Below are 142,740 nucleotides of genomic sequence, written 5' to 3' on the forward strand. Positions count from 1 at the left end.
ATATTAAATGTCTCTATTTTAATCAAAAAGCCTAAAAGGCTTGATTGAGAATCTAAATTACCCCAGGGACCAGGCTTAATTGCTGCCTTTGCAATTCTTAAATTGTCATAGAAGTCGGAAATTATCAGACGCTTCAGAATGTGTCCCAAATCACAGGACAAAGGGTAAGCAAGAAAATGAGGAGTGAAAAGGGCCATTCTATCAGTGCACTGGGACCACAGCTCCCAGGCGTGAGTGTCTGCTCTCTGGGCTACAATGAGGCAGGAGGCTTCAAAGGGGAGCATCAGCCAGGAGGTAGGATCTGGGACAGAATCTCAAGGAGACAAGTCTGACTCCTCCAAGGACCCAAACAGGGACCCAGGAACCCCTCCTCAAGCTCTGGGAGTGAAGGAATGGTGGGAAGTTCTGCCAAGTTGCAGAAACCATAGCTTTCTTTTTTTTTTAATTTATTTCTAATTGGAGCATAATTGCTGTACAATGTTGTGTTGGTTTCTACCATACAACAATGTGAATCAGCCATAAATATACATATATTCCCTCCCTCTTGAGCCTCCTTCCCACTGAAACCATATCTTACTCACTCAAATTTATGGTGCCTGGCCCAGTGTCTCGTATATAGTAAGTCAGCAGGTGCTCACTCAGTGTTTGTAGAATTAAGCACATTTTATTTGTTAATTACTAATAATTATTAATAAAAAGAGTTCTCACCGATTGGTTGATGTGCTTCCCTTCCAGATAGATTTTAAATTTCAAGTGGGAAAGGGAAGGAGATATGAGCACAATGAACTCTTCACCAGTGGACTTCCAGCTCTCAATGGAAAGTTTTCTGGTTGGCGGAGAAAAGGTGGAAAGAACATTTCTTTTGCTTCTCGAATTACCCCAAGGGGTGTGGCTGCTCCACCTGTCAGTTCAATGAGCCTTGAGCTTGTCACCACTCAATTAATCCTGCAGCTAGGAGAGCAGGCCCCCAAACTAGCACTGTCCAATGAGCCGACCCCGGGACCCGTTCCAGCTGCATCACAGCCCTTGGAGGGAGGGATGCTGTTATGTCCACTGTATCAGTTAAGACCTTTGGGTTCCCAGAGGCCCCTGCATGACACCACTGGCCAAGGGGTGGGCATGGGCCACCCACCCTCCTTCACCCGCAGAGTTAGAGCCTGTCACTCCACACCTGTCCCCCACGGACCCTAGGGCTGAAGTCACAGCAAGTGGCTCTCCTCTCGCCAACTCAGAGCTCAGTCACTGTGATCCTTTGGATAAACACTCGCCCCATCTTGTCCCAAAACTTGTGCCAAATCACATTCTGGTTCTGGAGGTTGAGGCCGGAGATGGAAAAAGCCAGATTTCACTGCCAGAAGAGCTTCAGCTGGGGGGCCAGGCAGGGGTGGAAGGCGGAGAGAAGTGGAGGAAATGACTCAAAAACAGCTGAACTTAGAAGAATGACAGAAGAATCTCTCGGACGCTGCACAGAAGTATATATTTTTTAATGAAGCTGTGCCAAGGGAATGAAAAATTGCTTATGAGCAGAGGGCATTGGCCCAGGGAGCAGTTGAACTGACAGGGCAGACAGAAGAGCTGCTGGGAGGGCAGTTTGCTCCGAGGCAACGAAGGCGACTCAGAGCACTTTTTTTTTTAACTTTAACCCTTTTTTAATTTTTTATTTTCTATTGGAATATAGCCAGTTAACAATGTTGTGATAGTTTCCAGTGAACATCAGAGGGACTCAGTCACACATATGCATATATACATTCTCCCCCAAACTTCCCTCCCATCAAGGCTACCACATAACATTCAACAGAGTTCCATTGGCTATATAGCCGGTCCTTGTTGGTTATCAATTTTAAATATAGCAATGTGCACGTGTCCATCCCAAATGCCCTAACTGTTCCTTAGCCCCATCCTTCCCCTCAGCCAACCATAAGTTCATTCTAAGTCTGTGAGTCTCCTGTTTTGTAAATTATTTCATTTGTATCATTTCTTTTTTAGATTCCGCATTTAAGGGATGTCATACGATATTTCTCCTCCTCAGTCTGACTTATTTCACTCAGTATGACAATCTCTAGATCCATCTATGTTACTACAAATGGTACTATTTCATTCTTTTTAATGGCTCAGTATTATTCCGTTGTATATATGTATCATATCTTCTATATTCATTCTTCTGTCAATAGATGTTTAGGATGGTTCCATGTCTTGGCTATTACAAACAGTGCTGCAATGAACATTGAGGTGCATGTATCCTTTCAAATCCTGTTTTTCTCTAGATATATGCCCAGGAGTGGGATTGCAGGGTCATATGTCAGAACTCAGAGCACATTCTTAATCACTGAATTCCAGGAGGTCACCAGATTCTACTGCCACTCAATAACGTGGTCCCTAAATATGGTAGATACCAAATACAACAGTCACTAAATATTGTGGACACTAAATGCCACAGGCACTAAATACTATAGGCACTAATGCTATAGTAACTGGATCCCACACATCAGACTAGAAATTTTTCATATTATTTGCCCAGTAGACTAGGCCTAAGGAAGACCAATGATGTTTGTTTAAAGAGTATTGTCTTGGGGCTTCTGAATTCATTTGTGAGCCCATTGTTTGGGAAGCCAGGGTAGAATGACAACAGCCTGGTGGCAGGTCAGGACTGGAGGGAGGGGAAAGGTGGAAAGGTATTCATTCATTTGTACATGAGTCCAGAAGCTGCTGGAGAAGGAAATGGTAACCCACTCCAGTACTCTTGCCTGGAAAATCACATGGACAGAGGAGCCTGGTAGGCTACAGTCCATGGGATCACGAAGAGTTGGACACAACAGAGCAACTTCACTTTCACTTTTCCCTTTCATGCATTGGAGAAGGAAATGGCAACCCACTCCAGTGTTCTTGCCTGGAGAATCCCAGGGACAGAGGAGCCTGGTGGGCTTCCGTCTATGGGGTCACATAGAGTCAGACACGACTGAAGCGACTTAGCAGCAGCAGCAACGAGAAGCTGCTCTCTCTTTCCTGGGGGCAAGTGAAATTTCTTTCCCATTTGGTTGCCCCTTTGGAGCAGAAAGGGCTTCCCTGGTGACTCGGAGGTTAAAGCATCTGCCTGCAATGTGAGAGACCTGCGTTCGATCCCTGGGTTGGGAAGATCCCCTGGAGAAGGGAATGGCAACCCACTCCAGTATTCTTGGCTGGAGAATCCCATGGACGGAGGAGCCTGGTGGGCTACAGTCCATGGGGTTGCAAAGAGTTGGACACGACTGAGCGACTTCACTTCACTTTGGTGCAGAAAACCATTTCTACTCTTACTCGTCTGAGACTGGGAACCAGGTAACCCTAAAGTTGCCCGTGGGGACTTCCCTCGTGGTCCAGTGGCTAAGACTCCACACTCCCAGTGCAGGGGTCCAGGTTAAATCCCTGGTCAGGGAACTAGATCCCACATGCCACAACTAAAAAAAAAAGATCCCGCATATCGCATATCACAACTAAAAAGAATCTGCGTGCTACAACGAAGACTGAAGATCCCCATGTCCCTGTGGGCAACTAAGACCCAGCACAGCCAAATAAATAATAAATCAAATGAATATCTTTTAAAAATATGGGCTTCCCTGGTAGCTCAACTGGTAAAGAATCCGCCTGCAATGCAGGAGCCCTGGGTTCGATCCCTGGGTTGGGAAGATCCCCTGGAGAAGGGAACGGCTACCCACTCCAGTATTCTGGCCTGGAGAATTCCATGAACTGTATAGCCCATGGGTCGCAAAGAGTCGGACGTGACTGAGCGACTTTCACTTTCATTTTAAAAACAGATAGAAATTATTCTATGGTGAATTAAAAATAAAGTTGCCCACAGGTCATTTTTGTTGAGGTTGGTATTTGTCACCAAGAAGTGTTTGGTTATTAATTGTATTTGGGAATTTAGAAAGGAGAAGGTCTGGGGTTCTACCTGATTTAGATTTTAGCTGTGGCCTTTCTTCTGTGGCCTATGGGTCTCCCTGGCAGCTCCGCATCAGAGAGACTCAGGGAGGCAGAGGAAGTCCAGGTCTTGGTGTGGCGGCTGCAGGAGCTCACCGCAGACAAGGGCCTCCCCTGCCGCACGGGTTCCCCTGCAGAGTCAGCATCCTCCGCGCGAGCGCACACACACACACACACACACACACTCACACACATGCACACACACACACACCATCTCCATGCCTCTCTCTGCTTCTCCCCCAGCTTGCACAGGAGCACAGGATGGAGCTGTGTCCCAGGTGTGTTCACAGAGTTGACCCGGCAGCTCCTGGCATCCCCCTCGGCTGTGTGAGGGGAGGTGGTGCAGAGGGAGCCGAGGCCCAGGCCTCCTGTGATTGCCCTTCCCTCCTACGGTGGGTCACAGCAGGGGGATCCCTATAGGCGTCCCCAGCACCCCAGTCTGGCCCTGCAGCAGCTTGATTCTCCCGTTTGAGGGGGCTGCTCCACACAGAGGAGCGGGCTGCGGCTGCTGGCCCAGCTGAGGGTCACCCAGGTGGTCATGGCTGGAGGCTCCCTGATGCCCCCTTACACTGACTTTTCTGGGGACCAAAGAGATGCCAACACTGTCCAAGCCCTCAGAGTTTGCTTTCTGAAATCTTTTCCTTATCACGATACATGGTTGTTGTAGAAAAGATGAAAAGTTCAAAAAAATACAAAGACGACAAAAAACGATTGTGGAGTGTCCCTTACCGGGAAGCGACCACTAGTAAAACTTCAGCATATTGACTTCCAAGCTTCTCGGTTGCTTCTTTTCCTTCACACGGTTGAGCTCATACTGTAGTCTTACTTTTGTGCCCTGCTTATTTCTCTTAACAGTAGATGATAAGACATTCTCTATGGTATTGAGCATTTCATAATGTTATTTTAAAGGCTGTGTGTGATGGTTAATTTACTTTCATGTGTCGGCTTGACTGACCATGGGTGCCCAGATTAAACATTATGTCTGGATGTGTCTGTGAGGTGGTTTCTGGATGAGGTTAGCATTTGAATCAGTGGACTCAGTAAAGGACCTGAATAGAAAGAAAAAGGTGTGGGGGGGGAGGAAGAAAGAGGAATTTGATGCTTTTTTCTGCCTAACTACTGGAGCTGGAACATCTCATTTCATCTTCTCTTGCCCTCAGACTGGCTTTATCCCACTGGCTCCCCTGCTCCTAGGCCTTTAGACTTGAACTAAATTGCACCACCGTCTTTCCTGGGTCTCCACCTTGCAGATTACAGACTGTGAGACTTCTCAGCCTCCATAATCACATGAGACAATTCTCAATACGTCTTGGTGATTGATAGATCTCTGTCTCCAGTCTGAAGAACCCTGATTAACACGAAAGCTGTCACTGAGCCGTCTCATATAGAAGAAATGAAAATACTTCCCACCTCTCAGTGGATGGAGCAGCAAAGAATTGGCAGCCTTCTTTTTTTTTTTTAATCCTTTTTTTTTTTAACTGCACTGGGTCTTTGTTTCAGAGAGGAGGGTTTCTCTGCTTGTGGTCTGCAGGCTTCTCACTGTGGTCGTTTCTCTTGCTGCAAAGCACAGGCTCCAGAGCATGGGCTCAGTGGTTGTAGCGCACGGACTTAGTTGCCTGTAGCATGTGGGGTCTTACTGAATCAGGGATGGCACCCATGTCCCCTGCCTCGGCAGGAGGAGTCTTAACCACCGGATCACCAGAGAAGTCCTTTGCAGTCATCTTTAATTCACCACAGCAGGTACATGAATGCTACAGTGCACCACTGAGAAACAGAACCAATAGATGTAGACACAGATATAGATATGAATACAGTCATAGTATCTATCTCATTTACAATTACTGTAAAAAATTGGTTCATGCAACTATGGACGCTGAGAAGTCCAAGATCTGAAGTTAGCAAGCTAGAGACAAGTCAGTGGTGTAAGTCCCAGACCTGGGCTGAGTCTGAAGGCTGAAGACTGATACCCCAGCTCAAAGAAAGGCAGAGAAAGAATCCCTTACCACCCAGTCTTCTATTTTATTCCAGCTTTCAACAGATTGGATGAGGCCCACCCACCCTGGGGAGGGAAATCTGCTTTACTCGGTCTCGTGGTTGTCATCACTCAGTCGTGTCCAACTCTTTGTGACCCCATGAACTGAAGCACGCCAGGCTTCCCTGTCTTTCACTATCTCCCGGAGCTTGCTCAAACTCATGTCCATTGAGTCATCAAGCCCTCAAACCATCTCATCCTCTGTAGGCCCCTTCTCCTTCTGCCCTCAATCTTTCCCAGCATCAGGGTCTTTACCAATGATGTTAATTGGAAATTAACATCCAATGATGTTTCTCATCCATAAACACCCTCACAGACACACCCAGAATAATACTTACCAAATAAATTTCTGGGCACCCTGTGACTGAGTCAAGTTGACTCATGAAATGAAGCATCCCAGCCATCCAGCGACCTTCCAGATGAAGGCATTTGTTTCCCAGCTGGCAGAGTGACTGCTGACAGCTGGGTGTCTTTCCAGGAGCTGTCCTCCCCCAAAGATCCCCCCTCCCTACTCAAAGCACAGCCCCCTCCCAATGACTGGTGCACGTGGGGGATGCCAGAGCCCCCTTCCCTCTACTTGGAACAACTCTGAAGGGCCCTCCCAGCTTTAGGTCTCCCCACGGGATTAGCTGGTGACTCTGTTGTAACTATATCACAGTTCAAGTCGCCTCCTGCCCACTCCTCTTCCCTCACTCCCTGGCAGATGCTGCTCTCAAAGTCTCCCCAATAATCAGACACAGATCTCTGTCTCGAGAGTTTCCCACCAGCCTGACCTAGCCGGAGGAGGGAGAGGCTGAGTTCTGAGCGGGAACTGAACTCTGAGCAGGGCAAGTATCCCCGTAGACAGACTCTGAAATACAATCAGAGCTTTCTGTGGGATTGAAGAAGCTGCAGCTGAGCAAGAGGTGGAGTGGGTAGAATAAGAGGATTAGGAGACAGGTGGAAACAAAGTAAGCATTGACCTAACCAACCTGCAAATGTTAATCATTTAGTTGCCTCCCTGCTCACTGTGATAAATAAAAAACATTGCAATGCATGTCTTGATTCCTAAATTCTTTTTTTGATTCCTAAATTCTTTCATTTATAGTTCTGATAACTTTTTAGGACAGATCTTGAGCAGTGAAATTATGAATGAAAGAATGTAAGTTTTCTAGAGACTATCAGAACTTTCTAAGACCCCTATTCGCACTGAATTTAAATAGCATTCTCTTTCAGTCAAACTTCTAAATTTATAAGAGATCCAATTTAGGGAAGGTCATTGATTCAGCTACAGAGTTAATTATTCATCTGAATTGGTTTGTGCAAAAGACTCCAGAGAGCCTACAAGAATAAATGGAAAAGCTATTAGAACTAACAGGCGAATTTAATAAAGTGGCTGCATGCAAAATTCAATAGCTTCCTCATCAACTAGCCACAACCAATTAGAAAATACAATGAGGGTGAATGGATAGAGGGAGCAGAGAAATCAGTTGAAAAACAATAACAGTAATGAAAACACCCAAGATTGACCTTACCAACAAGTATGGGAAACAGGAAAACTAGATCTTAAAAATATATAAACTTTTCTAACACATATGAAATAGTTAGAAAAGGCATGACATGTTCCTAAGTGAGAAGAATGACTGTACCGAAAACTTAACCTATAAATTAAACACAATCCAATTAAAAGTCTAAGGAGGTTTGTCATTTTCTTGTTAAACATGCCAGACTCATCCTAAAGTTTACTCAGAAGAAACACATAGGCAAGAATAGTTAAGAAAAAAATGTATAGAGAAATGAAAAGGAATTTCGTCCCACCAGCTAGTAAATACATAATGAAGCTAAAATAATACAAGAATTGGCAGACAGGTCAAGGGGACTGCAATCCTGTCAGAAGAGGCAGCATCATTTGATAAATAGTATGGAGACAGCTGGTTAACTAACTATTCGGGAGGAAAAATTATACCTTCTTTCACACCACTCATCCAAATAAGTAAATTCCAGATGATGAAAGAATTCAATGTTATGGGTTGAACATATATACCCTAACCCCCAGCACCTTGGAATGTGACCTTGTCTGAAAATAGGGTCATTGCATATGTAATTAATTAAGATAAGATCTAGGATAGGTCCCTAATTCAGTAGGACTGGTATCCTTACAAGAAGGTGGCATGTGAAGACAGAAGCAGAGATGGGAGTTATGCAAAGCTGCAAACCAAGAAACATCTGGGGCTACCAGAAGCAGGAAGAGGCAAGGAAGGACTCTTCCCTAGAGGTTTCAGAGGGTGTGTGGCCCAACCATCACCGGACTTCTAGCCTCCAAAACTGTGAAAGAGTTCTTGACACTCCCCTGGAGTCCAGTGGTTAAGACTCCGAGCTCCCAATGCAGGCAACACAGGTTCAATCCCTGGTTGGGGAACTAAGATCCTGTGTGGTTCATGGCGCCATGAAAACCAAAAGATCAAACAAAAATAAACCACCTACTTCATGGTACTTAGTTACAGTAGCCCAAGGAAACTAACATTGTGTATAAACTAGAACTGTTTAAATTTTTAGAGGAAATATAGGTGAAAAATGCATGTGCTTCCAAAAGCAATAAGGACTTAATAAGCATAAAAGTGATGGAAAAAAATCCACAGAGAAAATCAATACTTGTTATACATTAAAAAAACTTACATAAAAAATAGCTTTACCAAAAACTAAAAGGTAAATCACAAACTAGGAGAAGATATAATTGCTACAACATGATAAGTGACCATTATTCTTTTTTTTTTTAATTTTTATTGGAGTATAGTTGCTTTACAATGCTGTGTTCGTTTCTACCGTACAGCAAAGTGAATCAGTTTATGTACACGTATATCCCCTCCTTTTTAGATTTCCTTTCCATTTAGGTCACCACAGAGCATTGATTGGAATTCCCTGTGCTATGCAGTAGGTTCTCATTAGTGATCTATTTTATGCACAGCAGTGTATATATGTCAATCTCCTAGTTTATCTCACCCACCCCTCTTCCCCACTTGGTATCATGTTTGTTCTCTACATCTGTGTCTCTATTTCTGCTTTGCAAATAAGTTCATGACTACCAGTTTTCTTCCTTGGTGGATCAGGCAATGAAGAATCTGCCCACAATGCAGGAGTCCTGGGTTCAATCCTTAGGTTGGGAAGACCCCCTGGAGAAGGGAATCCCACTCCAGTATTCTTGCCTGTAGAATTCCATGGATAGAGAGCCTGGCAGGCTACAGTCTGTGGGGTCACCTGGAGCCGGACATGACTGAGTGACAAACATTTTCACCACATATACCACATATAAGCAATATTATACTATATATGTTTTTCTCTTTCTGGCTAACTTCCCTCTATGACAATCTCTAGATTTATCCATGTTGCTGCAAATGGCACTATTTCGTTCCTTTTTATGGCTGAGTAACATTCCACTGTACATGTGTACCACATCTTTGTTCCTCTGTTGATGGACATTTAAGCTGATTACATGTCCCAGATATTGTAAATAATGCTGCAATGAACATTGGGATGCAGGTATATTTTTAAATTATGGTTTTCTCTGGGTATATGCCCAGTAGTGGGATTATTGGGTCATTATAGCCCTATTTTTCATTTTTTGAGGAACCTCTATACTGTTCTACATAGTGACGGTAGCAATTTACATTGCCACCAGCATTGTAGGAGGGTTCCCTTTTCTCTTTATCCTCCACAGAATTTATTGTTTGTAGATTTTTTTGATGATGGCCATTCTGATCAGTGCGAGGTTATACTTCACTGTAGTTTTGATTTATATTTCTCTAATAATTAGTGATGCTGATCATCTTCATGTGTTTGTTGGCCATCTGTGTCTCTTTGGAGAAATGTCTAGTTAGGTCTTCCACCCATTTCTTTCATTGTGCTGTTTGTTTTTTTTTTTTTATATTGAGCTGCATGAGCTGTTTGTATATTTTGGAGATTAATCCCTTGTCAGTTGTTTCATATGCAAATATTTTCCCCTTCTGAAGGTTGTCTTTTCAGTTTGTAAGTGGACATTATTCTTAATATATAAGAACTCTAAAACCCAGGAGAAAATCAGGTGAACGCAAACAGAAAACTCACAGAATGCACATGACTGTAAACATAAAAAATATTTAAACCTATTAGTAATCAAATTCATATAAATTAAAAGATGGTAAATTTTGCCTTTCAAAATAACCATGTGATACTACTTAATACAGATAAGGGTACAGTAAACTTGTATGCCCCCAATAATACTGTTCAAAGTTTAAATTACATTTTTAAGCATGCATTCTGGGGCTAGGTATAAATAGATATTTAAAATTCATACCCTTGATAAAGAAATTCTTCTAAAAGTCTAGCTTGAGGAAACAAATCAAATTTAGGCAAATATTTACCTATGAAGATGTTCATTCCTGCATAATTTATAATAATGACAAATTAGAAATATCCTTGTGCTCAGTCATGTCCAACTCTTTGCTACCCTATGGACTATAGCCTGCCAGGCTCCTCTGTCCATGGAATTTCCCAGGCAAGAATACTGGAGTGGGTTGCCATTTCCTACTCCAGGGGATCTTCCCTAACCCAGGGATCAAAGCCGGTGTATCTTGTATCTCCTACACTGGCAGGCAGATTCCTTACCACTGCACCACCACTGTCCAAAAACGAGAATCCTGCACAACTATGTAATGTTAAATTACGCAATCACTAAATGTGGTGATTTCAATTTAATTAATGAAATAGTCACAATAAAAATCTAAGATCAAAAATTTCACTATTATATGTATATTATAAACTAATCTTTATAAAATACAGAACTGCAGGGGGGAAAATGGATTAAAATAAGCCAGAATATTTATCTTCTCTTCTGGGCAGCATGATTTATGGATGTTTTAATTTTTTATTGTGGCAATATATATATATATAGCATAACATTTACCATGTAATCATCTTTAGGTGAATAACTTAGTGGCATTAAGTACATTCACAATGCTGTGTGGTCATCACCACTATTTCCAGAATTTATATGGAGACTCATATCTTTTAAACAATAACTCCCTATGCTTCCATGCTCCCTTCTGCATAGTCCTTGGTAACCCCTATTCTATTTTCTGTCTCTATGAGTTTGCCTCTTCTAGGTACTTTATTATATACATGGAGTCAAACAGTATTTTCCTTTTGTGGCTTATTTTACTTAGTGCAGTGAATTGAATGTTTATATCCCCCCAAAATTGGTATATTGAAATATTAACCCTTGATGTGGTAATATTTAGAGATGGGAACTTTGGGAGGTGATAGGTCATAAGGGTGGAGCACTCATGAAGGAGATTAGTGCACTGATATGAAACCCCAGAGAGCTCCCTCGCCCCTTCAGTCATGTGAAGTTACTGTGAGAAGGGGACCATCAGTAGGAAATTGGACTCTCACTCAGGGTGTGTTAGTGGTACAGAATCCACCTGCCAATGCAGGAAAATCAAGAGACTTGTGTTTGATCCCTGGATCAGGAAGATCATCTGGAGGAGGGCATGGAAATCCACTCCAGGATTCTTGCCTGGAGAACCCTATGAATGGAGGAGCCTGGTGGGCTAGAGTCCATAGGGTTGCAAAGAGTTGGACATGACTGAAGCAACCTAGCATGTAGACACAGGATCTGCAGGTGCCATGATTTTGGACTTCCAGCCTCCAGATCTGTAAGAAATAATTTTCTGTTGTTTATAAGTCACCCATTCAATGGTATTTTGTTTTAGCAGCCTGAATGGACTAAGACACTTGGCACAAAGTTTTTAAGATTCATTCATGTTATAGCATGCATCAGAATATCATTCCTTTTTATAGCTGATATTCCATTATATGTAACTTACATACAACATTTTGTTTAGCCATCTATCCTTTGGTGGACTTTTGAATTGCTTTCCTCTTTGGTTCTTATGAATAATGCTACTGTTAACATTAGTGTACAAGTATCTAAGTCTCTGGTTTCAATTTTTTGGGGGGGATATGCACCTAGGAATAGAGTTGCTGGATTATGTGATAATTACATGTTTAACTTTTTGATGAATGGTTGGTTTTAATTTTTTAAGTTTTCTTCTGCATTTTTCAGATTTTTTCTACTGAGCATGTATTATTTTTAGCATTAAAAAACATTTATTTTCAAATGCCTCTTCTTGCTTTTTTTTTTTTCCTTTTCTCTATGCATAAGCACTCCTTCCTTGAAGTCAAACAAGTGTTAGTTCCCCAGCCATGTCTGACTCTTTGCAAGCCCATGGACTGTAGCTCACCTCTGGGCAGGCTCCTCTGTCCATGGGGATTCTCCAAGCAAGAATACTGGAGTGGGTTGCCATTAAAGAATTGCTCAAATATTCCCTTTAACTGACAGCAAGGGCTGCACATGCACAAAATGACTGTTTCTAAATGAACTTGGGATTTATTTTAATCAGACATGGTGAGATGATAGACATGGAGACAATTGCTTTTTTTCTTCTTCCAGTTTTAGTGAAATATGATTGACATGCAACATTGTATAAGCTTAAGGTATACAACATGATGATTTGATATATGTCTATATTGTGAAATGATTAACACAATAAGGTTAGTTAACACATCCATCACTTCACACATTTACCATGACAACTGTTTTTTTAAGAGACGAGTTTGTACTTGACGAGAATTGTACTTAACAATTCTCAAGGGGAGGCAGCATGCATGCTATGCCAGGTAGGGTCATACAGAAAGCTCCAGGGTCAGTTAGAGACAAGAATGAGGAGAAAGAATGGGCACAAGCTTTTTTTTTTGGCACAAGTTTTTATTATGGTTTCCATGAGAAAGACAAGGCAAGCCAGAGCAGATAGATTTACAATTGGCTAGTCTGAATAATTTCTTCAGGTTCTAGGCTAAAAGGGTGGCCCCTAGTTGTTAGGTACCTGGTCCTGGGTACCAGGGGCAGGGGGAATATTGACTTGGTGTGTGAGCTAGGCCAAGGAGGTGGTTGGCTTGGATTGACTGGTTTACATATGAAAGGCATGCTCTCCGTTGAGTTGTTCACTGTCTTTAGGAATCAGCTAACCCTGAAAAGGTCTGACACAACTGGGCGACTAAACAACAACAACCCTGAAAGGGGCAGGATGATCATGCCACATGTCAAGCCAGATGATCAAACCCTGCATGTCAAAGTGTCATGAAATTGAACCCAGGTCTCCCGCGTTGCAGGCGGATTCTTTACCAGCTGAGCCACAAGGGAAGCCCAAGAATACTGTAGTGGGCAGCCTATCCCTTCTCCAGTGAATCTTCCCGACCCAGAAATCAAACTGGGTTCTCCTGCATTACGGGTGGATTCTTTACCAACTGAGCTATCAGGGAAGCCCAGAGAAAATTAAAAACCTTATTAATACAGTGATGTACATGCAAGGTTTCTCTTTTTAGCAGTTTGTAATAGCAAAGATTAGAAACCAATGGAATTGCCACCAAATAAGGAGCAGGGTAAATAAGTGCTGGTAAAAAAAATACAATCAAATGCTATGCAGCCATGAAAAAGAACGGAATGTCTCCAAGAGATGTCATAAAAAGGAAAAACCTTGGTGGAAATCACCAAGTGCAATGTTCTCCACTATACTTACCTAGGTGCTTGTCAGTACAGAATCTCTCGAGAAGGACCCACAGGAAACCCTGATGGTGGTGCCTCTAGGGAAGGGAACTCAGTTGCTGAAGACCTAGATTAGGAGGGACAGAGGAGCAGTATCTTTTAAATTGGGGCTTGGTGTCTAGAATGTGAGCTCCATGGTGGTAGGAGCTCAGTTCTCTTCAATGCCCTCTGCCACTCCTAGAGGTTATCAATTTACACTTGCAGAGTGAAAGAACGTCTGACCTCTCTCAGGCCTCACAAGATCATTAAATAAGCATGCTAACAGCATCCACCTCCTGACCTTGTGGAGACTGAAGGCACTCATGCTCATGAAACTCTACACGATGGCTGGAAAAAAAACAGGAACTTAATGCTAGTTATTAGCTAACCCAATATTAATAACTAATATTGGGTTATATTTTGACAAAGAAGACTGTTCCCTTACAGCAAAATTGGCAAGAGGTCATCCCCTCACATGCCAGCTTCAATTGTTGATATGGTTGCCTGGACTGTTTTGTTGAAAAGCATCTTGAGGCTGGATGGCAGGAGTGACATGATGAGTTAGCAATGATTGCCCCGAGCAAAGGAGGAAGTAGGGTGGCTTGGGTGCCCCATCTTTGCTGTCTCCTTATAGCACTCCTATAAGCTGGCATAGCCAGCTGCTTACAGAGATAAAACATCCAGACAAGACAGACTCATCCTCCTGGCAATTTTGGAGGCAGGACTGTCTCCAATGAAGGCAGGTTGCCCTGAGAGCAGAGCCTCGCCCACGTGTCTGGGTCTCCCTGCAGAGGTGAGGCCACCCCTCCTGTAAGGACAGGCAGTGGACTCTGGGCTCTGGACTCCAGGCAGGAGAGAGGTGGAAATTAGCCAGTCCTCTGGAGGTGGGCAAAGTCCTTCTGGGACAATCATCCTTCCTCCTCTTCCCTGTGAATTACCTCAGGTCATTGAATGCAAAAGACCTCCTAGAGACCTTCTTCCCCAGATGCTGCAGGTCCCCACCATCAACTTCCACACTCCCCTCCAATAGCACTTTCATTCACTTAGTGCTAACAATTTTGCATAGTGGCTTTACTGCCTCTACTGGCTCAGATGGTAAAGCACCTGCCTGCAGTGCGGGAGACCTGGGTTTGATCCCTGGGTTGGGAAGATCCCCTGGAGAAGGAAATGGCAACCCACTCCAGTACTCTTGCTTGGAAAATTCCATGGATGGAGAAGCCTGGTGGGCTACAGTCCATGAGGTCACAAAGAGTCGAACATGACTGAGTTCACTTTCACTTTCAAATAGAAGACTGGAGAGTCTGAATGATTTATCCAAGACCACCCCTTTGTCCCTTGGCCTTTTATTCTGGGAAGTGGGACTGTGAAGGTGGGCAGAGGGTGAGTTTTCCAGTGCTTCCTGTCCTCCAGAATTTGTAATCTCTGGGGAGGAGCCCTTGAATCTTTTCCCCTTTTGCCCCTTGCCTGCTTAGAACTGCTCAGATCTTTCACTGCTTCCTTGGGAAAGTAGAACATGGGTCCCTTGTTAAAGCCCTAAACTGCCTAAATCTCACCAGGGAGCTCAAACCCCAGAGGCCCTGCAGCGGGTCCCTGGGAGTTGTGTGGATGCTCCCCCAATACCATCCTAGCCCTAGAAAATTCATGCCCCCTGAAAAGACAGAGAACCTGTTGGGGGCCACCGCTGGGGGGCACCCTCAATGCATTCTCTTTAGTGCCTGCTAGCTACCAAGTATGCCTGGGGTTGGGCAGATGGAAGGAAAGCCACCCCACCCCACCCACCCTCCTGCAGCTCACACCCTAGCACGGAAGGCTGACCCAGTAATAGATTTTCAAGGGCACCATGAAGGGCATCATAGGTGCCCTGGGTTCTCAGCTAATTAGTCAAGTGTGAACATGTATTCCAAGCTGTGTGACAATGCAAGGGGTGTTTGTGGCAGACACTGAGCTCCCCGTCCCAGAAGGTCTGCATGCAGAGGGAAAGGGACCTCTAGCCTTCCTATACAGACTTAAGTCCCTTCTGTCCTCTTCCTCTGGTCTCTGGCCTTGTGGGTAGGAACAGGATATGCATTGTACTCAACGGGATAATCCTCAGTGCATGCCTGACACAGAGTACGTGCTCACCAATTGTCTGCTGCTGCTATGAACCATTATATATTTGAGTTTAGTGCATCCATCCTCTTGCAGAGAGAGAGAGAGAGGCAAAGGGTTCTTCCCCTTCACCAGCTGCACCCGCGCACAGCTGGCTGCAGGCAGGAAAGCCCGGCTGGCAGCCGTCCCTACAGACGGGAGCAAGGGTCTATGATTTCCTGCGCAGCCACTTCAATCCTAACGTCCCTTTAATAGCCCTCGTCAAATTGCCATGGCTCTCCCTAGAGGTTTTCATACGATGGAAAATAAATAGTCATTATCTGACCTCCAGGGGAATGGAGATGTCTGCAGAATTCCCGGAAAGGCAGTTATAAAACTGAGTAGTCAATCTGCCCTTTTGGTATTTACAGCCCCAGTGCAAAGAGAAGGTATGGAGCCCTGGCGACTGCTAAAGAAATCACATAATAAGTGTAGGCGCTCAAGTTCTCTCTTCACCTGTTTTGATGTATATGAGTACATCTGGCTTCTGGTAGCCAAAGAGAGAGAGAGAAGAGGGGGAGAGAGAGGGAGGGAAACAACTACAGAAAGATGTGAAGACTGTTGTCTATTGCCCTGTGGTTGGGGGAAAGGAGCTGGGAAGCAAAGGACTTTAAACTGTTCACTGCTTCCAAAGAACGTGTGACAATGAAAAAGTCCTTCCTTCTCTTATCATGTAATTTGAAAAAGAGAAACTATTTTTTTTTTACCCTAAAAACACATGGTGTGCCCAGGAAAAAGTATTTTCAAATAAAAGTTCCTTTTAGAGTCCCCAGAGACAGAGCCCTGGGCCAGGTCAGAGACCTGCTCTGGTCCTGTCTCAGTTGCCAAGGGTTCCTAGACAGCGTCATTCTGTCTCCGTCAGCTGTGAGACGGGAATGGGAACAATCACCCCTGGAATCCAAGCCAGGATTGTTGTGAAGACCACCTGAGATGAGTGATATGAAAGCCCTGCCCAGCCAGTCTTCATGAGAAAGGAGCAATGCCCAAACCCAGCAGCCACCAAGGCGGCCATGATCACAACGCTGCAAAACTGAATTAAATGCCTGTCACAGCCTGACCACCTTCCCTCAGGCAAGCTTCATCTATTGTCAAATGACTGGGCTGTCTTCACCCTGCCTGGGAAGGGCCAGGAAGGGAAATGAGAAATGCAATGTGGACTTCCCTGGTGGTCTACTGGTTAAGACCCTGTGCATCCATTGCAGGGAGCGTGGATTCAATCCCTGGTGGGGGAACTAAGATCCTACGTGTCAAGTGGTGCAGGCAAAAAAGAAAAAAATGTTGTGATTGTTTTTGTTGGACTTCTCTGGCATTCCAATGGTTTAGACTCCATGCTTCCACTGCAGCAGGGGGCACGGGTTGGATCCCAGGTCAGGGAACTAGGGTCCTACCTGCTGTTTGGCTTGGACCAAAAAACGAGATGTTTTTCCTCATGGCGTCTTCCCCATCATTAGAAAAGCTTCAAGCCAGGAGGGGATGGAGGGGCCCACCATCACACCCATTACTTCTCCCTAGGGTTTCGTCTGCACACTCCCATGGGGTGGATGGCCCCAAGAAAGCCTGGAGCCCCAGGATGAAGTTGACTGGCCGCCCCTCAGCCCTGCCTTTGCCTACACTCCACTATTTTGATCCAGAGGCCCGTGTGGCTGTGGCCCCCCCCTCTCAACAGTCACGGGCTCTTCTGGACCACATCCTCCCACAGCCGGTGACAGCCAAGACAAGGGAAGTCCACGTTCCTTCAAGAAACTCTCTTTTATGCAAAGGGGGACGTGGAGGCCCTGAGGGGGCGGAGCAGGTTGGGTGGCAGCAAAGATCAGAGGAGGACAGAGCACTGGCCTGGGTGTCAGATGATCTGGGCTTGCATCCCATTCAGGGCCTCAATTTGCCGTCTCTGAAAGAGACGGTGCTCTCTGGCCTGCTGAACACATAAGGTGGGTCTGGGGTCTGATGTAACGTGGGAGTTACACCAGAGTTGACCCTGCTGGCTTGAGAGGAGCCCGAGCACTCTGCCTCGGAGTTGTTCTTCCTTCCCTTTGTGGCATTGTTGTTCAGTCGCGCCCAACTCTTTGCAACCCCATGGACTGTAGCATGCCAGGCCTCCCTGTCCTTCACCACCTCCCGGGGCTTGCTTTGTGGCGTTACCCACCTCTAAAGATACAGGCCTACTTTGCCCCCTAGGGCCCTGCAGCAGCGGTATCGTGAGGGCAGGACAAGTACACATACTCCAGCAACTGATGGCCACTGCACTCCTGGAGGAATGGTATTTGTTGGGGTACTTTTAAAAGAACATTGTCTATAATTCTAACTACAATTTTGCATCCAACTCCAAAGTGTGTGTGTTTTTCCCCACACTAAGCAATTCTCCAACACCAGCTGGGTGTCCTACATTCTAACTGAATCCTGACAGTATTTACTTGGAGATAGCATCAGATCCTACAAGTTAAAGGCCCAGTCCCCTAAGACTGCTCCCCACTCCCAAATCCAGAAACCAATCACACATTCAGGATGTTACCTGTGCTTCTGACCAATCGGAGATTCCAGTGACCCCCTCCTAATTTGCTAGAGCAGCTCACAGAACCCAGAGAAACTAGATTACCAGTTAATCATAAGAGGATGTAACTCAGGAACAGCCAGATGGAAGAGATGCACAGGACAAAGCGTTGAGAAGTGGCAGGGGGCTTCCATGCCCTCTCCAAATGAGCCACCCTCCCCAGATCTCCTTTCACATGTTCATCAACCAAGAAGTCCTCAGAACCTTGTTCTTCCAGGTTTTTATGGAGGCTTCCTCAAAGAGGCGTGATTGATTGGCCATTGATGACTGAATCTTCAGCCCATTTCCCTGCATGGGAGATGGGAGGTGAGGCCTGAAAATTCCACCCCTCTGATCGCTGGGTTGGCTCCACTGGCATCTTTAGGGACTTTCCAAGTCACCTTATAACAAGACACCTCTACTGCTCCCTGCACAGGAAGTTCTAAGAATTTTAGGACCTCTGTTCCATGACCGGGACGAAGACCAAATATATATTTCAAATTATAAATCACAATATTACACTATCTTATAAGAAGGGTACACCTAAATCCTCTCATTGCAGGTAATATAGGAACAATGTTCTGGACTTCTTTCTTCATCTGAGGTGCCAACTGCCACGATAGGGTCTTCCCCAATACAGGTTAAAATGGAAAGCATCTTTCCTGCAGTAGCTTCCAAGGGGAAAACCTCATCAAAAGCCCGGCACCTGAGTATCTTTTGGTTGAAAAATGCATGCAGACAATGGAGTGGCAGACCCAGGACAGAGGAAAATAAGAGGAGAAAATAGTGAGGTTGCGAGTGAGACAGTGACACTTGAGAATCAGTTTCTTAATAGCGTTTCTGCACACAGCCTTTAATGTACAGCCCTGTACACAAAGGCTGGGAGTCCCTCACACAGAGGGGGACAGGAATGGGATGGGCGCCGGCCACAAGGCAGATTAAGCAACATCTGAGGGAAGTTGCTGGTGGACTGAGGCTCAGACAGTAGTGCAGGGAAGATGAAAATGAGAGACAGGAACTGACATTAGCTGAGCACCTACTATGAGGAACAAGGCTGAACTAGAAAGAAGAAAGGAAATACTTTAAATGACAGGCTGGGGAGAGGTCACTCCAGCAGGTGACTGCTGTACCACTTATCTTCATCATCCTTATTAGCAATCACCGAGGGCACCATCGGCCATGCCCTGGGGCTGGGATTGCCATCATGGGTTCAGTCTACTCAGGGAGGTCAGACCCAAAGAAATGACAAGTAAGCTAGTTGCATATACCGAAGAAAGAGTAGGACACCAATCAGAAAGTGTCAGGCACCAGGGAAGGGACTGCAGTGCCCTGTGCCGGATGAAGTTCCCAGGGAGAAATGGTGGACATGAGTGGAGAGGGACAAACTGGCATAGACAGCAAAGAGAATACAGGTGGCATGCTCAAGGGACTGTGACCAACAGTTTATTATTCTTTTTCTATCACTTTGTATTTTGGACCCCTTTCACATACATCACCCCAGGAAATGACTCTGCTGTCCTTCACAAACCCCGCTAAACCCTGGAACAGATGGCCTTCTGTTCCGGGGAGTTCAATGGAATTAAACGAATTCCTACTATGGGTAAATCATTGTTAAGTATTGCAGGGTATATAGAAAAGTGTAAAATATAGTCCCTGCCCTCAAGGACAAAAAGGATTTTCCTTCTGTCAAAAAGCCAGGGAAGGAGATCCCGGGACGACTCTGCAGCAGTGAAGTCTTATGTCTGACAAAAGGTAGCAGGCTCTGGGCGGCGTGGACAAGCCCGAAGAAAATTGGATTTACCATCCATCAAGACGTTCCATTTGGGGGTGGTCCAAAAGGTTATTCTGGTGACTCTGCAGTTTCCGTCTCAGAATTGGTTACCGAGCTCGAGTCAGTCTGTCCTTCACATTCTTCCCACTATATTACTCCACAAACACAGAAGCCCATCTGCAGCCAAACACCAGCTCAGAATCAAAAGCCGAAGTCACTGTAGATGTACCTATAACTCATCCACCGCTGGGCCACTGAATAACATCCCAAGCAATGAGCAGTCTTGGACTCACAATTAATCCTGGAGAGGGAGAGGCGTCAGGATAAGAACAAAAGAACCAAAATAAGACAGTGCATCTGTGTAACTTCTAAATTAGTCAACCGTGGGCAAAGGGAGGTCTGGAACTTTTTACTCTGCCCAAAGGTAACAAAGCAACCTTATCCTGCCCTCTAAGCGCCAGTGTGGACTGAGTGAGAGGAAGCACAGTGAAGCATCACCTGAGATAAACGGAAATGCAATCTTACCTCGGGATCCTCAGTCTGATGACGTGGCTACTGCCGTGATGGAGCAGTCCATGGAAGAGTCTCAGGAACTTTCCAAGTTGGGTGGGCAGCGTCGCCAGATACACGACAAAATTGGCAGAAGCCTGTCAGTCACTTCTCAAAAAGCGGGTGACAGGAATATTAAGCAATGGACTAGCTGTATGGGTCAGCCAGAGGGCCTGTGAACCGAAGATTCTGAGTGGTCAGCACTCACAGAGGCGTATGTGACCTCCTGCTTCCTCAGGTGACTAAAGGTCAAACATGGTGAGAAGGAGCTCTCTGGAGCCTTGAGGTTCTGTACTCTGAATTTTTAGTTGAAAAACCTCTTTTCAAGACAAAAACACACCAGAGGACATTTGGAAGTATTTCCAAGAACAACTTCACATGCCCTGACTTTGTAACAGAGGGAGTTGCAAACCTCACTTCAAGACAGTGGAGGCAGAATCCTTGCCGCAGGCAAAGTCTAGAGGAGGGGACTTGTACATTGTGGATCAAAGTGGAGTCTTCACATCAACCGAGTCTCCCACTTACGCCACCCCCTTATTAAAAAAAAAAAAAAGCAAAGAAACAGCCAGTACACAATCTTAAGACTCTTTATTTAACAGAAGTATCTCTGAGTCAAGCTGCTGTATAATCGAGCCAGAAAATCTACTGACTCTTGACAGTCCTGACTGACAGCCTTTAGTCTTGGATGTTAAATGAAATGTTTGTCTTGATGTAGTTTTTGAACCAAGGAGTCCATAAGTCCACTTTCATGTTTAATTCAGAAAATTTCATTTCATGAAACATCAGGCTCTGAAGTAAAGAAGTGGGCACAATCCTCCTTGCATTAAAACCCCCAAGGCAAGCATAAGATGCTGCCCAGATAGCCAGTGGTAACGTGCCCCCCGAGGAGGATGTCACACAAGGAATCTGGGTGTTGAGAAAGTGGATGATTCACCCTAGAACTTTTTAAAGAACTTTTCGGGCAACTGAATGATGTTTTTAAACATACTGGGTTGCTAAACCTGTCAGTAGAAACATCTGGATCTGAGAAAATCTGGCAAAGCTATCTGAATGAACATCAACTGTTCTCTATCCTAAATGTTACGATTATTTTTAAAGGTTAATTTATAGATATTTGGACAACAGGGGAAAAACTGTCTGGTGGGCAGAGAGTTGGACAAGGGAAAACAGAAGAGAGGACAGACAGGCTGTGGATATTCTATGTATTAACACACCCTTAATAACAGGTCTAACTCCGCCCACAGAATACAGGCCATCCTAGGGGTGATGGGCTGACAAGCTGCTGCCAGGACGTTTCAGATTCCCCGGTCACACAGTCTCAAGGTAACTCTGGAAATAGAGTTCTCTCCAAAAGCTTTCAGCATTTTCATGGTCTCTCTTTTACCCATCATTAAGCCAGTTACGAGCATTTCTGAGCATTCAGGGTTTCCCAAGATACTGCAATGAAATAGTGATATCCCTAGGTCAGCAATGGTTCTGAAAAAAGCATCTCTTATGATAGCACAGGACTGGACTGGGGAACTAAGAACTCTGTGCTGTATTTCCAACTCTTTCTCTGGCCTCCTGCTTACTGCTCTCTTCACTACCCACTACGTCTCTGAGTCCTCAAGAGGTGGTGCTGGCAGACAGGAAATGCAGGCTAGCACCAGCCAGGCTGGTGTCTGTGGGTCACTGCAAACTGACTTCAAGTTAACCACCAGCTACTCCCCACTCACTTGGCAGACAATTATCAAGCGCTGCTCCTGGCTAGGCCCCATGCCCTCAGTTACTTTCCAAGTTTCTCCCACCCTCAGAGATTAGGTTGGAAATCATTTTTCTCTGCTCTTTCTTAATTCCTGCAGTATGTAAGCCTACATGACTGAATGATAGTTGGGAATATTAAAGACATTTATAAATTATAATAAAGGAGTCACATATATTAAAAATGAGTCTGTTATTTAAAAAGCCACAAATTATCTCATTTAGAGAAGACACTTAACAAAATATACATCTTAAAACTTTGGCAGTCAAGAATGCTTTTTATAATTGTTTCCATTTGAGAAACACAATTAAAATGGATTAAGAATTAATAGACACAACTTTACTCAGAATATGTAAGAAGCGTCACATGTTTTTCTGATAGTCCTCTTTGTGGTTAGCTAACCACGCACAGGAGGAACCAAAGTCCAAACATTCACATCCCGAAGTGGCAGTGCTCTCAGGGGTCTTCTTCCCTCAGTAAGTGACAAGTGGCGGGGGGAGGAAGCATTACCAAGATGCACACAATCCAGTTCCTTACCCAGTCTTCTAGCATCATCAACTGTCAAACCATTTGCTCCGCTTTGCAAGAGGAGCTCCTTTAGAAGGTCCCAATAATTTCTGCTTATATTGTTCCACCAGCTGGTTGAAACGAACTTCCGTCTTATTTCCTTTAGCTTTTTTTCTAGGTACCTACAAATGAAAGGAAAGGAAACATAAGATAATCAGTTTCAAGCATTAAGCATTACCTTACCCTCAGGCCAACCAAGGGAAAGAGTTAGGTTCAGAGATCTTGTCCATCACATGAGGGACTTCTAGGGAGTGATCTCACAACAATTGTCCATCGGTGAGAAAACAGACCAGGAATGCCTAAGAGAAGGGCCCCACTAAAACACCGCCCCCACTACAACTCCCAAATGCTCATACAGATCTCCTCAAGGATGAGTCAGCCTTGAGTCCGGATGGTCTCGCTTGCCCTTTCCTTCACCAAGGATTACAGGGCTTCAAAGAGACCTCCATAAGATAGTCAGCTGGGTCAGAGGCTTCCCAGAGACACAGATTTCTTGAGTAGGATGAGAAGGCAAATGCATTTTGTACTCTTAAAATAAAGGGACTAGGCAAGGAAAAAAGAAAATTTGACCTCAAGTGATCAAGAACATATGACCACCAACTTCTACTAAAAAGAGCCAGGGCCCCTTGGAAAATAATGCCAGGACTGATAAAGTAATAGATAAGTGGGGACATCCCAGTGTTAGAAGCAAGGACACCAGCACAGGCAAGGTTATGTCAGGACTCAGGAGTCAACCTGAAGGGGCTTCTGCTGGCCTCAGATGGGACAGAATAGTGACTGCATCTGGCTGAAACATGTCAAGTACACAGAAACTCGGGAATTCACAATGCTACAAAAACCTTACTTTCTCAGAGAGGGCTGGTAGGGCAACAACTCATTACTCTGGGAACTGATAAAAAGAAAAAAAAAACTCAAGCAATTACCTTGCTTTCCCTACACAAATGGTATTCCATGGTAACCAAACAGTTGATAAAGGAAGGCTCTTTTTTCTAGAATTTTACTTAAAAAACACATAAGGGTTGATAAAATTAAGAAATTACCATTCTGCAACTCGCACTGAATACAGATCTAAATAAACAGCAATCATCAATGGGTGCTGAGACTTTACAAATGGAGGGGTGAAGCAGACAATCTCTAAGGCTACTGATGAATCAAAGCATCACTAAAAATGGGGGAACCAAGGGAGGAAGAATGGGGTGACGGGGCAGTTAGGGAGTGTGGACTGACACGCACACTTTGTAGTATTGTTTAAAATGGATAACCAACAAGGTCCTACTGCATTGCACAGGGAACTCTGCTCAATGTTATGTGGCAGCCTGGATCCATGTATACAATGGATACATATATATGTAGGGCCGAGTCCCTTTGCTGTCCACCTAAAACTATCACAACAGTGTTAATTGACTATAATCCAATACAAAATAAAAAGTAAAAAAAAAAGAGGCAACCAGACACTACGCACCTTATGGTACAATACAACAGAAGGCACCCAGCACCACCTATGAAACACTCTCACCAAGAAAACTGAGCCTAAATCCAATCAAGGCTCTGGGTCTAACATCGTTTGTAAGCAACATGGGATATTACAGGAACAAGTTAAATGATAGCAACAAGGAAGAAAGCAGCTAAATTTAAAAGGTATTATATTCTAAAAGACCAAGGACCTGGCTGATCCAGCAAATTAATGGCATGGAAAAAAGGGTGTAGTAAGGAAGACTGGATATTATGCGGGGAAAAAAGATTTAAGAGATTTAAAAACCAAGTACAGGCAATTCCCTGGTGGTCCAGCGGTCAGGACTGGACACTTTCACTGCTGCGGCACTGCTTCAACCCCTGGCTGAGGAAGTAAGATCCCAGCTTTTTGTTTGGAACCCGATTTATACGAACCAACTTAAAAATATGTATTTTTGAGGTAACTGGGAATGTTTTAATATGGGCCATATATTAGCTAGTAAGGGTTTCTTATTAATTTCATTAGATGTGATGATGGCATAACATGTGTCTCTGTACATGTGTGTTTAAAGTGAAAGCAAGTGTTAGTCGCTCAGTCGTGTCCCAACCTTTGTGACCCCATGGACTGCAGCCTGCCAGGCTTCTGCTGTCCGTGGAATTCTCCAGGCAAGAAGAGGAGTGGACAGCCATTCCCTTCTCCAGGGGCATCTCCCCAACCCAGGGATCAAACCCGGGCCTCCCACCCTGCAGGCAGATTCTTTACCATCTGAGCCACCATATGTGTGTTTAAGGCCTGATCAGCTGGAGATGAATCCTGAGATATTTTTCTGTGCAATATACCTCACTTCTACATGGGGTACATCTACAAGTGAGGTAGAGTTCACTGTAATATACTCCCAGGATGGGGTGGGGGGGTGCGTAGGTAAAACAAGATAATTGTTGAAGCAGAGTGACAAATACATGGGGTTCACTGTATTCTTCTCCCTACTTTTAGGACTGTATACCTCCACATCTGCAGTCCTGTTCTAACTGCAATCTAGAAGAAGCCTTTTCCTTTGCTTAACTAATCAAGGCTCAAGTGGCTGCTGACCCCGGCAGCTGTGCCATACCAGAGCCTCAGGGCCTACAGAACTTACCTGCTTGGAAGATAATTTCTGCTTCTCTTGCTTCTGGTGGTTTGTCTGGGGCTTTGGCTTCTTGGGAGGGAGAGGCTTCATTTTGCCTTTGTCCCGCAACCTGAAACAACATGGTCAAGTGTCACCCTGAGTTCTTCCTCTAATTGGCACTCCTGAGGTTTTCTCAGCCCAAAAGATAAAATGTCTCCTCTTATACTGGCTCTAAGCCCCTGAGAAATCAAGGGATACTGCAACAAAATGTCCTAGGGCTCAACATTTGTATACTTGTCTTTTGCTTTGGCTTAAAAACCTCAAGGGACTTTCAAAAAACATTGTTTACTTAACAAAAATTTCGCAAAGATTGATCTTTGTTGACAGCATTAATCTGTTGTTCCAGAGAAACCTCAAGTAGGTGGGCCTCAGAGACAGCCATCAAGACAAGAGGAAGCACTTCAGAGGAGGAGGAAAACGGCATGAGAGTCCACCCTGGAAGGCTCTGCTGAGGCGCCCACGGCCAGTCCTGCTCGGGCCTCCATTTGGTCCAAGAGTGACTCTGCCGGCACAGAGATACTGCTTGCGAGACTGGCGCAACCAGCATCCCTTTTATCCACACAAAAGCCTCAAAGAGGAAAAATGGTGAAGTAAGACAAACCCTCTGAGAAGCCATCCCACTTCTCACCTGATTTTGGGGCCTCGGTGTGAAGGGAGCGCCAGGACCTTTCTTCTCTTCTTCCCATCAGGCAGCTCCACGTGCTCCACTTCGGCCTGGGTCTGGAACCCTGCCCACGAGACAGAGCCCGCCGGCCCCTTCCGCTGCGCGGAGGCCTGGCCTTGCTCCTGCATGTGGTTCTGAGCCGCTTTCTGTTGCTGCTTTTTCCCAGGCTCTGGTGGTACCTGCTGGGAGTCACCAGTTCCCGGCTTGGATTTCACTTTTTGCTGCAGAAGACGAGAGAATGCTACTTGGTTACTAGGTGAGATTTATTTGCTGGAAACACGCAGCAGAAGAGGACTGAGTTTGGTGAGAGAAGGGGAATTCTTCCCCCAAATAGTTAGAGACTTTAAGAAAGTGAACACAAATAGTTCACAGGCCCTGACATCATAACAGAGGGGTACTGGGTAGGGGACACAAAACAACCATGCAGAAATGAGGGGAAAGTGTAGGTACACCCCAAACTCAAAAGCCAGCAGAAAACAAACAAGAAAGGCCCAGCAGCATGGGGCAAAGGTGTAATGGGAATGAGAAGAAATATCTGAAGTAATGAGAGTTGAAGATTTTCAAACTTAACAACAGACACTAAACCACAGATTCAGGAAGCTCAGACAAACACCAAACAGGATCCAAAAAAAAAATGTACATCTAGGCATATCATATCAAATTGCAAGAAATCAAGGAGAAAAATCTTTCCCCAGAGGTGGGGAAAACTCGTTACCCACAGAGGAACAAAGTTAAGATTACACTGGATTTCCCTTCAGAAACCATGTAAGCAAGAAGAAAACAGAATAAAGTGTTTAAAGTATGTGTGTGGGGCAGGGGAATCACCAACCTAGAGTTCAGTATCCATGTAATTATCCTTCAAAAGTGAAGGAAAAATAAAACTTTCCCAGACAAACAAAAATTAAAGAAATCTGGGGATTCCCTGGGGCCCAGTAGTTAGAACTTGGTGCTCTCACCGCCAGAGCCCTAGGTTGATTCCTGATCAGGGAACTAGGATCCTGCAAGCCAGTTGGTGAGGCACCTACCCACCTCCAAAGAAAAATTAAGGAAATTTATCACTGGTAGACCTGCATCACAAGAAATACTAAATGAATTTATTAAGAGAGACAAAATGATAGGTTAGAAACTCAAATTCACATTAAAAAAAAAAGGAAGAACCTTAGAGAAAAAAATAAATGAAATGAAGATAAGGAAAAGACATGAGAAGGAAGACATAAAGTATTTTTTGCATATTTTTGCATATTTATTTTGCACAAGTAGGGGAAGACAAAGAAGATTCATGTGAAATCAATGCAGTAATAAGAATGTTATTCTGTCCTTTTCACCTCAGAAATCTAAATAGGCAGAGTGGGAGAACAAAGGTCTATTATTAATTTATGCCTCTTATGAGCCAGTCTTTAAGTGATAAAGGTACAGATGAAAGAATGAAGTGTCTACTTTTTAGGACTTGCAGCCCAGTGAAGAAAAGAGATATAAATCAAGTAAAAAACTAAAAAAGAGTCTAAGGAAGTTCATGAAAGCACAAGTAATAAAGTCTGATCTATTTTGAGAGGTGGGGAAATGCTACTTGGGGAATATGAGTATGGAAACTGAGTAGATGTATCCCTGAGTCAGGGGAAAGGGGCACAGAAAGATGGGTATGTACATAAGTGTACATAACAAGTAAGGCCACCTGAATTTTTTTTTAAAGCCAGAAGTTACAGAATCACCTCTGACTGAGGCATTAAATAATTCTATAACTACAATAACAAAGCTGCCTTGAATAATAAGCAGAACCCAGGTTTTTTCAACCTAGGGTCATGGAATGAATCACTGAAACTCCTCTTCTATGGGTCAAGCTCATAATATACACCATAAAGACCCAGAACACAGCACACATTTGGTATATATGCAAGTTAAGGTATAGTATCGATGAGATCTGTAAGAGTTATGATATCAAGAATAACCTGGCCTTCTATGTCCTGTGGCATGATGGACAAGAGAATGAGTACTGACTGTGGAGCTTGTGAGACAACTTACACATGTTAAACGCAGAAGATATTACACCTATTTTTTATAAATTAGAAGCTGAAGCTGAGAGGGGTCGTAACTTGCCAAGGAACTCAGAAAGGGGCAGAGCCTGAGTTTGAACAGGAGTCTTCCTGTTCCCAGAGTTCCTCTACATTACACTAGACTAGAAACAGTACCAAAACTACCAGGCATCACACTTCTGGAGTACACAAGATGAAAAAAGAGACAGCTGAAATCTACAGGTAATGTACAACTTAACCTTGGCTATTAATTTTGACATGTACCATCACCAAGCACTGCTGACCGGTAACAGCATCGGGCTGGTTCTCCTGTCCCTTTCCATCTGTGGAGCTATCACCGGCCCGGCCAGCAGAAAAGAGACAGCCTGCAAAGTTCTAGGAAACTAAGAGGAAAGGGTAACCAAGAACCTTACAAGGCAGAGACCTAATTTAAGGGACTAGAACCACAACTGAACAAGAGCTTAAATATGGTCTGAAAAAAAATTGAACTGTATGCTTACAAACAGTAGAGTTTATGTGATGCATATATTACCACAATTAAAAAAACAAAGAGAAAAGAAAAAAATTTCAATTCTGTACCTGGCTGCGCTGGATCCTCAGTTCCTTGACTTTAAGTTTCCTTCGATCTTCCAAAGAGAACTCCACTATTGGTCTCTGCAGCAGTAGGAGACAGACTGTCATTCAATTTCTTAATCTCTGCAGGCAATGAGCTGAGATGCTCGCCACCCCCACCCCCACTACCCTCTTGCTTGCAAGTCAGAGGGTGATGCTCACTTCCCTCTACTTAAAGGCAAGGGGCCAGTTCTGCAAGCACACTACCCAATTTAGAGTTCCCTCCAATCATCTCATCACCTGAATCACTGCTCACTTCTCCAAGGCCTTGCCACTCTTACCCATCACACAAGTGTCAGAGGGCTTCCCATAAATGGCCCCCAGAGGACAGATTTCCCCCATGGGACAAGGCTCACTTTCTGAGGCCCGAAGATCTCTGGATTGTTGTTGATGTGGCGTAGGGCTGCCAGGGCATGCTCGTGCTCCTGGAACTCTGCAAAGGCGTAGCCCAAGGACTGACCCTTAACTTTCCCATAAGCTCCTTTCAGGTCTCGCATCACCCGACACTACCAGTAGAGTGAGGAAAAGAATCAGTAGTTAGAGGATAAAGATCTTTAACAGCTTCAACAAGAAATCAGGTTATTGAAACAGTCTTCATCTATATCACCATCACAAGAGTTTTACTGGAGTAACACTTATGAATGTCTGTTTTATTAGAATATACCTACTGAGAGCACAGCACACATTAAATAGGTATTTTATTGCTTTCTAAGGGTTTACAGACATCCACACAGACCTCCGGAGAAGGCAATGGCAACCCACTCCAGTATTCTTGCCTGGAAAATCCCATGGACGGAGGAGTCTGGCAGGCTGCGGTCCATGGGATCGATAAGAGTCGGACATGACTGAGCGACTTCACTTTCACTTTTCACTTTCATGCATTGGAGAAGGAAATGGCAACCCACTCCAGTGTTCTTGCCTGGAGAATCCCAGGGGCAGATGAGCCTGATGGGCTGCTGTCTATGGGGTCGCACAGAGTCGGACACGAGTGACGCAACTTAGCAGCAGCAGCAGCACACAGACCTCCAAATAAGCAAGTAGATAAACTTCCCAAGGAAGAATTTTAACGGCTAACTGCTGACATGACAGCACATACAAGCTGAGAGGTACATGGTACTTGGGATTGTATATGTCAGCACCAAGCCTGAAGTGCTGTCTGCAAGTCTCCTACTAAAGAACCACTCAGAAGAGATATTACTGAAGAAGGGAAGGATGAAGGCCTGATAGATAAGAAAGTTCAGGCATGAGGAAGACCCTGACCAACAAACAGCCTCAGAAATACAGGGAGAAGCTTCAGCTGTGTTTGCTCAGAGCTCAGATCTCCTCTGGCATGATTTTCTCCTAAAGCTTTAAGCTGTACCAGGCATCTTGGGGCACTGAGGAATGGTAGGGTATTTTGGGAAAACTGATCATTTACATGGTTTTACTCCCAGGAAGCTGTGGTTGTCAGGAAATGGAGAAGTCTAGGTATCGGGGACATGTGGACGCCGCATTTGGTATATGTCCAGTATCTACTGTGTACCTAGAACGGTGCCATGTACTGCAGGGAAATCGAGAAGTGCATATAGGCAGCCAGACACGCTGCACAGTCCTCCAGGCTCCTCAGCTGCCTCCCCCAGGCCCGCCCCAGGGCTTCGCCTCGATGCAGCATGGCACAGCACCCTCGACTTCAAGCTCAGAGCCAAGGTGGATGGTGAGATCATTCCAAAGGCCTCTAGTCCATTTTCTGGGAGCAGGTGATGACGGAGTCAGTGCACACCCGGCAGGACCGTGGCTATTTAGCAACCTACATAAAAATGGCAGCTTCTGCCAATTTGAGAATTTACCCGCCTGGATCTGGATTTATTCTGGACCTTCAGAGTTATGACTGTGATGCCCAAGGCAAAGAAGCTGCCAGTCTTTTGAACAAAGCAGAAGAATGAAAGAACTGAGTCAGGACAGTACTGAGCAGGTGAAGTGACTACCACCCATAGCCAGAGGAGGGGCCATCAAGAGATACCGGCCCACTGCGGACGGCAGACTGGCTGAACACAGCATCAATGAAGTGGCATGTGATGAAGACGCACCTTATCGAAACATTAAAACTCTATACACTCAAAACAATGTGGAAATATCCTCCGTGGGGATGTTACTAAATATTCCATCTCTTGGCACTACTGGTAGGTTGTTTTTATTTTTGAGATGAACATTTACATTGTATTAACCTGTGGCTCATCTGGCATGTTTTATAACAGAACCATAGAAACTGTGTCTTGACACTCTTTTTTTCCTTAGTTTTCTTAGTGATTAAGAAATTTGGATTGTATTTCAAAAGAAACATTTTCTTGCTTTTCTGATTTTTCTTGCTTTTTAAAAAATTTTTATTGAAGTATAGTTGATTTACAATGTTGTTAGCTTTCAGTGTATAGTAAAATGATTAGGTATTCATTTAAAATAAGAAAAGCATAAAATGAGGCTCTCATCTCCAAAAAGCTTACTATCTTAGGTGAAACACTATACTTACACGTACAAAAGATTTAAAGAGAAAATTCAATATAATGCATATCCTGTTAAACACACATACATGTCTCTAAGCGATGACAGGTGTTAGATATGCAGACTCTTACTAGGCACTGCGGATGCTGATGAGAAATTACACAACTGACTCCTACGACAGTAACTCTTTGAATGGTTTTACCAAGAGTGGCGTCAGCTATGTTCACATTCTCTCCTATAATTCTCCGAATGGCAATATCATACGTTTTGAAGAGAATTTCCAGGAGTAGGAAAATAGTTTACAGTGATGAATCAGAGCAAAGCAGATTTGTCATACTGGCTATGCTACTTATTCAATAAACACTGATCAAGAGATGACTATGTGCCAGGTACTACGCCAACCACTGGGAACAATGAGATGACACCTGCTCTCAGAGAGCTCAGTGTGGTTGGGAGAAATGACTGACGAACGTCTGACGAACAATCACAGGACAGTGTGGTAATAAATGCCACAACAGGAGTGTGGGGGTGCTGTGGGGGCAGGACAGAGGTTTCTGTAGTCACACAGAGCCTGAGGAAGTCCTGGTGTGAATTCAGAGTTTGTCTAACACAGCTGCTGAAGACCCGAGTGATTCCCCGTGCTCACCACAGGGCACTGAGAACTTCCTACAGCACAAGAGCCTAAATGGCAGTGAAATGCTCCTCTAAAGAGCAGAGGACATGGATTATTTTCTCTGCAAGAAAACTAACATTAGTGCACCTGGTATAATGCTGAGAATGCAGCGGGTGTCCAATAAATGCTTGCTAAATTAAGTCATGAGTACAGATACTTCTGCACATTCTGCTGCAACTTGGTCAGATGTGAAAAACAGTTCTTAGAAGAGGGAAAAAAGTTTTTTAAACCCCCACAAACTATGAAAATCACCAAACTCAGTCTTGTCTGCTGACCATGAGCCCAAAAGAAAATCTGTCAATCTACTAGCATGATGGGCGTGCATGCTCAGTCACGTCCGTTGTGTCCAACTCTTTGAGACGCCCTGGACTGCAGCCCGCCAAACTCCCCCGCCCATGGGATATCCTAGGCAAGAATAAGAGTGGGTTGCCATGTCCTCCTCCAGGGGATCTTCCTGATCCAGGGATTGAACCTGCGTCTCCCATGTCTCCTGCAACGCAGGTGGATTCTTTACTGCTGAGCCACCAGGGAAACCCACTAGCACCACAGCCTGAACTAAACATGCGCTCTGACCCAGGATGAGCGCCGAAGTCCTGAGTGGGAAGGGCCAACTCTCACCTCCTTGATGCGCACCGCCTTCTCCCCTCTGGTGGCATTCAGCAGCAGCTTTCTGAGCTGCTTGTCATCCACGGCCTTTGGGAGATTGTGCAGGCACAGCCTGGTCCGGGAGACAAAGATATTTTGGTCCTTGAGTTTCTGATGCTTCAGCAGCTCGAACTGAAAGAACAACGAATTGTTAACAGTACAATCCACCCTTTAAAGATACAGACACATAATTCTCCAACAGGAAAGAACCATGACCCCAATCCAGTAATCACACATCTAGAAAAAATATGGGAAATCATCCACACTGCAGCCTTTTGATGATGCCCAGCACACAGGGAAAGAAAGGTTCGAGGAGGCAAGAGGGTGGGTGGGTGATAAGATCATGGACTCTGGAGTCGGGCTGAATTCGAGAAGTTACATAACACTTTTTAAGCCTCAATAATTTCACCTACAGGGTAGAACTGCAGATCAAAATATAATACCGATTTTTCAGTACTGATGTGAGGCTGAAATAAGGCAATATGCATAAAATCCCAAGCTCAAATCTGGCCCACAGCAAATAATAAATAATACTGTAGTTAACATCTATGCCAAGTCCTTACCTATCCATCAATTCAAACATTATTTAGTCCTTCCAAAAGGAAATGGATTTAAAGAATACGCAACAGAATACTGTCTTGTCTCAACTCTGCCACCTTGAGGCAAAGAAACGTCAATAGAAACAGTTTCCAGAGCCTCACCTATGTTGCACAAAGCACTGGCCCCAGGACAACCTATCTCTAAAGTGAAAGGGTGACCTTCTTCTCCTGACTTGTTTCTTAAAAGCAGCTCAGTAGAAAAAAGGTTTTTTTTTTTGTTTTTTTTAAGGTTTTTATATATCTTGATTTTTATTGACATATAGTTGATAGAAAAAAGTTTTAAGTTAAACTTTTATCAAGTTTCATTTTTGCCACTTCTTATTTGGTAAAGGTACTATTACAGCAACTCACAAAATAAATACCCTGGAAACAAATATTAAAAGGGCTATTTGAAGGGTTATCATGTTAAATTCAACAGTGCAATTTTTCTCCCAGGAAAAGCTGTGTCTGCTATTTAACTATAATGCATACAATCTAGTGAGCCTTTTGCTAGGAAAATTCACCTTAAGGAGAATTAAATGTGTCACTATCGCATTGTGACCAGAAAAGGGCATCCAATACCCCCCACATACCATGACCTCCAGATGTTCACTACCAAAAACTGTCAAGGACACCAGTCTAGGACCTGCACACAGAAGAGACACGCTGCCTCCGCCTGTCACTATATTCTCATCTCTGTCCATCAGCTTTTGCACTTATAGGTTCCAGAGCTAATGCTATTAGTGATCATGCATCTTTACCCTTCTAGGCTGGCTTAGCTTTGTGAAAGTAAGCAACAAGGGCAAAAGTATACATTATTGGAACAAAGATGGCCAAGCAGCAAAGGAACTCAACAGTATCAGTTATCACTAGAAATCCCATAATATGGGGTTTTTCTAAAATGATTTCATAATCTGGAGGTACCACCCTCCCTCCACCAAAATACATCTTATCTCTCCCTTTCAAGACTCACATCCACACTTCCCTCCCTGTTTACTCTAGCCCACAATGACCTTCCTTTCTCACGTTATTCTGCATTTATACTGCCACCTAATTATATATAGCCTGAGCCTCTAAGTGTCTACTTCATGATCTAGAAGCATACTATCTGGCAAACACATACTGTTGGGCATTACGAAAACAAAGAATAAGACCCAGTACGTGTGTTGACAAGATATTATGTGTAACGTTGGGTTAGTGACTGTTCCACCCATACACCTGTTTTCTAACAACAGTGTAAGTAGCACCTGTGACCGATACTTGCTTGGCTCTTTGATGAGAACCTTTAGTATTATTATTTATCGATTTATATTAAGTCCTGCAGAACCTGAAGCTGGTGCCTAATCTACTCACTCGTTCTCTCTTGGCCATATCAGCAGCACTCACACCCTCTGCAGCCTTCGTCCCAGCACGAATCACTGCAGAAAGAGGGAAAAAGGCCAAGACATCAGCAAGGGAATTTTCACTGAGCAATAAGAGGAATGTGATGTGAATGATGCAAGCTCTCTGAAGAGGGCCCAGAGGACTATGCTGGCCAGGACACAGTGGTATCTGGGTAGGTCCAGAAATAGGCTACAGGGCTAAGTTCTTGTCTATGAGCTGCTCTCAAGGACTAAAACTCTGAACATTTTGTGATTTTGTTCCTCTTCTTCCTTCCCTTCAAAAAATTTCATGCTGTGCCCAAAGTCAGATGGGAAGGCCTAAAGGAAGTTCTGGAAATAAGTACATTTTAGGCATCTGGAAATCTCCCTGCTCATGTATTTGGGAGCCATTGCTAAGCGGCGAGATAGGCCAACCAAGAGAACAGCCACACTGTCACACAGGGCCCAGTCTCAAAGGTTAAAGGCCTCCCATTTGCTAGTTTGGGCAGTAAGGTGCAGCAGGTGGCAATACTGTGTGACCCAAAGGAAGGAATTCTCTCTTTTGTCTTAATTAAAGCTAATTTCTGATTATCTTTTTGACACTAAGGGAAAGGTACTCAGTGCATATTTAAAATCCATGAGTAGTCCAAAAGAGTTATTTTAGTCATAATTTTTAACTCGTTCAGAAAAGCCATCAGAAATTATGACAAGGGACAAAGGTAATTTGAGTTTTTCCTCCCTCTTTGCCCTGATAATCTTCTGATGAAAAGGTCTAAAGGCAGTCAGTCAATCAGAAGGGAGAACAGGGACTGGCTACTCCATGAACTGGGTGAAGGCTTTCTAACAGAAAGCTACATCTGCTAAAATGGAAAAATAATAATATACCACAGTTAAAGAGGATGCAGGATTTTTAATTTGAAACATGCTCCAAACATACTACTGCCAGGTCGCTCTCATGGCAAGTGGCCAGCTACTCCAAATCCTGGTTCCCCTCTCCCTGCCACTACTCACAGCCTTCTCGGGCCAGATAGAGGTTACGGGTCCCAGTCGGCTTCTTCACCTTCTTTGTCCGGAGTTTTGCAGCCTCATCACGGGTCACTGCCAAGTCAACCTTAAGCTGCCGGCCATCCAGTTTAAGTCCACCACCCTGAAACAGATTGAGACCTCTCTTAAAATTCATGATGAGTAGAAACTAAGCACCTGAGAAGGAGCACCAAGGAAAGGGAAAACAGCAAACCCCCCTGTTGTGTGGACCCCCGCCGCTAGGATGTTTCAGGCCAGCCGCATGCAAGTGGATCACTGAGCCGAACAGTATTTAGCACAGCTGTTCAAAGGCCACATGTTCATTTGTTTTCAGGGAGTTGATTAGTCCCAAAGTAGGACCAAATTAAGAAAAACGATCTGTAAATAGGCAAATTTTTAGTATGCTAAAGAAAGCTAATGAAATGGTAGTTATAACTCTACTCATGAGAATTTAAGAGACAATGGCAATACACGATAACTTGGCTCAAAACAATATATACTTGGTTATAGAATCACAGAAAAATTCTCTATCATCTACACACTTTCTCTCTCAAACATTTACTCCACTTCACAGATGGCCTTAATCCCTTCTTGTCCCAGTCTTTCACGCCATCAGCCTAGGATAGAGACTGATATACAGGAACTGATCCATAATATAGATTATTATACTTGCTTCCTCACCTATAAAGGATAATGATATGATTACTTACCTTACAAACAACTATAGGGCTGATGTGAGGCTTAAACAAGGTCACGCGTGTAACGCTCAGTGCCTAACACACACAGTGCTGTGCTTAGTCACTCAGTCGTGTCCAACTCTTTGAGACCCCATGGACAGTAGCCCACCAGGCTCCTCTGTCCATGGGATTCTCCAGGCAAGAATACTGGACTGGGTTGCCATGCCCTCCTCCAGGGGATTTTCCCCACCCAGGGATCGAAGCCAGGTTTCCCACATTGTAGGTAGATTCTTTACCATCTGAGACACCAGGGAAGTCCTAACACACGTTATGTGTTCAATAAGTCTTAGCTTTATTATTTTTATATCATTGACAATAATAATAATCAAGTTTTGTTGAAATATCAGCTATTGTCCCTGGGAGCTACTATCACCTAAGTTACAGAGTAAAGGAAATGTCTTCCTTACCTCGGCCTCTGGAAAAGCAGCTTCAAGACATTTCTGGGCTGCTTCTGGAGTCATGAACTGGGCAAACGCACAGCCTGCATAGAGAGATAAAACTAAGTGAGATCCCAAACTCCCATGGCCCACACGGAAGCCAAAGACACCACTATGCATGGCGGCAGCCTGACATGAATGGAAGGGGTAGTAGCATCCTTTTGTTAAGTACAATGAAACTTAACTAAAAGCACTGTGTCCAGCACCAGGGGTTCAAGACAGGCAAGACAGCACACCTGCTCATGGTGAAATTTTACTATTACTTCCTTCATCTTTTCTAATGCTTCTTAGAAACTTTAGTCGCACAGTCTCATGCAATGAGAAACAGCCACAAAAAATACTAGAGGAATTCCAGCCTAATGTTTCAGTATCACTTTCTAAGTCCTCTAGGACTTTAAAAAAAAAAAAAAAAAAAGCAGCAGCAGCAGCAACCACTTAAGCCTGAAACTACAGATCAAAATCACTTAGGAGGCATCAGATGAGGGCAGGTCCAGTTCCTGGAGTAAAAGTCCATGGCCTCTATCCCATGAATATACTGGTGAACTGGAAAGTCATGAGCTCAACTTTTGACTCCTGCTATAGAATTTCCACAGTCATACCTTTCACTGGTTAAAGGCAGGGCCTATCAACTATCCAAATCTTTTGCTTTTGATAAAAAGCAGCTTTTATAAGGAAAAAAACAGTTCACTTTACAGTAAACTAAAAAAAAAAAAAAAAAAAATTAAGTTCCATAATACTTTGTTAGCATTCCTATAAACCTTAATTCTTCCCTCACAGAGGAAGGCAGTGCCATATTTCCTAGAGCTACTGGTGCACGGACCTTTCGCCCCTCTAAGAATGAATGGCAGCCAACTAACTGCAAAGACACACGTGGCACGCCAACCCAAAGGCCACACCTAGTGAGGTCTTCCCTACCTCCTGCAGGCAGAGCTAAGTACCCCCGCACTGCCCCTCCCCTGCCCCCGCACTCTACCCCAGCCATTCTCCACTCCCATTTCTATTATGAATGTCAGGGAGCATCTTCCCCAAAAGACTTGAATGTCTCAGGAAGAAAGCCCATGTTTCTTGGCTGTTTCTACATCCAAAGCACCTACCATAACATCCACCATTAGTAGATACTCAATAGGAAGCAATAAGTAATATAGAAAGAAGTTTAATATGAAGAAAATAAGATGGGTTCTTCTCTCTGAATGGGTAAGAATATTATCATGGGAATTTCCAGGGTAACTACTGGGTCAGTTTTAACACTTCCCTAAAAGTCTTCAGATAATACTTAGTCCTTCCAGGCAGTAAAATAGCAGTTGACAGGAATGAGGGGTAGGAGGTGGCCAAGGCTGTGTGAGTAGGCAGAAAAAGTGCCAGGAAAATCTAATATGAGCTAGGGAAAGACAATGTATCATGGGGGGGAAAAAAGCAAACTATGCTTATTAAAACCATTAACTCTCAGCTAATATTAACAGACCAAGAAAGAGATTGAGCAATTCAACCACAGACTCCATTCTAAAAATGTCAACCCAATACATCAGGGCACTCAGAAACAGATAAAAGAGATGATCAGAGTCAAGCAGTATCGGACAGTACTTGCAACATTCTATGCAATTCTAGTTGCCCATTTTCAGAAAAATAAAAATGGAGAAGGTCCAAGAAGTATAATTGAGTATCAGAGCTAAAGGCACCTTAAGTGATTACTATAGTTGAACCCACTCATTTTACAGATAAGGAACGAAAGCCCACAGTAGTTAAATGGGTGCCAAAAAATCACCCAGCTGGTGATTTAGCTGGGATTAGACCCCTAACCTCCAGAAAGCAGTTTAGTCTTTTTTCCATTATACTACCTCATTTTACATCTTCTATAGCTATATAAAACCTAAAAATGATCAGGTTTCATCAAACTGGAAAATAAGAAGATTTAGAAAGGAGGTAATTAATCCACAGATAGGCTCCAGAGAGCTCCAAAACACTCAGAAATGGCATTTTTATGAGGATAGGGTTCAGAGTTCTTGCTAGATCTCAAAGGGATCAAGGACCAGAATGAATTAAAAAGTCACTGCTTTAGCAGAACAACTGCACTTAATAAAATCAAAGGTTATGAATGGGTTGAAAAGATGCTTATCTAACAACAGTATATCAGAATGAGAAGTGGTCAACCTTTAAGCTCAAAAGAAATAGCTTAGGGGGAAATAAAAAACAGCACCACCACTAAGGCAGCACTTCTGCTTTTCCTTTTGACTGCTGGCATTGCAACAAAGTTTCCATCGGCTTCCCTCACTAACAAAAGCAACTGAAAAATATCTCAGTAATTTCAAGCACTGTGGAATGATTAATACCCATGAGATGCTATCACATTTGAAATTCAAAGAACAACAAATGGAATTCATTACCCTAAAGTAAATAAGCAAGAGCTTAAAAAGCTTAGACAAAATTATGGCTGGCAGCACCATGACAGATGCTGAGTTTGACATCACTGGAAGACAACCTCAGAATGTCCTTGGAGCTTCTACGGATCACAGAAACCTGGAAGATGGTGAACCCCTCAGAGTGGCACACATTATGCTCTCATGTAACCTAGTCAGAGCCCATGACAGTGGTCTCAATCCTTTTGGGCCTGACCAGATGACAGCAAATACCTTTAGAATGTTCTGTGTCTGGATGCAAGACGATACGGACATATTTAAGATCTCCAAATTGCTGCAGGAGCTCCCCAAGGTCTTCTTCCTCTGAATCGAAGGACAGGTTTCTATGGAGGACAATCAGGTCACAAGAGAGGTCAGTTACAAAAGTGAGACCCTGTGTTCCAGTACAAGGTGAGTGAGCCAGACATCATCTGAAGTGGTTCCTTGGAACTACCCTCCTGAAGGATAGCACCAAGGGGTGACCCCCACTAGCCAGGCCACCGATGTATGACTGTGCCCATCGGCCATAACCGACTGACCCTCCTCTGTTAATCAGATTCTCTCTCCCAGGAATATAAAACTTGAACACACATATACAAAGACCAGAAGTTGTAGATACAGATTCACCTCAAAACAGCACTGTGGGGAGCTGAAAATGTTCTGCAACATATATATGTATCTCCACATATAAAGGTATATGTGTATCTGTGGTTATATATATATGAAAAATGTCACTGGGTTGTACACATACTTTACAGAATACATGTTATACTTTACAAGGGATAAAACAAGAATGAGTGTCTTCAGAGAAAGGATCACACAGTCTTCCACAACAAAGGTCCCTTCTTGAGGTCTGCTCTTTGACAACTCTGATTCTGTGAGCTACCCTAATGTTCATCCAACAAACCAGGTTTTTCACTTAAATTGGCCAAAATTAGTTTCCCTTACAACCAAAAGACTGACAGCAAATGAGAAGTCAAACGTCTCTCAAAGTCTCCTCTGTACTCCTATGAAATCTAAGTTTCAGTTAAAATTTCACAAAAGTCAGAAAATCCTTCAAAATAGTAACTCAAAACCAAACATGGTAAAGTTTATTAGCTATGTATTTAAAAAAAAAGAGAGAGAGAGAGAGAGAAAGAAAACTACTATTTCCCTTGATGGGATTAAAAAATGTTGGAAGGAGATTTTGTTCTACTAAATTTCAACACAGTGTAAAGATTCCTAACCAAGTTATGCACAGCCTTACAGGGGCAAGAAAAAGAATCCCAAATAAATATCTATAATTTTACTTCTCTTTTGCTCAATTAACAGTTCCATAAACAGTTTTATCTTATTGAGCAACCAAGATAAAAAAGATTTTCTGCAATAAGACACATCCTAGCTACATTATTGCTTCTAATTTGCCTCATCGTGTTCATAGCCTTCTCTCTTCCATCCTTTTACTTACCTAAGTTCTCTTTAAATTAAAAAGATGTGTAAAGAAGAGAATCTTTGGTACTGAGGTCACAGGCTTCTAAGTGTGACATTCCTCATTCCTATTACACAGAATCCTCTACAAACATGAAATTATTTATATGGAAATTCCAAATAACACAGTAAAAAAAAAATGGAGAGACGTGCTATAAAGGAAGAAAATGGGCTACAGCACAGCATGTATAAGCTGAAATCATCCTTGTTAAGTATTTATGATATGAACACATGCGTGGGTATTCCTTGAGTAGTGATGAAAGTTAATTTTGTGTATATGTCTTTTTGCCTATTCATTTCCTAAATTTCCCACAATAAACGTAAATTACTTGCATAATGAAAACCATCTTTAAAAGACTGTACAAGAGAATAAAACAGAAATCTCTAAAATAAGACCCAAATAGCCCTAGCAAAATGGTACTTAAGAAAGGACAAAAAGGCTGTTGAGGTGTACCAAGGACATCCCGACTTCCTGAAAATGCCAACCTACAGCAGTCAGTACAATGGAAACAGCAAAGGCAACATGATACTGATGCTTCACTTTATGGACGTGACTTTAGATCAGTCAGGCATGAGAAGAGAATTAACTTGGGACAAGAGGTACAATCCCTCCCCTGCACTCACCCTAAAACAAAGGCCAGAAGCAAGATGCTTCTATTAATAACAGTTGAATTCATTTGTTCCAATGACGCCACCCCAATTACAAAGAATGAAATCTAAACAAGGACAGATACAGACCCCTGTTGTTTATCTCCTGTGTATAGTTGATTCTCCTACACTTTTCTCATTGTGTGCTACATTCCTAGGCAGATGTGCTGACAGTCTTATATGCATCTAACTTTTTGGCCTAGCTAACAGAATTAGTGAAAAAAAAGAAGAAGAAAGGAAGGGAGGAAGGAAAGGAGGGAGGAAGAAGAGAAGAAAAACTTAGAAGGCAACAGAAACAGCAGTTCTCCAGATAGAAAGTCATACCTGATAAAGACAGTCTTCCCTTCATTCACATCAGAAGGTAATTTCCTCTTCTTCTTCTTCTTCTTTGAGACTTCTATATCCAAAGTAAAAAGAAGCAACAAACTGAACTTAAGACTAGTGCAAGCCTTACAACAAAGAGCTAAGTTGTTAAATATATAAAGATTTTACATAAATTAAGAAGAAATCCAATTAAAAATGAACAAAGGATACACAACTAAATATATGAAAAATGCTCAAACTCACTCATAATTGAAGAAAGACATATCACCAGAAGTGAGATACTATTTTTCACTGAAGATTGGCAAAAATCAAAAAAGATAAACAAAATCCATTGTGGTAAGGGTGTGGGGGGAAAAGAGAGAGAGATTCCCATACACTGTCTGATGGTAAACCTTCTAGAAATGTAAAATGTAGAACATCTGAAGAGAAAAGAAAATACATTCACATAGACAAATATACATTGCACTTTATACCAGTGCATATACATTCCTGTTTTAGCTTACAGAAGTATCATATTAACTATCCTCAGATACACAAGAGACTGGTTGTCTGGTGATTTAGTCGCTAAGTTGTGTCCAACTCTTGTGACTCCATGGATTATAGCCCGTCAGGCTGTCTCTGGGGAAGGGCCTTAAGTGGCTGCAGATTTGGGCTTAAGGGAGATTCATTGATTTTAAGAATTGACATATATGCTTATATATACGAAGAAAATTTCTGGAAGGATACAAAAGAAATAACAGAGGTTACTTTGCGGGACTACTGGGAGGATTGGTGAGGAACTTTTACTTTCTGTATTACACCCTTTTGCACCATACCTATATTTTAAATTAATTTTCTCTCATTATTGTCTATCAGTCATTTTTTACAAGTGAAAGGAGAGACAGCTGAATCTGGTTGTAGAACTGATGTCTCTCAGTGTAAAAGCTTCTTTGCTTCTAAGGTGTCTACCATTCTCTCCTCACAGAAAAAGTTTATTTCCTCAGATTTCTCATATGGTCGAATCAACATGCCAGACTTTAAAAAAAGGGAGAAGGGAGATCTGATTAGTGAATAAAAACCTCCAAAGAAACTAAAGGACCACTTATTGACCACTCTTGATTCTGTAATGACCTGCCTCACTCAATAAATAAGTGGAGTTTAAACTCAACATTCTTTTTTTTTTTTTTAATTTTTTTTATTAGTTGGAGGCTAATTACTTCACAATACTTCAGTGGGTTTTGTCATACATTGACATGAATCAGTCATAGAGTTACACGTATTCCCCATCCCGATCCCCCCTCCCCCCTCCCTCTCCACCCGATTCCTCTGGGTCCTCCCAGTGCACCAGGCCCGAGCACTTGTCTCATGCATCTCACCTGGGCTAGTGATCTGTTTCACCATAGATAATATACATGCTGTTCTTTCGAAACATCCTACCCTCACTTTCTCCCACAGAGTTCAAAAGTCTGTTCTGTACTTCTGTGTCTCTTTTTCTGTTTTGCATATAGGGTTATCGTTACCCTCTTACACTGTTGGTGGGAATGCAAACTAGTACAGCCACTATGGAGAACAGTGTGGAGATTTCTTAAAAAACTGGAAATAGAACTGCCATATGACCCAGCAATCCCACTCCTGGGCATACACACTGAGGAAACCAGATCTGAAAGAGACACGTGCACCCCAATGTTCATCGCAGCACTGTTTATAATAGCCAGGACATGGAAGCAACCTAGATGCCCATCAGCAGATGAATGGATAAAGAAGCTGTGGTACATATACACCATGGAATATTACTCAGCCGTTAAAAAGAATTCATTTGAATCAGTTCTAATGAGATGGATGAAACTGGAGCCCATTATACAGAGTGAAGTAAGCCAGAAAGATAAAGAACATTACAGCATACTAACACATATATATGGAATTTAGAAAGATGGTAACGATAAACTCAACATTCTTGATGAAAGTAGTAATATGGTTTGGTTACAGTTTTACAAAATGCCCCAGGAGGTCCTTTATCCCCATTTCAATTCAAAATTGTTGTTTATACTCCACTACTGGCACAGAACAGTAATGGTGATAATACTGGTAGTCATTAGTAGTACAAATAATTTAATCTTCACATCCCTATGTGGTTATTAGAGCCATTTTATAGATGAAGAAACTGAGGTATAAAGAGATTAAATAACTTGTCCCAAAGTCATACCTCAAGAAAGGAGCAAAGACAGGATTTGAAACTCTTTGCTAAACAAGCTACACCTGTGATCTCTAGGAAACGTGGGGTTTTATTTTCTTAATTCACTCCTGTTCACCCAGTATCCAACACCGCAGGCATTCTGAATATCTATCAGCTATCTGAATAAATCAAGGTGTGTATATCAGAAAAAATATCAACAACCTCAGATATGCACATGATACCAAATGGCAGAAACAGAATAAGAACTAAAGAGCCCTTGAAGAGGGTGAAAAGGAGAGTGAAAAAGCAGGCCTAAAACTCAACAGTCAAAAAACTAAGATCATGGCATCTGGTCCCATCACTTCATGCCAAATAGATGGGGAAAAAGTCAAATCAGTGACATATTTTATTTTCCTGGGTTCCAAAATCACTGCAGATGGTGAATGCAGTCATCAAGATGCTTGCTCCCTGGGAAAAAAGCTGTGACAAATCTGGACAGCGTATTAAAAAGCAGAGACATCACTTTCCTGACAAAGGTCTGTATAGTCAAAGCTATGGTTTTTCCAGTAGTCAGACGTATGGATGTGAGGAGTAGTAATGTGAGTCACTCAGTTGTGTCTGACTCTTTGTGACCCCACAGACTGTAGCTCGCCAGGCTCCTCTGTCCATGGAATTCTCCAGGCAAGAATACTAGAGTGGGTTGCCATTCCCTTCTCCAGAGGGTCTTCCGACCCAGGGATCGAACCTGAGTCTCCTGCATTGCAAGCAGATTCTTTACCATCTGAGCTACAGAAAAATCAGTTGGACCATAAAGAAAGCTGAGCACTGAAGAATTGATGCTTTTGAACTGTGGTGTTGGAGAACACTCTTGAGAGTTTCTTGGACTGCAAGGAGATCAAACCAGTCAATCCTAAAGGAGATTAGTCTCGAATATTCATTGGAAGGACTGATGCTGAAGCTCCAATACTTTGGCCACCTGATGCAAAGAACTGACCCTGGAAAAGAGCCTGATGCTGGGAAAGATTGAAGGTGGGAGGAGAAGGGGACGACAGAGGATGAGACGGTTGGATGGCATCACCAATAGACATGAATTTGAGCAAACTCTGGGAGATGGTGAAGGACAGAGAAGCCTGGCATGCTGCAGTCCATCGGGTCGCAAAGAGGCAAACACAACTGAGCAACTGAACAACAGTTAAAAAAGAAAAGGTACATTTTTCTATCCTGACAGGTTCAAAAATCACTGTCACATGCAGCATCTATTGCAACAGTTCAAAGAGCAACGGGCATTTATTTACACACAATGTGGAATGGTATGCACAGAATAACATTCATTCATCAGTTCCAAATTTGTTTATCTACATTAAAAAAAAAAAAAAAAACACCTCTGCAAATGCAGAAGTGTTTGTTGGTCTTTGCTTGTTTTCTTGCCAATTCTTTGTGACTGAAAGTCATGGAGCCAGATCAAAAGTTCCAGGAGAACAAGGATTTTTTTTTTTTTTTTTTCAGTTCAAAGTTTAACATTAGTAGGTGTACAATAAGTGTTTCTTTTAAGTGAATCAAGAGGAGAGGGGACTTGTTTTGTTGAACTGAATGGAGTAGTGGAATGCCAAGATTACATTCTAGTTAGCAGAATTCAAAAACTGCCTCTACATCCATCCTAGTTACTGCTAAAGCCAGAAGATTCTATCAGCAGCCATCTCACATCTAACTTGATGAGATTCACACATTTTTTAGAAAACTGCTGGAGGAGGAGGCCATAAAAAGAAGACAGCAGCAATAAAGGCAACTAATACCACTGAGTGTCTACTGTAGGGAAGGTACTCTTCTAAATGTCAGATGAGGACCTCTAATATCCAATCACATAAGAAGTAATGAGGACACGAGAGGCAAGGACTTGACCAGACCCATACAGGTGGGAATAGAAAAGTCAGGACTTGAACCCATGTGATTTGACTCCTAAGCCCATGCAATACAAGGCAGAGATGACTGCTAAAAAGAACTGAGCTTTTCCAGATAAAAAATTCTGAATTCAATAGTCTGTTGCTATAATAATGGATTACTTTATTGCTGTTGTTAGTCTCCATCTTGGAAGGTGTCAGTGATTCAAGTACCTCTGATGTTGAGTAGTATATACCAAGCTGAGTTTCCGGGGTTTGCTAACGTTGTTATTTTAGTAACTGTGTTGTGTCTGACTCTTTTGCAACCTCAAGAGCCGCAGCCTACCAGGTTCCTCTGTCCATGGGATTTCCCAGGCAAGAATACTGGAATGGGTTGCCATTTCCTTCTCCACTACCAACACTGTAGTCACTTCAAATAATACCTCTTAATCACTGGGGAGAAAAAACACCCTCTTTGGGTTTTCAAATCTACTTCATATAGTTTGTTTTTTACAGACAACAGCAAGAATGGAAAAATACAGCAGGGATGGAAAAATGAATTTGTCACATTTAACAGAATGTAATTTTAGTACAAAAACAAAATAATTAAATTAATGAGAGAGGACCTACTTTGGTGGCAGGATATAATATCCTATTTATCCAGTTATTCATTCAACATGGATAATTCAGAGAGAAAGTGAGGCAAGACCTCAGCAGCAAGCTAGGTTTTAAATTCCCTAAGAATCTTAATCCTCAAAACCACTCCAAACTCATTTAAAAAACAAAAATATCTTTAGAAGAAAGGAATACAAAGGTTTCACTTTCAGCATTTAAACACAAGTTTGACAGGACATCTTAAGGTCCTATTTAAAAAGGGGCCTGAGTCAAACTAATGCCCATTTCTCAGTAAACTATTTTAAATTTAAAGCTGTTTATAAAAAGTCCAGGCAAACCTTCCTCCTCTTGCTCTTCACTGCTGGTATCACTCTGAGCCAGATCCTCTCCACCATCAATACTATCTCTTTCCTCCAGGTCGCTGTCGTCAACAGAATGCTCCTCGTCACTGCTTTCTACAGGTGCTGGCCTCTTGACTGCTCTGCAATGGCACAGATCAGAACTGAGGTTCTGGGCTGAGAGGGGGCCCTATCCAACTTCACCACTCATGCCAATTCGCCAATGTTGGGGCCAGGGAAAGATACCATCTTCCTCTTAGGGACAGTCCTAAATCCTCCTCTGTTGTCTCAGAACACACTGAGCCACTTACTTCTTGTGAATCTGTACAGGCTTGGGCAGCTTTGATTCTTTATCCTCCTCCTCCTCATCCTCCTCGTCATCATCATAATCACTCTCATTCTCCTCCTCCTCCATATCCTCTTCTTCCCTGCCGTTCTCTTGACCCAATTTCTGATGTTCAGGTTCAGGCCTCTTCTCACCTTCACAGTCGATAAAGAAAGTTAGAAATTCATCGAGTATCCAAAACAAGGTCATTTAAACAAGAGTACCTAACACCCCTAGTTACTGGTTCCTATGGTCTTACAGACGCTCATATATTTTTCTTATTCTACCCAACAGGAGAAAGTATGAGAAAAAAAAAGCAACGAAAACCCCTCATCCCTGAGGTTTCCTTGGAGGCTGGTCCATTCATCAGAAGCCTTAAGGTTAATCTGGCTCAGCACCTGAGCCTCTGCAAACAGTCCACCACTGTGTGCCAGGCCCGCACGGGGAACACTCTCGAGCCCAGCCTTTACCTTTAACCTCTGTGAGTTCTGTCCTCTGAGTTCTGGTGGCTTAAAAGTCAACTGTTTTCTAAATAAAACTCAAGTCTTAAGCTTCCCTATTTATAATGTTCCATCACTCCGTATTAGGAAAGCTGAGAAAGGACAGCAAGTAGCAGGGACAATGAGCTTGGGCCCCACTACTCACATCCACATCGAGGAGTGAGCTTAGACTCAAAAGGTCCTGTTTGGGGACCAGATCACCAGATGGTACAATGCGGGCTGACACACAGTTAGGACACACGACCCCTCCTACTCAACACCACTGCATCTTACCTGGGACAGAGGTAGACTGTGTGTTTTTATATTTATCCTTTGCCACGGCCCAATCCACAGCCACTGTCCGCCCTGTAAGACACAAAAGTAGCATCAGAAAGACGTTCTTCTCTTTAACATTCCTATTTCCTATAAACAACTTTCTAGTCATCAAAGACAGTAATGGAACCAAAGGAGGCAGGTAAACTGCAGATTCAGAGGCTGTTGGTCCTAAAACAAAACTCCTGGTAGGTGTCTATTCTTTTAACCCTTAACCTTTTTTAACTGAAGTTTTGTGTTTCTACAGACACTACACTTGGGATAAGACAGACTAAAAAAAATAAAGCATTAGAACAGTGCTTCCAGTTAAATCAAGTTTCCAGTTATATTAGCAAGAGGGAAAACAGACATTCTGGAATAAACTCCATGTTACTCAGAAGTTAGGAAGTCTCCAAGCCAATCCCTTCTTAAGGCATAGTACCTGGTAAATCAATACCCAGAGTAACCTCAAGGTCAGTTTAGGAGCCCACATATGCTGAATAGGAATCATAATCAAGAGGGAAGAATGTGCTAATCCCACATCCCCTAGACAGCAATCTGCCTGTTTTATCAATGATTATTTCAGTGACGGTTTTTCATTAAGAGATTTAAAGGACACTCATCACCGAAAAAAGAAAAAGAGAAGGCTGGCAAGGGTCCTGTTGAGTTTAACCCTAAGATCAAGTCCTAGGAACAGTTCACTAAAGCAGCTTCTTTTTTTTTTTTTTCCCCACTAAAGCAGCTTCTATATTAGCAGTGAGACTCTCAACAAGGCAAACATCTTTCAGAAATGTACAAAGTGGGTTACTGCGTTAACCTGCACGAACACCAGAAATATCTGAGTCAATGGTATGGGCACAAAAAACTTACCTTTTACCTCTTTCATGTTCATGCCTTTGAGAGCCTTTCCTGCTTCTAGGAGGTTTTTAAACTGAACAAAAGCAAAACCACGCATCTTTCCATCTGTGTGCAAACATAACAAAGAAATTAGAGGTAGCTGGAGGAACCAACAGACACTAAGAAGGACTATACAGCTACCTGAACTGGCGAGAAGGCTCAAATCCTGCCAGTCAGTCAGCCCCCTGCCCAAAGCAAGAGCCTTTATCCTACTAACATTAGCCTGACACAGGTTCAGGAGAGCAATGCATTAAACTCATCTTCTAAAAGGAGTTCTGATCTAACTAAAAACACCATCTGGGGAATAAACATTGTTCTGTGTCAGGCACTATACTTTATATATATCATATCATCTGGGGCTTGGAGAGTATGACCCGAACCTTTTATTTCTGTTTCAAATAGTGCTTAGTCGAAAGGCGACATGGAAAAACACCATTATGTAAAATAATCTAATCCACACAAAATAAAGGTTGGCAGGTACCTGGTTTCCTGGGGATGTTTACTTCCAGGATAGTTCCAAACTGAGAAAATACTGCCTTCAAGTCATCTTCTGAGCACTGAAGCAGAAAGTGAGAAAGAAAGAGATGTTATCATGGCAAATAAATATAAAACATCAACTATTAAATTAGTTCACTGCAAAGAGCTTGAGTATTTTTACTCCTTTTAAAATCTTGAGACTAGGACATCAAACATTCCCAAACAGAGGACATCTTGCTTTGTACCTAAAAGGTAAAAAGGACAGACATGAGAGTTTGTCCTCCTCTCCCAATCTCAGTAGTTTCCGCAAAAGGAAGACATCTTCATGCTTTCTGTCCTCAATAAATTCTTGTTTATACAGGCCCATTTTCTGAATTCAACACTGCTAAAGTTCATTCCCAGGAAGAATGAAGCCCAATTATACCACCCTGGTCGGGAGTTCAACCAACAAGCAGGCCTTGGCTCCAAGAGCCTTCAGAACACTCACTGTTAGTTTTCTCTCTCTTACCTTAAAGCTCAGGTTTCGAATAATTAATCTGGCTTTCTTATCTGCCACTTTGGTTTTTTTAGGCTTCAGCTCCTTCTTTGGGGACTCTGAATTTTCTGAAAAATAACAGGTAATGAAGTAAGTATGTGATCCTCTCAGCCCAGAATATCACAGGAAAAAAGTACTAGCAACAGAAAGCATTTATCACAGGGTTAAGTATGGCAATGCCCAGCAACACCAGGTTTTCCAAACTCATAAGTAAACAAAGGACTAAAATGAGTAACAAAACACACTGGATGATTGTGGACATCAAAAGAAAATTAAGGAAGCTTTTAAGTCTAGATGCTACCCCAGCCAATCTACAGTCCCCTCAATCCTGGGGGAAAACTCCTTTCAGTTACTAGAAACTCACCAGTTTTCCCCTTTTCCTTGGACTTATTTCTCAGTTTTTTCTTGGCAATGGTCACGTTGATCTTGCAGCCTTCAAAGGTAGTAATCTCCTTGAGGGCCCTCTGAACATCCTCCAGCATAGAAAAAGTGACATATCCGAAGCCTCGACATGCCTTACTCCCTGGAACAGTATGGGGGGGAAGGATTAACAGTAAGCCAAGATCTCTAAACCAGTAAACTCTCACAGCCCTAAACTGGCAGATATACAACCAGGCCAGCCAGTTATCAGTCGGCCAAAGTTCTCAAGAGGGAAAGAGACAAGATCAACATGAGAGGCCCCCCCAATCTCCTTTTTCCTCAGAAATTGTTAGGCTTCCTCTTCTAATGTGGTGTCTTGGCTGTTGGCTCCCTTTCTTCCACCTTTCCTGGTAATCTCAAGAATATGGAGGACTCATAATATGCATTACACCTCCAAAGAAGAACTCAACATCACACAGAACAAAACATCATCAGAGAAGGTAGGAAAGATAAGTATGGTGGCTTCAAAAACTACAATGAAATAATTCAGTTACCCCTCCTCAGAACAGAGGACAGATCAGCAATGAATGCGGGGGGGCCCTGAGAAAAGAACCTCAAACAATAAACACTGCTTCAGGAGCCTGCAGATACTATTATCGTTATTACCAAGCCGTAGAAATCAATATCAAATTAAACGTTTCCAAAGCAGCTGTAAATCTCTTCTCATTTTGTCAGAACATACCAAGAAGGGAAAAGCCAATACTGTCATCGCTTTTTTCCAAAGGAATCGTTGAAGATGAACAGTTGCAAATGTCATCTGTAACCCACCTTTGCCCCTTCTGGTATGCTTTTTTTTTTTTAGTTTAATATTTTTGTGTAGTAGAATTTTAAGTAATTTACTGCATCAAAGAAGAAAAAGACAGACCAAGCAGTCTGCCTACTACCCAAAAAAGAAACAAAACCCCACACGCTCTCCTTTACAACTATGCCCTAACCTGCTTCAGGGTGCAAGCCTTCTAACGCAGGACACTGAGCCACATAAACTGGTTAAAGTTGACACCTGGCACTAGGAGAGCATACTATATTTCTTTTTCCTTGAAACTCCTTCTCACAAAAGCCTGCCCACTCACCTTTCAGAAAACAAAACAAGAAAAATCAGGGCCCTTCCTGATCAGTACAACCAAAAATAAAAAGCAGCTGAAACGTGAAGGAATTTGCTGACAAAATAAAAGCATGTGCTCACAAAAACACTGTTCGTTATAAACAATTACAACAATCCTGTGAAATTATTCCCATCTTAAAGAGGGTACGTGGCAAGTTCAAGTCACCACTACTGGTAAGACCTCATCCGCCATCCCCTCCCCCCCATCCTTGGAAGTAGAGTACTCAACACGTTCAACTGTCTAGACAGGAAATCACAGTTTTTTTGTTGTTGCTGTTTAAAGGGAATAGGAGCTTTTGTTACAGATGCTGACTATGTACATAAGCTACAGGTAAGGCTACACGTAGCCTATATTGTGAGGACCCAAAGGAGAATTCCCGTTCAAAGGCCTGCTCTTCCCTGGAACGCAACCAGCCATTGTAGAGCAGTGCTTCTCAGACTGGTCTGACAACCCACAGTAACAAATGTAATTTATAGTGAACCCATTTGTTTATATACTGAAAAAAAAAGTCTTATGAAAACTTCTCCTTTACCATACATATATAGATGTACTACTTCATTAAAAAAAAAAAACTCCAGTCATGAACCACTCAAGACCCACAAACAGACAACAGTCTGCCGTTTAAGAAACACTGCTGACCAGCACTCTCATTCGCCCATATCTATACTTAAAATGATAAAGGCCCCAGCTGTGTGTATAGCAATCAGAGCCATGTCAATGATCTTAAATCTAATTTCTGTTACTAACGAAACAGAAGATAATGATGGAGTGATTATTAGCACACTGTTAGCCTGCCTACTCACACACTCTGGTACCACGGGGGAAAAGAGGGGTACCCAAGATATTACTTCAAACCAGCTGCCAGCCTGAACGGCAAGAAGGTAGCCATCTACAGCGACAGATTGATGATTTGAAAGGAAGCTAAATTTGTGTAGTGGGCAACATCAGGTGCCATGTAGTATAGTCTAGGTAAGAAGAAGAAATGCTTCTACAATTAAAACCCTTATAATTCTTACTCATTCTAATACATGCTAACCCTCGTTTATAGTGATGCCATGAATATCAAATAGAATGAGAGGCATCTGGCAGTACCCCACAAGTCAGTAAATACTTCCCGTGGCTCAAGTCAAAACCCTTGGAGTCAGACTTGTCACTTTTCTTCTCAGACCCCAAATCTGATCCATATTCCAGTCACATTTTACCCTCTTCGCTGCTAGAGCACCTGGTCCAACCCCACGACCTTTCACCTGGATTAACACACGAGCCTAAAAACTGGTCTCCTGGCTCCTGTCCTATTCTCAGCATGGCAGCCTCAGAGAATCTTTCAAAATGCAAGGCAGATCATATTCACTGCTCCCTGCTCAAAATCAGTGGTTTCCTATCTCAGAGTAAAAGTCAAAGTCCTTTTGATGGCCTGTAAGATCCTACATGATCTGGAAGGACCAGGTGGCACCCGCTAATTCTTCCTTCACTCAGAGCACTCCAGTAACCTTGGTCTCGTCTATATTCCTCCAATATACTATACGCACTCCTCTTCAGTATCCTTGAGCTCCCTCTGCCTAAGCTGTTCCTTGAACTGAGAAACACAAGTTCATTCTCTCACATCAGTAAGGTTTCCCCTATTCTTCACTCCTCTACAGCTTCCCCACCACCACCACACACACCTACAGAGACTCCCTATCTTTCTTCCCTGACTTATTTTTCTCCTCAATATTTATCACCATCATCACTATATATTTGGCTCACTGGCTGTCTTCCACATACTGAACACAGAGCAAGACTTTTGGTCTGTGCACTACTGTATCCCGAGGACCTACAACAGTTGCCTGGAACCTAGTAAACTTTCAATTAATATTTACAGAATACATAAATGGGTGAATGAATAACATACTGGTTAAGAGCTCGGGGTCTGGTGATCAAATTCTGAATCCACTGCTTACTAGCAGTACGAACTTAAGCTGAAGTTACTAAATTTCCCTAAGCCCTAGATTTCTCATCTGTAAAATGGAGTTTACTCTCCACCCAAGAAGACTGATGGGGAAATTAAAAGAGGTAACAGATGAAACTCAAAACCCGCACCTGACAATCAGCTTCTTCTCAGTAAGTCTTAGTGGTGTTTTATTGAGTTCAGTCCAGTCGCCCAGTCGTGTCTGACTCTTTGCAACCCCATGAACTGCAGCACGCCAGGCCTCCCTCTCCATCACGCTGTCCATCCCATTTATTGTGTTATTCAATAATAAATGAGATCTTATATGTGAGCGCACATAATAAACAGGAAGCCTACATAAACTTAAGTGGCTAACTTGACTTTCAGAAACGGTTCCTATGGATTTCTCTAGAGTAGAGTCCGTTTGGAAAAGAAATTCAACTTCCAAGGCCTTTCATTTAAGGGCTCACTTAAGGCTGGGAGAATGTCCTCTGCCCCCATCCGGCTCCCAGGAACCCCAACTCTCTGTTCTCGATCGCCCCGCCCCCTACCTTTTTCAGTCACCACGAAGCACTGCTTGACCGGCCCCACCTGACTGAATAGCTCCTCCAGCTGCTCGCTGCGAGCCGAGGGCGGGAGGCGACCCACAAACAGGGTCAGTCCGGCCATGAGGCCGACAAGCAGGCACGCAAAGTCGCGCACGCGAGTCAGGTAACTGGCTTTAGTCAGCGGACCACGCTTACTAAAGTTGCCGGGAGACTCCGGAAGTGCGCGTCACTCAAAAGAGTCCGGAGGAAAACGTAGTAGAAAGGGAAAAACCATTCCGGAAGGGAAGAAAAAAAATCGTGCCGCCTGAGGGCGGAGCTTCTTGAGTAGGGCTCCACCCCCCTAACCCAAGTATCGCCCCCGCCTCTGTAGGGAAATTTGGCTTCGCTTAGTTTCTAGGCTTATTATAATCAAACTCAGCAAGTCAGGCCAGAGAAGCTGTTTTCGCTCTGGGTCTAACCCAGGATCTGACATATAGTGGATATTTAATAAATATTTTCTAAAGTGTCTGTGTTCCAGGATCCAGGAGCACCCAGACTAGGTGCATAAAACACAGCCATAATGCAAGTCAACACAAGTAATCACATGTATCATTCGAACAAATCTCCAGTTCTCAGAGAATATGAGACATCTGTCACATTTTAACAGATAACTGTATCTGTGTCTTTAACACTTCGCTGACAAATTATAGCTATTAAGGTTCAAATAGGCACAGGTCATACATAATCATTCTTTCAAAAAATATTTACTGAGCTCCTACTATGTGTCAGGCACTAAAGATAAAATTGATGAACTAAAAAAAAAGACAGAGCTCCTGCCTTCATGGAAAATAGTCTTGTGGAGATAGACAAACATCAGTACAAAAAAATAACTTATAAGTAAATCAAAACCTGCACCATGCGAGATCACAAGAGAACACACCCAGAACAAGCAATACATCCAGCTTACACAGACCTAGAACCCAGGTCTTCCCAGAGACAGCTTTCCTCAGGTCAGCTTATTAGATGGACCCAAGGATGTGTAATCCCATTGGCCAGGAGACCTGGGTGCTTCTGGATCCTGGAACACAGACAGTGTTTGCCATCCCATTGGGCTCAGGAACTGACCTGTGTGCAAGACTGCAGCACCCTGCAGAACATTTGTACAGAACAAAAGTACCCAATGAGAATTTTTAGTAATTACTTTTAAACGGTATAGCCAAACACAGGGCAGGTAGAACATTCAAAAAGTACAAAAGGTACAGTGAAAAGGGTTTCCCTTTCTCCTCAAACCCCATCTACTTTCCACACATTTTGGATTGGAGGATAACTGATTGATAGCAATGGGGGGGGGAGGGAAAACGTTTAATATTAGATTTATGAAACCCTAACTCCAAGTATTTTATGCTTGAAAGAAAATGCCACAGTTATTTTTAACACGTAACTCAGTGGAGGAAGTATTGAAATATGAAACAGATTTATAAGGGCATGGGTTAATTGCATCCAGGATAAAGAGAGACAAATAGACAAAGGAAAATTGACCCTTTGAATAAAGTTGGTTTGCAATTCCACATTTCTCCTTTATTTTCTCCTCCTCTCCTGCCCCCTCACAACCTTAGAAATCAAAATTTCATACCCAAAGCCTAAATTACCAGTGTCAGGGCCGTAGCCATGGGGACACCTTCCCAATCCTGGCAGCAGTGTGCATGGGGAAAGAGTCCTGAGAAGGCTGCTCCAGCTTCCCTTTGGGACACCCACTACAGTGTTAAGTTGGAGATGCTTTGGACCCAAACCTTCCCTACAGAACAAAAGGAAACCGTGGTCCTATGGCCATCAGAGGGCAGCAGCCACCCACAGTGCAGAGGAGGTCCTTGCCTCTAGAGAAGGAAAACAGTGCAGCTGACCCTTTGTACTCTTCCCAACTTTCAGACCTGCTCCCCATCTCAGTCTCCCAGCCTCAGCCTCAGCCCCATCCTCTCCTATCCACTCATATCAGGAAGGCCATGCAGTTCTTCAATCAGGAATATTTGCTCATTCATCTTCCAGGACACATGCAGGGTTCTTTATTAAATAGCAGGAGTCGCGGTACCCTGCACCACATCAGCAATGTGGCTTCCAGGGGAAATAAGCTGCTGGACTCTCTCTCATCCATCATTTGCAGGAGCTTGGAAAGGAAGTAGGAGAGGGCTGGGCTGTACTCAGCCAGCCTCTCCCAAGCTCCATCCTTTTGGCTCCATTCCCGCTTGCAAGCTAAACTTTCTTATAATACTGCGTACTTCTCATTCTTAGCACATTTCACCATTGTATTTAATTATTTGTGTTATTGGAATTACTTATATGATGTCCTCTTTAATATCTGCTTTCCCCCAAAGAGCTTCAGCTTCACAAGTTCAGGACTGTTGTCCACCGAGGTCACCTTTTTACTCCCAGCATCTAGCACATTGTAAGAACCCAATAAAATGTTTTAAAAAGATTGAATGGGGACTTCCCTGGTGGTCCAGTGGCTAAGACTCTGCACTCCAAATGCAGGGGGTCTGGGTTCAATTCCTGGTCAGGGAACTAGATCCCACATGGCACAACTAAAGACCCCGCATGCTGCATCAAAGATTGAAGATCACATTTGTAGCAACTAATGCCTGGCACAGCCAAATAAATAAATTAAAAAAAAAAAAAAGATGGAATGAAGATGAGTTTGTCTCTCAATCTCCGACAGCACTAAGAACTGGAATTGAGGGTGTATATATTACATCCTGGTCTACCCAGGCTCTTCTGGGAAACTGCTTTGGGTTAGGAAGTGCTGAGGCATGAGATAAAAGGGAAGGGTTGTCTCACCAATGCCTCAGCCTCTTGATCAAGTCAAAGGGCTTAGGCGATTCTCACTGAGGAAAACCAAAGAACTGAAGTGATGGAGCTGATGGACACCAGGCTCTATTCCCCCACCCCACCCCCAACTCACCAGACAGAAAAGGAGCCTGTGTGTATGTATGTATGTGTGTGTGTGTGTGTGAGAGAGAGAGACAGTGACTGGAGGTACGTGGGTCTTAGACTGCTTTGCTGGGAGGTGTGTGCCTGAACTCAAGGACCCATGGTGGGAAGAGTGAGTGAGAGCAGCTGGCAAGCATTACAATGAGGACGAGACAGCAGAGAGGAGTTGAGCGTGAGCAGAGGCAGATGGAGGTGTACGTGGGGAAGAAAGGAAACAATTTCTCAGAACAGCAAGCACTCCTTCCATGACACAAAGCAGCTCTGAGGCTGGGGCTGCTACAGCCACTACGACACCAGTGAGAAATGCCTGTAATTAGGAGGATGGCAGTTCTCTGGGCCTCAGCCCAGAGTGACGATGCAGCAGGAATTTCTGAGCCAAGCTGAGCCAGGTGATGGAGGAGACACAGTCAGAACCACTTGGGTCCCATCCTTCAGCGGTGCCTGCCCTATCCTCCTCTCATTTTCTTCCCTACTATGACCCTCACTTACTCCCCTTCTCCTTCTGAGGTTCCAAGCCCTGGACGCTCTTTTCAGTCAAGACAGAGCTTCAGGGGTGAGCTGAGCAGTGCTATAATTCTTCCACTAGAGCATTAGACCTGGTCTGGTGATCGCCCCACCCCCTCCCAGCCTGCTTCCCTCTTGGCTCCCTTGCTTCCCTTCTCAAATCCTCATGAGCTGATGGGCAGAGTTGGAAGAAAAACCATTCCTATTCCTGTTTTTCCACTTCAAGCCTAGAATGTGTGCCCCTGTGGGCCTCCCTGGGGTGTGCAGGACATCTGCCCAAACACTGCCAGAATTTCGTTCTAAAATCTACAACTCTGTTTTAGTGCCACTCTGCACTTACTGCCTTTGAGCCAAATGACAAATGCACACTACAGAGCTCAGAGCCAAATGCCCTGGACAAGGGAGGGATTACAGAGCGCCTGGTGGCTGGGTGTATTCATGGGTCTCTGCACTGTGAGTTCTGCTTCGGTGGGTAGGATGGAGCTGGGGCTTGGGGAAGACAGGCTTTCCCCAGGGAGGCTCTGCACCTGTGGGAGATGAATGTTGTCCAGGGAAGAGGGTTGTGAGTGCAGACTTGAAGAGGTCCTGTTGGTAGATAGATTGAGCAATTTCTTCTGTGAATCCAAAAGGCCTCTGTGAATTCCTCTGGGTATGTGACAGGGAGATTGCTGAGAATCCCAGCTCAAAGTGGTCATACTCTTGAGATGCCTATCAACGTTTCCATGAAGGACTTTGCCACTAACTAGTCCCTAGCCAGTTGTCCCCCAGGATATGAAGCCAGGTTCCTAGGAATACAGACATTTCCACCAACTACTGCAGAGTTTCTGCCTCACCACTCAGAGCTGTGTTCTATCTCTGAAAAGCCACTTCCTGGGGAGTCAAAAGGATCTTCAAGGGGCCACTCCCAGGACCTTCGCTTATCCCGATGGGCCATGGAGCAATCTATGGGGAAAGGTCATATGGAGGACAAGACTCGTTTCGGTCAGGAGTCACTAGGGTCTGAGATGGACCCACCCCACCCAAACACTGCTTCTCTTCCTGTTCTCGCAGAACCACTGCTGCTGTTGCCTACCTAGGCTTTACCAAGAAGGTCAGACCTTTCTCCTCTGAAAATATTTTATTGATAAATTAACTCTGAAAGCGCTCATCTCCCACCCAACTGCTGCAGAGTCTCCTAGATGGGCCATGGACCCTTCTACGGGGAAGGATCATGTGGAGGACATGGGAGTCTCACTCAGCAGGGATGGGATTCCTGGGTGTAGCTGAGGTGGGTCTGGGGACAGAGGTGGGTCCTGAGGTCTTCTAAGGACAGCCCCTCTCACTCAGCACCAGAGTGGGAAGTGGTGGTCTGGAGTGGAGCACCTTGGAGCTTTATTGCTGGTGAATGCCAAGGACAGTGGGACCCCTGCCAGCCTAGTATTGCAGCTGAGGGCATCAACGCCCAAGGGCTCCAGAGAAGGTGGATAGTTCCCCATCAACAGAGCCTGGCTGCTGACCCACCCATCCAGGGTTCTCCGGATGGGAAAGGAAGCCGGGAGAGGTATCTGAGCCAGGCAGGATTGGGGAAGGGTTACAGTGTGCAGGTCTCGGGTGGGGGGGTCGGGGGCAGAACAGGCGCCAGAAGGGGGCGTGCGATCGGGGGTGGCTGGGGGGCCACCTCTTCACAGGTCTATGGTGTCGCTGCCCATGCTCAGCTCGTCAATCTGTCGGCAGGCGTCCAGGAATTGCTCCTGCAGCAAGGCCTCTTCGGCCTGCAGCTCAGGAGCAGGTTCTGGGGAGTCGCGGGAGGGTGGGGACAGGGCCTGGTAGGATCCTGAAGCCGGGAGGCTGGGGCTGCTTCCTGAGGGCCGCGGAGGGCTGAGGACGCAGACCAGCGGACAGCGCGGGGCCCTGTCCGGGCTGGAGCACAGGAGCACGGACGAGCTGTCCCGCGAGAGTCCGCACAGCGAGCCGGAGGAGGCGCTGCTGCCCGCGGGCCAGGTCCCGGGAGAGGGGAGCTCACGGGGTGCCGGGGAGCCAGGGGCCTCCCCAGACCTCCCAATGGGCCCGGCCCCCGTCTGAGCCCCCAGCGAGGCGGTGCGGTAGACGCCGAGGCTAGGCAGAGCTTCCCCGAAGGCCGGGACCTGGAAGAGGCCGGGCGCCAGCAGGGCTTCGCTGCAGAGGGCCTCCTCGATGCTGCGCCTCAGGTTGATGGGGGAGGGCGGGCGGAAGTCCACGGTGTCATCGCTGCAGGGAGACGAGGCCGGGGAAGGCGCCGGGTGGGCTGCCGCGCCGTCGAAGCTCCGGCAGGCTCCTCCCTGGAGGAGGAGGTCGGGGCCCGGTCCGGCCAGGGCGCACAGCTGCAGCAGTTCCGCGTCGCCACGCGCGATGGCGCTCCCCAGCGGCTTCTTGTCCGGGGCCCCGGTGACCCAGCCTCCGGGCAGCAGCGGGGCGGCGTGGCCGGGGGACAGGCGGAAGAGTTTGGCCCAGCAGCGCGGCGGCACGCGGGGACTGCAGAGCGCCGGGTAGAGGCCCAGCAGCGCCAACGGGAGCGCAACGCCCACCTCGCCGAGGCGCAGGCCGAGCTGGAAGGCCCACCAGGGCCAGGGCCCCTCCAGGCCAGGTTGGCCGCCGTAGCCCAGGGCGTGCAGCACCTCGTAGCCCTGCAGAGCTCCGCTCAGCAGCCCGAAGGTGCCGGCCACCGGGGCCGTGCGCGCCGCTCGCCGCCAGGACTCGCGCGGGCCGAAGGGGCTGCGCGCCTGCGGGAGAGGCGTGGCGCCCTTGAAGCCGGCCCCTCCCAGGGGCGCTCCGGCCCGCCGCCGCCGGCCTCCCCAGCAGGACAGCGCCAGCAGCAGCCCGGAAAGGAGGGCGGCGAGGAAGGCGTGCAGCCCGCGGGAGGCAAGCCGCAGAGCCCGCAGCGGGCGGTGGGCGGCGCTCCCGAGGGCGGCGGCGGCCGCCAGCGCCAACCCCAGGAGCAGCAGCGCGGCCAGGCCGGCGGGGCAGCGCGGCGGGCGCGGCCGGGCCAGCAGCAGGCAGGCCAGGCCCAGGCCGGAGGCCAGGCAGGGCAGCGGGAGGTCCTGCAGCAGCAGCCAGGCCAGCGCCGGCAGCCGGTCGCGATGCCCGTAGGCGTCGTAGAAGAGCGGGAAGGCCCGCGTGGTCCCGGCAGAGAGCAGGAGCATGTCCAGCAGCGCCAGGCAGGGGGCGCCGGGCGGGCAGCGCCAGGGCAGGAGGGCCAGCGCCAGCAGAGCCAGCAGGGCCACCAGGCCGAAGAGCGCGCCTACCCCGTACACGTGGGCCTCCCAGGCCAGACCCCAGCGAGCCTTGGCCTCTGCCCAGTCGGCCTCCAGGGTCAGGAAGAAGAGGGGCAGGGGGGCCGCAGGCGGCTGCCCCTCGCGTTCAGGCCGCTCTCTGATACTGCAGGACCCTGGCCCACACTCTGGTTGCACCGAAAGGTTCCCAAGACTGGCAGGAGAGGGGTCGTCCAGGCCAGAGGTGGGGATGGTGGACTCTGTGGGCAAAGAATGTTCGTCTGAGGCATTCGTGCAACCCTCCCCTTACCCACCATACAGCCAGTAGCCTGTATGCCAATGGGAGTCCTCCTGACATCCAGGAAGGACTTGTCATAAATAGGAGACTCAGGGACCTGGTCACCCCTCCCATATCGAACTCTTACAGAGTTTCAGCTCTCATCCCCTCCCCTCATCCCATCCAGGCCCAGCTCCCAGCTTTGTTCAGTACACCGTGATTCCACTGAAAAGGGTTTTTCTTAAGAGGTCACAGAATTTTATAAGTGGAGGGAGCTATAGAAGAAGCCCCCTCTAACTGAACCCTCCTGCCAGGAAGGAGGCGTCGTGAGAACAAGGATTTTTGTTTGCTTTGCTCACATCTGAATACTCCTCCCTAAAACGTCCTGGCACAGAGTTGGTGTTCAGCAGATACTCACTGAATACATGCCAGATGAAGATATTGAGGCTGCGCCTAGACGCAAAGTGACTTGTCCAAGGTTACACATTAGCAGAGCTGCATCTAAAATCCAGATCTAAGCACCAGTTTGAGCCCCTCTTCTTGATGGCACAGCAAGTTCATAATACTACTTTGCTTATCTCTTGTTCTGCACCCCTGACCCCCATCTCACACCTTGGTGCTAGAAGGCGCTTCTCCAGCCTTTCTTCAAAAGCTTCCCCCTTCTCCCAGTGTCTTCAGGGAAGGCCACCACAGGTACATGTGCGTGCACGCACACACAGCAGAGGAAGTGATACAACCCTCCTGTCGCCACCAATCTTTTGTATTCACTGGCCTTCCTGCCTGCTATACCTCTAACCCTCAGCCTACCAATGGTCATGGTCCCCATCCTGACTCAACTACAAGCCATTAGTCTGAGGCCCTTAATACTCCTTTGGTTTTCACCCCTTTTACAGAAGATGCCATTGAGATCACTCCCCTAGGTCTCAAGACTACCCTTGAACTCCCAGGAAGGAACAGCTGTGGGGATCATAGTGGGATAAAACGCCATCTTAGAGAGTGAGCCCCTCAGGTGCTCTGGGGGGCTCGGGCTAACTCGGGCTCCAGTCCCACACATCCCCTGAGAAAGGAAAGTCAGGTAAGAGAGTGTGAGGACCAAGATCCCCCATGCTACTCTCCTGGAACAAGAGAGGAGTGAGAAAGAGCTAGACCCAAAGATTTTCCTCCTGGCCAGGGAGCAAGGGAAGATGCTTCAGGCTAAACCTCCCTCCCCCACCTAGCAGGCTGGGCAGAAGCACAGCTGTGGGCAGGGATGGAGGCAGAAAGATCGTGGTGAAGGATGGGGGAGCCAGCTGGGGATGGGGAGATGTGCAGGAGACAGGTGTAGATGAGGCGAGGAGGATCTCTTGAAAAGCAGACCCCTGCCCCAACTGTTTGGCCATACTCAGCCCTGCCTCAGTGGGACAAAACAGGAAGGCCCCAGGATCACCCCCCACCCCACCCCACCCCAGGCAGTGCCAGCTTGAACTGAGGACATGTAAAACTGAGCAGTCCTGAGAACAAGGGAAAGGAGTGAGAGGGCCCGAAAGCAGTCCCGGAGAGAAGGGAGGGAAAGGTAGAATTGGGCAACTGGAGAGGGCAGAGAGGGAGCTGCCAAAACACTATATATTTACAGCAGGCTGCCTGCTCAGTGGCAGCATGTTCCCTGGTTCCCGTCCCTTCACATGCCTCGAGTCTGAAAGGGGAAGAGCGCAGGGCTGTGATGAGGACAAATGGCCAATGTGTGCAAAGCTCTTTAGAGAGCCTGGTGCATAATCAGCGTTCGATATACAGCTGCTGTTGGTCTCATCATTAAGGGCTAATGTTCATCACCCATCAGTCACTGGTGTGTGTCCGTGTGAGTGTGACCATTTCTGGGGCCTCAAACTCATTCTTGATTTAACTAACAAAAGGCTGTTGTCCCTCATAAAGTCAACAATTAGCCAAATCAGTGAACATCAACACAGTGTCTCACTCTGTGAACCCTGTTTGAAGAACACCATTTGAATAGACTGACCATCCCCAAACACCTACTGAAGACACAGCAGTGAATTAAATGGAGAATCATTCAGCTGGAACTGACTGTTTGCTGGTGGGATGGGGTGGGGCAGAGCCAGTCTGACAGCAGTGGGACCAAATACACACACACTCTCCCTCACCCCTCATGTTTTGGTCTCTTCAGATGCCCTCACATGACTACTGGAAAAACCATAGCTTTGACTATACGAACCTTTGTTGGCAAAGTAATGTGTCTGCTTTTTAATATGCTGTCTAGGTTTGTCATAGCTTTTCTTCCAAGGAGCAAGCATCTTTTCACTTTATGGCTGCAGTCACCATCCACAGTGATTTTGGAGCCCAAGAGAATAAAGGCTGTCACTGCTTCTACTTTTTCCCCATCTATTTGCCATGAAGTGATGGGACTGGATGCCATCATCTTAGTCTTTTGAATGTTGAGTTTTAAGCCAGCTTTTTCACATTCCTCTTTCAGGTTCAAAGAGGAACTAGAGAAAAGAAGCCTAGGGCCAAAGGTTAACTGTACCTAGGTTAGAAAGTTCCTAGAGAAGATACAGAGAGATTCCTTTATCCCCCAACTACTTGGCATTACTCCCCTCAGAAGGTACTGGCGTGAACAAAAAACCCTTTGGTCTTTTCTCCAGGAGGCCTGGAGCCCTCTGGGGTTTATCCAGGAGGAACAGCCAGGAAGAGACTGGCTTCCTGCAGCCATCACTGAGGAGGGGGAAGGAGGGTGGGGCCACCAGCCAGCCGGGCTGCCTCTGATACTGTCCAGACTCATTAAACCTGCCTGGCCAGCGCTGTCACCAAGGCTGACAGACCGCCAGCCAGCCTCCTTCCCTTGAGGCCACAGAGCCTGCCCTCAGCTCCACAGCAGATCCTGCCACTGCTGCTCACTGGGCTGGATGGGGAAGGCAGGCTGCCCACCCACATGCCCGGGAGTGCTGGGACTGCTAGGGAGTGAGCGGCAGTCAGGTGGTCAACAGTCAGTTGCTGTGTTAAGTCTAGAGCTGGAAGAAGCTTGGGGACCAGTGGTTTCCTTTGCTGCACCAGTTCCTGGTGTGTGGGGGGCCAACCAGTCACAGTTGGCCCTTTGCATGGCTCCCTTGGCTTCACCTGCCAGAACCCCTCCCCAAGGAGCGTGTCCTCTGGGGATCAAAGTATGTGTTGTCCCATCACATTCTGGGGCCACAGTTGCAGTGTCTGAGAGGAATACCTAGAAGTGTATTTGGAATACGATGTGGGGGAAGCCACATTAACAGGTACTATATTTAATGAGCTAATATTTCATGATCAGCCTCATGCCCGAAATTTACATTACATGGAAGCTTTACAATAGCAAAATAGGCACTATTACTAAACCCTAGATATGTGAGAAAATTAAGGCTCAAAGAATTTAAATAGCCTGTCCGGCCATCATTGAGGAGCAGGAAAGAGGGTGGGGTGACTAGCCAGTTAGGAAGCAGACTGGGATTCAAAGCCAGGTCTCAAGATCCCACAGCCCCTGGTCTTTCGTCTGCACCACCAGCTTGTCTCTACACATGTTCTGAAAAGTTCCCTTGACAAGGATAGCATCTGTCTGCTCAGGGTCTTCTCTTCAATGTCTTCCCAATGAGGGGCCCTGCTCTGCCCATATGTGACAGCGTGTCATGTCAGATCAGACGGCAAAGGAGAGAGCCCCAAGCTCAGAGTGGGAGGGTGGGAGGCAGGCCAGGAAGATTGAAGTGGAGGGCAGGGTTAGTACTGAGGCTGTGGAAATCATGAAGGAGTTCCTGAGTCTGTTTGCCCTGATACATTTGTCTACATCCTGCTCTGCCTATGATTACAAAACTCCCAGAGGACTGCTATTTAACTCTGTGGGATCATCCTCAGCAACACTTGCTCTCAGATCATTTATGTACATCTCCATGGTGATAATGAAGAGAATGGTGATCATGATGACAGTCAAATACAAGGATCCCAGAATGTCAATGCATGGCTAGCACGTAGTATGTGCTCAATAAATAATCATCAAGTTCAAATGAATTGGACACTTACCTAATGATGCTGTTGCAATTAACGCAGAGCTTAGAGAAGCAGCTGGGTCCAGTGGCCTTGGACTTGGGAGCTTTCTTTCCTGGGGGGATGGGGGCGGGGACAGAGTGGTGCCAAAGAATCCTGCAAAGGGAGCACATAGGGCTAGAGTGCCAGCCAGGCATTGGCCTCTGGAACTTTGGAGAAAATCAAGTCCTTTCTCAGAGCCTGACCAAAAGGGGACACTGTCCCAGGAATTGTAGCCACAGGTATGCGTGTGTGTGTGTGCTAAGTGGCTTCAGTTGTGTCTGACTCTTTGCAACCCTAGGGACTGTAGCCCGCCAGGCTCCTCCAGGCAAGAATACCTGAGTGGGTTGCCATTTCTTTCCCCAGAGGGTCTTCCCCACCCGGGGTGACCCCGTCTCTTACATCTCCTGCATTGGCAGCAGGGTTCTTCACCACCAGCGCCACCTAGAAAGCCCAGCCACGTGTATGTGCTGTGCTGTGCTTCACTGCTCAGCGAATCTTTGCGACCCCATGGACTGTAGCCCACCAGGCTCCTCTGTTCATGGGGACTCTCCAGGCAAGAATACTGCAATGGGTTGCCATGCCCTCCTCCAGGGGATTTTCCCAACCCAGGGATCGAATCCAGGTCTCCGGCACTGCAGGCGGATTCTTTACCATCTGAGCCACCAGGGAAACCCGAGAATACTGGAGTGGGTAGCCAATCCCTTCTCCAGGGGGATCTTCCCAACCCAGGAATCAAACCAGCATCTCCTGCATTGTAGGTAGATTCTTTACCAGCTGAACTACCACAGAAGCCCAGCCATGTGTATACCAGAAGCTAAAGTACAAGGGCCAAACCAGACTTTGTATGACAAAGAGGGCATTTCCCCATGGGAGCAGTGGCTGTATCCCAGGGCCTGGGGGAAGGAATGCAAGCTCCCCTTAAGTCAGAGAAAAAAAGGAGGCACTGTCATTTAGAGATGTTCTATAAACGTTTGTGGCAGTGAAATAGACACTCACCTGGAGAATCTGAAACTCCAGAAGCAGAGCCTGGGGATGTAATTGGGCCTGGGGGACTCGGGCCTGATAAGTTCCGGAGCGGGGACACTGTGGTGCCAAAGAACCCTGCAAAAGGAGCCCCATGCTGAAGCTTCCTCCTACCTGCCGGATGGCCCAGCCACGACTCTCCTTGGGAGGGGCTGGGTACTCACCAAAGGGTCCCAGGCGCCCAGCAATCTCTGCCAGGCTGGCCCGCAGGCTGGGCAGCAGGGGCAGCGTTCGATGCCCGAGCGTGGGGGCCGCGCCTGCTCTCAACGCCACGTCGAACTTCAGCTCCAACTCGCTCTGGCGGAGCCTGGGCGCACTGGATGGAGTTGCTGTGGCTGTCAGAGCAGTGTCCCAGGTCACAGTGCCCATCCCGGGCCGATAGGGCACAGTGGGCCTGTCAGCGGGCCCTGAGAGGAGGGACGCAGACTCCAGAGCTGGGGAGGAGGCCCGCGGAGTAGAGCTGCCTTCTGCAGAGCCCCACTCTGGAGGGGAGTTTCCGAGAGAGCCCATCAGCAGTTCCCAAAGCGGGTCAGTCCTCAGCCCATCGGCTGCCTCTTCCTTGGGCTCCCGGCTTGGCCTGGGAGAAAGTGCCTGGGTCTCCGTGATAGGGTTCCCCCAGACAGCAGCAGGTCCCCGAAGGTGGAATTTGAAGTTAAGTCCCAGGTTGAGAGACAGCATAGAGGCCTCACTCTGGGGTGGGGGGGTCAAAGTGGTGAGAGGGGCCCCTGGGACAGAGGAGGCAGGCTGGGGGCCCACAGGAACAGCAAGCAGGACCCAGCAGAACAGCCCCAGCCCCAGATAGCCGTACCCTGCCATGGCCTGGTGGGGCCGCGAGCTTGGGTCTTCCGCACCTTTGAGCGCGAAGGTCCTGGAGAGAGGAGAGGTGCTATGAGCCCTGGAGGGTTGGAATCTGATGCCCCCAAGAGAGGCTGCGGATCCAGGAGAAGCAGGTGGTGGGGGCAAGACACAAAGGCTTCTGCCCGAGGAGAGTGGCAGCTTCTTGCTGAACATTCAGGCCCCAGCACCAGTCTCTCCCTGCAGTTCCCCTTCCCTTCCAGCCGAGGCTCCTTCTCCCTAAGTGCCCACCCCCCACCCCCACCTGCTCGGTCAGAGGCCTGGGGTCTGACTCCATCCAGCTGCCCTCACCCTTGACTGACAGCAGAGCACGTGGACTTGACTCCCAGACTCTGATCCCCTCCCTTCCTTTCTTCCCTTCTTCCTCCCTTTGCCCTAGAGTATCTGTTGAGGCCTACTACGTGCCGAGCCCTGGTAACAGAACTGTGAACAAGCTCCCCTCCCAGATGAGTGTCCCCCTACTCCCACCCCTGCTCCAGCCTCACTCTCACTCAGACCCAGGCCTGGAGGGATAAAGCGCAGGGTGAGCGATGGCAGAGGTGGAGAAGCGGCTCTGGCCAGGGAAGCAGAGTGCCCGGGGCTGGCAGAAGCTCTGCCCCTTCAGCCTTTTCCCTCTTGCCTGGGGCTTGGCGTGCTCACCATCCCTTAACCCTAGAAGTACTGGCGGGAGGGACAGCCTGGCCATCTCTGGCTTCCTGGGGGGAAGATGGCCAGGCAGGCAAGCTGGACAGAGGGCTGGCGGCAGTAGATGCCTGACCCACCCCAGGCACACACAGCTGGAAGGGGAAGGGGAGGGGAAGCCAGGGGGCACACACGTGTACCCACCAGTGTTACATCACACACGGCCACACCTAGCACCCTGACCCACACTCACCTACTCACCCTTCACACATCCCTGCGCCTAAGTGCACACACACACAAACACACACACATTCAGTCCTGCCAAGCCCCCTCCCTCCTACATGGGTTCAGATCCAAGCTCTGTGAGCTTCCAGCCTTCTCTGTCTCTCTCTCTCTCTCTCTCTCTCTCACACACACACACACTCACCCTACCTCACACACCCCTACACACACATTCGCACACTCAGAATACAGATACACATCATACACCATCACTCCCCTCCACATGCACATTCCTACACACCCACCCCTACAGACAGGCACACGCGCGCACACACATACACGCGCGCGCGCGCGCGCACACACACACACACACACACACACACACACCCCTCCCTCTCCCCGTGCCCAGACGGCAGACCTGCTCCTCTCCCTCAGGCGGGTCTCCTCGGCCAAGTCCCCCGAAAAGGGGCGGTCGCGGCGACCCAGGCGCCCGGCTGAGCAACGCTCCACCGAGTCTGGCCGGTGCTCCCAGCGCCCGACGCACCCTCGGCTCGTCCCGGTCACGGCGGCTTCTCCGACGCGCGGCCCCCGGTCTGGCGCGGCCCGGCCCCAGCCCGCAGCGCTGGCCCCAGGCGGGCAGCCCGGCCCGGCTCGGGCTCCGCGCTCCCACCCGCCGCGCCGCCTCCTGGCTGCGAGCCTTGCTCCCCAGCAGAGCCGCCCGCGCCGGGCTCCGCGGCAGCCGCGCTCTGCCCGCCCTCCCCGCCTCCTGCGCTCCCGCCCCGTGCGCCCGCCCTCTCCCCTCCTCCTCCCCCGGCCCGCGGCCCGCGGTCCGCCCCCCACCCGGCCGGCAGGCGGGCGCGCTCCGCAGCCCCGAGCCGCCGCTGCCGCCGCCTCTGTGCCTGCGTCCCCACGCGCGCTCACTCACTCAGCGCTGCCCGCCGGCCGGGGCGGGCGCCGGTGCCGCGCTCTCAGCCTGGTGCCGGCAGCCGCACGCTCCCAGGGCAGCCCATCACACACAACCACTCGCATGCCCTCCCCGGGAAACCCCGCGGGCCAGAGCACCGCGTGCACACTAGTGTGCACACACGCGCGCGCACACACACACGGCAGCCTGCCCAGGGTGGCACCCGGGCAAGAAGAACCACTATGTTTATTAAGCCGTGAGTGGAAAGTGTAATAAGCACGTCCACATCCCTTGTTTCATTAGTCCCTGACAACAACTCTGTGGGTGTACCCATTTCACAGATAGGTAAATTAAGGCTTGGGGGAAAAAATTACTCAGAAATTTGTTCAAGATGGCACAGCTTGGCAACCTGAACTCAGTCTCTCTGCTGTCTTCTCCATCACCTGGTGGCTTTCAACAGTTGGAAGTGCCTCCAACATTTCACAGGTGAACAGCCAAGGTTCAATCCGTGTGTAACATTTCTTTTTGCTAAGTCTGAGTTCTCAGGAAAAAAAAAAAAACTTAGAGTTTCAGAAACGTCTCTTACCTTGTGAGACGTGGTTTACAACTTGTTTCTAATAAGGGGCAAGAGGAGAACAGTGAGGTCAAAGAGTGTTAGCCCAGGAATACAAGAGTACCCAAGCCAGTGTGGAAGATTATTCAAGAGCAGGGCAGTTACTGTGGACACTTCAGGGACTCTGTGGTTCTGTCTCAGCGACTGATTTAAGTAGTACTGGCTGGTTTATGTAGACTTGAATCTCTAAATCCCCAAAATGTTCCTATTTGAAAATATCAGGAGAACATAAAACACAGTGGGGTCTCTGCACCATATAAAGCTGTCCTGGAAAAACCCAGACATCCTACTGTGTGCCAAGCACCATGCTGGGTGCTTAGGCATCTCCTCACTTAGTCCTCATCACAAGCCACATGGAGAGAAAATGTGTCACCAGATTACAGCCTTGGGTGTTACCCCGATCCCCCTAACTTGCTGCTCTGTAAGGTTGGGGAGTGGGTGCTTAAAGAGTTACCTAGGGCAGGTCTGTCTCAGGTACGGCCAGCATAGCACTTGGCCCGGGGGCATGCTCACCATGTGTTAGCAAAGTGAATAACAGATGAATGAGCGATTCTGGGGCCCAAATAGGCAAAATAGGCTTTCAGAAAAGCATCCAGGGCTCACTTGCTTATCACAGAATCCCCCCCAATTGATGTAAGATAAAATCAGGCCACTGACTGAACACCCCCCCATCCTTCCAGGGCACATCACTGATGAAGTCTGGGAATTATTCTGAGTCTCTAAACAAAACATTGCCAAGGGCATTCCCTAGATACACCCTCAGGGATCGCTATAGGGTCCTTCCTCTAGTAGGGAAACTCCCCCCGCCCTTTGTCATTTAGGGGTTGCCTGGAGACTACATACTGAGATCCAGCCTCTGGGCTTCTCTCATATACTTAATAAAAGTTATCCCACTAGAGACATTTTCCTTTAATCCTCCTCATGGAAAGGCTCATTTCCTGCTAATCATGTTCACAGAAAGACTTCTAAATGGAAAGACAGAAATAAACATATCCTGGTACATTAAAATAACAGCCCTTCATGACCAAGGAAGGTGATTCCCAGGAATTATATTTTTAAAAACATATTGAAAAGGGAAGTTAGGGTTCTGGGTTAAGATGGTAATTGAATGTGTACATCTACTTTCACTCCTTCCCAAAACCCCACTAAAACTTCAATAAAGAGGTTTTTTAAATCAAGAGATAAACCTACAAGGATAGAGAGAACATAGAAAAAGACAACAGCCACAGAATTTTTGAAGCAGAATGACAGACCAGTACTGACTTATCAGCGCCAAGGGAAGAGTCATGTCAGCTGTCACGGCGCAGGGTGGGGGGAACTGAGAACTAACTAGATCTGCATTGCAAGATTCTCAGAGGCATAGAGAACCTCTCCGTGGTACCTATGGATTCCCAGAGGTGAAAGGTGGAAGAGGTTGCTAAGATAAGGACCAGGACGGGCAGTTAGATCCCTCCATCTCTCCCCCAGCTCCAAACTCCTGGGCAATAGCCCCTCTCATATCCCAGCCAGAGTCTGGGGAGTTTTCTTCTGTAGATAAGTTAGAGGGTGTCTGGGATGGAGCACAGTTGTGAATGGAGATACCACACTGAAAAATACTGAAATCCAAAGGACCAGTTGACCTTGCCACATGGAATGGTGAAATGCAGAGATGCTGAGCTTTCTGCCACCATCAGGCTCCCCAAGTGCTGGGAGTAGGACCTAGACAGGAACCTGGACGGCACTACTCTGGGGTATTTCACCAATCAAGAGGAAAGACCTAAAGTTACTGACATAAGAAACAGCCCAGCTAGCCCACGCTGCAGTGGCAGACCCAGCCTCTCTCTGAGCTTAGAGTTTCTGACTAGCCTCCCTCCCATCCCCACAATCTTATTCGTAGCCAAAGATTGCCAGACATCTAGGGAATTTTCAAATGCAGAAGAGAGTAACAAAACAATCAGAAAAAGTAACTTCGAGGAAACAGATTACCCAGAGAGAAGAGAGGGTCAAAAAGACCACAGTATCCTTAGAGAGATAAAATCTGCATCATGAAACAAGAACAAGGTGCTATACAAAGAAACATCCAGAGAATAGCAAAAGCAACAATTATGTCTTGAGAAATAAAATCATTACAACAGAAACAAAAACATCAATAGAAAGACAGGCAGGTAAAGCTGGTTGAATCTCCCTGGAAAGTAAAACAAACATACAAAGAGATAGAAAATGTAGGAATGTAGGAGAGGAAAGATGAGAGCGTTTTAAAAATTGGAATATAGTTGATTTACAATGTGTTATTATAGTTTCAGGTGTATAGCAAAGTGAATCAGTTATACATATACATATGTCTATTCTTTTTAAGATTATTTTCCCAAATATGCCATTACAGAGGGTTAAGTAGAGTTCCCTGTACTATACAATACATTCTTATTGATAAGAACTTTAAAGGACACTTTCAGGATAATAGAAATAATCTAAATAGAAATAATATAAATTCTAAAAAGAGACAAATGAAAGGGAGGAAATCATCAATGAACTAATTGGAGGAAATTTTCCAGAACAGAAGGATATGAGTTACTGGATTATAAGGGTTGGTTGGATGAAAATAAACCCATACCCAAGCAAATTAAAGAAAACAGTCAAGAAACTTTCAAAAAGGAAAAAAAAAAAGTAACATACAAAGGATTACATATAAGAAAGGTTTTGGATTTGGATTCATTCAAGTTATCAATCAAGTAAAAAGATAGAATATATAGTTTTTTCAGAAACACAAGATTTCAAAAAGTTTCTCTTTCATGCAGGTTTTCTGGAAAGCATAGGAAATCTGTCACAGGCAAGAGGCAAAGGGCTCTCCTGGGAAGATGGTGAAGGGGGTTCCAGGGCGTCAGCTGTGTGCCTCATGTAAAGGGACATGGGTTCAGATCGGAGCAGCCTGACGAACTCAGGAGACGGACACATTGACAGTTGTTGTCACCAAGATCCTTGACCCCAGATCCTTGCACCATCTTTAGGCTCTCAGCTCAGAATGTCCGGGTGAGCCTGCCGCAGTCGGTATTTGTACCTGCCTTGTCTTGACTGAGCACAGTGAGGCTGCTGTTCACCCTTCCACACCTGCTGAGGAAGTGTCCCACCGTGACCTGCTGAGACCGGATGGGAGTGAGCTCGGAAGCAGAGAGCACACACTGCTGCCTGGCAGCCTGGATGGGAGGGGAGTTGGGGGAAAATGGATACACGCATATGTGTGGCTGAGTCGCTCTGCTGGGCACCTGAGTCTATCAGGACATTGTGAATCAGATATACGCCTATATAAAATAAGAAGTTTTTAAAAAGAAGAAGAAGCACAGAGCACAGAGCAGCCTACTGCCTTAACCATATTCCATCCAGATGTCCGAGGTCTAGTTCTCAACTACAGCTCTCACCGCAGTGAGCTCTGTGTTTTTCAGGACTCCCTCAAGATGTGGTCCACAGTTATTCCCAGCAGAGGCTCTTGTAAACTCTCAGGGAAGCCAAAGTCACACCAAAATTCAGAAGCTCTGTTCAGCATCTCTCATCCTGGAGGAGTACAAGATTGGCCTTTCCTTTCACAGTTAGGATTATGTTTCCTTCTCAGCCCTGTTTAGGAAAATACACAGATGTGGTGAAACCATAAACAAAAGCAAGGAAGGGATTAGACTAAACATCAAGACACTCATTTCCTAGGGGAGGGGAGGCCATAACCAGGGAGTGGTTAAGACTGGATGAAGGGAACTCAGGGGGCTTCTAAGATGCTCCCTTCCTCCTGAAGGAAAGGAGGGACTTCCTTGGTGGTCCAATGGTTAAGATTCCACACTTCCATTGCAGGGGGCATGGGTTTGATCCCTGGTCAGGGAACTAAGATCCCACATGCCTCACTGTGTAGCCAAAAAACAAAATAAAAGATGAGATGCTGGTCATATTCTATTTCTTACCTTATGTGGTGGATATATGAGTGTCTATTTTAGTATAGTTTTTATAATATTACATAAACTTTTTTCTTTTTTACATATAAGTTTATAATTCTTTTGAAAGCATGATACCAATACCTTTTTCAATAAAAATTTAAATGCACTAAATAGTATATCAACAGGCCCACTAAGAAAAATATATTTTCTCATTTTACTAGATGATCAAAAGATATTCAAAAAAGAATAATGGGAGGATATCACCTTTATTGATAAAAATTATATTTCAAAAAAAATTATATTTCAAAAGAACAGCTAACCCCATACTTAACAGTCAAACAGAAGAGGAATTCTCATTAAAATTAGAAGTAGAGATTCTTCTATCAATGCTTTCTCCAACACAACTTTGTTTTGCAATTTGTAGCCAAAATGAGATGTAAAAAGGTGAGAAGAAAAAGGAGGAGGAACGTGAAGAGGAATAGAAGGAGGAAGAAGAAACTTAAGTATGAAATATTGGAGAAGAGTAAATGAGAAGCCAAAATAGCATTATACTGTGAAACACTTGGAAAACCATTAGAAAAAAACTGAGATTAGGTTAAAGCGAAATATCCCCATCAATAGCTTTTCTATACAAGATTTGGGAGATATATCCCATTTGATATAGGCAAAATGCATTAAGGAAAGAAATAAACTTAACAGGAAATTAAAGAAACCTAGGTGAAGAAAACTACAGAACTTTATGAGAGCTATAAGACACTGTAAAGAATCCTTCCACAATGTGCATGTACCAGATCATCACATGACATGCTTACCTATCTTACAATTTTATGTGTCAATTTGTACCTCAATAAAACTGAATAAATTGAAAAAGACCTTGATCAATGGAGAAACAAATCTCGTTTCTGAGTAGAACTTATCACTGTTTTATAAGATCATTAATTCTTTCCAATTTGACTTATATGTCGAGTACTGTTCCAATTAAAATATCAATGAGATTTTTTAAAATTTTGAAATAGTTATTCTGTAGCTCAGCTGTAAGAATAACAGGTAAAAATATTTAACAACTTTTGGGGACAGAGGAGTGGCAAATGGGATGTATGGCAAAACCTTGCTCCTCGGGTAGTATGTATCCATTTACATAAATGTTAAACTATATTACAAAGTTACAATGATATAATTTTAAAGGTTATTTTCCATTTACAGTTATTACAAAATAATGGCTGTATTTCCCATGTTGTACAATACATCCTTGAGCCTATCTTATACCCAGGACTTTGAACCTCCTACTCCCCCCACCGCTATATTGCACCCCAACTGATAACCACTAGTTTGTTCTCTACATCTGAGAGTCTACTTCTTTTATGTTATGTTCACTAGTTTGTTGTACTTTGTAAATTCCACATGCTATATTCACTGGCTTGTTGTACTTTTAATTTTTATTTTTTTTTTAAACTTTTTATATGGACCATTTTTAAAGTCTTTATTGAATTTGTTACAATAGTATTTCTGTTTTATGTTTTGGCTTTTTGGCCGAGAGGCAGGTGGGATCTTAACTCCCTCCCTAGGGATCAAACTCACTTAATCAGTGGACCACTAGAAAGATCCCTGTTGAACTTTTTAAGATTCCACATATAAGTGACACACAATGATTTTTTTTTTTTTTTTTTATGTAACTCAACAGAGCACAAAAATCAACAGGCAAGAAGCACTAGCCAAGCAACTGGCCCACTGCTTTGCTCCTCACGGCAGAACTTCTCCAGCTGTCTCCCCATCATCTCCACTTCCTTACCTCCTGCTCCGGCATGGCCTCCATCCCACTGCACTCCTGAAACAGCTCCCGTCAAGACCCAAGTACAGTGGACCTGAATCTTCTTTCTTGACTTCCCTGAAACAGCAGACACCCTCCATCACTTTTTCCTCTGTCACTCACTCCTCTTGGCTCTGGAGACACTCTGCCTGCCCAGCTCCCCTCCTCTGCTGCTCAGCCTCCTCCACAGATAGTAGATAGTCTTGCTTAGGCAATCTCATCTGGTAACTTGGCTTTAAATACCAACTCTGACTTCTGGGCTCCAGACTCCTATTGTCTAACCACCTACCTGACATCTGCACTCAACTAAGAGATGCTTCTTGTCATGTCCAAAACACAGCTCTTTCCCCCAGTCATTTCCCACAAAACACCAGCCAACCTCTCCACCGAAAGAACTTTCCCTTCAGTCTCCCGCATTCTTTCCTATTTTATATAATACTACTGCTTTTCCTTCCTCAGTTGACTAACCAAAAATCTAACTGTTTTTCCTGATTCCTCTCTTGCTGTCACCGTCGCATCTAATTCATCAGCAAACCCAGGCAGCTTTATCTCCAAAAACCTTCTCAGTCACCGCTCACCACCATCTGTCACCATCACTGTCTCACCTAGATTACTGCTTTCTGTTCCCCAGCCCCCGGCAATGACTGATCCTTTCACTGTCTCCATTCAGTTCAGTTCAGTCCCTCAGTTGTGTCCGACTCTTTGTGACCCCATGGACTGCAGCACGCCAGACCTGCCTGTCCATCACCAACTCCTGGAGTTTACTCAAACTCATGTCCATTGAGTCAGTGATGCCATCCAACCATCTCATGCTCTGTCATCCCCTTCTCCTCGCACCTTCAATCTTTCCCAGCATCAGGGTCTTTTCAAATGAGTCAGTTCTTCATATCAGGTGGTCAAAATATGTTTTGCCTTTTCAAAAATGTCATTTGGTTGAAATCATATAGTATGTAGCCTTTTCAAATGAGTTTCCTTCATTGAGAAATATGTGTCTAAGTTTCCTCCTTGTCTCATGGCTCGATAGCTCTTTTCTTTCTAGTGCTGAAGGATATCCCATTGTCTGGATGAACCACAGTTTAGTCATCCATTCTCACATTATCACATTTAGTTATCCATCCACCAACTAAAGAACATCTCGGTTACCTCCCAAGTTTTGCAGTTATGATAGAGCTGCCACAGACATTCATGGGCAGGTTTTTGTATGGGCATATGTTTTCAATTCATTTGGGTAAATACCAAGGAACACAATTGTTAGATCATATGGTAAGAAAGTGTTTTAAAACAACCAGTCTTCCCACTTTGCATTCCCACCAGCAGTGAATGAGAGTTCCTGTTTCTCCACATGCTCAGTAGCATTTGGTGATGTCAGCGTTTCAGATTTTAGCCCTTCTAATAAATGTGTGATAGAATCTCATTGCTTTTTTAGTTTGGGATTCCCTGATAACATAGAATGTTGAGCACCTTTCCTTTGCATCTTCTTTTTTTTTTTTCTTTGCATCTTCTTCAGTGAGATGTCTTTCAACTCTTTGGCTCATTTTAAAATTGAGCTGTTTCCTTTTCTTGTTGAGTTTTAAGCATTCTTTGTATATTTTGGATAATAGTCCTTTATCAGATACATCTTTTGCAAATACTTTCCCTCAATGAAAACTTGGTGATTTGTCCAAACATTACTTTTTAACCAGAAAAATAGAGCTTTTCACATTCAGTACAACACGCATCACCGAGGCAAGTGCTTCAACACCTTCAACACCTCTATCACTCAAGAATCCTACAATCTCCCTGAGTCCCACATTAGGACCCCTCTCAGCTCCTCCCAGTGGCCTGGCTAACATCTTCCCTCAGACACTGCCCTGTCCAGCCTTCCTGAGCCCGGCTGTTCTCTAACGATCTCTCTGAACCTTGCTCTGAGGCTTCCTACCCCATCTCCGCAGACAGAGGATGAGGTCACATTCCAGGGATGCCCCTGGCAGCCATGAGCCAACCACCTCAGAGTGGAGTTTGGTTTGACCCTCAGAGGCAGAAGGGTGGAGGGGCCACAGCAGGAACCATCCAGAAGAGTCAGGTTTCAGGCCTGGTGTGGGGGCTCCTCTGCCCAGAAGGTCAGAACACCTCCCCAGCACCCAGAAGGCCAGTGCCTGCGGCTAATTGCCTGTTTTCTCCAAGAGAGATGAAGGCAAATAGGGGCAAATGAGAAGCAGTGTGGTAAGAGGAAGGAGGCTCCAGGAACCAAGCTGGCCCCCAGGGTGGAGGAGCTGGGGCAGATTGGCAGAGAGCCTCCCCCGCGAGTCCCTCCATCTCATCTCTTTGTGTCTTTAGCTCGTGGGGATTAGGAGTGACTGGGACAAAGGTCAGGGAGGTCTGCTGCACACATTACTGTGCAATTTTTTAAAAAAGAAGAGTGCTTTCATCTTTTGACAAGGACAGCTGTCGCCAAACGTCTGCTTTGGGGCTCTCTAGCGCCTTGATTTCTGCAGTCCTTAGACTTAACTCAACCTGACTGTTTTCCAGTCATTCAGACTCCTCATTTGCCAAATGGGGATAACAACAACCCTTCCTCCACAGAGTAACTAGTAACTGGAACCACTAGATGAGTCCATATACATGAAATGCATATATATATATATATATATATATATATATATATGGCTGCACTGCGTCTTTAGTTGCAGCATGTGGGACCTAGTTCCCTGACCAGGGTTCGAACCCAGGCCTCCTGCATTGGGAGGGCAGAGTCTTAGCCACTGAGCCACCAGGGAAGTCCCCAGAATGCTTTGGATACATAGAAATGGCACACAAAACACTATGGGGCTGTTGGCTGCCATATTACCACGGTGCTATGGTTCCAGGGGTGACAAAGCCTCTGGGGTGAGTGGAGGAGTTGAAGTTTGGGGGGAGCATACAGAAGAGGCTGGAGGGGGATGGGGGACCAGCAGCAGGCAGAATGAGTGAGAGACAGAAGTGGCTGAGAGAGGAGGGTTCCTACCCAGGAAGGGACGGCAAGGTGCACTCTTCCCAGCAGGTAGAAGTAAAGAGGTTGCAGCTGGTAGGAGTGGTGATACCATCTGTGAGGTTGATCTGTTTAAGTTTTATAGGGCAGAGTGGGCCCCAGGGAAAAGTGTCCTGGTTCTAGCATCCCAGTGTAAAAGCACACGCCCTGCTTAGAGCCGAGGTCCCTACTCTGCCCCTCCCATCCTACCCAGACCCTGGGACCACCCAGGATCGGGATCAGAGGGCAGTGGGGGCAAAAGGTTGAGAGCAGCAACTGGGGCTCGGCCCCTCCTCCCACACAAACAGGGCTTGGAGCAAACCTCAGCTGGGCTTTGGTTTTGACAGAAGGAAGTCTTCCCACAAGGGCCAGGAGAACCCAGTCATTTTCCGTAGCAGGGGAGTGGAGACCCTCGACCCAAATGCTTCTGTCTGTCATCTTTCCCCTCCTGGTGATGCCCCCAGCCCTCGGGTGCTGGGAGGAACAGAGAAGCAGCTGAGGGGCCCACTGGGCCGAGGGGGCATGACCACAGCCACTGCGGCAGCACTCACGTGAGGTCTGGTCAGGGCGTGGATGGGGGGAGGCCCCCTACTCTACCTCTGTCGCCAGAGGAGAAGCCAGCAGCCCCAGCCCAGGACCTGCTCCTCCCGCAGCCGGCTGAGGAACCTCACAGCAATCTCCTGTCCTCATCTCAGATCTCCTCCCTGTTTCCTGAGACCTGATGCCTTCATTATGTAAATGGCAAAGTTGACGCCGGGAACTCACTTCCACCTCACCTGCCACAGCACCTGGGCTGGGTGAGGAAGGACGGACGGGACAGGCTCCGGGCTTGGGGCTGCCCAGTTGGATGCCCTGGGGTCCCCTTGCCCTGAAACACAGGCTGTGGGTACAAGCGGCCTGTGGTCTCTGGGCTTCTGCGCTCTGGGCCCTACTCCCAGCACAGGTGTAGCCTCTGATCAGGTTGCCTGTGGGAGGGGGGCTGGTGGAGTTTCTTGCAAAACTATTCTAGGAAAAAGGACAAGGGTGAGGGGCAAATTAGAAATACTGTTGCCTCAGGCAGTTGGAGCAGATTGCTTATAACAAGCATCTTGTTTCACAGTGTGAAATAAGCGATTCGTCAAACTCTATCATTAACAGTAACAGTGACAATAATAATAACAACTAATAATGTGTCTGAAGAAGCCTCACTTGGGAACCGGGAGGGCAGTGTTCTTTCTAGTCCTGGCTCGGGCAGAGCTGGGAGGAAAGCTCACTTTTCCCTTTGGGCCGGGTCGATGCCGATAGGAGGGTGAAGTCATGTCTGCAGGGTAAGGACAGGAAAAACTTGAAGGGTGGAGACCGCCAGGAGCCTTGGGGCAGGCAGGGGCTTGGGAGGTGATAAGGGAAGTCAGAGTGGACACTGAGATACGGAGAGTGGGGGAGAGGTGGGGGTGACTGGGGGGAGGGCAGAGAGTGACATCCTGTGTGAAAGTGAAAGTGTTGGTCACTCAGTTGAGTCCGACTCCTTGCGACCCCATGGTCTGTAGCCCACCAGGCTCCTCTGTCCATGGAATCCTCCAGGCAAGAACACTAGAGTGGGTAGCCATGCCCTTCTCCGGGGGATCGTCCCAACCCAGGGTTCAAACCTGTGTCTCCTGCACTGCAGGCAGATTCTTTACCGTCTGAGCCGCCAGGGAAGCCCCGTACTGTGGAAGTGCAGAAAATATTGAATCATGGACTGAATGCAGGGGAGAGTGCACCACGAACCAACCCTCGTCCCAGCAGCTCCTCACAGCCTCCTTGGCCTCGGCCCCTGGTGCTAGGTGAATCCTTGCAGAAGGCTGCTTCAGAGAAGGGAGCCCAGGCAAGGCGGGTGAGGACCAGCCAGAGCAGAGTTTGTTGATCCTCGGAGGTCAATCCCCTTCTGAGAATCTGGTGCTCCCTCAGCCCAGAAAAATAGACACACAACCTTACATGCATGGCAGGGGGGCTGCCAGAGCCCACAGCCCCAGCCCACAAAATCCTCTCTCTTCTTACCATCCTGACATTGCCCATGTGCCTGCTCCTCCATGCCCCATGCCAGCACCCCAGGAGCTAAGACACAACCCCCTGCTTCAGGGCAGCCTGTGGGCCAGACCAAGATGCAAACCCAAAGGGCTCAGAGCTAAAGCAGGGGAGCCAGTGGGAATTCCCAGGAAGGAGGGGTTCATTTCCAACCTGGGGAAGCAGCCTTGGGAGTACAGCGAGCCCATAGGCTCTGGAGTCTGCAAGCTCTCCATCATACAGTGGGGATCTGGAACCACCTCTTAGGAATGGTGTGGCACATAGTGTCCACTGCATTTCAATATGTATTTCTTTGGCTGCACTGGGTCTTAGTTGCAGCACACGGGGTCTTCCATCTTCACTGAGGCACACAGGAGCTTTAAGTTGTGGCATGTGAACTCTTATTTGGGATCTAGTTCCACGACCAGGGATTGAACCCAGGGCCTCCTGTATTGGGAGCAGGGAATGTTAGCCTCTGGACCACCAGGGAAATCCTTTGTCCATGGTATTTAGCAGAGAGCAAGGCTCAGGTGAAAGGGCCATAAACACAGAGGAGGTGAGCATCCTGCTGGGTGCGGTAAGCTGCATGACGGCCCTCCAAAAATGCCCACATCCTAGTCACTGGAACCTGTGACTCCCACACGGCCAAAGGGACTCTGCAGATGAGACCACATCAAGGATTTCAAGGCGGGCCATTATTGTGGATTATCCGGGTGGAGTGATGATTACAAGAGTCCTCCAGGGAGGCTTCCCTGGTGGCTCAGATGGTAAAGCATCTGCCTGCAATGTGGAGGACCTGGATTCAATCCCTGGGTTGGGAAGATCCCCTGGAGAAGGAAATGGCAACCTACCCCAGTATTCTTGCCTGGAAAATTCCATGGACAGAGGAGCTGGTGGGCTACACAGTCCATGGGGTTGCAAAGAGTCAGACATGACTGAGCGACTTCACTTTTCACTTTCCAGGGAGGCAGGAGTGTCAGTCGGAGCAGATGTGACCATGCGAGCAGAGGTCAGAAAGGCAGGGCGGTTTGAAGATGATGCACTGCTGGTTTTAAAGATGCAGGAAGGGGCCCAGAGCTAAAGAATTCAGGTGGTCTCTAGAAGCCAGAAAAAGCAAGGGGATTTTCTCTCTTCTAGGGCTTCCAGAAGGAACAGGACTTCTGAGGCCTGGGACTTCCCTGTTGGTTCAGTTGTTAGGACTCCCTGCTTCCAATGCAGGGGATGCAGGTTTGGATCCCTGGTCAGGGAACTAGGATCTCACATGTCATGCAGCATAGCCAAGAAGAAAAAAAGAAAAACCAGAAGGAACACACCCGGGAGGACCCATTTTCAACTTCAGACTTCCAGAACTATAAGACAAAGCATTTGTGTTGTTTTATTAGAAGCTAAGTTCGTGGTAATTTGTTACAGCAGCCACAGTAAACTAATAACACCAGACCTTGCCGGGAAGGCCATATCTGGTTGTGATGCAGGAGGGAGGTTGCAGGGGGCATTTTGCAGCCCACAGGGCGAGGAGTGACACTCTGATGGGAGGGAAGAGGGGCCATGCACCGAGTGCTCAGCCCGTGACCTCACCCTTGGCCAGCCAAGCTGCCCTGGCATCCGGACGCCTGTCAGCCCGGGGTTACATGCCTCACTGGGCCAGAAAGGGATCCCTGTGTAGCCAGGCCCCAGGCAAGGGTGGGGGTGTGGCAGAGAAGGCTGGTGCCAGGGGAGGGAGCCCCATCAACCCCCCGGGGCTGCAGAGGCCACACGAGTAAAGGGGTGGGGGGGAGGCCGGCAGGGGTTGACGAGGTGCCCGGTCACCCAGGGCCCCCTGCCTGCTCAATCCCACACTGCTTCTCTCCTGTGGGGCAAAAAACTCTCCCTTCCTTTCCTCTTTTTCATTCTCCACCACTGGGATCCCCTGGGAAAGTGGGAGGAGGAGGGACTTGGGGGCTAGAGAGCAAGTGATGGTGTCACAATCTCAGTTCCGTGGTTGAGTAGCTGGGTGACCTTGGGCAAATCACTTTGCCTCTCTGGGCCTGTTGTCTCCTCTGGAATCGAGGACAGAGTCTCCACTTCATGGGGCTATTAAATGACATAACACATGCCTATACAGTGCCCAGCATACGGCAAACCGTCCAAGGGCATCATATGTTATCGTATGTATACACACCACTGCCCACAGATAGAAGAGCAAGTTTATCTGCCCAGCCAGGTGCCAAGTTCCGCCAGGGGAATACAGAGTTCTGTCCATCTTTGTATCTCAGCATTCTTCTACTTACCAGTGTGTATTAGGTGATGCATATGTGTTGTACTCAATCATTCACTCATGCAGAGAGTATGTTTGTGATTGTTATGAAAACAATACAGGAAGAAGAGGGAATGCCAGCAGGGGGGTAGGGCGGTGGCTTGCTGCTCCGTACAGGGTGTCAGAGAGAAGGCTGTCTCACAAGACGCAGCTGGAGTAGAGACTCAAGGGACGTGAAGAAGTGGGCCCTGTGGGTTTCTGGGGAAGTGGAGGGCTCTGGCTTGGTGGAAGCACTGGAGGATAGCAAGGCTTGTGCGGTGGGATCAGAGCAGGTGAGGGCAGAGGGATAGAAAACAAGGTCTGGCATCGTGGGGCCGGATCACACAGGGCCTTGTAAAGGCCACAGTAGACCGAGCTTAGCTCACTGAGCCTGAGGGGGCCTTCTTGGTGAAGCCTTGCTGCTTGGGAGAGGCCCCCAAGGGCCCTGGGAGGCAGTGCTCCGCCTCCCATCGGGCTTCTAGGAGGGGATCATAGGGGCACCCCTAGAGCCAGGCCCCCACCTGGGGAGAGGCGAAGGCCCCAGTGGGCACCCTACCCTCACTGTGATTCCTCACACTCAGCACTGACCGGTGGGCTGGGAGACCCGGGATGTTTTTAAACCTAAGCTCCATCCACGTCACTCACAAGTTTCTGTCTACATTTCTAGCTTTTTTTTTTTTTTTAATAAAATTTTAAAAAACAGAAGTTTTCATAGCACAGAAGTATGCCGGGGGTTGGCACACTTGTCTGGGCCCACCTGCCCCGCCCTGGCCCACTGGCCCCGTTCCCTGGGCAGATTCACACGCAGGAACCTTTTCACTAACAGACCAGGTCACACACACAGTGGCACTGTAACAGACTGCCACACACACACTCTCACTCACCTGTGGGTTTTGGGTTCCGTTCACTTGGGGTTTTTAACTTTATAGGGTCAGTTCTGCTTTGCCACTCCTTTTCTATAGAGTTCCTTCTGAGGGATTTCACCTCCTGCTTCAGTCCCGAGGCCTCCTGAACCTGACATTGTGATACACCCCAAGTCATCTATGTTTCTTATGTTATTATTGATAATAATTATAATATTATCATGTAATAAATGTATAAGAAATGAAATTTAAAAAAGACTGGGCTTTACTTTGCCATCAAGGGTGACTGGCCTCTGGAAGGCTTTGACCAGAGGCATGAGTTGCTCTGGTTTATGTTTTAAAAGAAACACCTGGGACTTCCCTGTTAGTCCAGTGGCTAACACTCCGCACTCCCAATGCAGGGGGCCCGGGTTCCATCCCTGGTCAGGGAATTAGATCCCACACGCCACAACTAAGAGTTTGCATGCTACAACTAACGATCCTGCATGCTGAAACTAAGACCTGGTCCAGCCGAATAAATAAATAAAAGCTTTTTTAAAAAATAAAAGAATCACCTGGCAGCTGTGTTGGGAAGATTCTGTAGGGAGACAACACCAGGGGCTGGGAGAGCGGGAGCTCACTGCAGGAACCCAGGAAAGAGATGGTAATGGCCTGGGCCAGCGTTGCTATGGGAGAGACTGGAGGAAGTGGTCAGACTGAAGATATATTATGAATACAGTGAAGACAGGATTTGCTGATGGATTAAACATGGGGTGTAGGAATTGAGGGTTGCTCCAACAGTTTGGGTGGGGGTTGTTATTGTTTGTTTATCTGAGCAACTAAAAAATGGACTTGCTATTTTTTGAGATGGGGTAAGTTTAAGGAGAGTAATGCTCAAAATTCGCCAAGCCAGGCTTCAGCAATACATGAACCATGAACTTCCAGATGTTCAAGCTGGTTTTAGAAAAGGCAGAGGAAGCAGAGATCAAATTGCCAATATCTGCTGGATCATCGAAAAAGCAAGAGAGTTCCAGAAAAACATCTATTTCTGCTTTATTGACCACTCCAAAGCCTTCGACTGTGTGGATCACAATAAACTGTGGAAAATTCTGAAAGTGATGGGAATACCAGACCACCCGACCTGCCTCTTGAGAAACCTGTATGCAGGTCAGGAAGCAACAGTGAGAACTGGACATAGAACAACAGACTGGTTCCAAATAGGAAAAGGAGTACATCAAGGTTGTATATTGTCACCCTGCTTATTTAACTTATATGCAGAGTACATCATGAGAAACGCTGGGCTGGAAGAAGCACAAGCTGGAATCAAGATTGGCGGGAGAAATATCAATAACCTCAGATATGCAGATGACACCACCCTTATGGCAGAAAGTGAAGAAGAACTGAAGAGACTCTTAATGAAAGTGAAAGAGGAGAGTGAAAAATTAGGCTTAAAGCTTAACATTCAGAAAACCAAGATCATGGCATCTGGTCCCATTACCTCATGGGAAATAGATGGGGACACAGTGGAAACAGTGTCAGACTTTATTTTTGGGGGCTCCAAAATCACTGCAGATGGTGACTGCAGCCATGAAATTAAAAGATGCTTACTCCTTGGAAGGAAAGTTATGACCAACCTAGACAGTATATTAAAAAGCAGAGACATTACTTTGCCAACAAAGGTCCATCTAGTCAAGGCTATGGTTTTTCCAGTGGTCATGTATGGATGTGAGAGTTGTACTGTGAAGAAAGTTGAACGCCGAAAAATTGATACTTTTAAACTGTGGTGTTGGAGAAGACTCTTGAGAGTCCCTTGGACTGCAAGGAGATCCAACCAGTCCATCCTAAAGGAGATTAGTCCTGGGTGTTCACCGGAAGGACTGATGGTGAAGCTGAAACTCCAGTACTTTGGCCACGTCATGCGAAGAGTTGACTCATTGGAAAAGACCCTGATGCTGGGAGGGATTGAGGGCAGGAGGAGAAGGGGACAACAGAGGATGAGGTGGCTGGATGGCATCACCGACTCGATGGGCATGAGCTTGAGTAAACTCTGGGAGCTGGTGATAGGCAGAGAGGCCTGGCGTGTGCAATTCATGGGGTCGCAAAGAGTCGGACACGACTGAGCGACTGAACTGAACTGAAGTTTAAGGAGAACCAGGTCTGGGAGGATGGTGAGGGAGTGTGGTGATTATGTGTTAACCTGACTGGGCCATGTGGTCCCCAGATATTTGGTCACACATTCTGGGTGTTTGTGCAGGTATTTCTGGATGGGATTAACACCTGAATCTGCTAGGCTGGGTAAAGTGGATTGCCCTTCCCAGTGTGAGTGGGCTCCATCTAATCTGCTCAAGGTCTGAAAAGAACAATAGCAACAAAAGGCTAAGAGAGCATTTGCTCTCTCTGCCTAAGTCCTTGAGCTCAGACATAGAACTCTTCCTGCTTTTGGAACTGGACTCAGGCTGGATGGCTCTCCCGGTTCTCAGGCATAAATACTGTGTACATGTGTCCTATTGGTTCTGTTTCCTTGGACACCTAACAGAGTCAGAAGTAGGGTGCTGCTTCTGTTCAGCATGAGATCCTACTCAGTATCCTGACGGAGATGGGGAGCAGGCAGAGATATGAGATCACAAGGCAGTGAGAGCCAAATCGATCACTGAATGGAATCCTCTCAATCTCTGTCCTCCCCCTACCAATATTTATTTATTTGGCTGCACTGGGTCTTAGTTGTGGCATGTGGGCTCTAGTTCCCTGACCATGGGTTGAACCTGCAATGGGAGCTTGGAGTCTTAGTCACTGGACCACCAGGGAAGTCCCCCAGTCTCTGTCCTTTGACCCAGCAGAAGTTGTTTTTCTCCTCTGCACAGCTGCTGAAGCATCCTTTCCTGATTCTTCTCCCCTGAAGAGTCCTGGGCTCCAGCTTTGTGTCCAGTTAGAGAGATCACCTGTCTTTGGTTTCCCTAGAGGGTTCACATAACCCCCAAGAAACCCTAAATCCCCTCCCCTCCAACTGTGCGGTCCTCTGACAGAGGGGAGCCCCCTACAAGATGAGGGAGCCCTGAATAGAGAGGGATCCCACCCACGCCAGGCAAGAACAGCTGGGCTGGAAGGGGTGGGCTTCTCTTCACTGCTCTCTCCTGGCCTCCCAACAGGTCTGGGCCCCAGAAGCACCCCACACACCAGCTTCTCTTGTGGGGTTGGACCCTTTACATGGGACCAGGAGGTGCAATGGAAGGGAAGTGTCATCCAGGCAGGCCCAGCTTCCTAACTGGGCACACCTCTCATCACTGGTGACCTGGGCAAGACACTTTGTCTCTCTGAGCCTCATTCTCCCCATCCTCAACACAGTGTGAGTGCCTTACAGTATAGCTGACAGTAGGATGCACCTGCTGCAGTGACCTATCCTTAGCAATAAGTGACAACAGAGTGTGTCTTTCAGAGTCCTCTCCCATCCTCAGCCAGCCTCTCTCCTTTCTGAGATTAGATTATTTTACCCCCAGCCTGTCCTTCAGAAACCAAATTTTTACTACGGACACGGGCAACCAGGGGACGGTTGCCAAGGGCAGGGCTTTCAGAAAGGCTGCCCATCGCCCAGGAAACTGCCCCACTCTGGTTCCCTGGGGTCCCACAGGTCGATGGATTCTGGTGCCACCTGCTGGATACTGTGCCACACTGCTCCTAAAGCACCCACACGCGGAAGTCCCCGCATCCCTCGGCAGAGAACACCCTCTGCCCCGCCCCTCTTCTCGCCCCAACATCTCCGTGAAAGGTCCTTCCTACTTCTTGTTCCTAGGTTTTTCAAGGGACCAGAAGAACGGAAAGGAGCTGGAAGCACTCTGAACCACGGGGAGTGGTGAGAGCAGCAGTGTCCTTCCCGGAGAACGACGAGGACCGAGGAGCAGGACTCCCGGCGGTGCGGGGTCCGAAGGAAACCCCTCCCTTTAATTGACTTCCTGAAGCCTTGACTCCGCAGTGCAGACACACATTTCGCTTCTCATTCGTTCACTTCCCACCGAGAGCAGCGGCGGGGTGGGGAGGAAGAGGTTAACACGGGGTGGGAGAATGACGTGCGAGGTCACAGCCAGGTCCTTTTGCAACGTCCCCTCCTGGCTCCCTCCTCCTTATCAGCCGCTCAGCCCCTGAAGCTCTAGTGCAGACTCCCCTTTTCTTCCCTGGGGAGAACCTGCCTACCTACTTGCTGGCATGTCAGACCAACCCCACCCCCCACCCCCCCACCGTGGAGCCTCCGATCACCCTGCTTCAGAGGGAATCCTCGGTGCAGGGCAGAAGAGCAGAGAAGCAGAAATCCCTCTTCCGTGAGAGACCAGGTCTCCTGAGTTGGATTCCTGTACGGGACAGCCCCTGTGACCGGCCATCCCGAGGTCAGCCTGCCCTGAAAGGTGAAGGGTGAGGTGGAGCCGCTGCTGAGTGGAGGGGGTGGGGGGTGATCTAAAGACAGGAAGCTGTTGGGGTGCCTGTGGATGGCTCCTCTTTCCCTGGTTAGGATGACAAGCAGAGAAATTGAGGCGGAGGCACTTCCAGAAGGAAAGACTGATCGCTACCTACCTGGCCCAGGGGAATACTGCACCTTGCAACCCACATGCCTCCTCCCAGGTTTTTATCTGGGCTGGGGATATTGCTGACTTGTGAGCCAGACACCCTGGCTCCCAGCCCAGAAGCTCTTGTTGCCAGCGGGCTTAAGGGTGGTGGGGTGGAGCAGGAGGTTGGGGACAAAGGTCTCCCAGGTCCCGATCCCTCCCATCTTCCCTCTGGAGCTGAGTGACAGGAAAGGGATAGAATGACAGAGGTGAGTCCGAATCCTCTAGGTGAGGGACGCTGCCCTGAGGATAGTAGGTATGGGGAGTGGAGTGGGGGAGCTGGGGCCCGGGAGAGGCTACGGGGTAGGGGGGCCTGCATGCTTTGACTCTGGTACTACCCTCTGACTCCAGAATCCCCTCAGCTGACAGCAGAAGGGCTGCTGGGAGTGCACTGGGGTGGACAGACTTGGCCCCTCAACCTCCAAATGGTGTGTGTGTAAAGCAGAGAGGCAATCAGAGAGGCTGGGGTGGGGATCCAAAGCTCTTCTGAAGAGTCAAGGGAGATGCTGCCTTGCCCCCAACCCCCATGGCTGGCCCCTCCTCTCCAGACCCAACTCCTGGGAGTGACCAGAGTTGGCGGGCAGGGGTGGGGCAGAGATTGAGACAGAGATTGAGGGCAGCTGGGGTATTGACCCCTCCTCTCCAGGCTGACTACCCAGCTCCTGGATGGGTATTAGAACCGCAGAAGCTTAAATTAGGGCCCTCCGAGAGCTAATCCCAGCCGCAGCCATCTGAGAGTGGATGTGTGGGGGGGAAACGCGGGGGCAAGTGCAGGCCCATCTACCACTCCTCCTCCCTCTGTCCTCCAGGGTGCGGCCATGGCCCCGCTGCTCCCTGCCGATGTGACGGTGACCCGGCTCTCCCGCTCCATCCACCTGTACTCCAGGCCAGGCCCCGCGGGGTCCCTGGGGCCCCGCCCACTGCTCCTGTTCCTGCCGTGGCTGGGGGCGGGGCCAGCTGCCCAGGGCAAGTACCTGCAGCTGTACCTGGCCTGTGGCTTCGACGTGCTGGCCGTGGAGAGCTCGCTGAGCCACTTTCTGTGCCCGCGCCGGGGCCTGGGGTGGGCTGCCCACGTGCTGGCGCTGCTGCGGGGGTCTGGGGCCCTGGCCAGCCGCCCACTGGTGGTGCATGCGCTCTCCCTGGGTGGCTACACCTTTGCACAGATGCTCTTGCTCATGGGCCAGGACCTGGGGCACCATGGCAGCGTGGCCCAGCGCCTGAGGGGCCATATTTTCGACAGCCTGGTGGTGGGCAGCCTGGACCGCATGGCACTGGGTGAGTGTGCTGGGCCAAGGGTGAGGAGGCACCTGGGCCACACAAGCCAGGAAGGACTCCAGGTGGATGGGCAGGTCTGCAGGGCAATGGGCCTGTGATCTAAGTGTCCCAGAGGTGCCTTGGGTCTCTGAACGTCCCCACCTGATGTGATCTTCCTACCTGGAGCGTCGGTCATCTTGTCCCACCTGGGCCTTCCCCACTGTGGCTGAAAATACAACCCAGAGTGAGCGTGCTGCCTGGGTCCAGCCTGGCACGCCTTTATCTCCAGCCTCTACTAGGGCTAATTTACTGAGCTCCTGTAACTTTCCATACATACTCACATAATCCCCACATTGGGACCATGAGATAGGTGGTCTCTTTCAAAAAGATTGCCTTTTGAAATTCTTGGGAACAAGCTTTGGAAAGTCTCAGCAATCATGTACGGTTGACCCATGAACAACAGGGGTCTTAACTGCTATTCGGGTCCATTATATGGGGATTTTTTTTTTTCAGTAAATACGTATTATAGCACTACGATCTGAGGTTGGTTGAATTCTCAGATGTGGAATTGCAGATACGGAGGCCCAACTATAAAGTTACCTCTGATTTTCAACCACGTGGAGGGTCAGCACCCCTAAACTCTGCAGTATTCAAGAGCCAACTGTGACTGGGTGCACAGGTTTCCTCTAAAACAGTGATTGTGAAACTGGTGAGTATCAGAATCACCTAGTGTTGAATTCTACTTCCTTGAGCCTGGGCCTCTGAGCTCTAGATCTAGGTGGTTTCTGATCCACGCCACTGTTTCAGGACCACTGTGCTCTAACTTTCTCTAGAAGGACCAAAGTAACTAACATACCTCAAGTAACAACGACTCACAAAAGAGTTGGCCACAATTTAGTAAAGAATCTGCCTATAATGTGGAATACTTGGGTCTGATCCCTAGGTTGGCAAGATCCCCTGGAATAAGGGATTGGCTACGCACTCCAGTATTCTTGCCTGGCAAGACCAACTGTGAAACACAGCCCTGTTCTGGTCCATCCCCTCTTATCTTTTACCATCCCTGGGTATCTGGATTTCCTTCTCCCACCCAGTCAGGTCACCTCAGACTCCAAGGTGCTCAGCAAGGGCACAGAGTCCAGGGCATAAGGCCTCAGGGGACTCTCAAATGCAGTCACTTTGCAACAACTCCAGGAGCAGTTGTTGAACCAATTCTGAACCCACCCAACAATCCTACCACCTAGATCTTTACTTCTAGTCCCTGCAGATGTCACAAAGCTGGAAAATACCAAAGAGAAAGGCTGGCTCCTGACCTCATGGCTCTTTTGGGAATGGCCTGGGAGAGGGCAGGGACCAGCAGGCCAAGTGTGGGCTAAGGCCACCCCGCCCTGGCAGTCATGGGGCTGTTTCCAGCTCTCCACTACTCACAACTAGGGCCTTCTGCCCTCTGCTCCTTCTTGCCACTAGAGCATTCCCAGGCCACCTTCCTTGCATCTGCCCAGAATGGTGTCTGTACCAGGCGGGACAGCTGGGTGCCCACTGACCAACTACAACAAAGGCAGAGAAGGCAATGTTTCTGTCCCAGGACCCCAAGCTCTAGGGATCCTCAGCAGTCCGTGTGTCAGTGCTGTCCCCCACTCCCAGGAGGCGGGGCCAGAGCTGCATACGACAACAGGCGCTGACCCCCTCCTCCTGGAACCCACAGGTGTGTCTCAGCTGATGAAGCCGCAGGCCCTGGGCCCAGTGGTCAGGGCCATAGCCATGTTCTACTTCCACCTGTGTCCCAGCTGCACCATTCGGCATTACGAGGCTGCAGTGGCTGCATTCTGGCAGCCACCGGTCAGGCCTCCGACGCTTGTCTTCTACAGCCTGGACGATCCCCTCTGCGACAGTGCACACCTGCAGGAGCTGCTGGCCGCCTGGCAGCGGCTGGGCATGCGGGTGTGGGTGCAGGCCTGGGAGACCTCGCGCCATGCGGCCCACCTGCGCCAGCACCCCCTGGAGTACAGCAGCACCCTCGTCACCTTCCTGGAGAGGCTCGGCCTGGCGGCCCCCGCGGCCCGGCTCTGACAGCGCTCTGGGCTCCAGCTCCCCGCTGGGATGGGGGCCAGCAGTCCAGCGGACAGGGGACAGAGACAGGAGGGCAGAGGCGCTGAAACCTCTTGATTTATTCAGATTATTTTAACATACAATGACGCGACTGTGGCCCCCAAAGTGTGCAAAGTTAAAGCCTTCGACTGCAGCTGAGAGGAGAGGTCAGGGATGGTACACCTGGGGATGGGGGCCAGTCGGGAATGGTGGGCAGCCTCCTCCCCAGAGCCAGGGACGGGCGGCCTGAGGGGCAGGGCTGGGGAGTCCCGGCCAGGGGAAGGGGGCAAAGACCTCCCTCCGGCCTGGGTCAGGAGCCCGCTAGCGTCCCACGGCTGAGGGCGCAACAGCCTGGGAAGGGGCCGGAGGCAGGCCAGGAGAGCACCATTTCTGCGGTGGGGGGGTGCCCTACGGGAGAAGCCAGGAGGGGCCACTGGTCCCAGGGGCGGGAGCCGGGCCGGAGCAGGCTGCAGCGAGAAAGACCTGAGGCAGGCGCAGGGCCTGAGAGTCCAGGCTGGCTGGGCTCAGGGGGGCTGAAGGACGGGGGCCCTGGGAGGACTCCCAGGGCAGGCCAGCCCGGGAGCAGTCCTGACTCTGCGGAGTGGAGGGGCGGGGGGAGGCCCAGGGAAGGGCCGTGGACACCAGGGCCCACCCCCGCCCCTCTCCCTGGAAAAGGAGCCGGGGAACCAGTAGTGCAAGTCTGTGGACTGCTCAGTTACGGAGGGAGGCTGCGCCGGAAGCGGGGCCCTGGGGCACGCCCCCTCCGCTGCCTCGGCCGCCGGCGCCGTCCTCAGTACAGCCGCTTCTCGTAACTGCGGGCACAAAGGCAGAGCGAAACCCCAGAGTGGGCGAGCGGGAAGCGCGCCCCGCCTTCCCAGAGCCCCTTGCCCAGGCTGGCCCTGGGCTGCCAGGTGGCCCCCAGGCTCTCAGGGGAGGCAGTGAGCTGCTGCTGAAGCCCCTGCCCCTCAGCCACGGTGGAGGGGATGGGAGTGGGGGTGTGGGAAGGGACGGGAAGCAAGCCCAGTGCCTCTGTTCATCCACTTCAGGCCAAGGCTCCGGGAAGAGCCAAGCCAGGCCCAGAGACAGCCATACTCCTCGGGCCGCACCTGGTGGAGGGTCTGTCCTCAGGGCCGGGGTGGAGGCGGCTCAGGACAGCGCGGCCCATCCCCACACGGTGAGGTCAGGCCAGGCCGGGCTCTGCCGCTCACGTCTCCACCCACCCCTGCAGCCATAGTGGCCTGAGCCCCCTGTGGTCACTGGGTCTGGTCCCAGACAGGCCAGCCTCAGGCCTGTGGTCAGGGACGCCTCTCTGCACCCCAGGAGGGGACGTTTCCCCTGCAGGGAAGGCCAAGGCCAGCTGCCCCCACCACGATGTTAGTCCTAGGGTCCAAGTCCCATGATGACACCCCAGCTCCGCCCCCAGCCCAACGCCCCCCACCCCAGCCCAGGCCCCACCCAGACTGCCCCCTGCTCTACTCTACGCTTGGCCCCAGGCAGCGCGGTTACTTACACGGCAGAAAGGTATAGCTACGGGAGGATGGGGCAGAAAGAGACACAGGTTAGATGCCCGCCTCTGCCTGGGGGGACAGGCCCTCTTGATCAGGGCAGGGCTGCATGCCTGCAACTACTGCTGCCAACTAGCACTACCCCCGCCCACGGTCGCCCCAGCGCCGGCCCTGGCATTGGTCTCTCTGCCCTTCTCCCTACCAAGGGCTCGTGCCCCCAGCCTCCACCTGCCTGCTGGGTGCCACCACCAGCGAGAGCCCAGCACCGCCAGCCCTGCGACCAGCCACCAAGCTTCTGAGCAAGCAAGGGCTGGGAAGCCAGGAGGGGCAAGTGGTCACATCTCCCGTGCCCAGCTCGGGGTGGGGGGGTGAGACACCCGAGGGGAGGGGAGGGCCTGCCTGCATGAGGGGCTAAAGGGCGGGGTTCCAGGGTGGGCCAGGCACCAAAGGAGAGGGTGCTGGGGTCACCCTGCTGCAGCCTCCGTCCCTGAAACCTCGGCTCAGCCGCTGAACCACGGCCCCGCCTGCCCGACCCAGGGCCAGCCAGCCAGGGCCAGGAGGCCTCCGCACTTACGAGTGCAGGCCGTGGACACCACCCTCAATCTGGGCCGACATGGTCCGCTTCTCAAACTTGAGCTCTCCTGAGTACATCATGGACCTGCCAGCAGGGAGACGGTGCCGGTCAGGGGCAGCAAGCAGGGAGGAGAGACCGAGACAGAGAAAGGAAGCGAGGGAGGGGGCCAGGAGCCTCCCACTAGCCTCCCACCTGTGGCCCTCGAGTTGCTGCACTCACCGCAGGACAGACAGGCTCCGGGCCCCGATGTCCTGGCAGCCGTGCTGGATGCCCGCTATGAGGTAGGGCACGAACTTCTGAATGGAGCCTTTGTCCTGGATGGAGCCCGAGACGCCCTGCGCGATCTTCACCTTGTCTCCCTCGCTGCATGGAGGGCGGGGAGACTGAGCCCTACTGCCCAGGGCTCGGGGGACCCCACTCCACCTCTGGAGGGTACTGGCAGAGCGGCCACTAGCCAGCAGGCATGCTCAGTCCTTCAGTTGTGTCCGACTCTGTTCGACCCCATGGACTGTAGCCCTCCAGGCTCCTCTGTGCATGGGATTCTCCAGGCAAGAATGCTGGAGTGGGTTGCCGTGGCCTCCAGGGGATCTCCCCAACGCAGGGATCGAACCTGTGTTGCTTATGTCTCCTGCCTTGGCAGGCGTGTTCTTTACCACCAGCGCCCCCTGGGAAGCCCCAGAACGACCTCTAAAGCTGCTACTCTCTGTGCTATAGCATAAACTAGCGTGCGTTCCTAGTCAGGCAGCCCCGGCACTGTCTTGGGCCTGTGACTCGTTGCCCTGTGCCTTGGTTTCCAGAGCTGTAATATGGAGACTGGGAGCCACTGTGGGAAGTCAGAGGGTACGTGCGGACCTGAAGGACTGGAGGCTGATGTGCTGGCCCAAGGCCGGGGAGGGGTGGGGCGGGCAGGCACCTGAAGTAGCGTTTCTGGCTGCTGCTGCTCTTCTCCATGGCGTCCAGCGAGCCCATGCCGCGGTACTTCTTGAGTCTCACACCATCCGAGAAGAAGTATTCGCCGGGGGCCTCCGTGGTGGCCGCGAGCAGGGAGCCCATCATCACTGCGGCGGTGGGGGGGGGGGTCAGTGTCTCTAGCCCCTGGGCCCTCCGACCACCCCTTGCTGGCCTGCCCCATCGCCAGCGGACCCGCCCCCTCACCTGTGGAGGCTCCGAGGGCCAGCGCCTTGACCACGTGCCCCACGGTCTGGATGCCGCCGTCGGCTATGACTGGGACCCCGAAGCGCCGGGCGTACTCAGCCACCTTGTACACGGCAGTGCCCTGGGGCCGACCACAGGCCATCACTGGGGACGGTACACGAGACAGGTGTCAACAGCAACAGGGGCCAATTACAGGCCCCTCACTCCTGCTGCCCAACCTCCTCTTGGGAAAAAGGACTGCTCTGGATATTCACGTGGCTAATAAAAATAACAATAGCACTAGGGTAAATGTTATTCCAGGAACCTGGACCTCCTCACCTACAAGAGCCCAATGTGGACGCCAGCAGCTGCATCAGTACTGACCTCAGCCTCGCCTCTCTCCACGCACTAGCTTCCCCTTCACCATTACTAGGGTTAGGTACTCACAGCCTCCTTTGGGATATTGGTTTGCATTTCTTTAAGCTTCATTGTCCAAGGCTCTTAAGTATTCGATTTCTAAGTGAGAATTCTAAGAAATGGGCCTGTATCTAGGGAATGGATGCAAGGCTAGATAAAGGAGGAAAGAAGTCTCCTCTGCCTGTACCTCTGTTTTGTTCTTTTCACATCCCCAAGATTTAGAACAATGCCTGACACACAGCAGGTGCTCAATTAACATATCTTAATTTATAGAAAAAGCCTACATCTCACCTCAGGGGTCAGCTAATACAGAGGTGGAATGGAGTGGGTTGCCTTGTCCACCTCCAGGGGAATCTTCCCAAACTGGACTGGGATGGAACCCTGGTCTCCTACATTGCAGGTGGATTCTTAACTGTCTGAGCCACTAGGGAAGCCCAGGGAGTTAAAAGCAGAGGCTTAAAGACCAAACAGGTTGAGCAGCATTTAGGAGACATAACCCTCACTAGAGGGACCAAATATCCTAGTCCTGGGTCTGCCAACTGGGCTTCCTAGACCAGAATCTGAGAAGCAGACTGATACACACCAAAAACTCATGGTTACCTCCTCGGATACCTGTCTCCCCGCAAGTCAGTGGGCTAAACAGTCTGAGCCTGGGTCACTCCTGAACCCCAGGAAGGGGCCTGACTGAGCGAGCGCTCTGCACGCACTCGTGGCGGGAGAGTGAGGCCCCAGGGCCTGTTAACAGCTGGGGGCATTGGAAGTGCAGCCACTCACGCTCCTCCTGACACTCACCTTCCTGGGTGATGCAGATGGAGCCACAGCCCATGCCCACACGCAGCCCGTCTACACCAGCGTCAATCAGGTTCTTGGCCTGAGCTGCTGTCACCACTGGGGAGAGCGGCAGTCGGAGGGCAAGAAGAGTGTCAGGATGCGCTGCCCCCGCCCCGCCCAAGGGCGTCCTGGGACCCCAGTCCATACCCACCCCCCACGCCCCCCACCTACTGTGACCAAAGCCCATCCCGGCAGCCCCCCGCCTCCCATGCCAGGAGCGATGCCACCACCAGGGGATGCCAAATGACACGGAGAGGTTACACGGGGAGGGGGCGAGGGCCAGGATGTGAGCAGGGACCCCGCACTCACCATTCCCCCCAATCACCTGGAGGTGGGGGTACTTCTGCTTAATGTAGTGTACCATGGCGATCTGATACACAGAGTTCCCTTGGGATGAGTCCTGTGGGAAGGGGACCAGGAAAGCTGAGGGCTGGAGGCTGAGGACCCTCACTGAGGGAGGGGGGTTTCAGGGGTTCTGAGTGGACAAACCGATGCAAGCTCTATGAGAATGCGCCTCTTTTTCTGGGCAGTGAGTAGACAATTCTCAGCAGATTCTCAAAAGGGCCTACCTCCCCTGCAAAGGGTATGTACCACTCATGGATAGTTGCAGGGCAGACAAAGCCCCTTCATACCCACGATATGGACGGGCAAAGAGATGGGACCTGGGGTCATATGCTGTTCCCACCAACTCACTAACTAAATTACTTAACCTCTTGAACCTCAGTTCCCCCCCCTGACAAATGGGCTTGGTGACCATACATCAATGAGGACTGACTGAGTTCACCCACATACAGTTCTTAGTGCAGCGGCTGGTGAGCCCTCGCACTCAACGAGCACGATAGACATCAGGGTCAAGTTATGTAAGTGCAGCGTGCCCCCAGGGGGTCCTCACTTTGTTCTAAGCTGTCAGAGTCCCAGTGACCCTCCCAGTTCTGACTCTGGGCTTAATTAGAGGTGAAGCTGGCTCTTCATAAGTGCAGAGTCTACTGAACCACCCCTTCTCCAGGGCAGTGCCCCTACCAGCACTATGACATCGGCGCCCGCCTGGGTGAGCAGGTCCAGGCGGTATTTGTCATCCTCACGGGTGCCCACAGCCGCCCCGCACAGCAGCTGCTTGTGGGAATCCTTGGAGGCCAGGGGGTAGTCCCGGTTCTTCTTCAGGTCAGTGCGAGCAATGATGGCTACTAACTCGTCTCGATCATTGACAATGGGCAGCTTCCCTGACAAGGAACGCAGGTGTGAGATGAAGGAGCAGGCTTCTGGAGGTCGGGCAGGATGGGTAGTGAGGATGAAAAGGGACCAGGCCAGACATGACCCTGCAGTACCCAAAGCCACCGCTAGGTGGCAGCAACCACCCAGGAAGTGTTCCTAGGGACCTGGCCCTCTGCCCAGCGAACAGGAAGCAAAGAAACCCGGTTCCTGGAGCTCTTCCTGCCCTGTGGCGAGGCCGGGCTCCGTGGGCAGCCCCTGCGCACTGGCAGCCCTTCACCTGCTGGGCCACAGGCCACAGTGGTCGAAACCTCCTAGCCAGGGCACAAACGTGAGGCTCTCCTGCAGGGAGGAACACGTGTCCTGCCCACTGCCACCCCTGAAGACGATCCAGCCTGGGCCATGGGGGCATTTCCCAGTGGCTCCCATAGGGACCTAATGAATACTATGTCAACTGCCCCACTGTCAAATGAATTTAACTGTAGGATTTCTCAGAGCCCTTGATAAAGTAATCCTTATGCAAGATGGGGACACAGAAGCATTTTCGACTTTCTAGGACCACACTGCCCTTTCTTCATAATGAGTGTTTCACAGAACTAGTTGTTCTGAGAAACATACTATGAAGACGCCAAATAAGGGATGGGATTTTCTAAACTAGGAAAGAGACCTCGGGAATCATGCTCCAGTCTGAGGTTATTCAGACCTTCCCCAAGGCCCAGCCTGGTTGCAGGGACAACCTGCAAAGCTGTGAAGCAACAGGGGGCTCTGGTGGGAAGGGGGTGCATTTTCCAACTGCTCCCTGGTACCTTTTTTGCTGCGCTGCAGGATCTCATTTGCCTCTTTCAATGTCACACCCGCCGGAGCCACCACCAGCTCATTCCGCGGGGTCATCACCTGTGGGGCCAGGAACATTTGCCTGCAGGTTGGCAGGTGAGAGAGAAGGGAGCCAGGCCTCCCTCTGGTCCCTGGTCACAGGCACCAGCCTGAGGCCCCGGACCTGGGGTCCTCTCTGTCCCAGCCACGCCCTCCCCACCCCAGAGGTACCTCACTGAGAAGGGTGGTGTGGTCCTTCTCGGCGAGGAAGTCGATGTCTCGGGAGGTGACGATGCCCACCAGCTTGCTGCCCATGGTGCCCGTCTCAGTGATGGGGATGCCTGAGAAGCCATGCCGGATCTTGGCCTCCAGCACATCGCCCACAGTGTGCGAGGGGCTTAGCACCACTGGGTCCGTGATGAAGCCCTGTTCAAATTTCTGAGGGGAGAGACAGGGGAAGGAAAAGGCTGGAAGAAAGCTGGAGATGGTGTACAGTCTGGCCACAGGGGACAGAATGTATTGGGGCAAGAAGCCAGTGGGGAAATGAGAATTGAGCCCTATGCCCTCACTGGAAGGCCAGACAAGACCCCACAGGAGTCAGCCAGGGAGCACATGGGCCCACAGAGCTGGCACTGGGGGTTTGGGGAGGGGTGAGGGTCCGAGAGGCAGGGGACCACCAGAAGGCATCTTCTTCCTGGGAACGGGCCTGGTACTTGCCTTGACCTTCCGCACCTCATTGGCCTGGAACTCTGGAGTGCAGTTGTGGTGAATGAAACCGATACCGCCCATCAGCTGGGGTAGAAGGGAAGTACAGTTAGAGTCAGGGGCCAGTCGTTCTCACTCTGCCAACCCCACCTCTGATTGCAGTTCCTCCTGACGTCCGGCCCCCCCTGCTAAGTCCTCTCGGCCCCCACCCACGTGCCCAACTCACAGCCATTGCAATGGCCATGTCAGCCTCTGTCACAGTGTCCATGGGGGATGAGATGAGTGGCGTCTTCAACGTGATCTTCCGAGTCAGGGCTGAAGTCAGGTCCTGAGGATGGAGACACGGTCTACATGAAAAGTTTTATCATTCATTCAACAAACACTTACTGAGCTCCTGCATGTACCTGGCACGGGAGAGGCCCTGGGGATACAGTAGTGAGCAAAGCGAATGAGGTCTCTGCTACCTCCTCTGGAGCTTACATTCTACTTGGAAAGAAAAATGACACACACGAAACATATCCAAGATGATTCCAGTTGGGATGAAGGCTCCAAAGAAAAGCAAGAGGCAAAGTGACCACCAGAGGAAGAATGTGGTGGTGGGAAAAACCTCTTTCTTGAGGGGGTGACAAAGGGAAAGTAGTCAAGTAAAAGTCCAGGAGTCTGTTTTTCCAGGCTGAGGGAACTGTGTGTGAACCCCTGTCTCTGATTCCAGTTCTCCTGCAGTGCATTTAAGGAAGAAAAAGCTAGCAGAGTAGAGAAAAGGGAGAGAGATGGGCAGAGAAGTGGGGGGGCAAGGATGTGTAGCCTTGAAAGCCTCGAAGAGGAGCTTGGATTTGACTTTGCGATGAGAAGCCACTGGAGGACCACAAGCAGAAGAAAGACATGATCTGATTCATGTTTTAAAGAGGTCGCTCAAGCTGCAATGTGAAGACAGGATTCTGGGTGATAAGGTCTAGACAGAGACACCTCTAGGGAGGCTGCTGACGGGTTCAGGTGGGAGATTCTGGGGCCTGGTGAGAGGGAGGCATGGGAAGGAGTCTATTAGGCAGCCCACCCGGGGGAGAAGGTGACTACCTGTCCACAGCTCAAAGGAGAGGTCAAGATGGCAAGAGTATTCAGGAAGCATCTGCCTGTGAGCAGTAGATCAGGCTGGATCACAGACTCCTCCGAGATTCAGGTTAACAGCTATGGATCCTAGCCCCCTAAACCCCCAGACACAGACTTTGCTATATAACTTTCTGGAGACTCAAAGACCCCTACAGTCTATTCTCAGGGCCGGGCCAATAACCTCGGCCCCGCAGTCTAGAAAACTCCCCCTTCTCCTCGCTTATCCTAGCGCAGAAGAGCCACAGCCTCCTGACATAGACCAAAGGAAGGAGACCCTTGATGGCCAGTGGGCTTCTTCCATCCCTCTCTTCCTTGCACTCTGCCCAGGATCTGGGCCAAAGTCAACTGTTAGTCGCTCAGCTGTGTCCAAATCTTTGCAACCCCATGGACTGTGGCCAACCAGGACCCTCTGTCCATAGAGATTATCTAAGTAAGAGCACTGGAGGGGGTTGCCATTCCCTTCTCCAGGGGATCTTCCCAACTCAGGGATTGGACCTACGACTTCTGCATTGCAGGCATTCTTTACCATCTCAGCCACCAGGGAAGCACCAGCACAAGGCCAGGCCGCTCACTTTCACTTTGTGAAACTGAACAGCCAAACCAAGCAGGCTTCCAGGTTGCTATCACAAAGGGAATATCCAGAATAGTCCTAATGTCCCCTTAACAATCTGTCTGGGTCAGCAATGACTACACAAGCTGGATATGAGCTTCCCCAACATATAAAAGATCTGGGCACACTCAGGCCCTCTGGTGTTCCATAAGAATCAAACCTGAATAAATATTGATGGTAACAGCAACAGAAAAACTTTTTTTAAAATGTGTACTAATTCATCATAGGATAACTTTTCCATGAAATGACTAACACCCATTAGCATTTAGCTTCTTGGCTCCTATAATGTTGTTGCATGTTTTTTTAATTTTATTATTTAAAAAAACTTTTTTTGGCTGTGCTGGGTCTTCCTTGCTACACATGGGCTTTCTCTAGTTGTGGTGAGCAGGGGCTACTCTGCGTTGTGGTGTGAGGGCTTCTCATTTTGGTGGCTTTTCCTGTTGCGGAGCACAGGCTTTAGGTGCACAGCCTCAGTAGTTGTGGCTCGCTGGTTCAGTAGTCGTGGTGCATGGGCTTAGCTGCTCTGAGGCGTATGGAATCTTCCCGGACCAGTAATCGAACCTGTGTCTCCTGCATTCGCATGCAGATTCTCATCCACTGTGCCACCAGGGAAATTTGGGTTGTCGTATGTTAATAGTATAAAGGATATTGGTCATTCACTCAGTTTATTCCTGAGCCCCGCTGGTTAGGAAAAGCACTGTTTCCTTGTATTAGACCACAATCTAACTTCTTCAGATCCTCTCGCCAGTTCTTCTAAGTCATGGACCCACAAACAAGTCTGTCCACCTCTTCCAAAGTCTCCATAATTTTACTGGCTTCTAGGATATCTTTGCTTAGCACTTCAGAGAAAATTCAGTAAGTAATAAAGCAGCCACACCTACATCTACCCCCACATCCTCCCTGGTTCTAAACTTTACTGCAGGCCCCAGACCAGACCCACCTTTCAGGATCCCACTGAATCCCTGCCTCTAACCCATCAGGCATAACCCACTGCCCACAGCACAAATGGCTACATCCACCACCTCTCCCAGAAAAATCTCTCTCCCACACCCCTGAGCCAGAGATCAGCGTCCTACACCATACACACAGCCCCTCTGCCCTTCACTCACCACTTCATCAGCTGTGAAGTCTATGAATCCTGGGAGAATCAGGAAGTCGCTGTGAAGAAAGGAAGTGAGCGTTACTGGGTGAAGAGGGGTCCCTGAAAGGGGCAGGGCCTGCCACGCCAGGGGAAGCAGTGTGTGGGTGGGGAGAGGAGCAGAGTATCTGAACCCTGTGACCTGTTCAGGACTCAACCACCCTCCTGCCCCCTGCTAGTATCTCGTCAGCCTCAGCCCAGGGAGCTAGAGCCAAATGTGGCACAAACTCTGCGGTCCCGGGTCGCCACCAGGGCAGCTGGCCCCAAACACCCATTGCCTTTAGGGCTCAGAGTTCATCAAGGGACCCAGACATTCCCATAAGGCTGCACACAGCGGATATGGGGCCTGCCCTTGAAAACTCCTCAGTCTTGGAGATGGGGAGATGATAAATAAACACAGAATGCACCTGAGAACAGCGTAGGAGCGCCGCCCAGCATGAACACCACACAGCACAGGGCAAGCTGCTCAGCCCAGTGCCGGGGCTGCTGAGTCACACAGGGCTCAGAACGGCATCAAGGGACCCCAGGGGGCTGAGCACGGGTGCATGCCAATAGAGCAGGCATCCCTACCGCTCTGCCCAGTTGGACTGGAGCAACCAATGGACACAGCCTGGGATGGGAAACGAGAGGAAGGGGACACAACACAGGAGGCCCAGCCAAAGCCTGGCAGTGGCCAACACCAACGTGGGCCATGGTCCCAGCAATCCCCAGAAGAGGGCTACAGGCCTGCCCGGATGCCGCAAAGCACAGGGTCACAGCCCAGGAGCCCTGCCGGGCCTGCAGTCTCAGGGCCTTAACAGACACGCCCAAAAGTAAACGTCTCGGGGTATTCAGGAACACTCCCAACTGGACTAAGCAAAGCAGCAGGCACCCCAGGGCAGGAAGGAAAAACTACAGGGTGGAAGGGATGGGTGGGGTCTTTAATTTGCCCCAGGATGTAGAACGACTCCCTGGGAAGTGTTCCTGCGAGACACCATGGAAAAATATATATACTCTATCCCCACTTCATCAAAGCCCACCAAAGAAATAATCTTAACTGCCCATGTCCCCTGGCAGCCCTACTGTACAGTGAAGAGGCCTCTGTGGCTCACTTAGAGGCAGAAGAAATGCTGGAGTCTGGGCCTCTTGGCATTTTCTAGGTATCACACGTATCCCTTGCCTGGCCCACATCTCAGCTACGCAGACAAGCAAGAGGAGACACTCCTTAGGAGTGACTGGGTATCCTGGTGTCCAGGGAAACGGCCTGCCAGGCAGGAGTGCTTACAGGCGAAGGCAGGAGCTAGCAGGGGACAAGGCAAGGATGCTCTTGGCTCAGAGCATCCCTGCTCCACCCTAGTCCCAGGCCCTGATGCTCTTTTCTGGCATGGACACAGCCCTGCAGCCAAGAGAAGAGCTAGCGCCAGGCCTGCAGCCAGCAGGACAACTGGCCCAGGGCCCATGGAAAAACACACTAAGCCAGAGGCAAATGGTCTTGTCGTCTTCAAAAATCCTGGGTGGGGAGGGCTTGGGTGGGTGATCGTCAAAGAATACTCCGGCCAAGTGGGGAACACCAGTACTAACTAACTTGGACGCAGGCAGGGGCACACGTGGAAAGAGGGCCGGACTGGAGGGTGGAAAAAAAGTGCCATCCCAACTGCCCAGCTGGGCATCTCCTGGGGGCAACACCCAAGCAGCTGCCTGAGCACCCCTCCCCCGCCCCCACCCCCACCCCCGCACCGACTCCTGCCCTCGTGGTGACGCTGAGAGTGAGAGAGTGTCCTGGACCAAGGTCTGGGAAAAGTCTCCAGAACTCTCACATCTCGTGTTCCCACACGCCCCCAATGCCCCCTTCATGCGGCCAAGATGCCCCGAGGGAAGAGGAAGGGGGCAGGCCGGACCCGGATCTAGGCAGAAACGGGGCATGACACCGAGGGCCGCGATGTCGCTGTGCCACGTCCGTCCGTCTGCTCTCGGCGCGGGCCGCGTTCCTTCCCTGGCCCGGCCCTGCCCGCACCCGCCCACCCCTCCCCGTTCGCTCCCGCCGCTGCCCAAGTGGCTCGAATCGGGCCGGGGACGCGGGCGTCACCCAGGAGCGAGCGGCGCACGTGCAGGGCCGGGGCCTGGGAGGATCGCGGCGCGTTGGTGCGCGCGCCCAGGTGGGGCTGAGGCCCCCAGCGCTTACTTGTAGGTGAGGCCGTCGGCGTTGGCGAACAGCTGCTGCGCAGTGAGCCCGTCCTCGGGCACGTAACCGGTGCCGCCGCTGATCAGGTAGTCCGCCATGCTGCCAGGAGACACCGCGACCCGACATAAACACCCGCGCGGGCCGCCCCGCCGCCGCTGCTGCTGCTGCCGCCGAGGCTGCTGCTGCTGCTGCTGCTGCTGACGCCGCACCACGGCCACGCTGCCGCCGCGGGCTGGGCGGGCCGGGGGCGGGGGCTGCGGCAGCCGCGGGGCGGGCCCGGGGAGCCGCCCTCCCCCGCACCTCCGCTCCTCCCGCCCCTCCCTCAGGAGCCCGCCGCCTCCGCCCCCAGCAGCACAAAGAGCCCCGCGGAGCCCAGCCCAGCCGCCGCCGCCGCCGCCGCGCGCACGCCCAGGGCCGCCCGCAGTGGCACAGCGGCCGCTGGGGACCGGGGCGGCGGAGGGCGTGTGTGTTCACCGGCGGAGGGGGCGGAGCCAGGTCGGGACACGCCCCCTCCGCCAATCCAAGTCCCGCCTCTTGGGTTCCCCGCAGCGCCTCCGGCAGGGCCAGCAAACCCGGCCACCCAGGCCACCGACCCCGCGGGCATGAGTCTCCCTGGGGCCCTGCTGCCTAGTCCCGGGGTAACCTCTCACATGGTTTGTCTTCCCCAAGACTAAGGCTCAGACTCGAATCAGGGTCCAGAGCCCTGAGGAACTGGTTTGGGCCGACAGCTGCCCAACACACTGGAGTCTGAAGTTGTTATACCCTCTCTGCAGTGCACCCCCACCTGCTCCCCACAACTGGGCATCATTCCTAGGGGTCAGGCATCTGAACAATAACAATTCCTGACCTTTGGGTGGCTTTGGAGCCCTCTGCCGTCTACAAGGCATTTTTCATAAATGATCACATTTACTCTACAATCTACTAATTGCCAATTATTAGGTGTCCTCCCCCCACCCCTGCTTTACAGATGCAAAACCTACAGTTCAGGAGGGGCTGGGGACAGGTACTACCCCTGGTTCCTGATCTAATGCTTCAGTCTGACATCCTGTATTATCCCCAGCTCAGAAAGTAGTGTGGATACCAGGGAGGTTTAGCCCCAGAGAGCAAAGTTTGCTTTTATTCGGAGGGTAGCATGGTGGGAAGCTGGTGGGGTGGGGGGAACCACAGGCCTGGCTTAGGCAAGTAAGTATACATACAAATTAGGACAGAGGCTAGGGAAGTCTTGAGAATTTCCCCAAGCAGACATTTGGTGGCCCTGGATGCCCAGCAAGACCCAGATTTCTACATGAAAGTAGTAACATTAGGTAGCAGGTTGATTCCCATGGGAGGAGGTGGGGGTGTCTGGGGCCAGCCTTTCCCCTTCATGTGACCAGAACTGCTAATGCTACTCCCTGACCAGAAGTCAGAAAGCAGGTGCCAGCCCCTTCCCTGCCCCAGGCCCAAATGCCACCTTCTCCTCCCTCTATCCTCCTCTAGTCCCTACAGCTCACTGTTGGTGAAATGAGGGAAAAGTGGGCCAGGGACCCTGTCCTTCCCCTGGCAGGGCGGCTGTCTGTGGTCCTCCCCGTCCCTAGCCCTGGGGGCTGGGTTTGTTTACCTCTCACCAGTGTGGTGGCAGCTGGGCCCAAGGGAGACTCCCTGAGATGCCCAGCCTCCCTCAGTGACTTCCCGCGACCCTGCCAGGAAAACAGAGACTGTTCCATCTGTGTGAGAGGGGAGGGGAGGCTTCCCACAGAGCTAGAGCGATGAGGCCCTTGAGGCTAGAGTGCTGCCGAGGACTCACAGATGTCCACTGTGCCCTCTTTCTTACTGAGGGGCACCAGAAAAGCCACAGACTCCCAAGCTTTCCTCTCAAACTGGGGAGTCTGAAGGAGGCTCCTGATGGGGGCCCCTGGAAGCCCTCTGGTGTTGAGAAGGAGGGCCTACTGGGGTTCTCTGCTGAGTGCAGGCTGGGGCCAGCTTGCCAGGAATGCCTTGGGTGTACCTGATCCCTCAGCACTCACAGACTCATGCGGAGGGTCTGAGCCATATGGGGAAGGGGGTTATTCTGAGGGCACCAGCATGAGGCCCTCCTAGTAGCCGCCTAGAGGCAAAGCAGTGAGCCTGGCTAGAGGAAGCAACTGGCCATTCAGCGCTGTCCTGGGCACCTTTCTAGCCACAGAATGATGAAGCTAGAGGGCATGGCAGGAACAGCACACAGGCTGCCCCTGTGGTCTGCTCTGCGTCACTGTCTCCTGAAACGTGGGTCATGGATGGCTAGGGTTCCCCCAGGGCTGGGGCCCAGGACAGCAGCTGGGGTCTGCCAGCTCAGGTGACCTCAGTATGACATTTGCCCTGGCCTCAAACTCGGAACCAGGAGAGGAGGGATGCCACCAGGCTGAGTTGTGGGGAGAGTCCTCCTCCCAGCATGACAGACCTCACAGCCCCACTCCCTTTCTGCTGCCCCCCACCCCCCTTCCCTCCTCCTGCTTTGACCTGTGTCCGGGCATCTCATTACTCTAAGCTGCTGGGCTCAGCCCTGGGTTAGGCTGTCCTTTTCCAGAGACTAGTTAATCCACCTCCCACCCCCACCCTCAGCTTTCCTCCTCCCTCTTCCTGATCTTCCCCAGCTGCTTCCTCCCTGGGGAGGAGACACCAGGCAACCAGTGGTGTCCCCAGCTCAAGGAAGGGCCAGTGGTCCCCTGAGGTTCCACACCTATCAGCTGGGAGCAGGAGAGCAGGCCAAGCCCCATCAAGCCCCTCCCTCTGACACAGGGGGAATGGTGCCCAACCAGGCATCCATATCCAGGCAGGTCTCTTTCTAGTCTGGGGCTATTTTGAAGGGACAAAATTTCAAAACACTTCCAAGGGGAGAGTTGTGGGAGCTGCGGGGAGGAGCATTAACACTGACATTGTTGAGCTGGTTTAGAGGACCTAGCTTGCCCAGGTTCAAGCCAGGGCACAATAACTCTGGCCTCAAACCTAGACTTCTGATGGAACCCTGTCCTCTTCCCACAGTTTCTAAACTACAGCCAGCAGATGGAGGTCTAACCAGCAGGTTTTGAATCTCATACACCACCTGGGTGGGTCTCAGGTTTGACACCGGCTATTCAGAATCTGGTGGGGGTGGCGATAGCACAGGTGCAGAAGCACAGTCTGCAGAATGGATGCTCCCGCATGACCCTGGTCTGAGTTCCAAAATGACACTCTTGCAACACCTGCCCCCAACCGAGGCACTGCCTCCCTCTAGCCCCTGTGGGCCCCTCTCCTCCTTTGTCTCTCTCTGTCGCCCTAGACCCTGAGCCCCAGTAGCTGGGTTTCTAGGATGGCAGGAAGGATACAGGTGCTCGAAACTGAGTCAATTCTAGAGAGCCAGCCTTCTGGGGCAGGAGGGGCCAGGTTTCACCCAGCAGCCCCTTAAGCCGTTAAAAGTTCTTACATAATAGCGGCCAGCCCCTTGGCAGAGCTAATTCCCCCAGACCACCAACCCCCTCCCCCCCAAAAAAAAACCCCAGCTTCCAGGTCACCTCCCCAAGCTGCTGAGCACCAACAGATGGGACACAGAAAGAAGTCCAAATCCTCTGGACCGGAAGGACAGTGGGTTGCATTTCAAGCTGTGGTACAATCCTGAGATTAGCCACTGTCTCCTTTTCAGTCAGTCCCCTGGGGCCCAGATCAACACCTCCACTCTTCCTCCAATGACCCTTACAGACCCCAGCAGGGTAAGGGCAGGGCCGGGTTTGGATCTTAAAGAGACCCTGGGGTGAGCTGCACCGGCAGTCTCATCAGACCTCAGTGAATGGGGGAACAGGGGCTGGGGTCCTCATCAGGATCTGAGAGGGTCATCCATCTGAACATCCATCCTGACAGTAAGACTCTGAAGATAGTTCTAGGAGGAGACAGCTAAGGAGGAGTAAGCAAAGTTGGAGATGGACTCCAACAGGTTCGGTTTGAACCCCCCCGAGTTGGAGCCACTTGGACCAGGTGTCATCGGGTGTGTAGTTGAGGTCAGACCCCGGGCTAAGATTTTAGGGATCGTTTTTTTCCGACCTGCTCCCGGGTGCAACTCAGCACTGAGCCCTTGCCATAGTGCCCGCCTGCATCCCCCAACCAAAGCCGGGTGCGTGGTGTCTGAGCCCAGTTTCAGGAAGTTAGCGGTTGAGGCGGTAAGAGGGCTTGAGTGGTGGGACCTGTTCTTTCCCTCCCCAGCAGCGCTGCCCGGTTCCCAGGGCCACCGCGCCCGCCCCGGATGCGCCCCGCGCGCTCAGCCCTGGGCGTCACCTCTCGGGCTCGTAGCCGGCCTGCAGCAGGCGGGCGCTGTACCGCTGCGCCGCCGTCTCGTGTCCCGGGTGCTGCCGGGCTCCGGGCTCCGGAACATCAGCGGTTCCGCCTCCCTGCAGAGGCAGCGGGAGCGGCGCCGACCCCGCTGGCGGAGCCCGCGGCTCCTCCATGCGGAGGCCGCGGCTCGGGGCGGGCGGGAGCCTCTTCGCCTGGAGGCTCCCGGGCCACCGCTCGGGTGTGAGTGCAGCCGAGTCGGGTCCGGGGAAGGGGCGGGGCCGCCGAGGCGGAGCCTGCGCGTCGGGGGCGGGGTTCCAGTGCTGCCGGCGGGTCTGCTCCGGGGAGGGAGTCCGCTGTGCTGGCAAAACTCTCCCACCGGGCCATCTACCGAAATTAAGCCTGTCTCTCCCATCCCCTGATCCGCCACAGGATGCTGGGAGATGGAAACTGAACTGCAGAGGACCTCCACCCCTTCCCCGCTGCCCGGACCTTCCAGTTTTTCCTGGCCCCTTCTAAGGGAAAATCAAAAGAAAAGAGCGCAACCGGGGTTTTCTTCGCGTCTTATGTGGATTCCTCTCCTTGCGAACCGAAGCTCGGTCCTTTGAAGCGCCTCCTACGGGCCAGCCGCAGACCTACCTTGCTAGGGCAAGACATGTGCTTAGTCGCTCAGTCATGTCCGGCTCTTTGCGACCCCGTGGACCCCGCAAGGCTCCTCTGTCCATGGGGATTCTCCAGGCAAGAATACTGGAGTGGGTTGCCATGCCCCGCTCCAGGAGGGCGAGATAGGCTGGGAGATTATCCATCTGCCTTTGTCTACCGAGCCCTTCGCCTGTTCAACAGAATCTCTTAGACAGGAGGAAAACAGATTTCCCTTAGCCCTTACCTGTCATTGTCTGAGGAAGGAACAGATAAGACTGCAGGCTCTTTAAGGAAAAGGACCTTGTTTTCCCTCGCCTGGGGTACCCCATAACCAGGAAGTGGGACTGAGCACACAGATGTGCAAACCTCTGTTCAGCTACTAACTAAAAAGCATACTTTTTCCTCTTTCAAAATTGTTATCATCATTGTCAGCAGTAATTGAGCACCTAGCAGAGTTGGCAAGGAAAAATAAGCGTCCTTCCCCTCAGGCAATTTCTTTAAGGAGATAGAATAGATAGAACATAAGCAGTTGACAAAAATCTGTTTTATTAAATATATTTTTACCAAAATGTGACAATTTGAGGGAGCAAATGGTAAATGCTGAATGTCTGTGGGCTGAGATGCATTTAAAGGAGGCGGAGTCAAGGGTCAGAACTTTCAGCAACTATTTCACAAAGGAAATTGAATTATGCAATAAAAAGACTTTGGGTTTTATCCTGCCTAGTACCTTTTCCTATAGTGTACTCACCTGCTCCCCAGATTCAAGATCAAAGCACAGTTTCTCTGACACCCATACATGAAATCTTGTCACTGTGAATGCCGTTATAGACAATTATTTTTGCTATAGACTGAATGTTTGTATTTCTTCAAAAGTCATATACTAAAACCTAATCCCCAGTGAGATGGTATTTGAGGCGAAACTTTTGGGAGGTGATTAGATCATGAAGGTGGAACCTTCCTGAGTGGGATTAGTGTCCTTATTAAAGAGATCTCAGAGCGCTCCCTCACTCGCTCTGCCATGAAAGGACATCATGTCTATGAACCAGGAAGTGTGCTCTCACTGGACATCAAACCTACCAGCTCCTTGATCAGGGACTTCTCAGCCTCCAGACTGAGGGGGGAAATGCTGTTGTTTAAGCCACCCAGTCTATGGTGTTTTTGTTACAGCAGCCTGAATGGACTAGGACCATTTTATATAACAAGATTATTACCATGTTCCTACAGGTTTCTCAAAAAGGCAGGAGCAGGCTAAACTGTACACAGTGATGAAGTCATTTTTCTGGTCCCTGTTTGTGAACTGATCATTCTTTACAAAGGAGGAGTCAACACACAGGTTTATGACCGAACAGGAGAGGTGGTACAGCAAAGAGAACTAGGATTGGCAGTTAGGTGAGCCTTGGTTCAAATTCAAGCATTTTACTATATAATTACCTAAGTCAATGTTTCTCTGAGCCTCAGTTTCCGTATTTATTTATTTTTTGGTTGAGTCAAGAGGTTTATGGGATCTTAGTTCCCTGACAAGGGATTGAACCCACGCCCTCTGCAGTGGAAGCCTAGAGTCTTAACCACTGGACTACTAGGGACATCCCTCTTCATCTTACAAATGGAGTTATAATATATATCTCATATGCTTTGCCATTAGTGGAATAATACAGGTAAGCGTTCTGTGTAATTTTAAGCTGAGTAAGCTATGGTTACAAATATTCTGCACTTTTGACCCACAACTAAATGAAATATGTTGTAATTTCTATTATATCTTCATTAAATAAATGCTTGTTTGGCACCTCCATGTGCCAACTGGATGCTGAGAATACATGGTGAACAAGATGGTCATTGTCTCTGCTGCCGTGAACCTTAACGTCCACTGGGGCAGAAAGACAAACAGGCAGTGAGAGCACGATGTAAGAAGGGCTCTGGCCGGCAGAACGGCCCTTCACACAGGCCAGACTCCTGGACAACACACAGAACATAGCCAGTTGTTCTGAGAAAGACATGTCAGGGTCCACTTCAAAGGTCCCTGGAAGTAGGCAGAATATGAAAACTAAATGACACATATACATGCTGAGTGGGTTCCCCCCGTGACTGAGACCTGTGCTCACTACAGAGCGGTTCTGTCTGCTCTCCGGAGTTTGTGGGCTACAAATGAAGTTTGTTAGCCAACTATTCATTAAGACAATCCCATAACCTGAGGGCCTCAGTGTGTCCTTTGAAAGGATTTTACCTGTAGTAGAGTCTAGATCAGCAGTTCTAGGATATTTGTGATGTCTGGGGACATTTTTGAATGTCATGACTAAGGAGGGAGGAGTGGTTTACTAGTGTCTGGTGAGTAGAGGCCAGAGAAGCTGCTAAACTCCTACAGTGCACAGGCAGCCCTCCACAACAAAGAATTTTCCAGCCCCAATTTCGGTAGTGCTGGTGTTGAGAGACCCCAGTCCAGAGGAACTATTTGAAGAAATCAGAACTAAAGAAAACTACTAAATTTTCCTAAAGCCACAGGACAATGAACGGTTTTGGTTACATGAAAGAGCTATGTATCCTTACTGGACCTCCTCATCTGAGAAATGAGAATGTTGGATTTGATCTCTTACAAAGTCTTTTCAAGCTTGAAAGTATATGAATCAAATACTTTTATAGGATTAGAATGCAATTAACATAGGGCTATAAGATTGAAGGATGGCGGTCAGTCCAGGTACAAGTGTGTCTGCATTTCTTTACCTTCCAGACTTCCTGAAGTCAGGTGCATAGTCCATTCATCAAAAATGTATGGCAAAGAAGAGAAAAAAAGAAGAAAAATGTGTGGAACACCTCCTATGGGCAAGGTGCTATGCTTAGGTGTTAGAGTGGTATACAAAGAGAAATTCAATAGAGGACTTACCTTAGAGTTATCTACAACAGAGGAAGGCAGAAAAAGTAATTCTAACTATAATATGGGACCAAATCCAATGGAGGGGAGAAGACCAATGTTTATTCAGTATATTTGCATCAGACACTAGGATAGATCTTTGCATATGTTTCTCATTAATTCTGCTTCCCATTATTTATTATTTCTCAGGCAAAGAAACCGAAGTTCAGGGGGACTAAGCAGTTTGTCCACAGGCATAGAAAACAGTGATGATTGCTGGCGTCCAGGAAAGATGGTGGGCCTGTTTATTCCTACACTTGAGCTTTTAAATATCTTCCTAGTAACTCTCATCTTCTTGTACAGAACCTGACACCACCAGTGGAGAATCTAATACAAAGTATATAGCCCATTGCAGAGGAATTCAAAAGATAATGTAGATTATTTTGTGATTCAGATTTTAATCCAGATATCACTTGAAATAAGCAGTTTAGCTTGGAAATATTTTTATTGTGGGCTCCATTTATTATAACAAATTTTCTGAAGTCAACATAGCTCAGTTCCTTGCTAACAATTGTTCCTCAAGATCTAATGGTGGGAAGAGAGTGGACTGACCTTTTGGAAGCGAATATGAATATCGCCATCCCATAAAAGTGTAACTCAATGCTAAAGGTAGCTATCATAATTATTCCACTTGTACTTCTTAAAAAACTTTTTGATTCTGGAGTATAGCCAATTAACAATGTTGCGAAAGTTTCAGGTACACAGCAGTCCAAAGCCATATATACACATGTATCCATTCAGCCATATATACCCATGTATCCATTCTCTCCAAAACCCCACTCCCATTCAGGCTGCCACACAACATTGAGCAGAATTCCCTACTTGCACTTTTAACATTTGCAAAGTGTGCATTGATTTGTTCAACAGAAATTTGTGAAGCACTTGATGCATATAGCAGTGTGTTAGTCACGTTAGGGCACTGAAAGAAAATGACATTTTGAAAGTTAAACAGTAATATAAAGTAATGGTTCCCAGCTGGAGACATTCTTGGCCCAGTGTTCCTTTTGGGGTGTCTGAAGACATTTTTGGTTGTCACAGCCAGAGGAATAAAAAATTATCCAGAGTAAAATGTCAATAGCTCCAAATTTGAGAATCCCCAATATAAAGGAATTACATGCTTATTGATAATGCCAGTTCAATTTACAGAAGTTGTAAGCAGAGGCCCAACACTATAGCTGGGGTAATCAAGGACAGTTTCACAGAGAAAAAAAGTTCCTGCCTGGGTCTTTGAAGAAGTTAGGATTTAGGAAGGGAGGGGGCCTGGCGTAGGAGGTTTCTGGAACAGTGAGCAGGCCATCCCTGATGGAGCATTATCTCCACTCCCCAGTCTATGGGTTGGGTCAGCCTGGTAGTGCCACATCTCCATGTGACATATGGGAAAACTGCAGCAGAGAAAACTTGAGAGCAGATCCTGGGATGGTCTCTCTGAGGTGGAGAAGAAGCCAGTCCTCCTGTTGCCCGGGCCCTGGGCTGTCTTCGCTGTAGTCCACCTCCTCTGAGCCATGGTCCCACCCAGAACTGGGATCTGCCATCGGAAGCAAAGAAAAACTTCCTTCTGTCCTGAATCCAGTTGTCCTACTCTGGAGCATCATTATTTCTTTATTTGAAAGGACTCCCTATAGAAATCTAAATACACACACACTCTTATGCTTCTCAAGCCAGAAAAGAAGAGAAAGCCTGGTAGAAAATGGAATCAGGTTCTAAAGAACACAAACACAAAATTAACGGAATCAGTCAACAGACTAACTAGGGGAAGAGAAGTCAGAGGTTCAATAGAAAGAGAGCAACTTTCGGCTGGCTGTGCTAAGGTCACCATAAAGTGGTAGAGGCAGGGGGGAGGAACAGGGACCGGTAGATCTTCTGTATTGTCAGAGCAAGTGAAATGGGAAGGAAATTTCACCTGGCGGAGGGAGAGAACCATGAGTTTTGCACTCAGACACTCCATAAATGTCCAATGAGGATGATGGCTGACGCTGATCTAAGGACAGAGGTTCCAGGGTCCCCAGGCATGATCACAAAGCCTATTACTGAGTCTGATCTAACTGCCTGGAGTCTCTCCTCTCTGGTCTACATTTAGGGAAGAAAAGATCTGGAGGCAAAACATCAGGAGCAGGGGCAGAAAAGGGTGGAAAGGAGAGCAGAAGGCAGGTGTTCTTGGCCGGCTGAGATGGCTTGCCGCCTGGACTTGGAGAAAGCACCCTGGGGGTTGCCAGGGGCAACTGCAGGCTTTGCAATGGCAAGGAATCATCTACCTGTGCCCTAGATGTTAAGAAGGAGGGGCCTGAGGTCAGGGAAGAAGGAGCACCCTGGAGATTAGAGAGATTAGAGGTCCAAATCTGGGTCTCTCTCCAACCCCTGCCAGCCACCGACATCCAAAGATGGTGCCAATGGGAGGAGGTGCAACCCACATGAAGGTCTCATGACTGTTTTCCCTCATTCCTCCTTGTTCCAGCCCTGGCCTCCAGGGCTTAAATAGCTTGACAGCTTTGCCATGTGTCATCCAGTTATTGATTGCCTTTCCATCTCCAGTGAGGACGAGGTTCTGGTTGCTCAGGATTGGTGTATGGGTGAGCCTGCAGTGTGAACTGCGGTGGTGGGTAGAAGTCACTGGTCCGGTAAATATCTATGCCAAGACCACAGCAACTCCTCATGCCCACACCCACAGCATCCTCTGCACCAGATCCCCCACTGAGATGCCCTCGCCCGAAGGGGCACAGGTGGCACCAAAAGCTTTTCTTTGAGGACAGCCTGTCCACCTTCCCACGCTTTTATTTCCAACTATTTCCCAGCCTGGCTGCATAAGAAAAATGTAAGCAATGTGCAAACTGCACTTTTCTCCTGCCTGGGAGGCCCTGACATTATCACAGCCATAACAAACCCCGGCCTTCACCCCAGCCCACTCCTGCCTCTTGCCCAAGGCCCTGGCAGAGGGACCCAGAGCACTGATAGGGTCAGTGTGGGCCCAGGGCACCAGGGCAGGCCCCCACCCTGTTCATTGCATTGCCTGGCCTGGGGAATGGCTACTGTGGGTGCTTGTCAGTCCCCAGGGTGCCCCGAGGGAACTGAAGGTGGGAAGGGGAGGTTATTCCTCTCCAGGGAGAGTGGGGGGCTGGGGCCCAACTTTCCCAAGTTTGAAAAGAGCTCCACCCCCACCTCCCTGCCTGCCAGCCCCTGCGTCTTGCCTCCTGCCAGGTCACAGTGGGCAGCAGGACAGAGAGCAGGGGAGAGAGGTGAGTGGGGCCCCCACCTACTCCTTGGGGGGAAGGCCTGGATACTAGGGGGAAAGAAGATGAGGGGGAGGACCCAGTCACAGGAGTGGGGAGTGGTAGTCCCAGACCCACCTCGCCTCTCCAAGCCTCCCCCCATCCCCAGGCATAGCCTCCCACTTGCCTAATTCATCCAAGGGCACATCTGAAAGTGTCATCCCCTCCCCCCTGCTCCCAGGCCTTGAGACCCTGCTGATTCCTACAGGCTAGACTCCCTCCTGCCCCATGCACTCACCCCAGTGACACTCTGGGGGATGCTTAGAGAGAAGTTATCTGTTCTCCTGTTTCCACCCCTCCCCCCAAGCACTCCACTCCCACCTCAGCTCCCTCCTCAGGGTGAGGACTGCTCAGCTCCCTTCTGGAGCCTTGGGCCCCTTGGCAAATCCCCAGGGCCCCTCACAAGCTTCAACCTCACCTGGTTACCTACAGGCGAGCCCTGTATCCACAGTACTGCCTTCCCTTCCCTTAGGTGCGTCTGCAGCTCAGCTGAGGGCCGCTGGCTGGGGAGGGCTAAGGCACCAGAGGACCAGAAGGCAAGCTTGGGGGTGAGAAGGGGAGGCAGCAGCCCTCTTCTCTCAAAGGTGCAGAGGTGGCCTGAGGACCCCAGGCCAGGGTGAGGTTGAGTTGAGAAGAAGTTCTAGGCTTCTCCCTATATACACTGAAGACAGGAAAAGGGGCATCATATCTGTGGTCCTAAAAAGCCTGGAGAGGCTCTGCCTTAGCTTCCAGCCAACAAAAAGAACTCTCCCAAGACCAAGAGCATATTTATGAAGTAGTTTGAAAACTTAAATCACCACTAATCTGTAGCAGAGTGGGTTTCTGCCTATGGCCAGCTCACTGACAGCTCTGGCATAGCCTCACTGGGGGCTGGCTTGGGGAGTCAGGCCCTGGCACCTGGTCCCAGCCCCGGGCAGTATGTCTGTAACAGCTTAAGCAGGTGGTAGCTGCTGCAGCCACGCTGAACTGGGACCTGTCTGCACAAGTGTATGTCCACTCCCTGGCCCACCACATCTTGGCCTCTGCTTCCTGCTACTTCATCATTTGTTTTTCTGAAGCTTGATTGTCATTGTGATGGAAGATGTTAAATGCTAGGTGAGATAACAAATGAAGTTCAGTTACTTGAAAGTGCTTTGACAAATGTCAAAAGCTGCACAAACACATTATTACTCTTAGTATTTCCATCCATCAAGGAGTGTCATAAGTCCTCGCCAGACTGGGAGGGATTGAGAGTTCATCTGATCCAGCTCTTTCACTTTGCAGATGAGAAACATGAGGCTCAGTGCAGTGAACTGGTCTTTCCAAGACCACACGAAGGGGTTCAGCTGGATCTAGCATCCTGGCAGGAGCTAACTGTCCACTGAGCATCCACTATGCTATACTCTTTATTTGCATTGAGTCATTCCACACAACTACCTATCAGATATAAATATTCATTTTATAGATGAGGAAACTGGCTGAGGACGGGTTAAGTTCACTTTTTAAAATTGAAATGTAACTCACATATAAAACTCATTTAAAAGTCTACAACTCACAACAATATTGTAAAGTGATTAGCCTCCAAATAAAATAAATTAATTTTAAAAAAGTCTACAATTCAGTGGTTTTTAGTATATTCACAAGCTTATACAACCATCACCACTATCTTATCACCTCCAAAAGAAACCCCACACCAGTTAACAGTCATTCCCCTCTCCCTCCAGCCTCTGGCAACCACTGATCTACTTTCAGTGTATAAATTTTCCCATTCTGGACTTTTCATATAAATGGAATCAAACAACATGGGGCCTCTTCTATCTAACTTTCAATTAGCTTTATTTTTTTAAATATTTTATTTATTTATATTCTTATTTGGCTGCACTGGGTCTTCATTGTCCCAGAGACACATGGGGATCTTCAATCTTTGTTGCAGTATGCAGATTATTTTTAGTTGTGACATACGTGATTTCGTTTATTTATTTATTTTGTTGGAGGATGCCAACTCTTAGTTGTGGCATGCGGGATTTGGTTCCCTGACCAGGAGTTGAACCCAGGCCCCCCTGCATTAGGAGTGTGGAGTTTTTGCCACTGGACCACCAGGAAGGCCCTCAATTCACTTTAAACATGTTATTTATATGCTGTAAAGTTCACTCTTTTTGCTAGGCAATTCTGAGTTTTGATGATTTTTAGAGTTACATAACCACTAATACAATAAAAACATCAGAGAGTTCCCATTACTTTATGCTGCCTCTTTGTAGCCAGCAGTCCCCCACTGCCACCTCTGGTCCCTGGCAGCTTCTAATCTGTTTTCTGTTTCCATGACTTTGTTGTCTCCAGAGTGTCCTAGAAGTGGAATCATACAAGTGTAGCTCTTCAAGTCTGACCTTTTTCACTTAGCATAATGCATTTGAGATTCATCCAAATTGTTGCCTATATCAGGAGTTCCTGCAACCACAGGTTGTTAATTCACTAATCATCTGTAATTATGAATGAACCTCTATGCTTTCCTCATAGCTCAGTCGGTAAAGAATCTGCCTGCAGTGTAAGAGTCCCGGGTTTGATCTCTGGGTCAGGAAGATCCCTTGGAGAAGGAAGTGACAACCCACTCTAGTATCCTTACCTGGAAAATCCCATGGACAGAGGAGCCTGGAGGGCTGTAGTCCGTGGGGCTGCAAAGAGTCAGGCACGACTGAGCGATTAACACTTCACTTCAAACATTCATGACAGTCGCCCTCTGTATCCACAGTATGCAGCCAACTGGATATCCGTATGTTGGAAAAAAAGAATCCAGAAAGTTCCTGAAAGCAAAACTTGAAATTTGCCACATGCAGTTTATTTACATAGTATTTACATTGTATTTACAATGATTTACATTGTATTCCTTAACCTAAGTAATCTAGAGATGATTTAAAATATATGGGAGGATGTGCCTAGGTTATATGTAAATTCTCCACCATTTTACATAAGAGACTTGAGCATGCGTGGATTTGGGTATCTGCAGGGGGTCCTGGACCCAATCCTCTGAGGACACTGAGGGATGAGGGTTACAGGTTTTTATGTTAAACATAAAGTTCCATATCTCTTGGGTAAATAGGAGTGGAATTGATGGGATACACAACAACCGTTGTTTAATTTTATAAGAAATTAAACTGTTTTCCAAAATGGCCATATAATTTTCCATCTCCAGTTCTAACTGCTCTGCATGCTTGCCAGCATTAGATATGGTCAGGGGTTTTTGCTTGCTTATCTTTTTGCCATTCTAATATAAATACATATGAAGAGGGCTTTAAAAATTGCTTAAAATCATACTTAGAGTGAGTGGCATAGCTGATGTGTGCATGTGCCTGCTCAGTTGTGTCTGGCTGTTTGCGACCCCCTGGACTACAGCCCACCAGGTTCCTCTGTCCATGGAATTTTCCAAGCAAGAATACTGGAATGGGTTGCTATTTCCTACTCCAAGGGATTTTCCTGACCCAGGGAAGGAATCCATGTCTCTTGCGTCTCCTACATTGGCAGATGGATTCTTTACCACCGCACCACCTTTTAATTGTAAACTGTCTCCAAAAATCCATTCCTCTTCTTTTACACATACCGCTCCTTAAGTAAGCCAGTTCCTCTACCCTGACTCAGAACAAGTGGCCTGTGAATCCACTCTGCCAGCCAGAACAGCACAGATCATGTTGCAGTAAGAAGAGCAAAATCCAATCACCAGTGACTTCAAACAGCAAAGGTTTCTTTCTCATTTATTTTGCATATTCTCTGTGGATCAAATGGGACCTCTACTCCAAGCTCTCCTCACTCCAAACTAAGGCTGAAGGAGCAGCCACTCTCTGGAGTGTTGCCACTTGCTGTGCAGAGGGGAAGAGAGCTCAGAAGGGCTCACAAAGGCAATTAAACAGTCCAGCCTGGAAGTGACACCATCACTTCCACTTCTACCAGATTGGCGATATCCTGTCCATAGCCATTCCCAACCACTAGGAACCAGAGACCAGGCAGTGCAATCCTAGCATGTGGCCAGAAGGTAGAAAGGAGGAAAAATTCGGTGAACAGTCTTAATACCTACTATATATATAACACATAACTATTGATAATTTAGAAGATGCAGGGTAACAGTAAAGGAAAAGGGGTTCATATAGAGTATCACATTATTCTAAAGGTTAGTCTTATCCAAGATTTTCAACATGCTTTTCACAGGTGCTGCCGAAAGCCTTGGCTGGGTACAGAGTTCCTGCCACTATACCGGCAGGCAGCTCTGCTAATATTTTCCCTGGATTCAGTAAGAGCCCACGTGACTTATAAAAACATAGTTTCCATTAAGGTCCAGCAGTAGCTGAAAATCCAGTCCTTCTGTCCCTTACTTCATCTCTCAGATTCATATTGTTATTCCAGTCCTGCCCTAACTCCCCTTGATTCGTGACTATGGACAAGGCCCTTCATTCTGGGAGTGGGTGCAAGGTACCCACTGATCTTCAGGGTCATAAAGTGGCAGGGCAGCTCATGTGAGATAGAGCAGGAGTTATGGGAAAGGATACCTCCCCTACACCGTCCTGCCTTGAGGCCTGGGACTAGGCCTCAAAGAGTCTCCAAGACACAGTTACCAGGACTAAAACAGCTAAGTCGTGTCGTGAATTGTCATGAGCTGGGCAGACAGGAGGCCTCTCTCTTTCCCCCATATCAGCTGTGTGAACATGGGCAGAAATTCTCTGAGTTGTTTCTGCATCTGGAAAATGAGGATGATCATGACCTCCATTAATGTGCTATGAGGAACAGTTTGTAAATGAAGCATCTGGTACATAGTACTTGCTTGAAAAATAGTAGCTATTATTATCATAATGTGTGTGGGAGTGTGTGTGCTCAGTTGTGTCTGACATATTTCAACCCCATGGACTGTAGCCCACTGGCTCCTCTGTCCATGGGGATTCTCCAGGCAATAATACTGAAGTAGGTTGCTGTTTCCTTTTCCAGGGGATCTTCCCCACTCAGGGATGGAACCTGTGTTTCCTGTGTCTACTATATAGACAGGCCAGGGAGATTCTTTACCACTGAGCCACATGGGAAACCTGCTATCATGATGAAAGTGAAAGTGAAAGTCACTCAGTCATGTCTAACTCTTTGCGACCCCATGGACTATACATGCGACAGTCCATGGGATTCTCCAGCCCAGAACACTGGCGTGGGTAGCCTTTCCCTTCTCCAGGGGATCTTCCCAATCCAGGGATCAAACCCATGTCTCCCACATTGCAGGCAGATTCTTTACCAGCTAAGCCACAAGGGAAGCCCTATTATGATACTTGGAGCTAAAAAGAAGCTCTGTGCATTTTCATACTGAGTCTATAGTGAGTGAGTTCTGAGGGCCTGGGACTTGATTTCCCTTGACCTTGGGGTATGCTTAGAGTGAAAGTATAAAGTATTATTGCTAACTGGCTAAAACCAGTGCTTTATCTCCTAACGAAGTAACTATTTCAATGCCATCGTTTTCATGACATAGGCACACCTAATTTGCATGGCTGATATATAAGCCCAGTATAAATATAGGTGCTATCAGTAAAAGTCCAAATTGTGATGAAAAGATCTAGAGAAACTTTTTGCTAAGATCTATGCCCAAGAAGCATAAAGAAGCAAAAATTAGCTTTCATGTGTTTTAACATTTTTGTTAGGATTTTAGTTCTCGAGTTTGTAATTACTTTATGCGTTGTGGTATAGTGGCTAATAAAAATAAATAAAATCTGTAAACATTCACTTCAACTTTTCCAAAACAAATTGTCTGATGGTGACATGCAAACCCATATGGGGCTGAGACAAGGCTGCTCCCTTCTGGAATCTTCCAGTACTGCAGTGATTCCATAAAGAGGCTGTGGGCCTCCCACAGCTGCTGAGAAGGGGCCCATGTGGTCCCACCCTCTCAGCTGTGGGTCTAAAGTCCCTCATGGTGCACAGCACACCGAACTGTCTCATGTGGTCATATTTAATCACCACCACTCACACCCCAATTTCTATGAAAATGTCTTCAAATGCTTTACTCCCAAGAAAATTCTAAAATGAGACTCATTATTTAGATCATTGCTTCTCTCAGGGGAGGGGAACTGATTTTGTGACATAATCTTGAAGAAAAATTACCAGCCATTAAATACCTTGATGGCTGCTCCTGTTCCACAAGCAGAAGCTGGTCTTCTCCCATCTCCCCAGAGGGCAGCCCAGACTCCCTCTCAAATAGCACACGTCTTATAAAGACCCCTTCTAAAGCTCTGGATAGACTCCTTGTTCAAGCATAATTCCCAAAATGCAATTTTAATTGAGTGTCACCTTGGTCCTTGATGATATATTTCCCTAAATCAATTCTAATTCTTTAAATCTATTTTCAGTATTTTTTTTCCCTTTAACCACAATCAACTGCATTTATATGTTTGCATTGGTAACTACTGACTCACTCTATCTCAGCTTCTGACCATGCCTAGACAGTAAATTTGGAAAACTCAGCAGTGGCCACAGGACCGGGAAAGGTCAGTCTTCATTCCAATCCCAAAGAAAGGCAATCCCAAAGAATGCTCAAACTACCGCACAATTGCACTCATCTCACATGCTAGCAAAGTAATGCTCAAAATTCTCCAAGCCAGTCTTCAACATTGTGTGAATCGAGCTGGATTTCAAGATGGTCAAGCTGGATTTAGAAAAGGCAGAGGAACCAGAAATCAAATTGCCAACATCCACTGGATCATCGAAAAAGCAAGAAAGTTCCAGAAAAATACTTAATTTTGCTTTATTGACTATGCCAAAGCCTTTGACTGTATGGAACACAACAAACAGTGGAAAACTCTTAAAGAGATGGGAATACCAGACCATCTGACTTACCTCCTGAGAAATCTGTATGCAGGACAAGAAGCAGCAGTTAGAACTGGACATGGAAAAACAGACTGGTTCCAAATTGGAAAAGGAGTATGTCAAGGTTGTATACTGTCACCCTGCTTATCTAATTTATATGCTGAGTATATCATATGAAATGTCAGGCTGGATGCAGCACAAGCTGGAATCAATATTGATGGGAGAAATATCAATAACCTCAGATATGCAGATAACACCACCCTTATGGCAGAAAGTGAAGAGGAACTAAAGAGCCTCTTGATGAAAGTGAAAGAGGAGAGTGAAAAAAAATGGCTTAAAACTCAACATCCAAAAAACTAAGATCATGGCATCCAGCCCCATCACTTCATGGCAAATAGATAGGGAAACAATAAAAATTGTGACAGCCTTTATTTTCTTGGGCTCCAAAATCACTGCAGATGGTGACTGCAGCCATGAAATTAAAACATGCTTGCTCCTTGCAAGAAAAGCTATGACAAACCTAGATAGGATATTAAAAAGCAGAGATATTACTTTGCCAACAAAAGTCCATCTAGTCAAGGCTACGGTTTTTCCAGTGGTTATGTATGGATGTGAGAGTTGGACTATAAGGAAAGCTGAGTGCCGAAGAATTAATGCTTTTGAACTGTGGTGTTGGAGAAGAATTTTGAGAGTCCCTTGGACTGCAAGGAGATAAAACCAGTCAATCATAAAGGAAATCAGTCCTGAACATTCATTGGAAGGACTGATGCTGAAGTTGAAACTCCAATACTTTGGCCATCTGATGCAAAGAACTGACTCATTTGAAAAGACCCTGATGCTGGGAAAGATTGAAGGCAGGAGGAGAAGGGGATGACAGAGGATGAGATGGTTGGATGGCATCACCAACTCAATGGACATGAGTTTGAGCAAGTTCCGGGAGTTGGAGATGGACAGGGAGGCCTGGCGTGCTGCAGTCCATGTGGTTACAAAGAGTTGGGCATAAAAAAATTAAAAAAAAAAAAAGAGTTGGGCATGACTGAGCAACTGAACTGAATTGAACTAAGACAGTAAAGAATCTGTCTGCAGTGCAGGAGACCAGGGTTTGATTCCTGGGTTGGGAAGATACCCTGGGGAAGGGAATGGCAACCCAGTCCAGTATCCTTGCCTAGGAAACCCCATGGACAGGAGTCTGTCAGGCTACAGTCCATGGGGTCCCAAAGAGTCGGACACAACTGAGTGACTAACACCATGATGCACAGACCAGCAGAGGGCAGTGGCCCTCAAGAGTCCTGGAGTTTTGTTACTCATTGAGGAAAGAGATCACATATTCCAGGTCCCCACAATGTCTCACATTGATATACATTGTACAGATTAAAGAGCACTTTCACACACGTTACTTCACACATCATAATAGCCCTGTGAATTAATGCTGGACAAACGTTTTTGTCATTTTACATGGAAGAATGGAGGTTTAGAGATAGCAAGTAATGTGCCCAAGAACACACAGACTCTAAATGGGAAAGAAATTCCAGAATTCAGGACTTTGAATACCTAAGTTTCTCTTCTTTCTGCCTAAGCATAACAAGAATACTACTTTTTTTTTTTTTTTTTGGCCACATCACAAGGTTTGAGCGATCTTAGTTCCCCAGCCAGGATTCCAACCTAGGCCCCCTGCAGTGGACACACACACACAGTTTTAACCACTGGACCACCACAGAATTTCCTACTTTTATTTTTTAAAGAGTCTGTTTACTATGTTCTAGGTCAGTGATTCTCAGCTTTGGCTAAACTTTAAAATCTTCTGGGGTGTTTAAAAAAGTAACTTGCATGTTGGGCCCCACCCCAACCAAATACACCAGACTCTGTGGGTAGGATTCCAGGCAACCATGAGTTTTATTAACTCTCCCAGGTGACTCCAAAGTAGAATGTCAAATCCCATTGTGTAGGTGCGTTACAAACACTTCATTTAAACAGCATAACGGGGACTTCCTGGTGGTCTAGTGGCTAAGACTCCACACTCCCAAGGCAGAGAGCCTGGGTTTGATCCCTGGTCAGGAAACTAGATCCTCCATGCCACAGCCAGGGACCCCACATGCAGCAACGAAGATCGAAGATCCTGTGTGCCACAACCAAGAGCCGGCACTGCCAAATAAAGAAAAACAAATATTAAAAAATACCTCATTACAATCCTGTCAGCTAGGTGTCATTCCCCACGTTACAGGAAATCAAAGCATAGAAAGAATAAGTCAATTGTCCAACTGACCTTGGATAGCCCCTAATACCACAATTTCGCAAAAAGTATGTGTCACAGTGCCCCAAGTTGCCACAGTGAGATTCCACAGGATATTCGAAAAATTTCAAGGATCCAACAGAACCTGACCTCAGTCCGGTATCCTGTGAACTGTTAGTTCAAGGCAGTTCACCGTTCTCACAGTAGATGGTGCTACATTCCTTCCAATGATGTCTTTTTTTTCTTTTGCAAAACTGGATTTTTCAACATGAAATTAATGATGTGATGTTCACTCATTTCACAGAGAAGCAATGCAAGGCCCAACAGTCAACAGATATCCCATTAGCAACTGTGGTGATTTAAGAATGAGTTAATATATTTTCTCTTTCAGCTTATATACATTGTTTTTTCCAAATGGCTATGCTTTTCAAATATGATATTAAGTTGTTTGGACCTGACTGCTTAGTAAAGGGAAATTTGTAACATTTTTTAAAAACAGGCGCTGATGCACCCAGGGCATCCACTATAATGTCAAGTCACACAATGAAGATGCAGAGGTAGGATTTGAATGTATTCAGTCTGAACTGACCCAGAGTCTGATTGCTTAATGTTTCTTCTTAACTGGGCTCAGTCAGTGCTTTACTTCTGAGTCCTATCTTGGAAACAGTAGCACAGACATGAATTAAACATTGTTACTGGGAACACAAATTATAAGGATGTGCTTTGGCACTGTTACCAAAGGTCCTGAGTCCCAGTTTCCTCATCTGTAAAATGGGATTGCAACATCCGTACCACAGAGTTGTGGTGAGGATTAAAGAAGATAAACATTGTAAAGCATCTGGTATAGAGCAGGTACCCAATAAACGTTCTTTCCCTTTCTCCCCTCCTCACTTCCATGACAGACCTGGAGGCAGGGGGACACACCAGTGTCCACAGAGGTGTGAACCCACAAATGTATTTAACCACTTGTATGTACCCAATCGGCAACCTCAAGTACACTGTATTAATGTATGCATGCATATATACCTATAATCACAGCATCTTGGCAATTAAATTGGCACAAACTAAACTGATAGAACAATGAAGCAAATAAAGTTCTTACTTTTTTTTCACCGTGCTGGGTCTTCATTGCGGCTGTGGGCTTTCTCTAGTTTCAGCAAACAGGCTTCAGAGAGCGTGGGCTCGGTAGTTGAGGCACACAGGCTTAGCTGCCCCGAGGCATGTGGGATCCTAGTTCCCCGACCAGGGACTGAGCGCCAGTCTCCTGTACTGGAAGGCAGACTCTTAACCACTGAACCACCAGGGAAGTCCCCTTAGTTTTCTTGAACTCACTCCCTTTTCTCCATCTTTGTCCATGGATAACTACTGCTATGGAAAGACCTCTGCCGGCTCCGTGGTATTGTGTAGACTCAGTAGACCCACACTACCCTCCTCTGCAGTTGCCCCGTCTATCATTGTACATGATGCTGGACCAAAGGGCTGCTCAAGACCTTAAAATGTCCTCCATTTCAACTCAACACACACATACACTCTCCCAGACATTGGTTCTTAGCACTGTCAGTCCCAGAACAGACGGCTACCTCCACTATGTGTTGTTATTTGCAGGAGGAAGCCGCTATACCAGCCAAGATACCTGAGCTTCCAACTTTAGATATGATTTCTTTGGGCTTGAAGACTTTTTATAAAATAGACCTCTCTGCGTAAGAGATAAATCTTACGTCTCACTAGGCAGGCGGTTGAACTTCAGCTCAGCTTCTGGGGAGGAAGTGGAAGAAGAATCAGTGTCCCTAAGACACTCATCTCATACATATCTAGTGAGTATCTACTGTGTGCTAGGCACAAGAGCATGGGCATGAACGAGGTGCAGCCACTGTCCTCAAGGCTCATGGTCTAAGCAGGGACACAGGCTAGGAAACAGGTAATCACAAATCCCATGTGATAGATGCTAACACAGGAAGTAGAGGCAGATGGGGGCACATAAGAGGGACAGAATCCAGACTCAGAGAATCAGTAAAGATTTCCTGGAAGAAGTGAGATCTAGACTGAAACTAAAAGGATGAAAAGGAATTAGCCAAGTGAAAAAGGTAGGGAACATTCCAGGTAGAGAAAGCAGGAGCACAAAGGATAAGGTCCGCTGATGGAAAAGCACAGTGGGAATTGCGTGTGTGCTCAGTCATGTCTGACTCCTTTGCGACCCCATGGGCTATTGGCTGCCAGGCTCCTCTGTCCACGGGATTTCCAAGGCAAAAAAAAAAAAAAAAAAATGGAGTGGATTGCCATTTTCTTCTCCAAGGGATCTTCCTGACCCAGGGTTTGAACCTGTGCCTCTTGAGTCTCCTGCATTGGCAGGCAGATTCTTTACCACTGAGCCACCTGGGAAGCTCCATAGTGGGAATTAGTTGCCTCCAATTGTTCAAAGAGTTGCGAGTGTTTATGACCTTCTTTTGACTCTTTTTGAGTCCAAATCTCAGGGAAATTTTTTCATTTAACAACTATCTGCTGGACTCCCACTACACAAAAAGAGTCTGCTGATGTGGGGTGTGTGTATGTGTGTGTCTGTGTATGAGCAAGGAAATCTACATACCATGACAGTCGGAGCCCCATGTTGACCTTCCCCATCTTGCCACATCTGGATACCACCTTCTGAAGACACTCATGATTCCAGGCTGGCATCCTACCTTGATGGCAGGCCTGGTTTGAGTCTTGATTCTCATGTGTCCTAGCTATGGACATGCTCTGGATTCTGGCAGCCCTGATGAGAAGTTTCAGCCTTAGCCAGGGCTTGTATTTATTCACCCTTCAGCTTCCCGAGGCAATGGGTCAGAAGTAAGGGGACAAAGCTAGGTGGCACTGAACCCATTCTGAGCTTGAGAGGCCTGGAGATGTCTCATTGCTCGATCAGAAGCGTCAACAGTGGGAAAGGTGGCAAAGGTGATATTTACAAAGGTGGCTGAAGGCTGGACACCAGCTTTCTGACCACAGCTGAGGAGAGGGTTTGACTTATTCTCTTTAAACCTTTGGAGTTCCCAGGTTGTGCAAGACAGAAGGTTGGAGTGGGTGTTGTCAGCACAGCCAATCTCAGCATGCTTGCTATCTCACGTCCACGTGGCGGCTTCTGGGCATGATGTCCCAGGCTAGTCATGATGCCCACCGCCTACCCTGGGACTCCCAGTACCCAAAACACACATCACCACTTTGGTAAAGTACCATCATATATATATAAAAGCAAGACAAGTCATGATAGATACTGTCCCCAAGGAGAGAGTGCTTCTGAGAAGCCACTCAAGGCATCAGACCTGACTGCTCAACTCTTGACCTGTTTGTAACCAGGGCATTACCTGTGCCCTTCCCAACTTTTGGAAAGACTCAGTCACTCTGGATCTCCCCGCCTAACCCAGCTTTGGTGACCTCATGAATGCAGGTGGAGGCTTAGGAAGACCTTTCACCTCCTTCCTGCCCTCGCACTCGCTGCTGCAGCCAGATCCCTGCACAGTGCAGACAGACACCTGCCTCAGGCAGCCTGACTCCTCTGATGTGGGAGGGTGGGGGGGTGTGCTGGACGCAGGATAGGGGTCTGCCACGCTAAAAGAGGTTTATGATTCTGGCCCGCCCAGGTTTGGGGTGCTTCCCGGGGCATGGGTAGCTCTGGGTCATCCTCGGGAAGGTGGAGCAGCTGCCTTACGGAGTTCTGGGACCCCTGCCTGCTGGAGGCCCCGCCACATGAGGGACAGTCTGAGACAGGACCCCAAGGCCCTCACAGACAGACCCCTCTACCAAGACCCAGAAGAGGGTGGCCTCTGAGGTGCCCTGGAGCCCCCCAGACCTGGTGCCCTCAAATCACCTCCAAACCCTCCCACCGAGCCCCGCCCAGCGACCAGGAATGCTGGTTCCTGTGGTCTGGCGGTTGGCTTGGCAGCGGGCCTCTCCCAGCTCCAGGGTAAAGGTGAGGGCGGCCCAGAGCAGTTTCCGGCTGAGTCAGCTTTGCGGGGAGAGTGGCTCCAGCCCCTCAAGACTCGGCTCGCCTGGCCAGCAGCAGGGACTTGCCCACTCCCTTCCTCTGGCGTTGGACAGCCCCCAGCGGTGCGCCCCTGGGCCCCTGGTCAGTGAATGGGCAGATGGACAGACAGCCTTGGGAAAGCTCCAGCACCAGCCTGCTGGAGGGGAGGCAGGAGCAGGCCGGGCAAGCGTGCAGTCCTGGGCCCCTCAGATTGTCAGAAGCTGGCACGGTCCAGCCAGAGAAGGGACTCTCTGACCCCAGCAAATCGGAGACCCTGCTTAGATTTCCCTTCTCTCCAGGGACAAAGTTGATATCCTTCAAGCATACCATGTGCTGAAAAGTGCTATTTCCCTCATCAGGACTTTGCTAGTAAAGTCATTGTTGCCCCTGAGGGCCCTTTCACTCTCAAGAAGCAGTAGGAAAGGCTATCTACACAGGAAGTGTAAGAAATAGTTAAGAGTATGGATTCTAGGAACTTCCTTGGAGGTCCAGTGGTTAAGGTTATGTGCTTGCAAAGCAGGGGACCTGGGTTTCATCCCTGGCCTGGGAACTGATCTCACAGGGAACTAGATCACACATGCCACATCTAAAAAGATTCTGCATGCCAGGGCAATTAAAACATAAAAGAGTATGGGTTCTAGCATCCTGACCTGGATTTGAGTCCTGACTTTGCCACTTTTTTGAGCCCACCAAGGTGAATGTCTTTTATTTCTCAGAGGCCAGTTATTTTCATCTGCAAAATGTGTAATAATTCTCATTCTTGGGATCACTATAAGGATTAAATGAGACAAACGTGGAAACAAACTTAACATGATGCCTGGCACATTGTACCAACTCAAGTGTTGTTTTGTTTAGTCGCTAAGTCGTGTCTGATTCTTGCAAAACCCCATGGACTGTAGCCCGCCAGGCTCCTTTGTCCATGGGATTTCTCAGGTAAGGATACTGGATTGGGATGATCACTCCAGGGGATCTTCCCGACCCGGGGATTGAGCCCACACCTCCGGCATTGCAGATGAACTCTTTACCATCTGAACCACCAGGGAAGCCCCAAAGTGTAGAAGTTTCACACAGAAGAAAGACATATTTGGGCTGGCGGGTTTTGTATGGCCGCTACATCCCAGTAAGTCGACTACAGCATGCTTCCCACCAGCCACTTCAGTTTCTTTCTCAGATGAAGTGTAACTAAGCAGGACCCTACGGGGCCTTCCTGGAGCCGGAACTGCTCCCCCAACTCCACCGTGCCCCCCACCATGTCTTGCACCTACCTTTCATCTGTAGAAAACCTTTAGTCCAAGAATAAATTTAATCAGAGAAGTAAGAAAATGCAGAAAGGAAAACAGTCAAGCACAACAAAGTCAAGGTCTTTTAAGTTCCTCCTCAAGGACAATAGATAATGTTCTGAGCCTTGTCGTTTGAGCTGTTTTGCAGACACGGAATCCTCCACCAGGTGGAAGAAGTTATCCATATGCCCCTCGCAAGCACAGAGACCCCAGACCGGTTGGAATCAGAAGGTTGAAGACATTGACTCCTGATTACCTCACCACCAACCAATCAGAGGAATGTGCACGAGCTGATCACGTGTCCCACAATCTACCTCCCTCAGGCTGTCTTTAAAAACCTTTCCCTGAAGCCTTGGGGGAGTTCGAGTCTGTTAAGCACTGGCTACCCTGAATTCTTTGCTTAATGTCTGGGATAAATGCTGAGCTTTCCTTTACACAGCTGGGGTCAGTAGGTTGGCTTTGCTGCAGACAGGCAAGGGAGCCCAAGTCTGGTTCGGTAACAAAAACAGTCCTAATTAAAGGCAAGGTAAGGAATAGGATGCAAAGAGCCCTTCCTAAAACTCTTAAAACAACCAGTCCTCCCATCTGCCACCCCGACTCCCCACCCCACCCCACCACCCACATACACACACAAGATCTCAGCCCAGTACCCCAGATCTACAGGCCAAGAGGCAACATAGATGTCTCCATGTTGGCAGCATAATAATCAGCCTATAATCAGATAATAATAATCAGTCGATTTTGATATTTTTTAAAAACATCTTGGCCATGTTGCACTGCAAGTGGGATCTTCTCTGACCAGGGATTGAACCTGTGCCCCCTGCAATGGAAGCTTGGAATCTTAATCACTGAACCACCAAGTCCCAGTATTTGGCTGTTTAATCACAGACTATAGATTCTTTCCCTCCTATTTGTCCTTGTTACCATTGTCTAATCTCGAGTCAGTTTCCGAAGGCACCAAAAATCTAAGCTGAGTCTGGAGAGATGAATGAGTTCACCAGATAAAGAGAGAATAGGTCATTCCAAGTATTTAGACAAACACAAGCAAGGTTCTAAGGCTTCCCAGGACATGTTTTGTGGAATAATATGTGCTCTGTGTGATGGAATCTAGATTCCCGCTGAGACACTAAGGCATAACAGCTTAGCACAGGAGGTCATGGGCTACACTGCTGGGTTTAAATTCCAGCTCTCTTACTTATTAGTTACTTAAGTTCTTTGTGCTTCAGCTCCTCATCTATAAAAGAGAATCATGGTAATACCCAGCTCTTAGTGTTGTTGGGATGATTACATAAATTGATACATGGAGAGAACTTAGAATAGTGATGGTATATAGTAGATGTTTCATAATTATCAGATTTACCATTCATAATTCATAGGTAAGCTTTTGGAGCAGCCCACCTTTTTCTTTCACCGTTCAACCCAAGTACACACCGTACAAGAAACTTTCTTTGACTAATCTGAAATGACTACCTGTTGCATACCACCCCAGTGTACTTCATTTCTGGATATCAACATTTTAACAGACTCATTCTCTAACACTAGCCTGGAGAATTTGTCACCTCAATAGAGAGGGAAGTTTACTGCAGAAAACTGAGGAGCTGTCTTGTGACACAATGACTCAGTTATACATTCAGCATTCAGTCAGCAAGTGTTTATTGAGCACTTATGTGACAGACATCATGTTTCACACAACTTCCCCTAAAGCCCCATGTCAGAGAATTAGGTAAAGGGTGATTGATTTAAGGGTCTCAGAAAGACTTTTGTCTCCAACCTTTCTCCTCCTGACTACTCGAAAGATTCAGCACTGATTTCATGTCTTCAACCTCTTCTTAAGGGTGATGCATTCTAGTGGGTCAAAGTTCTAGGTTACCCAGAAAGGTCATACATTCTATATCTAATAGCAGTAAAGAATTCATTATCTGATTAACTAATCTTCTGGAGCAAATGGATCCATAAAAGGCTTTGGTGTGACTGATAACACTGGAAATCACATGGTTTGTCAGCTTGCGCACTTTTCTCCCTTGAAGTTCTAGGTCAGGCAAGGTAACAGCTAGATAACGGGAAAATCTTCCCAAAACAAGACACCTAAAACATAGCAAGCATTCTTTTACATGCATAGCACAGCTTGAAGAAAAAGAAAAAAGATAGAAAGGGAAATCTACAGGGGCAAAAGACAAACATACAAAGCAAAGAACAAAGAGAAGCCTGAAAATCAGTGTTGTTGTTTAAGTGTTTGTCCCTAAAGCCACAGGTGTCCTGAGGGTGCTGACCAGTCTTGATAATCAAAACCTGGCATAGAGCAGGACCCTCGAGGTTATGCCCTTTTTTCTGCTGTCCTGCTGTATGAAGTGGTATCACATCATGGTTTTGACTTCCCTAATGACTAATGATGTTAAGCGTCTTTTCATATGTATATTGGCTATTTGTATATCTTCTTCTGAAAAATGTCCATGGAACTCCTTTACCCGTTGAGTATATTCAACTCATAAGTTTAATATGAGTTCTTTTATTTATTGGTTGTGCTGCACTTAATGTGGGATCTTAGTTCTCCCTTCAGGAATGGAACCTGGGCCCTCAGCAGTGAGAACGCAGAGTCCTAACCACTGGACTACCAGGGAATTCCTTAGAATTTTTTTTTTTTTCCTTAATTTGAGCCTTACTTGTCCAAACTTTCTATGTGGGGATCCTATATAGCCTGGGGTGAGGGGGAACTCCTCCAGAGAAGCTTTGTAAAAAGCTCCTTCAAAGAAGCACCAATCCATCCCTAATTTTTGTTAATGTTCCCTCTTGCGCTTTCCCAGATCACACATAATATACATTCCACTCTCAAATTCACAGAATCATAAATTCTCACTGGAAACTGTTTACTTAAGTCAAGAAGGCAGGTAGAGGCAAACACATATCACTGACCCCTCCCTTTGCTGATTTCTCCAGGCCTGTCCTCCCTGACGGCTTCCCTGGTGGCTCAGAGGTTAAAGCGTCTGCCCGCAAAGTGGACCTCATGCGAAGAGTTGACTCATTGGAAAAGACCCTGATGCTGGGAGGGATTGGGGGCGGGAGGGAGGAGAAGGGGACGACAGAGGATGAGATGACTGGATGGCATCACCGACTCGATGGACATGAGTTTGAGTAATCTCCGGGAGTTGGTGATGGACAGAGAGGCCTGCAGTGCTTCGATTCATGGGGTCACAAAGAGTCAGACACGACTGAGGGACTGAACTGAACTGAACTGATATAGAATCTTTATATTATACCCCTGCAAATCTATGTATCTATACTTCTGTAAGATATCTAGTTCTTTGGGGAAGAATGTATAAGAGACTGTTGAAAGTGGTTTCCTTTGGAGATGGGAGATGCATAGGGCCCAGATATGGGCTGGGAAACTTTTTTGTTGTTGTTGTTATTATTGAGATACAAATATATACAAGTAAATTCACCCCTTTAAAGTATACTAATGTTGGATCATATAATAGCTCTATTTTGTTTTGTTTTGTTTTTATTACAGTATAGTTAACAATGTTATATTAGTTTCAGATATACAGCAACTACGTTTGATTTCTTGAGGAACAAGCAAATTCTTTCCAGAGAAGCAACATCATTTACATTCCCACCAGCAGTTTATGAAGGTTCCTATTTCTCCAAACCCTGTCCACAATTGTTATCCTTTTTGTTTTGTTTTGTTTTAGTTTTATTGCCTCTGGATCTGAAGGTCTATGAGAAATGGCACAAATCTTGCTTTTATTTTATTTGTATTATAGGGTCTGTGATCTCTGTGTAGGGGTCACAAGGTTAGAGGGGAAGATTGCTCTGTCTTCACCTTTTAGAATTAAGAAATCAGCTTTATCCACACTAAAAAGGGCCCCAGGGCTATTTTTAGTATTTTAAAACTTCTGATATAACCCATACAGTCCCTCTCATTAGGGTTCCTACGCTAACTGAAATGCCAAGTGATTTAATTTTGACTAGAGTTATTTAAGTTTAAGAATAGAGAATGCATTTCACCCAACAGCACAAACCTGGCATACAGTAAATGTTGAAGTGAATGAATAAATAATTATTAGTTCTCACTTGTTAATCAGAATCTCTGATTGGCAAATTTTCAGGGGGACACAAAATCAAAATGTGAATTCATAGATGAAAGACAGTTGCAGGAATCCTTGGTGTGAGAAACCTGAGAAACTGCCTTTGGGGAATCCAGGAGTGTGGCCTGTTCCCAGAGTTACTCCTTGGGTAATAATGACGGGAAACTTCACTTATAAGGCCTGTACCTTCCCCTGGAGCTCGTCTCTCAGCTCATCTCTGGTCTCACCTCAGATATCCTCAACCCCTACAGCCTCGCATCCCATAGCACCATCCACCTCCCTTCACCCCCATTGTCTGCTTCCCATCCCCTTCCCCAGGATCCAGCATAGCCTTCTGGTGTCCTAAAATGAGTTAATCTGCCAAATTCCTGCAGCTTTGTAAATGATGTCAGTTCTCGTTAGAATCCTTTTCATTCCGTATATACACGCCACTCCACTCCATCAGTATTAGTGTCCTGGGTACCACAAACTGGGTGACTTAAAACAACAGAAATTTAATCTCTCATAGTCCTGGAGGCCAGAAGTCCGTAAATGCAGCAGGGCCAGGCTGACTCTGAAGACTCTGAGGAGAAGACCTCTGCACCTCTTCCAGCTCTGGTAGCCCCATGCCTCCCTTGACTTGTGGTAGCACCACTCTAATCTCTGCCTCCATCTTCATATGACCATCTTCCCTCAGTCTGTCTGCATCCAAACTTTCCTTGAGTTATAAAGGACACAGTCATGTTGGAGTAGGGCCTACTCTACTTCAGTACAACCTCATCTTAATCTGGTTACATCTTCAAAGAGCCTATTTTCAAATAAAATTACATCCATATGTCCCAATGGTTATGATTTCAACATATACTTTGTTTATTTATTTTATTTCAGCATATATTTTGGAGTGACACAATTCAACCCACAATACCAAGCTAATTTACTTTCTGCCATTACTAGAATTAACTTTGCCCAGAATCTCTGGAGGACCAACAATGACTTCCTAGAGGTGTATTTTGTTTTTTCTCTTGGCTGCACCACATGGCTCGTGGTGTCTTAGCTCCCCAACCAGGGACTGAACTCAGGTCCTGGCAATGAAGTGGCCAAGCCCTAACCACAACCCTTCATAGAGGTTCTGACTCATGGCTCAGCTTCTGCCCTGGGTGTTCCCCCACCCACACACATATGACCACCAGCAAAGGTCATGCACCCAGGAAATGGCAGAAGATAGAGCAACCAGACTCAGCCTCACCCCTGATCCACTGAGGACCATGTTCTTTAATCTGAGTCGCCTCAGTCCTCTGTTGAGATATTAGCCCTACCTGTCTCAGAAGGGATTCTGGTCCCCCACTCCCATTTCCTCATTTGCAAATGGATATAATACTGTTTGGATTGTGTGTGCAAGGAATATTAGAACACAGACACTTTCATGAAGTGTGGATGGGAGGGCTGTTGAACAGTATGTAACAAGAACCTGAAAGAGGTATGATCTCTTGTTTTCACTCTTAGGATTTACTCTTAAGGAAATAATTGGGCAGGTGTACAAAGTCATAAAGATATTCACTGCAACTTTGTTTATAATATTAAAAAGTATAAACATCCTGTGAAAGTGAAAGTGTCAGTCACTCACTTGTGTTGGATTCCTCAACCCCATGGACCATAGCTCGCCAGACTCCTTTGTCCATGGAATTCTCCAGGCAAGAATATTGAATGAACCTGCATCTCCTGCACTGCAGGCAGATTCTTTACGATCTGAGCCACCAGGGAAGCCCTTGAGTGCTGGACACATGGAGGCTATTCTGCTCTTCAGTTCAGTTCAGTTCAGTCACTCAGTCATGTCCAACTCTTTTCGACCCCATGGACTGCAGCATGCCAGGCTTCCCTGTCCATCACCAACTCCCGGAGCCTATTCAAACTCATATTCATCGCATTGGTGATGCCATTCAACCATCTCATCCTCTGTTGTCCCCTTCTTCTCCTGCCTTCAATCTTTCCCAGCATCAGGGTCACTTGCAGTGAGTCAGTTCTTTGCATCAGGTGGCCAAAGTATTGGAGTTTCAGCTTCAGCATCAGTCCTTCCAATGAATGTTCAGGACTGATTTCCTTTAGGATTGACTGGTTGGATCTCCTTACAGTCCAAGGGACTCTCAAGGGTCTTATCCAACACCACAGTTCAAAAGCATTAATTTTTTGGTGCTCGGCTTTCTTTATAGTCCAACTCTCACATTCATACATGACTACTGGAAAAACCATAGCTTTAACTAGACAGACCTTTGTTGACTACTCGAAAAACCATAGCTTTGACTAGACGGACCTTTGTTGACTAGATGGACTTTTGTGTATGATCGAAATTTTCCATAACAAAAAGTTAAACAAAGAGATTTCTAACTGAATTCTGGTTTATAGGCTTTTCTAGGCACTGCAACTTCTAAGGTTATTTTGTTGAAATAATTTGAAATTATTCTATCATGAAACTGTTCCCATCCCTTACCTCATGACCCAATATACCTTGAAATTTTTTCTAATGTCATCTGTTTCTCTAACTCACCCAGTTATTGTCCAGAATGAAATAAGCATGAAAGTGTTTTCACAACTAACAGTCCTCTGCATATGTAAAGGGGTGATTACAATTCATTTTTTCCAAAGATGTATTGTTGTGCTGTTTAGTGGAATAAGTAGGTTAAAGTTTTGCCCTCAAAGAATTTATAATCTAAGATTTTATTTGATTTAAAATTACTTTTCTCAACAAAGCAGTGCAGGAAGGGATGAAGGCCATGTGTATAACTGAGGTTGAATTTGGTGCTGGAAAACTCAAGTCTCACTTGATCAAGTGTGGTAATGGGAGTTGAATCAGGGTATTAGATCCCTGGGAGTGGTGGGGGGCAGGGACCCTGTAGGGATTTTTTTATTTTTTTATTTTTTTGGCTGCACTGAGTGGCATCTTAGTTTCCTGGCCAGAGATCAACCCTGTGCCCCTGCAATGAAAGTGCAGAGTCTTAACCACTGGACTGCTGGTGGGAGGGGGGTGGGGTGTTCCAGGGACCCTGTCTTATTCATTGCCTTGTTCACTGTCTCGTTCATTGCTGCGTCCCCAGCACCCAATACCACCTCAGGCACACAACATAAGGACAAAAATAACAAAAACATAACTAACATCGGTTGAGTCAAACACTGTAGAAAATGCTTTGCCTACATAATTACATTTAATCTGCAAAGCAATCCTCTGGTGGCAGGTATTATTCCCATTGAGAAAACTGAGCCTCAGAAAGATTAAGGAGCTTGTCCACAGTCATCCAGTCCCTCAGTCATGAAGCTGAGCTGCAATTCAAGTTCAGTTGTCTTGGAGGCCACTGTTCTTAACCCTGAGACATCCACATGAGAAATCCACTCCTGTTGTGTATCTTCATGGAGGGACAGTGAGGATAACAGACGGATGGAGCTTGGTGACGCTCACCCCCAAGATGCACCCCCAGTAGTTCTGATGCTGCTGGCCTGAGCTACCGGCTGTCATGTCTTTAGTCCCTAAGTGGACTTCTGTATAGAGGAAAGAAAGCACTCCTCGCTGTGATTTTAAAAATGGAAGTCAATTAATACACATTTATATGTCAATTTCACGTGAGTTTTACCAATATTGAGTACATACGTATTTTATATTTTAAGTTAATTTGGAAAATTTTTATTACGAATATATTTTCTTATATTACTAATATATTACTATATTAGTATATTACTAATATATTAGCATATTACTAATATAGTATATTACCAATGTATTACTATATTAGTTATTACTATATTACTAATATTATATTGCTAATATATCAATATATTACTAATATATCAATTTTATTACTAATATATTTTTATTACTAATTAGCTCTATATTACTACAGAGCTAAAATTTTCATTACTGATATAAATGAGCTATTTATATTACTGATATAGTGAGCTATATATATATATATAACTATATATATAAGTGAGCTATATATATAGGTTTAAGTGATAAACCTTAAAGAAAATCAGAATCTTACCAACTAAAAGTATAGATATACTATCAAACTTCTGGATTTGTAATTTGACTAATTGGCAGTAGGAAGGAGGAAGAGTGCTAAAGCCAAGTAGTTGTCTCCCAAATGCTTCACCTGATGCTAATTTCTAGTGACATTTAATAAATAGTTCTGAATAAATGGGTGTAAAAAGGAGAAAAATAATAATAAACAAAATTAAAAGTGAGCAGATAGGGAAATAGTTCATAAATACAATAAGAAAAGGCTCAATAGATCAAGGAGGGCTCGGTATATCCTTAATATGTCAATAATTTGGAAAACTGATACCAAAAATATGAAATATTTAATAGAAAAATGACAATACTGAATGAATGGATAGTTGGCTTGGAGCTACTGGAACGATGCCTCTCCTGGAACTTAGCACCTTTAATTTTATAAGAGACTGCTGGGGACCATGTAAGGACAAGTGACCCTCAGGAAGGTGAGGAGAGGGAATTGATCAGAAAATGCATAACATTTAGCGGAGGGGCTGCGACCTCTTTCAGACAAGCAAGAGGGCAGGCGAGGAAGTGCTCTGTGGGCTGACAGGGTGATCAGATGTCCCAAGTTGGTGAAGGAAGTCAGAAAAATCAGAAGTATTTGGAAGCAGGAATGTGGCTTTCTACTGGAAAGGGATTGGAGGGTGAGCTTACCCTCTGGGGAGGAAATTCAACTCTAGCAGGAGGACAGCAGTCCTGGGGAGAGTGCTCGAGGGGAGCAGGGCCAGGTCTGTCCTGCCCTGACAGGTCACGGGACACCAGCTTTGGGAGCAATTGAAACTTGGGCTCTGATGCTAGTAGTAACATGTCTGGCACATGAAAATGCCTTTTCCTGGTGAGAAACCAGGTGAGGTTATATGACTCCGGGGCTTAGCAGCTACAGGATTGGTTACTGAGCTTGCTTCCAGGCCCCAGATCCTGGAATGACTTTCACTTTATGCCCTTGCCATCAGAGATTGCATAACTGAGAACTCATCCTCAGGAGATAAGGATGATTTTCACAGTACATCGCTTTTGTGGGAAGGGGCTGTTCAGGTGTGCTTACCCCTGGAGCTTTCGAGGACTTCCCTCCTTTCCTGGCTTGGAAGAAGTAAGGGAGCTTCAGGCTGTGTCCACTATTATTAGGTGATCCACTAATCTAGCTAAAGAACCTCAACTTCCAGCAGTGATGAGCCCAGCACACAGTTTCAGGTACTGTGTGCTGGGCTCACCAACAGCCACATGCCCCTTGATTAAGTGACCAGCACAAGGAGGCTGTGAAAGCTACACGCCCAGGCACTCCGGGTACTGGAAGTCACACCAACAGTAATATCCACAGGCTTGGAGCCCCTGACAGTGCAAAGGTTCCTAATGTGCACATGCTTACCCTGATGTATACACACCCATTTGTGTGCACACTCAGATCACCCTGGACTCTACATCCTGCCACACACCAAGCTTATTCTTTTGCGTAGCCCCCATGTTGAGCAAGTCCCAAAGCTGCTTGGTTCCTTTACTGTGAAAGGAGATTGTCCACATCCCTCTCCTCTTCTTTCTCCTTGACTTTTCTGTTTAGCAGAGAGAGAAGAGGCAGGGGACAGCTATGAATTCATTCCAGAAGCCTGGGAACGGGAGGCTCCAGGACCTCTTAAAAACACTCCATCATAGAATGTAATCAGCTGGAAGGAACATTACAGAGCTCAGTCCATTTGTTTTATTGGTGAAGACCCTTAGGCTGGAAGAAGAAAGAGATTGCTCTGGCTGAGCAGGGCTGAGCCAGAGTTTGGTGATGTCAGTGGGATGGGCAGAGAGAGTACAGGTTCAGTTTAGCTAAAGGGTTTGGTGAGCTCAGGAGACTTACTGACCTTTAGTGCTTCCACATGATAGGAGATTGATCAACAGATAACCCCTGAGTATCTGGTTTATACAAGGCATAGACAAAGAAGATTATATATCCTCTTCAAGTCTTAAAATAACTCTTTTCCTCAAAGTGGTTACAATCTAACAGCAGAAATAAATGAATAAGTAAAATATCTGTGATAATTTTTAGGAACAGTACACGAAATTCTTTAGACAGAACATGCTTATGCTTACCAACTAAGAAGCATAAAAATCGGATGCTATGACATCAGTAAGCAATACTTGAATATGTAAAAACAAACAAAACAGGGGTTGGGGTCTGGTGAGGTTTCCAGAGACAAAGAGAGAGGAGCTGGGAGCCTGAGATAGTGAGTAGTTTTAGTTACTTTTCAGGATCCGTCAGGCCAGGGGGTCAGTGAGGGGCAGGCTCAGGAGGGACTGGGCCATAACACTGAGGGGAAGAGAGGGGCGGATTCTGGCTAGACACTCTTTCCCCAGCTTAGCTGGAATAAGAGGCAGCAGGGCAGCTCTCATCCTCTTCAATAGCCGACTTGGAGCAGAGCCGAGGAGTTAGTCGGCTGGCAGCCGAAATGGCTGGGCATCTGTGTCTGGGGGAAAGGTGCCAGCCAGCCAGGAAAGGGGAGAATATGCCCACATGTGTACATGTATGTCAATATGGGGCATGTGTGTATAGGTCACCCAGCAGAGGGGGAAGTGGTATTGTAACTATGAAAGAAAACAGCACAGAAACCAGGGGAACCCCACTGCCCCCCAAGCTCTCTGTGCCAACTGCCACCTCCGTGGTAAGACGGCAGGATACCTGGCACCTCCTGTAGCTCCCGCAGCCACTTGTCAGGTGGCAGGAAGCTCACTCCACGCCTGGCTTGGTCACAGCTGGCCTGGGCTTCCCTGCTTTCAAGGAGCCCACTCTGCTTACGAGCCAAGAGGACAGGAGGGGAGAAGACTTATCTAGGTCTTCACATTTAATCATTTTAGGATTCTATGAAGGAGGGAGAGAGTCAAGTCAATACTCAGATTTATCCCAGATTCTTGGATGGACATAATTTGGTAGAGAGCACAGAAAGAGCAAACTTTCTTAAATACATGTTTTAAGTGTTTCCTCTTTGATTCTTATTACCTGCAGAAGAGAGGACTAGGCCATCCACAAGCTTTTATTGAGATGAGGAACCCAGGTTCTTCACCCTAAAATTTTCCTAAACTTTTTCATTAACATACTTTTTCAAAACATTCACTGAATTATTATTATTATTACAATATATGATGATAGTAGAAAATTGGAAACTGTAGGGGATTATAAAATGAATCCATAATCTATCTTCCACCCACAGATCTTCCACAGACTCTCAACATGCCTTCCACACAATGCCCCCATCACATTAAAATGCACCCATAGCCCACATCAACAGTTATCCAGTTGAGATGAAACTGTCTAGCTGAGATAATATCATATTTTGGAGACTTTTGATTAAATGTTTAGTCATCTTAATTTTGACTTTAAAAATTTTTGAAGCCAATATATTGTGTTTTCCATATCTGATTTTTTTTTAAATAGAGCTCTTAGATGTATTGGGAAGATAGCTCCCCGCCACTTGCCTAAACTTATCTGAAGATTTATTTTCAAAGTTATAAACTCAAGAAGGACACTGTTTTCAAGAAGCATAAAGTTTGCTCTTCAATCGCCAGCCTAACAGTAAAACGCTTGCATGCTAAGGTCACTTAAGTTGTGCCCGACTCTTTGTGACCCCATAGACTGTAGCCTGTCAGGTTCTTCTGTCCATGGAAGTCTCCAGGCAAGAAGACTGGAGTGACTAGCCATTCTCTTCTCCAGGGGATCTTCCTAATCCAAAGATCAAACCCTGGTCTCCTGCGTTGCAGACAGATTCTTTGCCATCTGAGCCACCAGAGAAGAAGGGAATGGCTATCCACTCCAGTATTCTTGCCTGGAGAATTCCATGGGCAGAGGAGCCTGGTGGGCTCTAGTCCATGGGGTGGCAGAGTCGGACACAACTGAGTGACTAACACTTTTAAAATGCTTGCACCAGAAATAAGTTGTCAATACACTTCTGTACGATGTTATAATCTCCTGGAGATCCACAGAACACTTCCTGAGATGCTTACCCGTAACAGACTCCATAGCAAGTTTTAGTGAGTTTCAGGTCACATTAAGGGGATAACATCTTCACAGAAAGAGGTTTAAACTATTCTCTCACAGGCTGAAAGGGTGAGAGTTTCCATTAAAGAGTGTGAGCACATTTCGTTCCTTTTTGTTCAGTGTGAGTCCTGTCCAAGGACGCGTACCTCCCAGGCTGGCTTTGTTGTTTCCACAGAGCTGAAACCCAGAGCTGGTCACAGGTCAAGCACAGCCAGCAAACCACCCACCTGAAATACTGTTGAGTTTTTATATAGTCTATAGGTCCCAGGAACTGTGCCTGTTGTGACTAATGGATAAAAGGTTCTACCTAGTGAAAAATAACATTAATGTTAGTATTTAAGAGTATATCCTACCAGGACCTCAATATATATAAATTTTTCACAGTCAACTTATATCGCCCATATAGTTTTGTGTATTTGTTTTTTCCTGGCAGTGCAGCATGTCTGACCAGGGATCAAACCTGTGCCTCTTACGGTGGAAACTTGGAGTCTTAACCACTGGACCACCAGGGAGGTCTCTGGCCCATATAGTTTTAAATACTGTTTTTACTCTGCGTGATTCATCTAGCATTTCCCAAGTGGAGACTGGAGACAGAGGACTATTGTGCCTTTAAGACTCTCTCTCTCATACACACAGACACACACACACACTGTCTAGGCTGTAGCCTCTAAGTGCAGGTTCTGGAACCACAAACCTCTGAGGTAGCAAGGCATAGAGATGGTTCATGTCTATCAGACCTGCATTTCACAGAAGGGGAAACTGAGGCCTGGAGAAGTGACTTGCCCCAGATCAGTGGGTAGTTAGTGCCAGAAGCAGACTCAGGGTAAGATCCCAGGCCCAGATAGGACTGAAGAAGTTCTGCCTTGCCATGGCCTTCCCACCCCCGACAGCTGCCAGGGCTCTTTACCCGATTTCCCCATCCAATCTCACTTGGCTGTTTTCCCCTTATTGTGTCGTTGTCACAATGTTGCACAAGCAATTAATTTACAAATTAATAAAGCTCATAGCCATATCACCCAGAAATGATCATTGTTAAAATGTTGCTGCACAATAAATACAAATATATAGAACCAATAGCTGAGCAACTGTTCTTTTAAAAAAATATGAAACAGCTCAAGCACAAAAATTATTATCCATTCATTCAATAAGTTCATTCATTTGTTGAGCACCTACTATACGCTGGGCGCTGTTCTAGGTTTGGGATAGAGTAATTGACAAAGTAGTCCAAGGTCTTGTCCTCAAGGAGTTACCTTCCAGTGAAGGAAGATAGATGATTCATTTTATAAATGTAAATATAAAATAGGTTTGATGGTGTTGGTTACTATGAAGAGGAAATGAAGCAGAGTAAGGGAGATGGAAAGGGTGAGGGGGACGTCGTTTTGTGTAGGGAAATTAGGAAGGCCTCCCTGAGAAATGACATTCATTCATTCATCCATCCATACACTCAATGGTTACTCATTATTGAGGAAACAGTAGAAAATGAGACAATTCAGGCTGGGCCACGTCACTGCAGACACCTGCTCTGTTCTATCCAAGGGCTTGAAGACTGAATTATTCAGGAAGGGGAGGTTGAGGAAGAGTCACGTTACTAACATTTTGATAAAGACTTCAAAGGTCTAAAATAAACCAGTATCTACCTTCCTCCCTCAAAAGAAGACATGTTCAATTTTCTCTGCTCACTGTTCCCATCTTAAATCTTTGCCATTTTTTTTTAAAGTTCACCTTGTTTTCTTTACTTTGCCAAGGTAATCATTATTATTAAAAATGGTTTCAAGTAGTTAATTTATTTAGATCTATTCATATGGTTTCTAAATGTTTACTTACTTTATCTTGCATCTTACTATTTCCTTCTAAGTTCAGTTTTCGTCTTAGGTTCATGCTTCCTTAATAAGGGTCTATAAGGAATTGCCTGGTGATCAAATGGTTAGGACTCCACACTTTCACTGCCAAGGGCTCTGGTGGTGAAGCCAAAATTAATACATAAGTTAAAAAAAATTTTGAAGGCTCTATAATGGTTACTTCTGTTTTTGTTTGTCATCTGAAGATGAAGATGTCTTTTTTAAATTAAAAAATTTATATTTAAATTATAACTTTTAAAAATATTTAAAAGTTACTTTCTACTTACATTTATTACAAAATATTGGCTTGTATTCCCAAAGTTGTACACGACATACTTGAGCTTGTCTTACACCCAATAGTTTGTGACCCCACTTCCCACCCCTTAAATTGCTCCCCTCACTGGTAACTACTAGTTTGTTCTCTATATCTGAGTCTATGTAGGTATCTTTGTTCTTTTTAAAGAATAAAATCTACTATCCAGATGTAATTCACATACCCAAATTCACCATTTAGAGTGTGTAATTCCGTGGTTTACAGAGTTGTGCAACAACACCACTGCCTAATTTTAGAACATTTTCATCATCCCCGAAAAGTTGTCACTGCCCTTTCCCTTCTCTCTCCAGTCCCCGGCAACCACTAACCTACTTTCTGTCTCTGCAGATTTGT

General features: G+C 47.5%; 4 protein-coding genes and 1 non-coding gene across 6 annotated transcripts; 2 read left to right on the plus strand and 3 right to left on the minus strand.

Annotated features, from left to right (window-relative positions):
• Window positions 1-21,129: 21,129 nt before the first annotated feature.
• RBM28 (RNA binding motif protein 28) lies at window positions 21,130-53,775 on the minus strand. 2 transcript variants are annotated; one of them, XM_065939656.1, is made up of 20 exons: window positions 53,562-53,775; window positions 49,925-50,083; window positions 49,534-49,628; window positions 49,030-49,105; window positions 48,522-48,614; window positions 47,634-47,705; window positions 46,847-47,015; window positions 46,536-46,678; window positions 41,554-41,626; window positions 39,349-39,458; window positions 36,692-36,765; window positions 35,536-35,671; window positions 34,517-34,581; window positions 32,559-32,717; window positions 29,149-29,298; window positions 28,760-28,834; window positions 26,115-26,371; window positions 25,457-25,556; window positions 22,839-22,990; window positions 21,130-21,997 (listed from the first exon to the last, which is right to left on the minus strand). In XM_065939656.1, the coding sequence occupies exons 1-19, from the start codon at window positions 53,677-53,679 to the stop codon at window positions 22,856-22,858; spliced, it is 2,259 nt and encodes a 752-aa protein (XP_065795728.1). In that variant the 5' UTR covers window positions 53,680-53,775; the 3' UTR covers window positions 21,130-21,997; window positions 22,839-22,855. The 2 variants fall into 2 exon arrangements, with proteins under 2 accessions (XP_065795728.1, XP_065795727.1); XM_065939655.1 differs by having other exon boundaries at window positions 21,130-22,990.
• A 2,245-nt stretch (window positions 53,776-56,020) lies between these two features.
• Window positions 56,021-56,093, plus strand: TRNAW-CCA (transfer RNA tryptophan (anticodon CCA)). The gene has a single exon. It is a non-coding gene; the product is annotated as a tRNA-Trp (tRNA).
• Window positions 56,094-58,672: 2,579 nt separating this feature from the next.
• On the minus strand, window positions 58,673-66,518 carry PRRT4 (proline rich transmembrane protein 4). The gene is made up of 4 exons (XM_065939465.1): window positions 65,747-66,518; window positions 65,556-65,660; window positions 64,554-64,673; window positions 58,673-60,510 (listed from the first exon to the last, which is right to left on the minus strand). The coding sequence occupies exons 1-4, from the start codon at window positions 66,396-66,398 to the stop codon at window positions 58,685-58,687; spliced, it is 2,703 nt and encodes a 900-aa protein (XP_065795537.1). The 5' UTR covers window positions 66,399-66,518; the 3' UTR covers window positions 58,673-58,684.
• A 20,396-nt stretch (window positions 66,519-86,914) lies between these two features.
• LOC136170337 (uncharacterized) lies at window positions 86,915-90,532 on the plus strand. The gene is made up of 3 exons (XM_065938490.1): window positions 86,915-86,995; window positions 88,021-88,560; window positions 90,107-90,532. Exons 2-3 carry the CDS (start codon window positions 88,030-88,032, stop codon window positions 90,530-90,532), a joined length of 957 nt encoding a protein of 318 aa, XP_065794562.1. The 5' UTR covers window positions 86,915-86,995; window positions 88,021-88,029.
• Window positions 90,533-90,615: 83 nt separating this feature from the next.
• IMPDH1 (inosine monophosphate dehydrogenase 1) lies at window positions 90,616-107,251 on the minus strand. Its single transcript, XM_065938701.1, has 15 exons — window positions 107,015-107,251; window positions 102,755-102,853; window positions 100,565-100,613; window positions 97,965-98,066; window positions 97,751-97,825; window positions 97,265-97,471; window positions 97,027-97,114; window positions 96,032-96,231; window positions 95,321-95,411; window positions 94,973-95,068; window positions 93,785-93,928; window positions 93,543-93,687; window positions 92,849-92,992; window positions 92,630-92,713; window positions 90,616-91,362 (listed from the first exon to the last, which is right to left on the minus strand). Exons 1-15 carry the CDS (start codon window positions 107,182-107,184, stop codon window positions 91,341-91,343), a joined length of 1,716 nt encoding a protein of 571 aa, XP_065794773.1. The 5' UTR covers window positions 107,185-107,251; the 3' UTR covers window positions 90,616-91,340.
• Between the last annotated feature and the right edge of the window lie 35,489 nt (window positions 107,252-142,740).

Source organism: Muntiacus reevesi, chromosome 6 (assembly GCF_963930625.1).
Source record: "Muntiacus reevesi chromosome 6, mMunRee1.1, whole genome shotgun sequence".
In the NCBI taxonomy this organism is placed as follows: Eukaryota; Metazoa; Chordata; class Mammalia; order Artiodactyla; family Cervidae; genus Muntiacus; species Muntiacus reevesi.

Excerpts from the sequence above, each read along its gene's own strand:
- RBM28 (XM_065939656.1), bottom strand. The coding sequence starts at position 53,679 with ATGGCCGGACTGACCCTGTTTGTGGGTCGCCTCCCGCCCTCGGCTCGC. Across the intron at positions 34,582-35,535 it reads CTATCTGGCCCGAGAAGGCT|TGATTCGTGCTGGGACGAAG; the intron begins GTGAGTAGTGGC and ends CTCTTTCTGCAG. Across the intron at positions 28,835-29,148 it reads AGATCTTCGGGCCTCAGAAA|AGACCAATAGTGGAGTTCTC; the intron begins GTGAGCCTTGTC and ends CTACTGCTGCAG.
- PRRT4 (XM_065939465.1), bottom strand. The coding sequence starts at position 66,398 with ATGGCAGGGTACGGCTATCTGGGGCTGGGGCTGTTCTGCTGGGTCCTG. Across the intron at positions 65,661-65,746 it reads TGGGCGCCTGGGACCCTTTG|GGTTCTTTGGCACCACAGTG; the intron begins GTGAGTACCCAG and ends CTCCTTTTGCAG. Across the intron at positions 60,511-64,553 it reads AATTGCAACAGCATCATTAG|AGTCCACCATCCCCACCTCT; the intron begins GTAAGTGTCCAA and ends CTTTGCCCACAG.
- IMPDH1 (XM_065938701.1), bottom strand. The coding sequence starts at position 107,184 with ATGGAGGAGCCGCGGGCTCCGCCAGCGGGGTCGGCGCCGCTCCCGCTG. Across the intron at positions 93,929-94,972 it reads CATCTGCATCACCCAGGAAG|TGATGGCCTGTGGTCGGCCC; the intron begins GTGAGTGTCAGG and ends TACCGTCCCCAG. Across the intron at positions 91,363-92,629 it reads GGTGTCCACGGCCTGCACTC|TTACGAGAAGCGGCTGTACT; the intron begins GTAAGTGCGGAG and ends TTGTGCCCGCAG.
- LOC136170337 (XM_065938490.1), top strand. The coding sequence starts at position 88,030 with ATGGCCCCGCTGCTCCCTGCCGATGTGACGGTGACCCGGCTCTCCCGC. Across the intron at positions 88,561-90,106 it reads GACTCCAGGTGGATGGGCAG|GAGGCGGGGCCAGAGCTGCA; the intron begins GTCTGCAGGGCA and ends CCCCACTCCCAG.